Source organism: Lepus europaeus, chromosome 20 (assembly GCF_033115175.1).
Source record: "Lepus europaeus isolate LE1 chromosome 20, mLepTim1.pri, whole genome shotgun sequence".
Taxonomy (NCBI): domain Eukaryota; kingdom Metazoa; phylum Chordata; class Mammalia; order Lagomorpha; family Leporidae; genus Lepus; species Lepus europaeus.
This window is the reverse complement of record NC_084846.1, coordinates 7,829,783-7,958,544: the sequence shown is the minus strand read 5'-3', so window position 1 is coordinate 7,958,544 and position 128,762 is coordinate 7,829,783. Positions and strand designations below refer to the sequence as shown.

General features: G+C 46.3%; 4 protein-coding genes and 2 pseudogenes across 4 annotated transcripts; 1 reads left to right on the top strand and 5 right to left on the bottom strand.

Moving 5' to 3' along the window:
* Positions 1-10,535: 10,535 nt before the first annotated feature.
* Positions 10,536-113,618, bottom strand: LOC133750071 (zinc finger protein 709-like). The gene is given in 9 exon segments (XM_062179455.1): positions 10,536-10,625; positions 10,789-10,837; positions 10,921-11,110; positions 11,361-11,485; positions 28,193-28,198; positions 111,568-111,711; positions 111,713-112,681; positions 113,236-113,296; positions 113,483-113,618. Coding segments are annotated over 9 exon segments (1,770 nt in total).
* Positions 29,763-44,842, bottom strand: LOC133749935 (lysosomal alpha-mannosidase-like; annotated as a pseudogene).
* LOC133749934 (olfactory receptor 7A17-like) lies at positions 60,916-61,869 on the bottom strand. Its single transcript, XM_062179315.1, has one exon. It carries the CDS (start codon positions 61,867-61,869, stop codon positions 60,916-60,918), a length of 954 nt encoding a protein of 317 aa, XP_062035299.1.
* On the bottom strand, positions 76,264-77,193 carry LOC133749802 (olfactory receptor 7A17-like). Its single transcript, XM_062179146.1, has one exon. The coding sequence runs from the start codon at positions 77,191-77,193 to the stop codon at positions 76,264-76,266; it is 930 nt and encodes a 309-aa protein (XP_062035130.1).
* Positions 99,787-100,755, top strand: LOC133749933 (olfactory receptor 7A17-like). The gene has a single exon (XM_062179314.1). It carries the CDS (start codon positions 99,799-99,801, stop codon positions 100,753-100,755), a length of 957 nt encoding a protein of 318 aa, XP_062035298.1. The 5' UTR covers positions 99,787-99,798.
* LOC133749803 (olfactory receptor 7A10-like) lies at positions 106,924-107,733 on the bottom strand (annotated as a pseudogene).
* Positions 113,619-128,762: the final 15,144 nt, after the last annotated feature.

The following is a 128,762-nucleotide window of genomic DNA, read 5'->3' as shown; positions in this document are numbered from 1 at the left end:
CTCCCCCGCCAACTCTTGCCTTTCAAATAAATCTTAAAAACAACAGACAAGCCAACAATTATAGTGGACACCAACATGTCTCAGTAACTGACAGCAGGCAAAGTCAGTGACAGTACAGTTCACCTCAACAGCATCAGTCAACTGAGTTCGATAGTCATAGACTACTTCAACAGCAAAGTACCCTTCTCAATCACAGGGAGCATTCGTGAACAAAAGCCTAACATAAACTTAAACCTACAACACCAACTTCCTAACTTTTAGATTTATCTGAAAGAGTGACAGAGATCTTCCATTTGTTGATTCACTCCCCAAATGGCTGTGGCTGTGCCAGGCCGATGCCAGGAGCTCCATCCTGGTCTCCCATGTGGGTGGTGGGGGCCCAAGTCCTTAGGCCATCCTCTGCTGTTTCCCAGGTGCATCAGCAGAAGTTGGGTCAGAAGCAGAGCACCTGGGATTTGAACTGGTACTCCCATATTGCAAGCAGCTGTTTAATCCACTGATCCACACACTGGCCCTGGAAGTGTAAATTAAAGCAACAGTAAGATACCACCATACACTAAAACACAAAACACTGACAAATGCTGGCAGAAATGTGGAAGAGAAAACGCTTACTCATTGACAGGAAACAGGACTGCTTCCTGGGAACAAAGCTACACAGTCTTAGCGCACAACTCGGCACCTACACTCCTAGGTGTCTGCCCAAGTGAGCAAAAAACTTAGATCCACATAAACATCTAAATGAAACATTCATGGCAGCCAGGTTGTAACTGCTGAACATGAGAAGCACCCAAGGTGGCTCTGGGAATTAATGGGTAAACCGTGTGGTTCAGCCATGCAATGGACTCAGTCATGAGGAACGCATTATCAAGCCATGAAAAGATTTTTCACACAAAGGTGCTGACTGCCCTGCTGAGTGAAACGGGCCCATCAGAAGTAGCTACATACAGTCTGAGCCCTTGTGTATGTGTCACACTGGAACAGGCACATCTGGAGAGACGGGCAGTGGGAGTTAGCAGTGGGGTTGTTAACCACTCGAAATTTGGCCCGGGCTTCCCACTGCTCAGAAACCAATACTCAAGAGCCAAAGGTTGAGTAGGGAAATAGGTTTATTCAAGAAGCCACATCCTTTGGGGTGGCAGATTTCTTTTGGCCTAAATCTGCTCTCCTCACACTACAGGCTAGCAGGAGGGCTTTCAAAGCAGGCAGTGAGGACAGCGAGGGGAGCGAAGACAGGGCGGCTGCATCCTGCCCTCCAGCCAGGTATTCAGGGGCCGCTGGAGTTGCAGGGGCTCCTGTCACCCAGCAGCCATAACCACAACCCATGGGCATGCTGAGCATGGAAGGGCAGCCACCTGACCCCTGCAGCAGCCTCCCCTCCCCAAGGCCAGTGTCTGGAGCTCAAGTAAGCTTTATTTATCCATCCAGCAGAGCAGACACTCCAATTGGCCACAGGCCCAACAGGCACCTCCTGTTCAGCAGAGCGTCAGGAAGAAAAGGCAGGTGTCTGCAGTACGGCCAAGGGAGGACCAGGGGGAGGTTTAGGGCACTGCCCTCTCTCTGGATTTGGGAGGTAGCAGACTGCTTCTCACCCAATTACACAAACTTCACTTCCCGCACTGTGGCTCTCCTGGGGCGCGGCCACCAGGGTGTCTGCCAGGATTGAACAGGTTTAAGAGAGAATCCTGGTGCACCAGGTAAAGTGGTCATGTGGATGTCTCCTTGCCCGGTTTTCAGGCCTGGCTGCTGTGTTTCCTATCCAGCTTCCCACTAATGCATCCTGGGAGGCAGCGGTGATGGCCCGGTGCTTGGGTCTCTGCCACCCATGTGGGAGACCCGGATGGAGATCCTGGCTCCTGGATTTGGCCTGGCCCAGCCCTGGCTCTTGTGGGTAATTTGGGCAAGAAACCAGTGGATAGATGATCTCTCTGCATCACTCTTTCAAATACATAAATCTTTAAAAATAAAACAATGGCTTAAAAATAAATGTTTCCTCCTCTCTATAGAAAAAAAAAAATCCCAACCTCTGAGAAACCTTCAGATCTGAGACTAAATTAAGATTTATTTCCGTTGAAGACATCTAGAAACAGCCATAAAACAAAGTTGCAGCCCCAGGAAGGGTGACACTCTGACACACACACACACACACACACACCCTGTGGGTCCCCAACTTTGCTCCATGTCTGCTCTCAGCCTGAAGGGAGGCTCCCCAGGAAGGAACGCCAATGCCCTCGCCCTGTAGACTCAGCACTGGCTGCAGGTCTCTAGTCCCTGGTCAAGGCTAGTCACTTTTTTTTTTTAAAACAAGATTTTCCATCTGCTGGTTCACTCCCCAAATGCCCAAAGCAACCAGGGCTGGGCCTGGCCAAAGCTAGGAGCATAGAACCCAGTCCAGATCGCCCATGTGGTGGCTGGGACCCAAGTCCTTGACCATTATCTGCTGCCTCCTGCGGTGCATGTTAGCAGGAGGCTGGATGGGAAGTGGCATAGCCAGGACTTGAACCATGTGCTCTTGATATGGGGCGCCGCTGTCCCAGGTGGCATCCTGACTGCTGTGCCAAGTGCTCACTCAAGGGAAAGAAACGGTCAGGCACTTAGACAGTAGAGCTCAAAAGGAGAAGCAGCAGTTTCTACCCTTCTCAGACAACAGGGATGCCACCAAGTACCACCTCCATGACAGCACTGTGTCCTGGAAGCCATGCACTGCACTGGGGTGTGTCTAAGCGTCACCAAGCCTGAGCCCATGGGATTCGGCTTCAAAGTGCCATGGCCACACAGCAGGAAAAAGAAGAGTAAATTATTCACTGTCACAGGTCCGCCCCTCTGGACAGGAGAGGAATTCACGTTCTGGGGAATTTTGTAACTTCCCAGTGTTGCCACTGTATTATTTTTCTGCAGTCAGTATGGGAGGGAGTTTCCCAGTCTCTTCCCATGGTAGCATTCAAAATGCCAAACCCTGCCGGCATCACGGCACAGCAGGTTGGGCCTCCTGTGATGCAGGCATGCCACGTGGATGCCGGTTTGAGTTCTGGCTGCTCTATTTCTGATCCAGTTCTGCGTATGACCTGGGAAAGCAGCAAAAGATGGACCAGGTGTTTGGGCCCCTGCTACCCACATGGGAGACCCAGATGGAGCTCCTGGCTTCAACCTGGCCCCGCCCTGGCTGTTGTGGTCATTTGAGGAGTGAATTAGCAGATGCAAGATAGTCTCTAATTCTGCCTTTCAAATAAATAAATACATCTTAAAAAACAAATGCCACACCCTGGAATTGCATTTGTGATCAACTGAAAGGCAACAAACCTAAGAAAAACATTGTGCCATTCTGGAGAAGGAATAAAAGGCAGATTTTCCCTAGTGGAATGGAAGACCAGACATCGAATGCTTCTTTCCGAAAACCACAGCTGTGTGCCCAGGTGTGCTGGACAGCTCAGGTCTGGGGGGGCCTGGGAGCCTCTTCCTCCCATCACGAGGCTCAGAGAACCCCAGTGGCAGCCTGGCTGCCACCCAGGTTTATTCCAGGACTGGACTGCAGCTAGGGACAGGACAGCTGCTGTCCGTGTCCCAGGCGTGAGTGACACCATACCAGAGGGTTCCCTCCACCCCCCGACCCGGGGGCTGACAGCTGCTGCACACCCCGGGCAGTTCTGAGCCTGGAAAGGTTGACAGGGTCTGAGGGCACCACATCCAGCAGCTTCCAAGCAGGGTGCTTTGGGAAGGGGAGAGGCGGGGAGTGCAATGCGCCTGCGTGTGGACCATTCCACACCGAGAAATTGACAGGACCCTGCCTTGGTCTGCAGCGTCGTTGCAGGGGGACACAGCACACAGGGCCATGGAGAGGGCAAGTGGTGAGTGCAGGCAGGGGTCGACCACTGGCCTGAGGAGGAGCGAGGCTGGATGGAGACTTTGCCAGCCATAGGAAGCTGAACCCCTGGAGAGAAAAGAGGAGTTAGGGAGCCCACAGCTCACAACTCCTCTCCTGCGCTAACTATTTCCAGAGGTGCCTGGAAAGCCTAAGAGGAAAAGGGAATTAAAAGATGTCTCTTTTGGTGAAAAAAAAATTGCATCTTAGTCTTCTCACCATTCACAATCTGCTTGAGCTTTGCCAAGGGCCCTGGTACACAGCATGGTCCCGGACGATGCTCCTGCCTGGCACATAGCCTGGGGAGACGCAGGGCTGGGCTACAGGGCTGTCCAGAGAGGGCTCCAGCCTGGCCACTGTGACCAGCGCATGGGGATGGCACAGGCCACCCAGGCTCCATCTGCCAGCCCAGCCCCCAGCCCAGAGGCCTTCACGGGAGGCAGGGGCAAGCAGTGTAACTGGGGAACTCTCAGGTGCCTTCCCCTTCCCACCCCGCAGCTGGGGCCGCCGACCCCATGCACATCATATCCTGGGTTCCTGATGTCCCCATAGCCTCCCTACTGCAGAGTGAGGCAGAGCCTCCCAGGGCCATGGGCCCTCAACAAAACTTGAACTCTTCTGCCTCTTTCTAGGTGGTGACTCTGATTGGACCGTGGCGCCCCTGCCCCCAACACCTATGCACCCCCTGGGGCCCAAGGGACAAAAGTGACCAGGACACGTGGCCTAGTGCAGTCAGCACAACAGGATGTGTTCACAGCCCCACTCAAGCCTGCACGGTCTGTGTGCCCTGGGGAGCTCCAGCCTCAGAACAGGCTGGGAACCGGAGGCAAGGGCCAGACTCTGGGCGAGGCTGTTGGTGGCACAGCCGAGGACTTGTCATAACTCACCTCTTGATCCCCTCAGCTCCAGCAAAGCACACACACACACACCAAGGGACTGAATTATTAAATGCATGGAAAAGCCACAGCTGTGAGCGGTGATGTTTTTATAAAAGCATCAGAAGGGAAGAAAAACATCTCATCTGAACTGGTTTAGATAAGCAGCCCCCACCCTGTGGCAGTGCCCAGAGAGGCGGCAGGTCACTGTGCATGTGACCCTCCCATGAACCCAAGTCACCTGGTGCTGGGACATGACTGGGCCTTACCAGCGCCAACACCGTTTTGAGCTCTTGCTTGCACTGGGAGCTGTGACTGATCCATGAGACCGGCCGCCCAGGGCGGTAACCAGCAGGCCCACAGGCTGCCTGAAGGGCGTGTGGCACTCTGGGGCTGTGTCTCCTTAGCCACGGGAGGCCCCACTGGCCTGGAACGCCCTTCACCTCACCGCTGAGGCCTGATGGCGACTCTGAGGTATCTGAGTGTCACCCCGAGGGGACACGTTTCCCAGCTCACCTGGACCCAGTGATCACGACATTGCAACAGCCCTCTGTGCTCAAGGAGTTCTACCTATTAGTGTCCTGCGTTTCCACAGACTTTTACTTACTCTGTTTCCACATGCAGAACAATCCAGGAATTCACTTTGCCTCCCTAGACTTATCAATTAATTCAAAGAAAAAACCAGGGCCAGGGCTGTGGTGTAGCAGGTAAAGCCGCCAGCTGTGGTGCCAGCATCCCATATGGGTGCTGGTTCGAGTCCTGGCTGCTCCACTTCCAATCCAGCTCTCTGCTATGGCCTGGGAGAGCAGTGGAGGATGGCCCAGGTCCTTAGGCCCCTGCACCCACATGGGAGACCCACAAGAAGCTCCTGGCTCCTGGCTTTGGATTAGAGCAGCTCCAGCTGTCACAGGGCCACTTGGGGAGTGAACCATCAGATGGAAGACCTCTCTCTGTATCTACCTCCCTCTGTAACTCTGCCTTCAAACAAATAAATCTTTAAAATAAAATAAAATAAAAAGGTAAAGACCCTGCCCCTCTTGTAACAAATTCTCAGCAGGGACCAGAGAATAGACCACCCTGGCTGGGGTGCAACAGTCCCCACTCTCACCAGCAGGAGACTCACCTGCAGGCAATTTAAGGCTGCGACGGAAACAAAATCAAATTTATAAAAACTCTGCTGGACACATGCCAGGAGAGTCTGGCTGAGAGCGTGACCTTGACCTTCGTGGAGTTTCTTCCTGCTTCCCAGGGCTCTGCTCCCTGGCTGGACTTGTTCTGAGCAGCTCCAAGGACAACTTCCTGTCCCTCCCTCTGCAGGCCTGGCTCCCCACTGCAGGGAATGCACCTGCTTCACCACACCGGCACAAGACCCTCAATCCCACTGGCTTCCGAGTAAGAAACCAGCAGTGGCCCCGATTCCTACTGTGTCCTTGTGTACAGCAGAGGCAGGAAACACTAAGACGTTTTATACGGATTTAAAAATCGGCCAACAGAGTCCTTTGAGAAAACAAATGCAAAGAAGGAATATTCTTCTCCACACTGACTGTCAGGTAGAGCACACGCAGACTCTCCTCCTGTGTTTTAGTGGCTCCCGGGGACCCAGGGTGAGGCGCCACTCTTCTCTGAGGCCGCGGAACAGGACAGAGGGGGCTCCCACACAGCTCTGGTGCTAACCACCCTCTGCAAAACATGCTCTGTATAATGCATGCCATCCTTCCATGCCTTGTCCAATGCACCCTGGGCCGGGACAGCTGGTTTTACTGAGGGAAGAACGGGCCAGGGGTCCCATTTTGTCAAGCTGCTTCGTGAACGCCAAAGACTTAATTCAAATTCAATTTCTCTCTTCCTGTTTCAGCGCTTCGCTGCTAACTGTGGGGCATCCAGGGCCCATGGGTGCTATGACCACTGGGTATCTGGGCCAAAGCACAGCAGTAGTCCCATCTTTCATCACTAAACACTCAAACAAGTGCTGCCAATGCTCAGAACCCTGGACCACTCTAGGGAGGGCCCAAACCCCAGCCTCCCATTCCCAAAGCCAAAGGAATGCCCAAAACAGCCCGCTGGGCTCAGCAGAACTGGGGACCCAGGCTCAGGTCTCAGCAATGGAGCAGACGGAGCACAGCAGGGCTCACAGTGCCAGCCACCGACCACAGGCCCTTGAGGGTGTCCTGGGCGTCCCGTTGCCACTGATGGTGGCCGGGAGAATGCACCCGGAGTGCACAGTAGAGGCCAATGATTCTCACCCCTGAGGCCTCTCAAACAGGTGGGAGATGGCTGGAGCAGCCAAGGAAAGGGTCCCTGCCGACCACGTGCAGGCTCGGATCGGACAGGAGTTCCGGTTTCCTGGCTGTTGAGGTGTTTGGGGAGCCGATAAGCGAATGGGACATTTCTGTCTGCTTTACAAATACACTAAAAAGAAGGAAAATTGTGAATATGTCAAGTTACAATTAAATTTAAATTTGAAAACTGTAGCTCTTTTCCAAAGAGCCTCCTCATCCCCACTGAAGACTCACAAAGCTGCCTGCGTGCACCGGAAGTTTGTTCAAGCAAACCCAAAGCCCAGCTCGGGCGTCACACGGCGGCGGGATCAGCAACCGGAGGCCGATCGCAAGCAGCCAAGGAAGCGAAAACCAGTCAGCTTCCCCGAGACGATCCACACAAGCCGCTCGAATCTCTCCTCTGCCCTGGGGGCTCACGCGGCCCTGCAAAACCCGTTCCCTCCGGCCTCACCCTCGGCTCCAGCTCCGTCCTCACAACCTCGACGCAGGACCTTCTAGAAGCACGCCAGGCCGCCTGGCCACCGGCAGGAACCGAGCACCACACCGCCAGCCTTGGGAGGAGCGAGGCTGCACGTCCCCCAGACCCGGGAGCCACGGAGGGAGACACGCAAGCGCCCCCGAGCCGCCTCCGGATTCCACCCCCAGATCCCACCCGGCGTTGCCGCAAACTGGAGGGCCCCGGGGACCGCTGAAGCCCAGGGCTCAGAGCCCAGAGCCTGCGGCCGGCTCCACCCAGCTAGCTTCCTCTCTCTCTCTCCTCTCTCCCTCCCTCTGTCTCTCTTTCCTCTCTCTCTCTCTCTCTCTCGTCTGGGGACGGCCAGCCTAGCACACTATTTTCCCGCTTCTTGGTGTCCAGCGTCTCCCTTACAACTTTCCGGGCCCATGGAGGTAGCAGAGCAAAGGCCGCTTCCGCAAAGACAACCAGAGACGGAAGCCCAAGTGGGTCAAGAAGCCTGGAGAGCCTGTCACCCCAGGCACCCCCGTGATTGGACCGTTCTCGCGCCCCGCCCCCTGTCGCCCGAGTGACAGCCAATCAGCACGTGGCTGAGCAGGGCGGTGGCTTTGGGTTCGCCAAGCCGGCAGGTGCAACTGTGCTCAGGCTCCCTCCGACCTGTGTGCAGGTGGCCATTGCATTCTCGGGTGTTCATTTACTTTGGAGAAAAAATTTTAGATTCAGTTTGTGAATTTTTTTTAAAAATATTTATTTATTTGAAAGGCAGAGAGGTCTTCCATCTACTGGTTCACTCCCCAAATGGCCACAACAGAGCCAGGAGCTTCCTCTGGGTCTCTCACGCAGGTGCAGGGGCCCAAGTGTTAGCCGTCACAAAGCACACCAAACATCGGAATAAGGGAGAGGGTTTGTTTGGGGAAAACCCAGCAGACCGGAGGGAAGGGGTGAAGAGGGAGGAGAGTAAGAGAGGAGAGGAGAGAGGGAAGTGAGAGAGAAGGCTAGAGAGAGTGAACAGGAGAGAAGAGAGAAGCCAAGAAAGCCATGTGTTCGGGAACAGGCCCTTTTAAAACTTTGCCCGAGGGCAGGCAGGGAAACAGGAGCAGCGAATCCCATTAGGATGGGGGTGGAGCTTGACAACAGCGGTTGCGCCATGTGGCCACCGGGCTTCCAGCAACGGCGGTGGGGGCTAGAGCTTAGGATGTAGATCAGGGTGTAGAGCGCGCCATAGATAAAACTTCGCCAGTTTCCAAACACCAAGCACTTGGGCCATCTTCCACTGCTTCCCCAGGCCATAGCAGAGAGCTGGATTGGAAGTGGAGCAGCCGGGATTCGAACCCACACCCTTATGGAATGTCGGTGCTGTAGGTGGCGGCTTTACCTGCTAAGCCACAGCACCCACCAGTGAACTGCTAAAGAACTGGGAATGAATTCCAATTTTCACTGATGTAAGAAAAAAAAAAAACATTGACAGTTTATTACATAAATGTGGGATGTACCAGGAAATTCTCGATTCTCCCAACAGACTGGATCACAATGCCCAGTGGATTTATTTGAACAGTTTTATGGAGATTTGCATAGTCTACAATGTACTCGTGTAGTGTCATGCACCTCCATGGTTGTCAGCAACTTCATAGATATACACAGTCATGATGACATTACAAACACTGTCATTACCTCAACAAGAAATCCTGCTACACCTCTCCTGTCACTCCTGTATTATTTTCTGCCTGCAACCCTTAACGGTAGACTAGTGATGTAACTCCTGTGTCTCTATTTCACTGTTGTAGGTTTACATGTAAATGGAATGCTGTGGTGCGTGGGCTTTGTGACTGGCATCTTTCACTTGCTCCCCCCAACACACAAGGACATCCGTGTTGTGTGCACCGTGAGGCAGGAGGCGGTCAGGACTAGGGGAAGCCAAAAAGAGGAAAACTCCAGAGTTATAAAAGTTAAAAATCTGATATTTCTGCTTGAGAAGATGATGACTCAATACTGTGACCCAACAAAGAGAAAAGGCAGATTAAATCTTGAGAGACATCTGTCTCCAGCAGTTAGAAAAGTTCAAAGTTTCCTGTTTGGGTGCTGGTGTGCTGGGTTAGTGGGTAAAGCTGCCACCTGTGACACCTGCATCCCATATAGGCTCCAGTTTGAGTCCCGGCTGCTCCACTTCTGATCCAGCTCCCTGCTGATGCACCTGGGAAAAGCAGTAGATGATGGCCCAACTGCTTGTGTCTCTGCATCCATGTGGAAGACCTGGATGGAGTTCCTGACTCCTGGCTTCAACCTGGTAGCCCTGGCCATTGAGGCCATTTCGGGAGTGAGCCAGCAGATGGAAGATCAGGAACAGTTCCAGGCTTCAATTTTTATCTTTTGAGAAGCGAAGATGTGGGGGTTGGTGTACAGCACAAGAGCACTCCTGTTCCCTGGTTTATTCCCTCAGTGCCCACAATGGGTGGGGCTGGACCAGGTCATATCTTCCAGCTGGAAAGTCAATCTAGATCTCCCTGTGGGTGGCAGGGACTTGAGACTCACCTGCCACATCACAGGGTCTGCAGGAGCTGGAGCTGGTACTCAGACCCAGGTACTCTGGTAAGGGATGTGGGTGTCCCAGGCAGCATCTTAACACTCACCCCACATTTCATTTTATTCAATGAAACAGTTTTTGTCAAGGTCCCCGATGACCAGAATCTACAGTCAATCTTGCTTCCTCTTCTGCCACAAATTCAGTGACATGTGACACAGCTGGCCCCTACCCTCAACTTGAAACACGAGTCCTTTTGCATCAGGTTTATCACGGCCATGTCACAACATCAAGAATTTCACAGAAATTTGAAATTTAGTAAAAGTAGTTTCTGTATTTACAAGGTTCTCACCCAGTCTGTGTTTTCACAGACTTAGGGGCATCTAAGACTTTATTCTCTCCAAGCAGTTGCTCTCCACTGTGTTTTCATGGCTGTGAATGGGACTAAGATGGCCAAAGCCTTTGACACATGCTTCATTCACAGCAGTTACCCCTACTATGAATCCTCACATGTGCAAAATAGGTTGTGTGATGATGAACGCTTTCACACAGCTTAAGATTTCTTTCCAGTGTGAGTTCTCTCACATCTTTGAAAGTAACTGGAAGAACTGAAGGCGTTTCCACATTTACTACATTCATAGGGCTTTTTTCCAGTGAATTCTTTAACGTATTCACCTGCAGGGGAAGTACTGACGGCTTTCCCACATGACTCACATGCATAGGGCTTCTCTCCAATGAGTTCTTTGATGTTTGTGCAAGGAACTGGAAGAACTGAAGGCTTTATCACATTGCTTACATACATGGACTTTCTCTCCAGTGTGAAGTATTTCATGTTCTCGATAGGAACACGAAGACCTAAAGACTTTGTCACAATTCTTACACACATAGGGTTTCTCTCAATGTAAGTTTGTTCATAGACTTGAAAGGAACTGGGACACCTGAAGGCCTTCCCACAGTCCTTACATCCACAGGGCTTCTCCCCAGTGTGGAGTCTTTTATATGTTAGAAGGGAACTATAATAACTGAAGGCTTTCCCACGCTGTTCACATAAGTAGGGTTTCCCACCAGTGTGAGTCCTTTTATGTAAAAGAAGGCATGTGGAGGAGGTGAAGGCTTTCCCACAGTGTCACATATGTAGGGTTTCTATCCATTGTGAGTTCTCTCATGCATTTCACAGGAACTGGAACATGAAAGGCTTTCCCACACACCAAACACACGTAGTCTTGCATTCTGGTGTGTCTCGTTCCATGCATACGCAAGATATCAGAATAGGAAAAGGCTTTCCCACACAACACACATACATGGTTTTTCTCTCTATTGTGATGCCTTCTGTGTTTTAGAAGGGAGCTAGGAAACATGAAAGTTTTATCAGACAGATGACAAACATAGGGTTTCTCTCCAGTGTGAGTTCTTTCATGAAATTTAATGTAATAGGAACTGTTGAAGGATTTCCCACATAGTTTACATTCATAGGGTTTCACTCCAGCGTGAACTCTCTCATGTCTCTGACCCTTAGTGGAAGGGTTGAAGGCTTTCCAAAATTGCTTGTATATCTAGGGTTTCTCTCCAGTGTGAGTTCTTTTATGGATTATAAAGATTATATGTCTTCCCTCTGTGCTCTTGATTCTTGCATGTTTTTTGTCCAAGGCTGTGGTGGAATGAGGTGAAAAGTTCATGCCAAGATGGCTGCTGACAACAGAAACTGCCTGGCAACAGGCCGTGATTGGATGGCTTTGGAAACCACATGACAACAGAGGAAACCACATGACAACAGAGCCTGACTGACGGCAGGCCATGATTGGTTTCAGAAACTGCCTGGTGACAAGAGCCTGACTGGCAACAGGCTGTGATTGGTTAGGGCATAGACTGCCCCTTGACCAGATTGGCTGGTCTTGGCTATATAAGCTGTTGTACTAACTCAAATAACTGAGTCTGCGGGCTGCTCGCCTCAGGCCTACTTTCACCCAACTCCCGGGGTCTGTGTGGTGACTCCGTGCCTCTTGCCCCCACCACGCTACTCCTCTCAGAAACGAATCCACTGCAACATTGTTGAGAAATCAACTGCAACATCAGGTGATGGCTGATGTGTCGGTTAAGGGAGGAATGGCGCAGGACGTCTCCACACACACTGCTTTTGCAGCATTTCTCTCCAGCAGGAGTTCACCTCGTTCACCAGATGATCTGGATTCCAGTTGATGGTTTCTCCAAACTGACTGCCTTTCCCAAAATCTCTCTCCCATGAGAGAGAGATTTCACAGAACCTCTCTCCCAGGAGTCTTCTGTAGCAAATGACAAACATATTATTTGAATCCTTTAAAAATATTTTATGCTTATTAATCAGGTCTTGACTGACAACTTTCACATTATCAGGGCAAGAGTGGTCTTTAGGCTCACTCTGAATGATTAGAATGTGAAGGGACTGAACGCCAAGCAAGGTGACTTGAACACGCCATTACTGAGATGGTGATATCTATATGGGATTCTGTAACATTATTTCCTATGGTGCTACTGTGCAAACACTGAGCATCTATGTAGCATTTTCAGTATAGGCTGGGTATTCCTTTTAGAAAACACTTTTTAAAAAGACTTTTAAAAAAAAAAACAATTTTACTTATTTATTTGAGAGGTTGAGTTGCAGATAGAGAGGGGGAAAGATAGAAAAGCTTTCCATTCACTGGCTCACTCCCCCGATGGCTGCAATGGCAGGAGCTGGGCCAATCTGAAGCCAGGAGCTAGGAGTGTCCTCTGGGCCTCTCACATGGGCACAGGGGCCCAAGCACTTGGACAATCCTCTACCGCTTATCCAGGACATATCAGAGAGCTGACTCAGAAGAGGAGCAGCCAAGACTAGAACCAGTGCCCATATGGGATGCTGGTGCTCCAAGTGGAGGCTTAGGCCACTATGCACAGTACTGGCCCCTGGAAAACACTTGAGACCAAAGGTATTTCAGGTTTTATATATATCTGGATGTAGGAATATTTAGAAAAACATAATGAGATATCATGGGGACAGGTCTCAAATTTAACCACAAAATTGATCTTTGTTTCAAATACCCATTAGAAACATACCCTCAAGAAAAGCTTTTAAAATAGTCTTCTGCAAGAAACAAAGTTTATATACCCCAAACCATCCCAAAATGTCACCTGTGCTGTCATGTCAGTATGTAAAAAATCAGATACTGGAACATTCCAACTTTGGGGAAAATTTTCTAAGGATAAATAAACCTGAAGCAGGGATTACCTTTCTCCTTACTTGTACTTAAACTTCTACCATTCCAAAAGTACTCTGTCAAGTACTTTGTCATCTGCTGCCTTCCCATGCACATGGGCAAAAACTTGGGGTGAAGAGTGGAGTAACTGGGACTTGAACAGGCACTCTGATATGGGATGCCAGTGTTGCAAGGAGGGCTTAACTCACAGTACCACAATGCTGGTCCCTCCGGAATTCTGATGGGGTTTTTGTAGTGATCTTGAATGTTCTGGTCTTCCTAAACTATAGGCCCTGAAAAGTCATTATTATTGATTCTGGGGTCACAGTTCACTATGCCTGTGCCTCTTTCATTCACCAATTTATCCATAATGAGTGAGCAGCATTGAGGAGTAAGAAACACTTGTTCTCTAAGTGACAGAATCATGTCATCTTATCTGCACAGGCCAGGTTCCTGAAGGTTGCCAGCTTTACATCTCTAGAGAGTCCTTCCAGAAAGATCCAGCAAAGTTCACTCCTCCGGTACAACTATACAAGTGCATCCTCAAAGGTCACTGAGTCCTCAAACATGCTTTCAGGCAGAAGCACAATGCTGACTGCACTGGGGATCTAAACTCAATTCGTAAGAAGTTCATAGAATGGTTTGGACTCTACACAAGCATTCCATGACTTTGTCATCACACTCCTCCCTCTCCCTCCCTCTCTCTCTCTCTCACACACACACACACACACACACACCCCTTCTCAGACTGTGATTCTGATGCTAGATTGGAACCTTTGAGAAAACATCAGAACAGATACAGCCCTCTTGGTGACTTCAGCAAGTATGATGTGCTTGCTGCTAGGTCACTCTCAATGCCTGTTTACCAGCTGCCCTAACTGCTAGGACTCTGTGTGAAGGCACACAGAGTTAACATCAGCAGTTCTGAGACTGCCTATTGATCATTAGAAATGCGTGTTACAAGGCATTGGTATATGGGAAATGAACTGGGATGGATTCCACCAACCTCAGGGGTGAGAGAGATTCAGTGTGCCCAGTTTATACAAACAAGATGGTAGTTTCTCCTTTTCCACCTGAAAGTTCATAATTGTATTTCATTCTCAGCACAGAGAGCCTACCTCATCATCCCCCAAAATAGCTCTTGGCACTGAATTTGAAATGAGCTTGCTTGCACATTGCCAGAAATGAAAACTCAGGCAGACCACAGCTTCAGTGTACTTGAATTTCTGGTGACAGAGATGAATGAGTAATGAATACAATGAAAAGTCTTTCCAACAGGTGGATCTCCAAGACGTGCCCCTGGGGGCAGTGTTATCCTTCTAACTGCCCACTGCCATCCCTGCTGTTGCCCTCTGCAGTAGCTGTTCTTGGTGTCAGCAGGAACTTGAGTACACGGAGGATGGGATCACACCACACACATTACCCTGATAATTGCTATCTCCAGTTAATGGTTCACATGCAGAATTCTCGTAGTAACTACACACAACACTGTCACAGGGTACTGAGGCATTATCCTGTTGATAATTATCTTTTCTGATCTTTGTCCTTTTGATGTCCTGCTGTTCTTCCCTCCCTCTCTTCCCAGGTGTGTTGAGATACAACTAAGAAATGATAAATCCCTCTTCTTTAAACCAGGAAACTTCATATTTTGACATGTGTGCACCCAAGAAACCTTCACCGCAGTCATGGCAATGAGCACAGCCCACAAAATTCCTCTTCCCTTGGGTTCCTTGCCCCATCTTCAGCCTCTGCCACCAGTGGATCTGGTCCTGGTTTCCAGAGCTTCATGCTATGCAGAAAGTCAGATAAATGAATCATACGATTTGTAGTCTGTAAAATATGGTTTCTTTCCCTTTCTCCATCTCCATTCTTCAGACCCGTGCACAGGCATTAACACTTGAAGAGTTCTCTTGGTTCTTTTGTGCTAGCCCCATAGTGATTCCCTCCAATCCCTTCCTGGAGCCTAGAGCCTGGTCTCTCACATCCATGTCTCTGGCCTTGGACACAAATAATTCTCTGGGATGGGCACAAGGACCTCTGACTCATGGACATTGCCTCAGACCATCTAAGCATGGTTCCAAGTTGGAGATGCCCAAAAACAATACACCTTGCATGCTCAGATTCCATCTCAAGCTCAGCCTTGATGATGTTCCAGTATGATGTCACAGTCACCCCCTCAAGGTTCTCTCTCCTTCCATTCACTGACCACCATGTATGCAGCACTGAGTGCAGGCCCAGAAATGATGGCCATCTGTGTCCCCATTAGCAGGTGATGGTGAACAGGTTCTGCAGCACATCAGGTGGTCCCGGGCGAGCTGGGGCAAAGCTGGGTCCTCCTCTCCCCTCCTCTCTTGCCACTCTCCTGTCTCCTTGCCTCTGCCCTCTCCTGCTCTGTGATGGGGATCTCAGGGTGCAGGCCAAGTCCCCATACCATTTATTGTGATGCTTTTATTGTTTCTCTCCAACAGGCTTTCTCATGTGTTCTAGAAAGGTTGTGTGATCTTGAAAGCATTCAAGGGGCCAGCACTGTGGTGTAGCAGGTAAAGCTGCTGCCTGCAGTGCCAGCATCCCATATGGGCACCGGTTCGAGTCCCGGCTACTCCACTTCCTATCCAGATCTCTGCTATGGCTTGAGAAAGCAGTGGAAGATGGCCCAAGTCCTTGGGCCCCTGCACCCATGTGGGACACCTGGAGGAAGCTCCTAGCTCTTGGCTTCAGATTGGCGTGCAACTCTGGCTGTTGTGGCCACCTGGGCAGTGAACCAGCAGATGGAGGACCTCTCTTTCTCTAACTCTTTCAAATAAATAAATAAATCTTTAAAAAAAGCATTCAAATGTTTGTTATACAGTATTTCTCTCAAATATGACATATTCAGTACTTTTGAAAGGACTTAAAACAAAATGTTTTCTAACATTCATTATGGTGGATGTCCAATATTTATTGTTCAATATAATGATGGAAACAACTTGAAGACATCACACTGTTACATACATAGAGTTATCCTCTGTGAGTCTTTCTGTGTCTATATACAAGGAACAGGGAAATAAGAATGCTTTCCCACATCCTTACACTCATAAGGTTTCTCTGCAGTGCGGTGACAATAGTTAATAACAAGGTTTTGCATCATAGAAAAAATAGTCTGGGATTAGATTTTAAAGACTTCACAAAAAATAATCCATAGATAATATAATCCATGTGGTCAGTAGTAATGTTTAGTAATTTCATAATCTATCCATACAGGAGGACATTTCAAAAAGTTTGTGGGAAATGCAAGTAAAAGACATTTATTTTGGTGCAAGAAATGTTGAGATCCATGCATATGCCTATTTTAGCACATAATTATTATACAACATATGCAATTTTATCTATACATTTAAAAATACATTAATATTTTAAAAACAGGATGAGGGTCATCGGATGTTGCAGGCTGAGTCAGAGCTTGGGACACCTGTATTCCACATCACAGTACTGGTTCCAGTTTATGTCATTATGCTTTCTGATGCAGCTTCCTGCTGATGGGCCTAGGAATGACAGCCCAAGGACTTGGATCCCCAGCACCCACATGTGAGACCTGGATGGAGTCCCTGGCTCTTGAATTTGTCCTCTTTGCAGGCCCAGATGTTGGGGCATTTGGGGAGTGAACCAGCACATGGAAGATTCTGCTCTTCAACAAGATAATTTAATCAGGAGGTTTGGCGGCGCGGGGGCCGAGCGCCCGTGGCGCAGCGCAGCACTGGGAGGGTACGCGGCCGGCAAGGAGCAGCCCTGCACGCCGGGAAGCGCAACTCCATTGTCCGCCGCGGCCAGACTCTCTCTCCAGCCTCAGGAAAAGACTCAAGAAAAAAACTGCAGAGGAAACGCTTCCAGATCTAGTGGATGTGACACAGAGGACCTACAGGGAGCCCACCGCGTGGAAACTCAACCGCGCGAGAGGAGCCGCAGAATCTCGCCAGCATGGGAATGGGAGGGAGGTAAGACGAAAACAGCAGAAACCCGAGACATTGGTGGGGAAAAGCAGAGGCCTATCTATTCACTCACAGAGCAAAACAAAGAGCAGGAGCCATTTTACATATCTAAAGTGCAGCCACAAACTCAGTAACTTCGGAATTTGGTGAAACTTGAGAACACATTGAGGGCTGCATAAACTCTTTGTGTGGTCCCAGGGGTAGATCAAACGAATACTCACAGAGGCCAGATTTCAACTACCCTCAATTTCACTCAGCCATTCGGGATTACTTCCCAACTGAGTCAAAAAAAAAAAAAAAAAGAGAGAGAGAGAGAGAGAGAGAGCGCGATCCAGCAAGGAGCAAGGGAGTGAACAATCTGGGTGAGTCACTTTTTGCACAGCCTTAAACCTGAAGAATCAAGCATAGCTCTCTGGCCACACCCATCACAGCCCCTAAGGATCCATCAAAGCAGACAGCCCACTTAGAGGCATAGTATAACGAGAAAAAAACACCACAGCAAAAAAAAAAAAAAAAAAAAAAAACATAAATTATCTCCAACAACCAAACAACAAACGTAGAAGCCGAGGTAACAAGAGTAAGGAAGACACTATGATGCCTCCAAATGAACAAGACACGCCAATGCAAGATTATGAAGATGAAGAGACAGAGGAAATGCAAGAAGCTGATCTCAAAAAACTGATAAGAACATTAAGAAGTTCTCAAAAACAAATTCTTGAACTACAGAAATCCTTAATGGACAAGATAGAAAATCTCTCTCATGAAAATGAAATATTAAGGAGGAATCAAAATGAAATGAAACAACTAGTAGAACAAGAAACTGTGATAGTGACGAGAAATCATAATGAAATGAAGAACTCAATAGACCAAATGACAAACGCATTAGAAAGCCTTAAAAACAGAATGGGTGAAGCAGAAGAGAGAATATCGGAATTAGAAGACAGAGAACAGGAAAGGAAACAGTCAAATCAAAGAAAAGAAGAAGAAATCAGAAATCTAAAAAATACTGTCAGGAATCTACAGGATACTCTTAAAAAACCCAACATTCGGGTTCTAGGAGTTCCTGAAGGCATGGAGAGAGAGAAAGGGTTAGAAGGCCTTTTTAGTGAAATACTAGCAGAAAATTTCCCAGGTTTGGAGAAGGACAGAGACATCCTAGTACAGGAAGCTCATAGAACCCCTAATAAACATGACCAAAAGAGATCCTCACCACGACACGTCATAATCAAACTCACCACAGTGAAACATAAAGAAAAGATCCTAAAATGTGCAAGAGAGAAATGCCAGATTACTCTCAGAGGATCTCCAATTAGACTCACAGCTGACTTCTCATCAGAAACCCTACAATCTAGGAGAGAATGGTGAGATATAGCCCAGGTGCTAAGAGAGAAAAACTGCCAGCCCAGAATATTATATCCTGCAAAGCTCTCCTTTGTGAATGAAGGTGAAATAAAGACCTTTCACAGCAAACAGAATTTGTCGCCACTCGTCCAGCCCTGCAAAAGATGCTTAAAGATGTCTTACCTACAGAAACACGGTAACCAATATGAAAGAAGATAAAGGAAGGAAACCTCACAGCAAAAGATCACAGGAGTCTCAAACCATATATTAGAAAAAATCTTTGGCAAATGACAGGGCAAAGTTACTCCTTCTCAATAGTCACATTGAATGTTAATGGCTTGAACTGTCCAGTTAAAAGACACCAATTGGCTGATTGGGTTAAGGAACAAAACCCATCTTTTTGCTGCTTACAAGAAACTCATCTTTCCAACAATGATGCATACAGACTGGAAGTGAAAGGCTGGAAAAATATATACCATGCCAACAGAAATGAAAAAAGAGCGGGTGTAGCCATCTTAATATCGGACAACATAAACTTTACCACAAAACACTGTTAGGAGAGACAAAGAGGGGCACTATTTAATGATTAAGGGATCCATTCAACAGGAAGATATAACGATTATCAATGTATATTCACCTAATTACAGGGCACCAGCTTATTTAAAAGACTTGTTAAGGGACTTAAAGGCAGACTTAGACCCCAATACAATAGTACTGGGGGACTTCAATATGCCACTCTCAGAGATAGACAGATCAACAGGACAGAAGATCAACAAGGAGACAGTAGATTTAAATGGCACGATAGCCCAAATGGATCTAACAGATATCTACAGAACATTTCATCCTACATCTAAGGACTTTACATTCTTCTCAGCAGTACATGGAACCTTCTCTAGGATTGACCACATACTAGGCCATAAAGCAAGTCTCAGCAAATTCAAGAGAATTAGAATCATACCATGCAGCTTCTCAGACCACAAAGGAATGAAATTGGAAATTAGAAACTCGGGAATCCCTAGAACACGTGCAAACACATGGAGGTTGAACAACATGCTCCTGAATGAACAATGGGTCATAGAAGAAATTAAAAGAGAAATCAAAAATTTTCTGGAGGTAAATGAGGATAAAAGCAAAACATACCAAAACCTCTGGGATACAACAAAAGCAGTGTTAAGAGGAAAGTTTATATCAATAGGTGCCTACATCAAGAAATTGGAAACGCACCAAATAGATGAGCTTTCAAGTCATCTCAAGGATCTAGAAAATCTGCAGCAAACCAAAACCAAACCCAGTAGGAGAAGAGAAATAATTAAAATCAAAGAAGAAATCAACAGGATTGAATAAAAAAAAATTACAAAAAATCAGCCAAACAAGGAGCTGGTTTTTTGAAAAAATAAACAAAATTGACACCCCATGGGCCAACTAACTAAAAAAAGAAAAGACCCAAATCAATAGGATCAGAGATGAAAAGGGAAACGTAACAAAAGACACCACAGAAATAAAAAGAATCATCAGAAATTACTACAAGGACTTGTATGCCAGCAAACAGGGAAATCTATCAGAAATGGACAGATTCTTGGACACATACAACCTACCTAAATTGAGCCAGGAAGACATAGAAAACCTAAACAGACCAATAACTGACACAGAAATTGAAACAGTAATAAAGGCCCTCCCAACAAAGAAAAGCCCAGGACCAGATGGATTCACCGCTGAGTTCTACCAGACATTTAGAGAAGAACTAACTCCAATTCTTCTCAAACTATTCAAAACAATTGAAAAATAGGGAATCCTCCCAAATTCTTTCTATGAAGCCAGCATCACCTTAATTCCTAAACCAGAGAAAGATGCAGCATTGAAAGAGAATTACAGACCAATATCCCTGATGAACATAGATGCAAAAATCCTCAATAAAATTCTGGCCAATAGAATGCAACAACACATCAGAAAGATCATCCACCCAGACCAAGTGGGATTTATCCCTGGTATGCAGGGATGGTTCAACATTCGCAAAACAATGTAATAAACTACATTAACAGACTGCAGAAGAAAAACCATATGATTCTCTCAATAGATGTAGAGAAAGCATTTGATAAAATACAGCACCCTCTCCTGATGAAAACTCTAAGCAAACTGGGTATGGAAGGAACATTCCGCAATACAATCAAAGCAATTCATGAAAAACCCACGGCCAACTTCCTATTGAATGGGGAAAAGTTGGAAGCATTTCTGCTGAGATCTGGTACCAGACAGGGATGCCCACTCTCACCACTGCTCTTCAATATAGTTCTGGAAGTTTTAGCCAGAGCTATTAGGCAAGAAAAAGAAATTAAAGGGATACAAATCAAGAAGGAAGAATTCAAACTATCCCTCTTTGCAGATGATATGTTCTTTATTTAGGGGACCCAAAGAACTCTACTAAGAGACTACTGGAACTCATCGAAGAGTTTGGCAAAGTAGCAGGATATAAAATCAATGCACAAAAATCAACAGCTTTCGTATACACAGGCAATGCCACGGCTGAGGAAGAACTTCTAAGATCAATCCCATTCACAATAGCTACAAAAACAATCAAATACCTTGGAATAAACTTAACCAAAGACGTTAAAGATCTCTATGATGAAAACTACAAAACCTTACAGAAAGAAATAGAAGAGGATACCAAAAAATGGAGAAATCTTCCATGCTCATGGATTGGAAGAATCCATATCATCAAAATGTCCATTCTCCCAAAAGCAATTTATACATTCAATGCAATACGAATCAAGATACCAAAGACCTTCTTCTCAGATCTAGAAAAAATGATGCTGAAATTCATATGGAGACACAGAAGACCTCGAATAGCCAAAGCAATCTTGTACAACAAAAACAAAGCCGGAGGCATCACAATACCTGATTTCAGGACATACTACAGGGCAGGTGTTATCAAAACAACATGGTACTGGTACAGAAACAGAAGGAGAGACCAATGGAACAGAATAGAAACACCAGAAATCAATCCAAACATCTACAGCCAACTTATATTTGATCAAAGATTCAAAACTAATCCCTGGAATAAGGACAGCCTATTCAATAAATGGTGCTGGGAAAATTGGATTTCCACATGCAGAAGCTTGAAGCAAGACCCATACCTTTCACCTTACACAAAAATTCACTCAACGTGGATTAAAGACTTAAATCTATGACCCGAAACCATCAAATTATTAGAGAGCATTGGAGAAACCCTGCAAGATATAGGTACAGGCAAAGACTTCTTGGAAAAGACCCCAGGAGCACAGGCAGTCAAAACCAAAATTAACATTTGGGATTGCATCAAATTGAGAAGTTTCTGTACTTCAAAAGAAACAGTCAGGAAAGTGAAGAGGCAACCGACAGATTGGGAAAAATATTTGCAAACTATACTACAGACAAAGGGTGGATAACCAGAATCTACAAAGAAATCAAGAAAATCCACAACAACAAAACAAACAACCCACTTAAGAGATGGGCCAAGGACCTCAATAGACATTTTTCGAAAGAGGAAATCCAAATGGCCAACAGACACATGAAAAAATGTTCAAGATCACTAGCCATCAGAGAAATGCAAATCAAAACCACAATGAGGTTTCACCTCACCCCGGTGAGAATGGCTCACATTCAGAAATCTACCAACAACAGATGCTAGAGAGGATGTGGGGAAAAAGGGACACTAACCCACTGTTGGTGGGAATGCAAACTGGTGAAGCCACTATGGAAGTCAGTCTGGAGATTCCTAGGAAACCTGAACATAACCCTACCATATAACCCAGCCATCCTACTCCTTGGAATTTACCCAAAGGAAATTAATTTGGCTAATAAAAAAAGCCATCTGCACATTAATGTTTATTGCAGCTCAATTCACAATAGCTAAGACCTGGAACCAACCCAAATGCCCATCAACAGTAGACTGGATAAAGAAATTATGGGACATGTACTCCATAGAATACTATACAGCAGTAAGAAACAATGAAACCCAGTCATTTGCAACAAGATGGAGGAATCTGGAAAGCATCATGCTGAGTGAATTAAGCCAGTCCCAAAGAGACAAATTTCATTTGTTTTCCCTGATCGGCGACAACTGAGCACCAAAGGGGAAATCTGATGAAGTGAAATGGACACTATAAGAAACTATGACCTGATCAGCTCTTGTCCTGACTCTAGATGTACAATGTAATACTTTATCCTTTTTAGTATTTGTTGTTGTTCTAGTACTAGTGGTTGAACTCTGTAATTAACACACAATTATTCTTAGGTGTTTAAATTTTAACTGAAAAGTGATCCCTGTTAAATTTAAGAGTGGAAAAAGAGAGGTAGGAGATGTACAATTTGGGACATGCACAATCTGACTTGCCACAAATGATGGAGTTAGAAATGTACCAGGGGATTCCAATACAATCCCATCAAGGTGGCATGTACCAATGCCATCTCACTAGTCCAAGTGATTAATTTCAGTTCACAACCGATGGCTCTGATAGGTCTAAGAATCAAAGGGATCACACAAACAAGACAAGTGTCTGCTAATACTAACTGATAGAATCAAAAAGGGAGAGAAAGATCCAACATGGGAAATGGGATACACAGCAGACTCATAGAATGGCAGGCGTCCTAAACAACACTCTGGCCTCAGAATCAGCCCTTAAGGCATTTGGATCTGGCGGAAGAGCCCATGAGAGTATTGTGGGCATGGAAAGCCAAGACACCATGGAAAAGAAAAAAAAAGAAGACCTAAATGAAAGATCTCTGTGAGTGAGATCCCAGTGGAAAGAACGGGCCATCAAAGAAGGAGGTACCTTTCTCTGAAGGGAGGAGAGAACTTCCACTTTGACTATGACCCTATCGGAATAAGATCAAACTCAGCGAACCATAAAGGCTTCCATAGCCCTGGCAACTCATGACTAGAGCCTAGGGAGATTACTGACGCCATGAACAGGAGTGTCAAATTGTTAAGTCAGCAATAGGAGTCACTGTGTACTTACATCCCATGTGGGATCTGTCCTTAATGTGTTATCTAATGTGCAGTGATGCTATAACTAGTACTGAAACAGTATTTTTATACTTTGTGTTTCTGCATGGGTACAAACTGATGTGATCTTTACTAATTATATACTGAATCGATCTTCTGTATATAAAGATAATTGGAAATGAAAAAAAAAAAGAAAAACCTGGTGTTAAATTGGAAATGGCATAGAAAATTAATAAATTTAAAAAAAATATTATGTAGGATCTCTGTCTTTAATGTGCTGTACACTCTTATTTAATCCTATAACTCTTACTCCAACAGTATTTTTTTTTCACTATGTGTTGCTATATGGCGGCAAACTGTTGAAATCGTTACCTAATATATACTAAACTGATCTTCTGTATATAAAGAGAATTGAAAATGAATCATGATGTGATTGGAAGGGGTAGGGAGCGGGAAGGGGGAGGGTTGCGGGTGGGAGGGAAGTTTTGGGACGGGGAAGCCATTGTAACCCATAAGCTGTACTTTGGAAATTTATATTGATTAAATAAAAGTGTAATTAAAAAAAAGAGTACGGCATTAAAAAAATAGATAATTTAGTCAATAAAATAAGTATACACAACAGAGACAGCTGTAGGTGATTTTCATAGGAGTTAATGATCAGCTATGATGCCCATGTCCCATTATCAGAGCTCCTGGTGTCAATCCTTGGCTTTGACTCCCGATTCTAGTTTCCTGCTGAAATGGACCTTGGGAGCAGTGATTATGACTTAAGTAGTTGGGTTTCTGGTACATACACGGGAGACTTGGATTGAGTTAGCACCTCCTGGCTTCAGCCCCTGCCATAGCCTGGATACTGTAGGCATTTGGGGAATGAATGAGGAGATGAGAGCTCTGTTTCTCTTGGATACCATACTCACTATGGATATAAAGTTCCAAGGGGCTCACACCTAGGGAGTGACAGGGGGAAATCACCTGAGCATCCAGAAGTCTCAAGGAGATCTATACATCCTACTCTCCTGTCCTCTCAAAGTGTGCGCTCAAATTCCTCCTCCAGGTTCTAAATTCTCAACAGTAACCTAGAGGCAGTTTAAGGTTTTGATTGGTGATGTCTTTTTTTTCTGACATCATTACTGACACAAAATGTGTGGCATTTACAGAACAATCATCTAATTCTCCACCTGGGTATCCCACAATTCAATGTTGATAACAGCCAAGGTGAGAAGAGACTCTACAAGTTCAATGCCACCACTGTAAACAACACAGACACCAGTCATGGCAGCTGTGTGCTCTTCCTAATTGCTAGTTCCTATCACAAAGTTATATGTGGATCACCTTCATTAGCATTAATTCAGGGACTGTCTAGGAATTCAGGTATCATTGCTAGGAAGGACTACCACCACTCCCACTCCTACTCAGATTCAATCTGTCACATTCAGAAACCCATTCTCCAGTACACAGAACCCAAAGAGGTCTTTTTCTATGTCTTCCTTCAACTGACACAAATCTCACTCTGATTAAACCAACTTGGCCTGCAAAATGAAACTGAAGATGCTGAATGTTACCCAAGCCCCTCAATCCTGGTAATTACATATGGTTAATGAAGCACCTGCCCAAAATAGATTGTGTTGTGGAGATGGAACACAGCACAAAGAAATGGCCTTTCTATCTCACTTAGATGGTGTCCCTTGTTTTTACCAATGACAAGGCCAGAAACAAACTTTTAAAAATTCCTGTACCCTGTGCCATAAACGATCAGCAGGACTGGTGAGTAGGATCAAAACACTTGGAAACCAATCAATTTTTCCTTAAATGTTTCTCTCTCCTCCAGGCCTATGATCTTTGAGCCATACCCAGCTGGTCAGCACACAACTTGTCCTATATTGTCTTTCTCAGAACTGGATGCCTCTGGGGAAACAATCTGTCTGAGATGTGATTTGGCCCTCCCCCACCACTCCCTCCTACCTTTTTTCTAATCTTGCTCATCCAATAGATAAAGCCCTTTTTGGTCAAATCTTTGAGATGCTTGCAAGTTCATACAGTTAGGACTTCCTCTATTGCCATACTCCTTTCAAACAAAGCAGAATTTCATTTAAGATCTCAAGAATGGGGGCCGGCATTGCTGTGTAGTAGGTAAAGCCACCACCTGCAATGCTGGCATCCCATATGGGCACCAGTTCAAGTCTGGCTCCTCCACTTCTGATCCAGATCCTTGCTAATGAGCATGGGAAAAACAGAAGATGGTCCAAGTGCTTGGGCCCCTGAACCCATGTGGGAGACCAGGAAGAAGCTCCTGGCTCCTGGTTCTGGCCTGGCCCAGCCCTGGCCATTGAAGCCATTTGGGGAGTGAATCAGCAGATGGAAAACTGACTCTCTCACTCTCTTTCTCTCTGTAACTCTACCTTTTGAATAAATAAAAAATAAATAAATCTTTTTTTTAAATGTCAGAATAGAGCCCTAGGACAGTAACAAGCACCACCTCAGAGAGGCAACAAGCCATCTTTCAACTCCAACTACACAGGTTTGTGGATGTCTTGCTTCCCAGGATTGTCTCAGCATCATGGATTCCTTGTGTGCTAGACATGAGAAGGCTGGGACTTCCCTTTTAGGGAAGGTTCCTTGAAAGCAACAACTGGGCCTACCACACCTCTTTGCAAGCCCACATCTGCCCTTGGCTTGTAGTCAATGGTCTTCAGGAAGACCACTCAAACAGAAAACACCCAGCATTTGAAGAATCCTTCAAAACCGATCACACTGTGTTTACATTTTGGAAATGAACAGTAAGCCACTTTATTTTACATCTGAATGGAAGAAGCACAAAGATCTATCCCTTTCAGACAATAAAGATGACATTCTTTGTTGGGTCTTAAGCCTGAGACTGTCCCCTGACCAGCAGGGGGCAGTACAAGCACTCCCCGACAAGGCGAACCAGAGAGGTAAGATCCACCGGTCAAGCACACCACAGCAAGCACCCATGAGTTCTGTCGAAGCAGGAACCACTTTATTGAGGAAGTGTACAGGCTTATAAAGCTTACGAAGGACATGCGCAGTAGGAGAGCCAATCTGCAAAAGGGTCACGCAGGCATTGGTGGACCACGCACGGGGCACTTTAAGCGAGGTATAGGGATCACGTACTGTCTATGTGTCCAGAAATAAATCGGACCTACCCCTACAGGTGGTCGGATCTCGAGCGGTTTAACCACAGCGGCTGCAGACACACCCCCCGGATCATCCGCCAGGCGCCATGTTGTTAGGGACTATTTTAGGCAATGCCCAACAACTCTTAATTACTTGCATCATGACAAATAGTTTGGGGAATAATTAATTACATTTTAACACTTCTGTTAAATCTCAAAAGCAAGTACCAGAAGAGACAACAGGGTTACTCACCATCCCAAGTTCTTCAGCCTGAAAAGCAGACGGAATGATATTTTCTGTAATGTCTGTAATTTGCCAACTATCTACCACACATATTCGGGACACATATATATTGGAGACACATATTTTTCTGCAGTCACAATGAAAAGCGACCCCCTCCCAATATCTGAGATTCATATATATTTCAGTCTTCTAAAGGCTAAGCCCCAGAATTCCATTCGAAATCATGGAAAAGAACTAGCTGACGGACATACTATCCATCGCTGGGAAGAAAAAAATGGAATGAATATATGGCATGATATTTAGCTTTTTTTCCCACGAAATCCACCTATTTCTTGATTCTTTGGATATTTACCTTTCAAGCTCTAATGACAAAAACCACTTTCCCTTTCAGGAAAAACAAAGACTAATATACATACACAAACAAATCTTTTCAATGTGTTAAGTGCAGGGAGGGGCAGGATTGAGCTGAAACGGATATGAGTGACACAAGAGTCCAGGTGTTCATACCCTGTGGGACATCCTCCAATCCCCACCCTGCCACGACAACACTGCCATGTCCTCTCTTCCAAGAGACACTGGGTGTGGTGGCCCTAAGAGGAGCTGAAGTCCATTTCTTTTCAGGTTCTCATGACCAACCTCTGGTTTCCCGGGCCTTTGAGATCGTATTTCTCCACGAGTCTGGGAGAACCCATAGTGTAGGAATCATGTATCTTTTCCCCTCCATGCCAACATCTAACCAGCACCGAACAAGCACAGTGTCTCCCAGGAACGGACACCTTGGTTACCAGAAGAAAAGTCTAACGTTCTAAGGGGGTAGGTTTTTACAGTATTTTTTAAGGATCCATTTGTTTGAAAGGCAGTTAGAATCATCCATCCACTAATTCACTCCCTAAACAGACCCACCTGCTGGGGCTAGGTCTTTAGATGACCACTCAAGGTCAGGGCAGCCAGCTGCTTGTCTGAGCTGCCCCATCCTCATCCCTCAGCCTGACCTTGGGACAAACGTACAAGGTGGGGTTCACTACACACCGCGAAGGCAGCCGTGGGCATTGTGGGTCAACCCCACCCCGGGGCCAGAGGGACCTCAATCCAAAGACATCCCGGGAAGATGCCCACAGTTAAAGAAGACAAAGGGAGAGGCACAAACTTTTAGATTCTCAAGCTTACCGGCCTGTGGAGTTTGTCATTAGCAACAAAAACTGGGCTAGGACACAGCAGAAGGGCGGCGTCGCCGAGAGGTCAGTGAGCTGCGCTGGAGCCACTGCCGCCCACCCGGCCCCTGGGGCTCCTCCCGACGCCCCTGCCGGCGGCGGCGTCACCACACAGCCCGCGGGACAGGCGGCTCTGAGGGCCGGACGTGGGGCCCGAACACGACGCCCGCCCGGGGTCCCGCGGGCCGCACTGGAGCCGGCGCTGACTTGCCGAGGCAGGCCCGCGGCCCGGCCCGGCCCACAGGCAACTCCTCAGGGTGTCCAGGGTGAAATCTCGCTGTTTCCAGGGTTTCAGCCCACGTCATTGAGGGCGGCTCCGCGGCGCCACCTCAGGACCCTGGGAAACAGCCTGTGACGCAAGCCTCCCAACCGGAAGAGCCCGCCCACCCCCAGGCCGCCGTAGCGCTCGTCCAGCGTCTGATTGGGTGGTTCTCAAGCCCGCCCTCCTGCCTGATTGGCTAGTGACCCTGAGGCCTGACAGCTTGGGGGAGCGATTCTCCACTTGACCAAGGGGAGGAGAAATATGGCGCTCCTCCAGCGCATGACTGGGCAGTTCTCGAAGTCCTGCCTTCCTGCCCGATTGGCTACTGACCCAGGCACACCCCCTGAGCCCAGACTGATGGAGGAGGCCGTCCTCTTCTTGCCTGTGGAGTGGAAGTGATGATTCCGCGTGTAGTCTCCCCATGGACTGCAGGTAGGCCTGGGATGTCCACTCTCATCCATAAGCCACCGGGGGTCTCGCACAAGGCTGTGCTGACAGCAGATGTCAGATCCTTTTCACCATAAACGTCAGGTTGAGTCTCGGCATCTCCTTCCTTCCTTCTTGACAAATGCCCAGGGCATGCCAGCCTCTGTGCCTCTGCCTCCCCGCAGGCCCACAGCTCCAGCCCAGTCTGTCTGAAACCTCCCACGGGGACCTGCTACGGGTTCTACCTCCCCCACCAGGACCTCACCTCACAACCTCACCCCCCACCATGGCCAGGTCAGGAAGGACGGGGGTTCCCTGAGCCCAGGAGGCTGCTTGAGACAGTCGTGTGTGGAGGGAGAAGCAAAGCAAGAGGTGGGAAGAGAGAGATGGGTGCGGCTGGGGGCTGCAGACAGAGGGTCATGGGTGAGCACTGACCAGCAAGGGACCTCCCTGCAGGAGGCTGAGCTGGGGGGACCAGCACTGTGGCACAGTGGGTTCAGCCACTGTGTCTCAGACCGGCATCTCATATACAGGAGTGAGGGTTCAAGTCCAGGCCAATCCACGTCTGATCTCATTTCCTGCTAATGCAACTGGAAAGGCAAGAGATACTGGCCCAAGGACTTGGGTCCCTGACACCTCTGTGGGAGACCTGGCTGGAGACCTGGGAACTGGGCTTTAGCCATGATCAGCTTGGCTCTTGAGGCCATGTGGAGAGTGAACCAGTGGATGGAAGACACTACTCTCTGTCTATCCCTTTCTCTCTCTCTCTCTCATTACACTTTTCAAATAAATTAATAAATCTTTAAGGAAAAATGAAAGAAAAGAAACCTCAGCTAGGCTTAGGTCACCTTTCTAGACCATGCACTCTATCTCCCTCCAAAAGATACCACAACCGGCCCCTTGGTGACCCGAACCTTCGCAGGCCATTCTAATGGCTTTCAAGGTGGTGGCAGCAGTAGCAACAAGGGCAAAAAGGGGGAGTCTGACTCTTCCCCAGGGCAGAGAGTTCAGGCTTGTAAAGGGGCATCCCTGGGGGTCCAGGCATCCTCTTTCCACTGGACTGAGGCCACAAAGGTGCAGATCTCCATGGGCTGCAGCGTGATGGTGGCCAGGTCCAGAGGGGGCACCATGGGGTTGAGAACAGGGCCTGGGAATGAATGTGGGGATCCACTAATCAGAGTAGTAACCTCCTCAACCACCTTCAAACCCTCTCCTGAGCTGACCACACTGTGCACCTCCAGATGTGTCCCCAGAGCTCACTCCTAGGCCTTCAGGTACTTCCGCCTGAGCCGACATACCAGCCAAATCCTCTCCAATGCCTGGCTGTCACCCTCACACCCTCAAAGCAACCCCAGAACTGGACATCCATGGAGAGCCTGGGATCTTTGTTCCTGGGAATGAATGCTGAACCCCTCGTGACCTACTGCTCATTGGCTGAACCCACTTTGGAGCCTGAAGCCCCAAGCCTGGATCTGCCCAGGGTCCTCAGGTTCTATACTGGATCCTGGCCCACATTCCCATGCCTCATACACCGCGCCCAGCTGCCAAGCCCAGGCAGGAGCCCACCCCTCCCATGCTAGGTGCCCACCAGTGTATGGGGTCCACTTGAGCCTGGAGGCACTGGCCCGGGACTGGTTGGCTGCCAGCGTGGTCCCCTGCAGGCGGGTGATGATGAAGGTGGAGAACAGGTTCTGTGGGAACCTGTTCAGTGGGTGGGACCTGATCAGTGGGGGCCAAGGTGGCTTCCCCACCCCCCACTTCGTCTTTCACTTGCGCCCATTTCCTGTTTCTCTCCCACCTTCTCCTAACCTGCAAATCCAAGCTCATGGGGGAGCTCAAATTGCGGCCTGAGTCCTCCCCGCTGGCAAACTGGTACTCCAAGCGCAGCAGCAGTGTGTCTGGGCCCCTGCGGGGGGACAGCAGCCAGGAGAGCCATAGGGCCCAGCGCGGGTCCTTGCCTCAGTCCCGCATAGACTTGGAAGGAGGACCCTTGGGTGGCTGCAGCTCCCACACCCACTCACCATGAGCTCCAGGGAGCTGTCCCACAGGCTGCTTCCCCCCTGTGAGCAATCCGTCAACACCGTCAGCTGCTTCTTCCCATCCTGGGGGCAGGGGTGAGTATGAGGGTGGGGTGGGGAGCCAGCCCCAGCCCCAGGCACCTGGGAGATGCCACCAGTGAGGAGTGCTCCCCATTCTGTACCCGGGGAGGTGCGGGGTGGGGGAGGGTACCGTGATGTAAATTCGAGTGTTGACTGGATAGTAGTTCCCCGCCACTGGCTCTGTCTGGCTCAAGTTCCAGGTGGGCCGATAATTCCTCCTGGGGTGGGGGGTCATCTGGTCAGGCTGGGACACCGGCTCCCCCACTCTGCTCTCTCCCTTCTTCCTCTCCCTCCCACATAACAGCATCAGCCAGTGCCCCCACCCCTGGGCCCCACACATCACCACTGCCCTGCGGGTGCCCTGCGTTCCCGTCACCTCCTCTTCAGGATCTCCCGGCCATTGCTGTCCGTGTAGAAGTAGCCCTTGGTGTCCAGCGGCGTGTCGAAACGATTGATCACTTCCTTTCCCCACTTGTCACTGTACCCAACAGGACAGGAAGCTCGTGAGCCTCATCTAAACTCACTCTGGGGGGCAGTGTTGGGGGCAGTGGCTAAGACTCCAGTTGGGATGCTGCCACCCCATATCACAGTGCCTGGGCCTGAGTCCCAGCTGTGCTCTTGCTTCCTGCTTTCTGTCAATACAGACCCTGAGAGGCAGGCAGTGACAGTGACAGCCCTGCCACCACACTGCGGGGTGGGGGGGCAGATTGAACTACCAGCTCTGTAGGGCATTTGGGGAGTGAACAGGTGGATGGGCTGAATCAGTCTCTCTGTATGAACCAGTGGATGAGACATCTACGACTCTCTCCATCTCTCTTTGTTGCAGGTAACTAAACTTTACTCTACCCTCACCCCCAGCCCCAGCCCCAGTCCCAGGCCAAGCACTCACCCCACAGGGATGGGCCCCACCGTCCACTCCAGCTCCAGGTGGCGCTGTCCGCGGTACAGGCGAACCACCTGGGAACACCAGGCTGAGAAGTTCTGGTGCACCTCCTGCACCAAGGGCGTCTGAGGACACACAGGGCAGAGGGTGGGGGTCAGCCCAGCCTTGGGCAGAGGGGAGGCGTGCAAATGCCCCCTGCTGGGAACCCTCCAGAAGCTTCCATCAGGGTCCAGCCCTCTAACAGCCCAGGAATCCCACCCATCACCCCACCTGTGTGGATGTGACGCCCCCACTTCCCACTCAGCCCCTGACACAGAAGTCTTGAGTGGGGCCCGTGTGCTCGCTGCCACCACTGCCCCATCTGCTCTCCCTACAGCAGAGTTCTAACAGGGCGTGTGGGTCCTGGTTGTAGGCTCTGCTGATAATGAGACAGTCTGCCCCATGGAACGTCGTCAGCGTGGGGTAAAACATGTTGCTTTCCCCTTTCCTATCCCTGCAGGTTCAATGGCAGGTGTCGTGGCTGAAGGCTGAGCAGCTATGTAGGACCACGGGGAAGCTGTGTGTTGATGAAGGCAATGCAACGAGATAGAAGGGGCCTGGGTGACTGTAGAACCGCCCCTCCTTCCCCGGATGGACCAGCCTGACTTCCTGTTGGACAGCAATGATCTTCTGTCTTGACTTGGGCACAGTTGACTTGGTAATCTGTTACAACGGGCAAAGCTGTCTGCTAACCCAGTGACCTGAGCAGGAAGAGGAGCACTTCAAGAACAACAACGTCACACATCAGGCTCCTGAGCGAGCACCAACGTGCATCTCGCCATCGTCTTTTGTTCTCCCGCACTAAGAGGAGACATCAGTGAGAAGCCTAGGAAAACGCCCACCCCAGTAGACCCCTACCCTACAGGAGACTCAAGTCTCCAGCCTCCATGTCAACTGCTCTTTGCATAGAACTTGGTGCCCTCTGCAGGTAGCTAGAGTTGGCTCTCCCCACTCATGGGCTGTGTGGGAACACCCCAGCCAGGGTTCCTAATGCTAAGTGTCATCCTGACACCCACAGCAGGCACAAACGCCTTCCTATGTGTTTCCCCAGGACACAGAGCAGCCCGGAACATCAGCCCTTGGGGAGCCCCCAGTATTCCCCTTAGATCTTAGCCCTCTTACCTGAAGGAGGTGGGAAGCCTCTCCTCTTTGCACCTCCCACCTGGTAGACCAGGCACTCTCCCAGCTCCCACACCCCCCCACCTCCCGTTCTCACTCCCCCCTCATAATTCCTGGCCCCATACCTTCAGCAAGAGGATCTGAGCTGAGCTGTTCACAGGCAGCTGCATTCCATGAGGACTAAGGATGTAGGCTTCAGAGAGCTGATAGTCTTGTATGTGAGGTGTACTGGCGTTATACCTGCCGTCAGGGCAGCCGAGAGTCAGGAAAGGGGCGCCAGCTTTCTGCACTCCCTCTCTGGCCTCCTGAGCCCCCTCACCAGAAAAATGACTGGCTCACGGGCAGCACGAGTTGCTTCTCCAGGTCCTCAATCTGCATCAAGAAACCCGTCTTGGGGTTGAATGTAGCCTGGTTGTACTGGGCGGAAAATAGTGGCCCCATGTGAATGACCATGGCTTCAGCCAATGGCAGCTTCGTTCTTCCCGGAGCTCAGCACAACACCCTACAGTCTCCCCTCACCCCTCACTCTCTCCCTGCTCGCACTTGATCCCATTGGAGACTCCTACCAGCTCTACCTCGTCACCCCCATGGCTCTGCAGCACTCACATGGTTAACCCCATCCAGGTCCCACACTTTGATGTTCATGTCCCACACTCTGTCCCCTACAACAGCTGAGGGCACCGGGGACATCCCAATTTGTCTGCTTCAGACCAAAGCCGATGCATGCAGCTGACACGGGGACCATGGTGCCAGCTCCCACAGAAATATTTTCATTTCTGTCAGAACCAAAAGAAAACCTCAAGACAACACTAACAAATGTATTCAAGGAAGCTTTCTTGGGTAGCATTTATCTTTATGCCACACTGTCATAAAGTAATATTTCTAACTTTTGTATGGAAATGGGGTCCCATAATCCTTTGTCTTTCAAATCTCATGATGCTGTTCGTGCAGCCGTGTCCTGCCCCTGGCTCCTTCACAGTAAAAGCCATGCTCATCCAGATCCTCCCAGCCTGGCCTGGTCCCTGCTCACTGTGGGTCAACCACAGCAGGACCCCTCTGCTTCCTTGAATAACGAGAGGGTCTCTTTGCCTGTCTGGATTCCTCTGCTCTCAAACAGCCAAATGGCCCCCTCTCTCGGGTCCCACTTAACCTCCCAGCTTCTCAGGAAGGCATTCCAGGCCACGCCCTCCCCCTAAAATTGCCAACCTCCTGGGCACACACCTGCCTAGCATGTCACAGTGATGGCTGATAGCGTTGGGCTCCTGCCAACCACATGGAAGAACGGGATTGAGTTCCGGATCCCAGCTTCAGTCTGGCTCCAGGCAGTATGGGTATTTGGAAGAGTGAATTAGGAGATGGAATCTCTATCTTTCTCTCTCTCCCTCCTTCCCTTCCTCTCTCTCCTATTCCTCTCAAACACCTGAATATGTTCACTTTTTAAGAACATTTATTTATTTTATTATTTGAAAGGCAGAGTTAGAGAGACAGAGGCAGAGAGAGAGAGAGAGAGAGAGAGAGAGAGAGAGAGAGAGAGAGAAAGGTCTTCCAACCACTGGTTCACTCCCCACAATAGACAAATCCCTTATAATGGCTGGAGGTATGCCGATATGAAGCCAATAGCCAGGAGCTTCTTCTGGGCCTCCCATGTGGGGGCAGGGGACCAAGGACTTGGGCCATCTTCTACTGCTTTCCCAGGCCACAGCAGAGACCTGGATCGGAAGTGGAGCAGCCGGGATGAGAACTGGCGCCCTTATGGGACTCCAGCACTGCAGGTAGCAGCTGTGCCAGCTAGGCCACAATGCTGGCTCCTGAATATGTTAATTTTAAAACACACATATGTGGGAGCAGCCCTGTGGTACAGTAGATAAAGCCATCATCTGTGGCACTGGCATCACACATGGGGGCCAGTTTAATTCCTGGCTTACTTACGTATTTACTTACTTAATATTTATTTATGAGAGTTACAGACAGTGAAAGGAAGAGACAGAGAGAGGTCTTGCATCTGCTAGTTCACTCCCCAGATGGCCACAATAGTCGGAGCTGTGCCAATCTGAAGCCAGGAGCCAGGAGTTTCTTCTGGGTCTCCCATGCAGGTGCAGGGACCCAAGGACATGGGCCATCTTCTACTGCTTTTCCAAGCCATAGCAGAGACCTGGATCGGAAGTGGAGCAGCCAGGATGCGAACTGGAGCCCCTATGGGATGCTGGCACAGCAGGTAGAGGATTAACCTACTGCGCTCCTGGCTGCTCCACTTCTAATCCATCTCCATGCTAATGTGTCTGGGAAAGGAGTGGAAGATGGCTCAAGTCCTTGGGCCCCCAAGCCCAGCTGGGAGAATAGGAAGAAGCTCCTGGATCCTGGGTTCAAATTGGCCCAGATCCAGCCATTGCAGCCATCTGGGGAGTGACCCAGCAGATGTAATCTCTGCCTCTCTCTGTCATCCACTGTCTCTCTCTCTAACTCTGCCTTCGAAATAAATAAATAAATATTAAAACACACACTTTTGGCCGGCGCCGTGGCTTAACAGGCTAATCCTCCGCCTTGCGGTGCCGGCACACTAGGTTCTAGTCCCGGTTGGGGCGCCGGATTCTATCCCGGTTGCCCCTCTTCCAGGCCAGCTCTCTGCTATGGCCCGGGAGTGCAGTGGAGGATGGCCCAAGTCCTTGGGCCCTGCACCCCATGGGAGACCAGGAGAAGCACCTGGCTCCTGGCTTCAGATCAGCGAGATGCGCTGGCTGCAGCGGCCATTGGAGGGTGAACCAACGGCAAAGGAAGACCTTTCTCTCTGTCTCTCTCTCACTATCCATTCTGCCTGTCAAAATAAATAAATAAATAAATAAATAAATAAATAAATATTTTTAAAAACCACTTTTTTTTTTGAAATATCTGTCATGTGTCACACAATGTCACACAGCATCCTCCCAGGACACCTAGGAGAGGACACTGAGGCTCACATGAAGGTCGTTCACTCAAGGTCACACATCAGGGCAGTGAGGTGATGGCAGACCACAAACCCAGGCACCACCAACCCAGAGCCAGCACAGCTCAGGGCAAAGTATCTAAATGGAGACTCGCTTTGATGATGACACCCGGCCTGGGCTTCTGGGGGATGCGCCCGCGGAAGTGGCCCTGGTGTTTCTGCTGAGACACCTGTGCTACCGAGTAGATGCTGAAGCCCAAGGCCGGCACCGAGGCGGAGAACAGCAGCTCTGGGCTGGGCTTCTGGCCCTCTGGTTGGGGCAGCAGCAGCACCTCGGGGAAGGGAGGGGGGAGCTGAGCCAAGAGGCCGTGGGTGCGCACAGAAAGCATCACACTCAGTACAGCAGGCAGCAAACTCAAGGAGGGGAGGGAGCCCTGGGGAGGGAGGAGAGAGACGGGGGAGGCAATGGAGGGAGGGAGGACTGCAGGGGAGGAGGAGGCTCAAGGGAGGAGGCCGTCTGGGAGGCAGGGGCTCTCCAGAAACACGGAGGAAATGTCCTGGGGGATTAAAGGGGGCAACTCGGGTGGGAGAGATGCTCTGAGGGGGGCTGATGCTAAGGGCCAGGGCGGGCAGAGATCTGCAGGGACAGGAGGTGACCACGAGGGGGAGGGGCGTGCCCATGGGTGTCCACGGGTGACAGTCCCTGAAGGGGCTCACATCGCTGGGCACAGCGTGGCCACTGGGGTCCTTCACGAGGAAAGCGCCTGCACTGACCGGCAGCCGCACCATGCGGCCCACCTTCCTGGCCAGGGGGTTGTAAATGGTGACCTGGAACTGGGGGAGGGGGACAGGCAGGGCGGGGTCACAGCACGCATTCTCTAAACCTTGGGTGGCGACATCCCTGGTGACCCCGGTGTGGTCGCCAACCTCCACCTTGGTCTCTGTCCTGCCCTGGCATAGCAGATCCTCAGGAAATCTCACCCAGAAGGGCCGAAGATATAAATTACCTAACCTCCCCTGCAAGAGCCATCAGCGGCAGCCCTGCCTCCTCCTCGCCCTGCCCCACCACCTGAGGGGTCACCTCCCCCTGGGGCCCCGCCCAAGGCACCTGCCTCCCGCCCCGCCCCCACCCCGCTCACGCGCGCCGACGTCTGGCTGAGCGGGCAGACGCTGATGTTGAGCTCCGGGCAGATGGAGAAAGCCTCCTGGGAGCCGCTGAGCCGCGCCAGGGCGTTGCTCAGGAGAACCTGGGGAGCAGCGCCACGGGGCGGCCTCGCTCTAAACGCACACCCGGGTCTCCTTCCACTCTGGGAGCACAGCACCCCCCTATTGCGTTCCCGGCCCTGTCTCCCAGGTGGTGACACCCGCCCCACCTTTCTATGTTAATTTGTTTGTTCTATGTTAATTTTCTATGTTAATTTGCAGACGCACTTGCCCACCCCTTTATCTCATTGCATTCACTCCCAGCCCCAGGAGAGCTCACTGCCCATCCTCATTGCGCCCATGCCCTAGCCTTCGCCCTGTTCCCGCCTCTCCCCGAACCCTCCAGTCCAAGACCCCACCCTTTCATGTCCCCACCCCCTCCTCTCCAAGGCCCCACCCCGCCACCTCGCCGGGCCTCCAGCCCGCAGCCTGCTGACGCGCAGTCTTCTACCACGTGCTGGCTGGAGGTGCCACTGACCGCTTGGTGGTTCTGAAGCACCGCCATGGCCTTCTCTGCCGACCCCAAGAAGACAAAAAGGCCCCATATGGGAGGAAGTCTTAAAGAGGTTAATAAGGGGCTTGAGGGGCCGCCAAGGGCTGGATCCCACCTGCAGCCCCTCTCCCGTCCCCATCCCCGCGCCGGCCGACCCCTACCTAGGAGAGCGCTGTCTCCCAACCCATAGGGCCCCACGTTGGCCGCCGGGCCCGCCAGCGCCTCCAGCTGCTTGCACACCTGGGGAGCAGTGCACAAGTTCAGGCTCCTGGTCTAAGGGGCCTCCTGGCTGCCCCCTCCCGCCAGCGCCGCCCACCTGCAGGAAGTTGTAGCTGACGCGCTCATAGCGCTTGAGGGACGGCCGGCTGGAGAAGTAGCCGGTCCAGAACTGGTGGGAGCCATCAGCGTACAGGAAGAAGTAGTCCTCCTTCACTGACCTGCGCGGGCGCAGAGGGTGGGGTCACAAAGCGCGGGGCACGCCAACCCCCCAGCCCCCGGGACCACCAAATACCAGGTGAGGTTGGCCTTGTTCAGCTCCCAGAGGTAACAGGCTGGGGTGGAGTAGAGCACGTGGACGCGGCTCCCGTTTGCCTGCTGCTGGGGGGAGGGGAGTGGGTGAGCCCTCGGGGACAGTGCTGCGTCCCTGGGACCCACAGCTGCGCACATCCGGCCTCCCACTCCGCGCCCACAGGCGCGCAACTGGTCGGCTCCGGTACTGAATCAATGGTGCACCTTCTGGGTGCACCATTGCTCAGGTGTGGAAATGATTTTGGTCAAATCCAAACATTAGCATCCTTGGCAGGATTCTTGGACGATGCAAGAATTTTATTAAACCTTTTCAATAATTCAAATTTTACTATGAGAATTGTTCATGGGAGAACAAAAGGTGACCTTATGAGGCAGGAATATCATTTTCAGCCTTGTCAAGTTGTTTCTAAAAGCCAGTTTGCGCACCCTTAACTTAGGGAGGCAAGGGAACAAGAAGGTGATATGCATGAGGAACAAAGATGTTCTGCAGTGCTGTGTCCCCAGGGTACACAGTAGGCGCTCAACAAACATTTCAGTGAACCAAGAGCTGTGCATCCAGATGTCTACACACATTCGTCCATACATGGCTACAGTTGGCCTTCACTATCCATAGGGGATTGGTTTCTGGTTGCCCACAAGATACAGAAAGCCACAGATCACAAGTCTCTTATGTCTACTGCATAGTATTTACATAGAGCCTATGCAATCCTTCCATACATACATTATGTTTCCTTAAAAGATGTATGTATGGTGGGGGGAGAGAGAGAGAGGAGAGAAATGTCCATTTGCTGGTTCACTCCCCAAGTGGCCACAGTGGCTGGGGCTGGCACAGGCTGAAGTCAGGATCCTGGAACTTATCCACCCATGGAAAGCACCCATGGCTGCATTAGCAAGGAGTTGGAAAGGAATTGCAGCAGCCAGGACTCCTTCAAGGGATCATATGGGGCAGCTTAACCTGTTGTGCTACAATGGTGGCCTCTTCCTTTATACTTTAAATCATCTCTAGATGATGTAGAATAATAAGTGTGATGCAGGTGTTCAAAGTAACTGATAGAAAGTATTGTTTAGGGGGACATTACAAGAGGAAATGTCTAAGACAGTCATTCTAGACAACAGTGAAGACGAGAATAGTGACCTCTACATCCCATGTCAGTGCCATGGTTCAAATCCCATCCACGTTCCCAATTCCAGCTTCTTGCTAAAGCACACCCTGGGAATGTGCTACTGGGAGGTAGCAGGTGATGGCGCACGTGGTTGGGTCCTTGGGAGACCTGGATCGACTTTCCAGCTCCTGGCTTCACCCTGGTTCAGGGTAGGGCACTGCAGGCATTTTGGGAGTGAGCCAGCAGATGGGAGAGGCCTCTGTCTCTCTACCTTTCATACAAATTAAATAAGATGGCAAATAGGAAATAAATTTTCAAAAATAAATGTTTAACAAGGAAAAGATTGGTACATGTTCAACACAGACACAATATGTTCTTTAAGATTGATGTATGACATTGAAAGACATGGTGCCAAAGACAGCAAGCAACCAACAGGTCTTCCATCCACTGGTCCACTCCCAAAATGGTCACAGCGACTTGGCTGGAGCAGGGCAAACCCAGGAGCCCGGATCTGTCTGGGTCTCCCATGTGTGTGACAGAGGGTCAAGCACGTGGGCCATCTTTTACTGCTTTCTCAGGCACATTATCAGGCAACCAGATCAGAAGTGCAGCACCCAGGACTCAAACCTGGGCTCTGATGTGTGATGCCAGCTGTGGAGGTGGGAGCTAGCCCACAGCGTCACAACACCAGCCCTGTGATTTTTTTTTAATACCTTGACACACACTTGATTGATTCCTTGGAAGTGTGTGGACTCCCCTGATGCCACAGGCCAACGGTACAGTCACACACACTCACACTGTGTTCATCGCCAATCACTCTGTTCTTTGATACACTCAGGAGTGCACACACAATTCAGAAACAGAGAGGCCGCCCCAGCCCTCATGGAATTCACAGCCCAGGAGAGGGGAGGAAACTCAGACCCTGAGTGCTTCAGAACATTCGGCAGGTCCTGCATTGTGCTGAACCAGGCGAGCTGCCACCCACCACTACGGGACATCCCACACTGGAGTGCCTTCTTAAAGTCCCCACCACTCCACACGTGTGACCCAGACTCCTGCGGATGCTCCTGGGAGGCAGCAGATGGTGTCCCAAGTGCCTGGGTTCCTGCCACCCATAGGGGGAGACTCAGATTGAGTTCCCAGCCCCCAGCATCAACCTGGGCCAGCATTGTAGATGTTTGCGGGGGGTAAAATAGTATTTGAAAGATTGCTCCGTGTCTACATATCCCCCTGCCTTTCCAATTAAAAGAAAAAAATATAAACATGTCAAGTAAAACTAGAAGGGGGTGTACAGAATGAAAAAGATGTGATTACAGAATTGGGCTCTGAGAGGCGCTACATGGCTGGTTTTGAAGACAAAGGAAGGGGTCATGGCCAAGGAACGCAAGCAGTGTCCAGGAGCTTGAAAAGACAAAGATGCAGGTTCTCTCCCAAAGCCTCTGGAAGGCGCCCAGCCTTTTCCACACCTCCGTGCCAGCCCAGTGTAATCTGTGCTCAACTGCTGACCTACAGAACTGGGGGACCATGGCCTTCTGCTGTTTGAGCTTCTCAGTTTGTGGGCATTTGCTACTAAGACAGCACCTGGGCCGGCGCCGCGGCTCAATAGGCTAATCCTCCACCTAGCGGCAACGGCACACGGGGTTCTAGTCCCGGTCGGGGCGCTGGATTCTGTTCCGGTTGCCCCCTCTTCCAGGCCAGCTCTCTGCTGTGGCCCGGGAGTGCAGTGGAGGATGGCCCAAGTGCTTGGGCCCTGCACCTGCATGGGAGACCAGGAGAAGCACCTGGCTCCTGCCTTCGGATCAGCGCGGTGCCGGCCACAGTGAGCCGGCTACAGCGGCCATTGGAGGGTGAATCAATGGCAAAGGAAGACCTTTCTCTCTGTCTCTCTCTCTCACTGTCCACTCTGCCTGTAAAAAAAAAAAAGACAGCACCTGTAGCTGTGCCAATGACCCAGGTCCCTGCATCCAAGTTCACACAGGGACAGGAGCACCATAGGCTGGGGACACTGATCTGTGCGTTGACCAGCTGGATGAGCCTGTTGAGGTTCTTGAACCACATGTCTGCATTCTCATAATGGAAGTCACCACCATGGTCATCACGGTGTGGTTGGTGCAGTAGGACCGGTGCTGCAGGGCAAAGGCTGTTCTCAGGTCCCCTTGTCCTGGCCACCGCTGTGTCTATTTATGTCATTGTGTACAACAAGGATGCTTCAATATTTCATGGTAAATTCAACTGAAAAGTAAATTATTTTGGTGCCATATATACAGAAATCATAATACATATTTTCATGAGCTTTTTTGAAGACCCCTCATGTGTGGTCAGGAATATCAATGTGGGGCGGGCACTTGATGCAGCAGTTCAGAGACCCCGTTGTGATGACAAATCCCATATTGGAGTGTCTGGGATCAGATTTCAGCTCTGCTCCTGAGTCCAGGTATCTGGTGTATACATCCCAGGAGGCAGGAGTTGATGGTGCAGGTACTTAGAAGCCTTTCACCTACAAAGCAGATAGGGATGCAATTCTGCACTCCTTTCTTCAGCCTGGCCTGATCTAGCTGTTTCAAGCATTTGGGGAGGACACCAACAAATGGAAGATCGATTGATCTCTCTCTCTTCTCTCTCCTTCTCTCCCTCCTGTCTCTATCTCTCAAGCATTCAGCCTCACAATAACCAAATAAAAAGTATGTAAATCATTTTTCAAGAATGCTTTCAATGAAAGCTAAATTGATTTTGACTCTAAAAAATTTAAATCCATACATTGTTTTTTCAATATGCATCTCTAGGAACCTATAGAGGACCCCTTGTGGTGCATGATGGCACACAGACACACGAAGAGCCACAGGCTGGTGAGCAGTTCTCCTGGGAGCACCACATGGATGAGGACACTGGTTCCCATGCTACATGGTCCCTGCACGGGTCAATGAGGAATGCATGCAAATCTACTGTGGGACATGGAGACCGTGACTGGAACAGTACATTCCCCCAAGGGCCATGAGAAGGTGTTAGGCATTGTGTGGGCTGTGGGAGAGGCTGTGTGCCATGTGCACCTCAGTCCCACAGGCTATGAACACCCAGTTACCTGGGTGGCAGCCAAGTTGAGGAAGTAATCAACCAGTTCCTTGGAGTTGTGCTCAGGGCTGCTGGGGTCGTCCACCATGGGCTTGTCACCACATAGCCTGTCCCAGCACAGATACCTTGGGGGGTCATAAACATTGGGGAGCACACCTGTGGGCCACATCAGTCTCAAGAGCATAGCCCAGCTCCCCAGACATGCCCTAGGATCAAAGCTGGCCATACCTCCCCCAGGGAGGGCTTCAGAATTTGTAGGGTCCAAAGCAAAAGGAAAATTCTGGGCTCTTGTTCACAAACATTAAGAATTTGAAGACGCAGACAGCAGAGCACTAAATCAAGACCAAGGAGGCCTGTGGAGCTTGGGGCCAATAAGTCTAAGGCCGGTGTGATCGTGGGGCCCTGGGTGACTGATCAGGTCACCCCACAGCCTCACCAGTGAAGAGGTCAGCGGTCGGGGGGCTGCAGGCTGGCAGTGGCCCGCCACACCAGCTCCAACTCCCGCTTTGTCTTCCGCAGCTCTTTGTCTTAGTAATCCACACGTACCAAGAAGACGCCATCAAAGCCCATCTAGGGGTGTTGTAGGATGGGCCCTGGGAATTAGTACCCAGTCCTCCACTATCAAGCTCCCTTTGGCTTGGGAGAGGTAGGCAGGACATAGGTAGTAATCAAGTTTCTTTAAAAGCTTTGGGAAGAGTCACAGCACACCACGTGACCTTGGGGAGGAGATGGGCCAAATTCAGAATCCATCTCTGCCTGCCCAGAAATGTCAAGGTCAAGAGGAAACTGACCCATGTGTAATCTGAGGGTGTTTGTGCCAGAAACAACCAATGGAGGTGGGTTTAAAGCACCCTAGGACTCCACCTGCCACTCAGCTTGGGAAGGAGCCAGGATCCTAGCATGTGGGGTGGGGCCAGAGCACGGAGAGGAGAAAGGAGAGAGAGCAGAGTCAATAAAAAGGGGTTCACTCTTGGAGCCAGACCTGGCAGGGCTCACAATTGGCCAAGGGCTGGGTCAGTGGCGAGGGAGGAGTCAGAGCGAGTGAAAGGGGGCATCCAGAGAGGACCACACAGCACCTGTGCAAAGAGCGAAGCCTGTTCCCGAGAGTGCCCAAAGGGGTCGATGTGCCAGGCCACACGGGGGCGCCCGTCGTCGCCGAACGTGTCCTGCAGGAAGCGCAGCCCCAGCGTCATCTGGTCCACGATGGCGCCATAGTGGGTGGCCGCCTCGTCGTTCATCACCCAGCCACCGTTGGCAAACTCCAGGCGCCCTGCGCGGGAGGGGCTAGGTCAGGGTCCAGGGAGAGTGGTGCTGGGATGAGAGGAGAGCGTTCACTCCCCGTCTCAGAAGCCAGGGTTACAGGAGGAAGCTGAGCTGGGCTTCCATTTCCCCGTCCTTGGGGCAGGCTCACCCTGGCGCACCAGCTCCCGCACGGCTTGCTGTGTTTCGTTCGTCTGCTGGTGCCACCAACGGGAGAAGGCCATCTCCACGTACACGAACCTGCGGCTGGGCTCTGCCCGCAGGGCAGAAATGACCGAGTCCAGGATGTTCTTCACGGCCCCGTGGTGGAGCTCATTCTGAGCTGTGGACACAGGGTCGGGCACTCAGGGACCAGGAGAGCCAGGGGGACCCTCCTCCACACAAGAGCCCAGGCCAGGCATTGTCCCTACCCTGCTGTCCAGGGCTCAGAAGGGGTTTGAGGCCCAGCATGGGTGTCTGGGGCCACATCCACCGAGTACTTACCCCCATAGTAGTACTGGTCCACTGTCTTGATCCAGCCCACGTCATTTGTGTGTGGGCCAGCAGGTGAACGTTCAGCATGTCTGGCTGAACCGTGGGGCATGTCTACGCAGGGACCCAACACACACACACCCGTGTCAGTACCCCCAGAGCAAAGAGGCGAGTGGGGAAGGGCCCGGCTCAAGGGACAGCATGATGGACACTGGGGTGTGGTGGGGAGGCCCCGACCTGATCCTGACTGTGTCCAGAGGAGGCCAGGCCCTCCCAGGCAGGACACACCCATCGTGGCACTCACATGCACAGCTCCCACCCCGCACAGCCCCCCAGCGCAGCTCTCCCTCTCACCCGGGAAAATCATCAGAGCCCTGGCTGAGGTGCGTTCCTCCCCGCACACAGCTGACCTGCAGGCGTCCTGGGGCACACAGAGGGCAGTGACCTGGGCACAGTAAGTGGAGGAGCCAGGGTGGACTTCAGGGAGGTGGCATCCACAGCCCCGGTTCTCTCTGAGCGCCCTCCTCCCCCACATACACACCGGATCTCCCATTCCCATACAGTCCTCCAATCACAGGCTAGGACATACAAAGGCCAGCAGTTTGTAGACACAGGGGGGACAGTGACCACCCCACCGCTTCAGGAATGCCAGCCTGCACTCGGACTTCACTGTGGAGTCAGCAGCCATTAGGAGCGTCCACACCCACGGCCCCTCCTCTCCCTGGTTGGCTTTGGATTCATCCCAGGGATTCGCTCACCTGGTATCCTGCAGCGTGTGCTGTGCGCTGCCATGAACAGCAGAAAGAGCAAAGACAGAGGCGGGAGTGGTGTCCACCAGGCTCGCCCCACGTCCCCGCAGCCCCCAGCGCGGATTCCCGAAGCCTCTGCGATGGCAGTCATGACTCCAGTGCTCTGACCCTGCCACAGCCACCACTGGGACTGCAGGAGGGTTCCTGGGTCCCACCAGGGCTAGACGTCACCCAGCCCCCAGAACCGGACCTGGCCAATCGGCGCTGGAGGGGGCGGGGTTCAAGCTTGGCCAGCGGTCACAAGGAGTGTGGCTGTAGTGCTATGTCAGCCTGGCTTCCTTGAACGCAATGGACCATGGTCCTGGGGTGGCCCAGGGGCGCCTTCAGCCTCTCGCCACCCCTGTGGGGGCCTGGGAACAACTCTATACCCTTGAGAGTAGAGGTCTCAGCTTTCCCTGAGGATGCCAGATGTTCTAAGTGGGTATGCTGGATCCTAGCGGGTCTCATCGACCATCAGGGAGGGACTTCGGAGGGACCGAGCTGGGCTCAGAGCAGGGTCGATCAAGCCACTGGGACAACAAAGTGTCCTGGTGGCTTCCAGCTCCCACCAGTCCAGCCAGGTCCTCATATTTCTACTAAGAAAACCAAAGCCCAGACTCCTGAGTGGTTGAAAATCAGTATCTCTCTCCCTCCAACCCTCTCTCATCTTACAAATAAATAAATTTAAGTAAATAACTTAAAAACATGTTTTAGAGGGATATTTCTGTGGACAGGGTCCCAGGCTGAGCGGAGACTGGGCTGACACTGTCCTCCTTGGCTTCCGTGTCTGACCCAGGCCAGACCCTGGGAAACCTCAGGATGCCTTCCCACACTAGGACCCTCTGGGAGTCTCCGTGTCCAGCTCCAGTCAATGCTTCCTTTGCAAGGGTCCTGAATACATTCCCAGGAGTCACCAGCAGGTGGAGCCAATCCCAGGACTCATGCAGAGCCTTAACCAGGCCCCAGTAGCCACTCTGAGTCTCTGACTAGCCAGAGCCTGTCACAGGGAGGCCTCAAAGGCACTCACGGTGATGGATCCAGGGGTCAGACCCAATAGTAGGAGATCAAAGGATGACCCAGGGCAGCTCCATGGGTCATCTTGGCTTCCCTAGGACAGTGCCCACCTGTGGAAGCACAGGCAGCTATATCTTTTTTCTTTTCTTTTCTTTTTTTTTTTTTTTGGACAGGCAAAGTGGACAGTGAGAGAGAGAGAGAGAGAAAGGTCTTCCTTTGTCCGTTGGTTCACTCCCCTATGGCCGCTGAAGCCGGCGCGCTGCAGCCGGCGCACCATGCTGATCTGAAGCCAGGAGCCAGGTGCTTCTCCTGGTCTCCCATGGGGTGCAGGGCCCAAGCACTTGGGCCATCCTCCACTGCACTCCCTGGCCACAGCAGAGAGCTGGCCTGGAAGAGGAGCGACCGGGACAGAATCCGGCGCCTCGACCAGGACTAGAACCCGGTGTGCCGGTACTGCAGGCGTAGGATTAGCCTATTGAGCCGTGGCGCTGGCCTAGGCAACTATATTTTCAATAGGTTCATGTAAGACCACGTCCAAAGAGCACTCCTGCAACTCAGAAATCTGGACAACTTGGGCTGCACCATCTATGATGGTGAGCTTTATCTTGTTTGCGATCAGATCGTCATTACTAACCAAGAACACCTCTAGCAAGTCCAGGATGTCCACTCTCACATCCATCAGCCACAAAGGGCCTGACCAAGGGTATTTGATGGGAGGGGATGTCACTCCCTTTCTACTCTGAACCTCAGCTTAAATCACAGCATCTCCTTGGTGACAGACACCAGAACACGCCATAAGTGTACATTACGCCAACCTCTGCGCCTCTGCCTCCTGGGAAGCCCACACCTGTCTGACGCCTCCCCACTGGCACCTGCCATGGGTTCAACCTCCTGCTCCAGGACCTCCCTGGTTCCTCCCCCAAGGCCAGCTCAGGAAGGGCCTGGGTTCCCTGTGCCCAGGTCCAGCACAAGCCCTCCTTTGGTAGCTGCTTGAGATGGCTGTGCCAGGGCCTGCGAGCAGGGAGAAACAAAGCAAGAGGTGGGAAAAGGGGAGATGGGTGGGGCTGGGTGCTGCAGACACAAGGTCTGATATGAGCGTTGGCTAGGAAGGGATCTCCCTGCAAAAGGCTCGGCTGGGCGGGACAAAGAGCCTTATGGCACAGGGGATACAGCTGCTGTTTTCTAGGCTGGTGTCTCCTATCCGAGCGATGGCTTGAGTCCTCGCTGATCCACTTCTGGTCATGCTCAGTGCTAATGCACCTAGGGGAATAACACAGGATGGCCCAAGTACCTGGGCTCCTGCACACCCCATCACAGACCTGGATGGACTCCCATTTTCCCCTCCTCAAGAAGATTTGCTCTAGGGATTGCCTTATGAATTATAAGTGGCTTGGTGGCAATAGTAGTAAGGAAAGCTAGAAAGAAGAATCAGAAGAAGAAGTAGATTATACACTATAATATCTCAGAAAGCAATGGAAACACAGAGGATGTGGGAAAGGTAAGTATATCTCAGGCAATGTTGTGTATGATTGTGAGTTCTGTGTCTTTTATACACAAAATCTGTCAAACATCCAAATTCATAGCAGAGTATATTAGCAAGACTCGCACAAATATTGTGATTAAGGTTTGGTGCAAGGTAATGACTACGTGGAAGGATTTGTCCCACTGCTTCCTGTGGAAGATGTCTGGTGGCTGGTCTCAGAAAATCAGGTCCAGCACTCAAGTGCTCTACTCCCATACAGTAGTTCTAGAGGAAGGTGTCCATCAGACACAAAGTGTAATTGTTTATTATCCTACAAGCATGTGAGATTGTGACATTGACATTTTGTTTACAGTTTCTGTCTGGACAGAAGGTGTAATTATTACCCATTAAGATCAGCATGACATATATCAGGATCAATATCGATATCAGAGTTGTGGGTACAGAAAGTAATACCTGAAGGGGCTCAAAGTCAATAAAGGAAAGGACAGAAAAGAGAACAAGCCAATCTGAGATAGAAGCTCTGGCTACATTTCCCTTGATGTACATATTGCTTATCATGGTAGGCAGATTCTTTCACTATAAATCTGTTCAGTAGCACTAGGATGATAGCTAGCTATTCAGTCTAGCTCTGTTACTATTGCTTTTTCACATTTCCCACTTGTAATATTGTTGTGAAGTTTAAACCAGGCTAATATTGCCATATTTTAGTAAGGCATTGTTTCTTTTTGCTTAAGGGATTGAGATATTTGTTCTATAAACCTAGGTTGTAAAATTGCCATCTTGTGAAGTGCATTGTCTGCCACAGGTAAGAAAGCCATCACCCAGACTTTCTTAGGAGAACACCCAAGTATACTGGCACTGCACAACACTGTGTGTTCCACCAAGCACACTGAGCACGCCAAGTGCACTAAGTCGTCTTGAGCTCATGCTATGCTTCCAAAAGTATAAAACTTACTCCAACTTAGGTTTAGGTGATCGTTAAACTTGGGTTTAAGTGGATCTGACTGGTGGAGTGTTTTTAGGTTGTAATTTTCTAGCACTAAAGGTAAATCTTGTAGTGTCTTGTAGATCTTCAGCTAATGTAAATGTCTAAATGTAAAAACAAATGTGTTCTCTCTGGTAAGACAGAGGTGAAATGTTCTTTAAGGGTAGGGTGCACAGCTAGTTATATAAATCATAACTAATAACATAACAATTTTAGGGAACAGAAAACTAAAATTAGAGTTGGGTCATTTTGGCTAACTGCGCTTTCCCATGCCTATTAACTGTCCAATAAATGTTCCCGTGTCCATCTCCTAAGAATCCCTGTGAAGACAGATTACTTGTGTGATCTTTTGCTATCCTCTTATAAGGTAACTTATGGCTTCTAGTAGTATTTGGAGAATTGCAAATATTCAGTGCAGTGTTTAGATAGCTATGAGGTGACTGTTTATGGAATCTTTCTCTTTGATTTAAGTTAAATAGACTAAGTCTAAGGCTGCTGCAGACTAAGCTGTATATCCATCAACTGCAGTTCTCCTTTAACTCATTTAATCCTTCAATAAAACCTGATGCAGTTGGATTATAGGTCAAATGACAGGTAGTGAGGTCTCCCTGTACATCCATGGGGGTTTGTACAGGAAGCCTTGGTCTGACTTCTATTTCTCGGGGCACCAAGGATTCTCTATATGTAGCACAGTATTAGGATGTCTCCTAATGATTTCTGAACAGAATACCAAATTTTAGGCTAGTATGATTATAATATTCTACCAGAAGAGCACTTGTTAATAGTGATATTTCAAAATGAATCTTCTAGACCAGAAACGAGCTCGTGCCTTTTCCTCATACAATTCTCTGTTTTCAAATAAAAGGTTGACAATAAACTTCACTGGATTCCCCCCACCATAAAATTGGGTTTTTAAATTTTTTTTTTAAATTTATTTATTTGTTTTTTATTTTAGCTTCCCCTCAGTAGAATTGTATCTAGTGACAAGCCACTCATAGGAAGCCAGAACCTGCTTTTTTAAATCCAAAAAAAATTTGTTTCAAATTTAAATTGTAAATGCTGACTTGTTTCCCCATGGGAACTGAACCCGGGTTTCCGTGGTGAAAACACAGAACCCTGCTGAGAACAGCACTTGCTGTAAGCAGTGTAAGATGGCGCCATGAGTCTCCTGTTTCCTGTAAGTCAGTGGGAGGAAACCCCACACAGAGCTCCTCAGGCAGCCAGGCTGGAGTCCAACAAAGGGGAGCATCCCAAGGTTAACCTCAGGCCGTTGCATTTGTCATCTATGCTTGGCTATGAGTGAAGGTTCTTCAGGCCTCAGAAGGTGGGGTGGTGCTAGTCATGTGATACAATACTCCAAAAAACAATATGATATTATCCTATGCTCTAATTCATACCAAGATATCACACACTATGTCACACAATCTAAGCAATATCATCAAATGGCTATTTAGGACACACACAGAGAGAGAGAGAGAGAGAGAGAGAGAGAGAGAGAGAAGCCTCAGGCATGTTGCCCAAGTTAACAAACCAGTCTGAGTTCCAGATCTGTGGTGGTGGAAGGTGTAGCCCCTCTGGGCTAACTTGCAGGCTGTGATGTTGTTGGTCTTAGTCCCTGCGGCAGCCCCAGCTTGGTCTCTGGTGCTGTACTGGAATCTTCCAAAGCTGACCTCCTTGGCTCCTATCTTGGATGGTCCTGCCTTAAACCCCACATAGGAGGTAATGTCTTCCTCACTAATACTCACATGTCAGAGGAATCTCCTAGACAAGAGTCCTGAAGGTGTCAGAGACTTCTCACAACTCAAATTAGATGGTCACACTCAAAACAATGTTTGTGACCAAACACACACACATAAACAGAATACAAACCTGGAAATACTTCATCTGTGAAAATACTCAGCAAATGTTGCCAAGTTCATTACAGACTAACACATAAGGATAATCTTCCTAACCTCTATCACTGGGTGGACGTTGGCACACCATTCATTCACTCTGTGTTTCCCACTGCAATCTCCAACTTCATTTCTGTCTCTGTGTAGTGGAACACTCCAAATCCACCACATCCCACAGCTAAGTAATGAAACAAATGTGTGAACCCTCCAGAGAGAGCAGAGACGGGGGTTTCGGCAGCAGGGTGCACAATGACTGAAGTCTGTGCTTGCATCTCCAGGAAGTGCTCCACCCACTCCATTGGTGAGCTGCGTGCTCCAGGATGCAGGCCATCAGAGACACACTCTGCAGAACACTGCCATTATGCAGAGCAACCATTGTGTTTTGGATCCCACTGCATCTATTGTGAACTATTCCCCACTTTTATTTCAAAGAACCAGCTACCCACTGTCTACTTGAGCACACAGGTACTAGCCTGACACAGCTCTTGCAGCTCCAACTCTATCTTACAATATAGCAAGATCAAACTCTCCATTTTCCTGTTTATCTTTCTGTTTGTGAACTTGATTCATTCACATACCCCCTCATTTTAACACAAGCACCAGTACAAATGCCTCAAAGGCAGTGACCGGCCCCAGCTTTCAAATGTTTGTGTCCTTCCTCACTAGGTCCTTCATTCGTCCTCTCACTCACTCACCTGTACAGGACAAGCATATTTCAGGATGCCCTTACATCAGGAGGAATACTGTTGAACACATTCCCCGGATAGAACAACCTCCTAATTCTTTGTGTCCAGCAGCCATGGCCTGGATCTTACCTGTTTTGGAGAATGTCTTCCCAGTGTTTGCTTACATGAGCTCACATGAAATTTCCAAAACTCATTGTAACCCTACCCCACCACTCACACTTTCCTTTATGCAACCTTGATCACCAATATCTTACTTCTCAGTTCTGTCTGAATGCTTGATCTTACATATGTCCTGCAGCTTGCCAATCTCTGTGTTGCACAGTGTAACACCTTCCTATCACCTCAGAATGCTTTTCCTTCATACCATACAGGTGATAGGTGCTTCATTGGTAACATTCACCTTCATCATTCATTTCCTATAAAAGATTTGAGAAAGAGTCAGAAATTTCTCCATCTTGAAAACCTCCAAAACCTGTTTGCCTATTGTCAACATGCATGCATGGAACACACACCCATACCTACACACACACACACACACATACAATGTAGATTTTTTCAATCTGTCACAACAGTAAAAGCCATGTTCTGTGAGATTATGAAGCCAGAAGCACAGGTAATAAAAGAAAAATAGGCAAATGGGATTACATCAAACTAAGGGGATTCTGAGCAGCAAAGGAAACAGCCAAGAGGCAACTGACAGATTGCAGATCAGCTGCAAACCAGTTGGCTGATAAAGGATTAGTACGTAGGAATAATAAGGAGCTCATGAAATTCAATATACACAAAAAAATACAGTGAAGAAATGGGTAAAGGACATAAATAGGCATTTTTCGAAGGATGAATTACAAAGGGCCAATAGATGAGGCCAGCATTGTAGTGTAGCAGGTTAAGCCTCTGCCTGTGATGCTAATATCCCATATGTGCACAGGTTGGAGACCCAGCTGTTCCACTTCTGATCTAGCTCCCTGCTAATGCACCTGGGAAAGCAGCAGATCACCCAAGTCCTTGGTCCGCAGCACCCATGTGTGAGACCCAGAAGAAACTCTAAGCTTCTTAGCTCAAGCTAAGAAGTTTATGAACAGCAAAGGAAACATTTGACAAAGAGAAAAGGAATCAGACTGAATGGTAGAAAATATTTGCAAACTATTCTCCTGATAAACAATTAAGACATAAAACACATAAGGAGCTCAAGAAACTGGACCACAACAAAACAAAGAACCCAGTGAATAAATGGGCAAAGGAGATGAACAGGCATTCTTCAAAGGATGAAACACAAATGGCCAACAGACACATGGACAAATGCTCAGGGTCCCTAACCATCATGGAAACGCAAATAAAAACCACAATGAACTTCATGTCACCTACGTTAGAATGGCTATTATCCAAAAATTAAAAAGAAAAAGAAAGAGAAGTGCTTGTGAAGATGTGGGAGAAAAGGTACCTAGTCCACTGTTGGTGAGAATGTAAACTAGTACAGCCGTTGTGAAGACAGTATGGAGATTCTTCAAAAATCTGAAAATAGATCTACCATATGACCCAGCCATTGCACTCTTGGGAATTTACCCGAAGGAAATGAAATCAGCATATAAAAGGGTCATCTGTACCCCCCATTTTAGTGTATGTGAGTGAAACTGACATCTTTATATTTGATAATTTATAGCCCTTGTCTACTATTGCACAACAGTGGTCTTTGTATTTTTCCTTGTTGAATTCTTAATTTAGTGCAGGATTAAACTGGTGAGTATGAAGTGAATTGAATGTATGGGGTTCAGTGTTGTGTGGCCACCAGCATCCCATATGGGTGCTGGTTTATGTTCTGTGCACAACAACTGCTAAAGGCCTGGGAAAAGCAGCAGAGATTGGCTCAGGTGTTTGGATTATGGTATCCCTTGTGGGGGACCTGGATGAAGCTCCTGGCTCCTGCATTTGGCCTGGCCCAGCCTGGCCATTGTGGCCATCTGGGAAGTGACCCATTAGATGGAAGCTGGAAGCTCGCTCTCTCTTCTCTCTTCCTAACTCTTGCTTTCAAAAAATAAACAATATTAAAAGGCCAAAAAAAAAAAAGGAGGAAGGCGGGAGGGAAAGGAGGAGGCAGCAAAGGTGGGAAGAATCATTGCAGGCTTAAAATTGAATATATGAAATATATGAAATTTGTTCTCTTTATGTAAATAAATGTTTAAAAAGAGGTTATTTAATGCTAGCACCAGTACAACTGCTATGAAGGGATGGACTAGTCCTGGTTTAATAAACCCCTAAATGTCAGCTCACGTGTGTCCTCTCTCACTATGTACTCCACTCATTTCTTTCCTCACACAGTTTGAAGAACAAGTCTAGTTCAGGATGTCCTTATATCATGGAGGAATGCACTTGAAACATGCATTCTATGGAGCAACTCTATTCTATACCTTGAGTACAGCTCCACACATGCCTCCTAGAAACCTGATTGAGGACGGCTTCCCAGTATTTGCTTACAGGAGCTCATATGAAATCTTTCAAAACATATTCTACACCCTACTACACCCTCATACTTCCCTTTATTAACCTTCCACCCTGACATCTCACCTCTCAGTCTTGTCTTTGGGTACTATAATATATCCTCCCATGTGATATAAGTCTGGCATCATGTTAGCCTCTATGCTGTAGAGTGGTCCACCTTGGATCCCACCACAGAATACCTTTCCCTCATACCACACAGGTGGGACTACTTTATTGCTGATACTCACAAGCATCAGTAGTGGGCTATAAATGATTTACAAAAGAGTCAGAAGTTACCTTATCTTCAAGTTAGGTCCCCATTTCCCAAATCCCCTCTGCCTACCATCAACACAAGCACATGTACACGCGCACACGCACACACACACATCTAGACTGTATCCCTTCTGTCAAAACATTGATACCCAGTTATAATTACCTTATTATGCAACAACAAAGAGAGCATAATCTTTTCCTGTTCCTATTCTCAGTAACTTGGCATTTTTCACACCCATTCATCTTCTCTGCATTACCCCCTGAAATCTTCAATTTCCTTTCTGTTCTGGGTAGTGGATCCCTCCCCATCTGTCATAGAGACCATTAATTAGTGGTATTTGAATGTTCCCACACTCAAAAAATACCATTGATATATTTCAATATTGATATATTTCATCTGTGCAAATATTCCAAACAATTTTTCCAATATGATTTTGGAACAATCCACATAGAACAATCCTTTGGCTGTCAATCACTCAGTGTGATTTTCATACCATTCAACAACTCTCCATTTTCGTTTTCTCTGTGTTTCTGGGACATTTCATTTTATTTATATTTTGGTGACCTTAGTCGATCCACATACTATATGTAAAACAGGTCATTTTAAAGGAAACAGCATTAGGACTGCTATGTAGTGAGGAACCAAACCAGCTTTTAGGGCCGGCGCTGTGGCTTAACAGGCTAATCCTCCGCCTTGCGGCGCCGGCACACCGGGTTCTAGTCCCGGTCGGGGCGCCGGATTCTGTCCCGGTTGCCCCTCTTCCAGGCCAGCTCTCTGCTGTGGCCAGGGAGTGCAGTGGAGGATGGCCCAAGTGCTTGGGCCCCGCACCCCATGGGAGACCAGAAGAAGCACCGATCGGCGTGGTGTGCCGGCCACACCGCGCTGACCGTGGTGGCTATTGGAGGGTGAACCAATGGCAAAGGAAGACCTTTCTCTCTGTCTCTCACTGTCCACTCTGCCTGTCAAAAAAAACCAGCTTTTAGTAAGCCCTCAAACACTGACTGTAAGTCTGTGGTTCTTCCTCATTATGTACTTGTTAATGCTTTTCCTCACTCGGTTGCAATGGACATGTTTGATTCCACGTGCCTTTCCATTTGGGAGAAGCACTGTTGAACACGTTATTTGTCTGGAACAACTCCTTCAGAATTCCTTTCTTTGTGACCAGCCCCGTGGTGTGACATCTTTTTGCCTTTCTTCCTGAGACACCCACACAATGTTTTCATGTTCACGTGGAGTTTTCAGAGGGCCAGCATCACTTCCGGCTCATGTTCTGATGCAGACCCCTGACCCCTGTAACATACCTTGGACACTCATACGGAGTTCCAGGCTTCTGGCTTCAGCCTGGCTTGGCCCTAGTTGTTGCACTTTGGGGGAGTAAAACTGGCAGCTGGAACTCTCTGTCTCATTCTCTACCTCATTGACAGTTGGTGTTTCAAGGAAATGTAAACAAATAGGCATTTTTTTGACAGGCAGAGTTAGATAGTGAGAGAGAGAGAGACAGAGAGAAAGGTCTTCCTTCCGTTGTTTCACCCCCCAAATGGCCAGGAGCCAGGTGCTTCTCCCTGGTCTCCCATGCAGGTGCAGGGCCCAAGCACTTGGGCCATCCTCCACTGCCTTCCCGGGCCAGAGCATAGAGCTGCACTGGAAGAAAAGCAACCAGGACAGAATCCAGTGCCCCAACCAGGACTAGAACCCGGTGTACTGGTGCCACAGGCCGAGGATTAGCCAAGTGAGCCACAGTGCCGGCCACAAACAGGCATTTTAAAAACCCATTCTGTCCTCTGTAGTCCCTAGTGGTATATATTTTGTGCACTGTTTTACTGAAAATACCTCCTGCCATGACCTTATTTTGTGACTGGTGCATTACAGGATTGAACTCACCTCGCTTAGCTCTTCTCTGTCCAAAGGAACAGATTCATCTGGATGCTGCTAGCCAAGGGCTGGCCATCTTGTACATGGCAGGCTCACCCTTATCATTGTATTTCACCTGGGCAAATTGTCTATTAAAACATTTTAGAAGGAGTCAAGAGCCTCTCTGACACTATTGGAAGCACAGAGTCTGTCTCTCTCTCTCTCTCTCTCTCTCTCTCTCTCTCTCTCACACACACACACACAGTGTTTCATATGTGATGAATAATTCACTGTAATGTGGCCAATGTAGTTACATAAAATAAACCTTTCATAATCTAACATAATGCAGCTGCAGTCTAGCTCTTTTTTACTTTGTAATTGGGGGTAGAGCACAATTTGAAATTCTACATTGTAGTCATTTTTAGGACTGTTTAGACTCCTATTGTATGCAGTCTCCAGAACTTTTTATCAAGCATTAACCTACTCTTCATTTTCCCTCCCCTCTAGTCCCTGGCAATCAGAATTCCATTTTCTGTTTCTGTGACACTGACCCCTACACATACCTTAAATAAGAGAAAGGAGTAAACGGGAGTGTAACCAGCCCTGGTCTTTGTCAGCAGTTAAACACTGACTCTAAAGCCTGCACTCTTCCCCAATGCACACTTCACAAATGTTTTTACGCACACTGATAAGGAACGCAGGCATCCCACATGGTGTCTTACACACAGCGTAGAATGCCATCCTCATCCTCTTATGGACTGCATTCATCCTTTCATTCAGGGCCAGTGTGTTTCAGGCTGTGTTAACATCAGGAAAGACAGTGCGGAACAAGCTAGTTGTTTGGACATTTCTGCAATTTCCTATTTCATCATTCCTTCTGTTAGCTAATGTTCCATGGCCTAGAAGGTTCTTGCTATTTTTCTTTCTGTTTGAGAATACCTAACCAATGTTTACTGAGCACACACATATCACTTTTCAGAAACCATTCTCTGTTCTGTAGCTTCAAGTCCTAGTTTGTGCCGTACCATGTTTGAACCCAAAGCTCAATGTTTAGGATTCCTCTTCTGCCCATCCCAACACGGACTCACCTGCCCAAGCATATCTGTATCTATCTTGCATCCAACTCCCTGTTGTCCTGTGGCAGACCCAGGAAGAGGGTGACTTCATGACCAGACTTCATCTGGGCCAATCACTTCTTATAAGAAGATGTTGGAAGAAGACAGAATCTCTCCTGCATTAAAGTAGAGGGTCCAGAGGAGGATGAGGCCAGTATGGAAAAGCCGGGTGGTAAGGCTCACATACAGAGCTAGCGGGGTCAGGCTGGGGTGGAAGCAGACAGGTGGGGCTGGGCTACAGGATCAGGAGGGTCAAGCTGGGGGGAAGATAAGGAATAAGGGGGAAGACGGCGTTGGGAGGCAAAAATTATTTGAGGCTTATCTGTCATGTTGATAGGAGAGGTTCCTCGCAGTCAGAACCAGCGACTGGTAAGGGTCCAGGACTGCAGGTGCTTTTTTTTTTTTTTTGACAGGCAGAGTGGACAGTGAGAGAGAGAGACAGAGAGAAAGGTCTTCCTTTTTGCCGTTGGTTCACCCTCTAATGGCCGACGCGGTAGCGCGCTGCGGCCGGCGCACCGCGCTGTTCCAATGGCAGGAGCCAGGTGCTTCTCCTGGTCTCCCATGGGGTGCAGAGCCCAAACACTTGGGCCATCCTCCACTGCACTCCCTGGCCACAGCAGAGAGCTGGCCTGGAAGAGGGGCAACCGGGACAGGATCGGTGCCCCAACCGGGACTAGAACCCAGTGTGCCGGCGCCGCAAGGCGGAGGATTAGCCTATTGAGCCGCAGCGCCGGCCTGCAGGTGCTTTTATAGGCCAGCCTGTGTCACAGTGTCCCTTATGACATAAACATGCCCCACCCACCTGGGCAGTGAGTAGCCCCACCCATCAGGGAAATGGTTCCATGGTATAGGTTCAAGAGTAATCAAGGGAAACAGGACAGAGAAGAAATGGCTCTATATGATAGTCCTTTTTTGGTGGGTAATATGTACCTTGGCCCATCAGTAGGCAGAGTGACCAAAGGCCATGGATACCATTAGAATGCTGGCACCTAGAACTGAGGTGTGATGTAGAAATTGGGAGATGTGGGAAGACATCAGTTCCCCAGTTCAGCTGACTCATTTTCTAAAGTCCTTTCACATCACTTATATTTCTGCATGAATATAAGGTAACCAGAGTTGCTATGTTCCTTTCATTAGTGTGGAGGATGGGAGAGGCCAGCGAGGGAATTCTGGGCTGGTTGTTGGTGATAAGCAGTGGGATGAGAATTTGGGCCAAAAAGGGAGATGTATAGGAGTGCTCCCAAAAACCCAATTCTCTGTGCTCCCAAAAATCCAATCCAATCCTTATCTCCTTATCAGAATCAGGAGGACATGGTTAGAAAATAAGAGAAAGATGGGAATTTCCACACTTCCATTTCGCTCAGTGTGGGTGGGAAGAATGTGGATTGAAGGAGTTCAAAAAACAAGGATTCAAAAAACCAGTGGAGGGTGTGTCCAATGGCAAGTCAGGAGCAGATCTTCAGGGGCTGAAGCTGGTTGAGGGTATGGTAACATGAGGTTTTCATACAACTAAGTGCCTACAAAATGTTATCTGGCTGGGATCTGAAAGAGGGATTTGATTGTGTTAGAGATTCCAGGGCTTCATTAACCAGGATGAAGTCCACTCATCCTAGAGCCCATGCTAATCGCTCCCCTAGTTACACCCTTTACATTCTGTTTTAAAAAATTCCATACTCTGCTCATGCTGACCTGGGAGGGCCAGTTTCTGGAACTCACAAACACGATTTGTCTGCACAGACTCTAGTGAGTTCTAAGCTCAGTAGTCAGCTCTTCTTCATCATACTATGAGGAGATACATACTTGGTGTGATTTCGGGGAGGGGATCACAAAATGACCAAGAGCACTGGTACGCGGCATGGCCCCTGTGATGTCCCTGAGTACTATCTCACACATTCTGCTTCAGAGCACAACTTAATAAATATAAATTTCGTAAGTACAACTTTAGATTATAGTGGTCCTTCTCCCCATATCCACCCTCCCACCCCCAAAACCATCCCACCTTCTACTCCTTCTCCCATCCCATGCTTCATTAGGATTCATTTTAAATTATCTTTATATACAGAAGAAAAACGCTATACTAAGTAAATATTTCAATAGTTTGCATCCACACAGACACACCAAGTATAAAGTACTGTTTGAAGACTAGTTTTCCAGTTAATTCTCACAGTATAGCTCATTAAGGACAGAGGTCCTTCATAGGGAGCAAGTGCACAGTGACTCCTGTTGTTCATTTAACAATTAACACTCTTTTGTATGACATCAGTGATCAGCAAGGCTTTTGACATGATCTGCCAAGGCTATGGAGGCCTTTTGAATCCACAATCTTTGTTAGTATTTTGACAGGACCATAAGCAAAGTGGAAGTTCTCTCCTCCCTTCAGAGAAAAGTACCTCCTTTGATGGCCCCTTCTTTTCCTTGAGGTCTCACTCACAGAGATCCTTCAAATAGAACTTATTTTTGCCACGGCACCTTGGCTTTCTGCACCTGAAATGCTCTCGCGGGCTTTTTAGTCAAACCAGGAAGTCTTAAGGGATCTTTCTGAGGTCAGAGTGCTACTAAGGTGATTGTCTGTATGGGTCTGCTGTGTGGACTGCTTCCCATGTTGGAACATTCTCTCTTTTTTAATTCTGTATATTATTATTACCAGACACGATCATTTTTATATGATTCCCTTTAACACTTAATCCTATCTATATGATCAACTTAACACTAAATGTGATGACTTTAACACTTAAGATGGCATTATTACCACCCAGCTTAATGGTTTTTGAGTCCAATGGCAAGTTTTTAGCTGTACCTAGAAGGGTAATTCTTTTTTTTAATTTTTGACAGGCAGAGTGGACAGTGAGAAAGAGAGACAGAGAGAAAGGTCTTCCTTTGCCGTTGGTTCACCCGCCAATGGCCACTGCTGCCAGCGTGCTGTGGCCGGTGCACCGCACTGATCTGAAGGCAGGAGCCAGGTGCTTCTCCTGGTCTCCCATGGGGTGCAGGGCCCAAGGACTTGGGCCATCCTCCACTGCCTTCCCGGGCCACAGCAGAGGGCTGGCCTGGAAGAAGGGCAACCGGGACAGAATCCAGCGCCCCGACCGGGACTAGAACCCAGTGTGCCAGCGCCGCAAGGCGGAGGATTAGCCTGTTGAGCCATGGCGCCGGCCCCTAGAAGGGTAATTCTTAAACTGATAATTTTGTATGACCTGCGATTGATGCTATAAATATCCAAATGACCCATGACAAAGAAAGGGTTGCCCACCCCAGGTTTCGGGTGATAAAATACAATGTTTAACCCTACAGTCTAAAGATGGAGACAGAATATAAGGTAATAAAGTTAAAAATCATCCAGTCAGATGGTGATAGGTGCTATGAGAAAAAAGACACAGATTTGGATTCTACATCTGGATAAGAGCACCCATTCTCCACAGTGACCATGTATACTTGACAAAGGAATACAATGGCATCACAATGCTACCCGTGATTGACAGCCTGGCTGCTTTTACTGAAGGTGATTTATGACTCCTGCCCATAAGACAATCTACATTTCCAAACTTCTCTTTCCTTGGTGCCTGTACCGGGGGGTATGAGTGTGATGAGCTACCCTGGAGGAACAGAGACCCAGGTTGTGTCAGTGACCCAGTCTGGCACTGTGGTTCCCATGCTGGTTCCATGAGAAGAAATGAGGGAGAGAAAGAACCCAGTGCCCATGCACACAGCACACTGGTGCTGGAGTCTGCAGTGTCTGCAGGAGGCCTGTAGGGTCGGATGCAGGCAGGGAGGGGGACAAAGAAAAGCAAACTACAGTCTGATGATTTGTTCTACTCTGAAGGTGCAGAAATGGCTTCAGATACCAAGTGCAGGTGCCCACAGGTCAGAATAGGACCTTTAAGCCTCTCAATGTAATACTTTAATCAAAAATAAACTACTACCTTAAAAAAGAGAATATTTTGTGAGCATGGTATGTACGCTTTGACAAGAAATTACTCCTAAGACATATACATTTTCCACCACGAGACATGTGGCTATTTTAATTTCTTCATACTTACTTGAATAAGGAGTAGGGGCATTGCAAAAAGAAAAACACAATGTAACTAAAAGTTGTTTAATACATAAACTAACTCCTCTTTCAGTTCCATTTTTCCATGAAACTTTTGAAGCTCCCTTGTATTTCAGGAACAATGGTAAGAAAATTGGGGGAAAGAAAATTTGAAAGAAAATACATTAAGATACTGGAGATAACAGTAAGTACAACAGGTCTATCATTGAAAATGTTCACGGAAGATATTATAAAATAAACCACAGTGGACAGACTATGCAAGTTCTGCTCCTCCAATCTGATTAAGAATCCCATTGTCTGGCTCTGAGGCTTGGAACCCTGCAGTCCTGGACTCTTCTTCAGCCCCAGTGCCATGGGTTCCTCTACCTGAGTCTCTGTTCCTCTATGGGGTCCTCATGGACCAAGAGTCTTTTCAGAGCCCTCTTCATGTCTGTGTTCCTCAGGCTATAGATGAAGGGGTTCAGCATGGGGGTGACCACCGTGTACATCACCGAGGCTGTGGCAGTGGAGGCTGAGCTGGGGGCTGCACCAGCACTGAGATACACACCTATGCCCGTGCCATAAAATAAGGAGACGACAGAGAGGTGAGAGGCACAGGTGGAAAACGCCTTATACTTCCCTTGAGCTGATGAGATTGCATGAATAGAAGAAAGAATCTTAGAATAGGAATAAAGGGTCCCAGCCAGGGGACCCCCACCGAGCAGCACTGCAGTAGAAAATATCAACATGTCATTAGGAAAGGTGTCTGAACAGGCACTGTGGATCACTTGACTCAGTTCACAGAAAAACTGGGGGATTCCCACATGTGTGCAGAAGGACAGCCGCAGCACCAGGAGGCTGTGTGACAGGGCATTTAGGGAATTGATGACCCAGGACGCCAGGACCAGCTGCACACAGAGCTGGGGGTTCATGATGACCATGTAGTGCAGGGGGTGACAGATGGCCACAAACCTGTCATAGGCCATCACGGCAAGCAGAAGGTCATCCAGCCCTGCAAAGAGTATGAAGAAGAACATCTGGGTGATGCAGCCTGCATAGCTGATGGCTTGGCTCTGCATCTGGATGTTCACCAGCATCTTGGGGACGGTGGTGGAGGTGAAGCAGACGTCCACCAAGGACAGGTTGGAGAGGAAGAAGTACATGGGCGTGTGGAGGTGGGGGTCTGAGAGGATGGCCAGGACGATGAGCAGGTTCCCAGCCACAGTGACCAGGTACATGGAGAGGAAGAGCCCAAATATGAGGGGCTGCAGTGCTGGGTCCTCTGAGAATCCCAGGAGGAGGAATTCTGAAGGTTGAGTATCATTGCCTGGTTCCATGAAGTGTCACTACCAATAAAAAGAAAAATAATATGTGGAATAGTCACACAAACAGACATTAGTAGTAGAATGAGAATCCAAAATCCATGTTTTTCAATTGAAAATTTAGCACCCGTATTTGTGGATGGAACTGTTCCAGTTTAGGCAGCTCCCTGTGCCATCTCTGACCACGAATTTCTGCCTCACCTTCAATTCTTCCCCAAGACATCAAATATTTATAAGTTTTGATGAGAAATTCTGTAGTCCTTTGAAAATTATTAATTCAATTCTTTCCATAGTGATTAACATGCAGGCATTGGGATATCTGGCCCATGGGCTGTGTAAGGCCCACTGTCACTGGGTCTGGCTATGCCAAGGCTACTGCAGGTGGGGCTAAAAATCAATCTACTGCAGTGTAATTTTTAAGTTGATAATTTGTATGGCTCGCAAAGGATGTTACAACTATCCAAATGGCTCTGGGCAGAAAATAAACCACTGGTTTACAGTGATAAAATACAGAATCCCTACCTTCTGAAAAAGGAGGAAGAATATAGGTAAACACAGAACACATCATCCAAGTCAGACATTGAAATGTGTGACAGAGAAAAACACTGCTTTGTATCCCTTATGCCAAGAGTTGGGAATGGAAGTGCTTCAGAGTTCAGATGTTTATATTACCACCAACAGTGTAATAAGGAACCTCCTCCCCAAATAAAAACGAAAGCAGCCTATGAAAGAGTTATCTGTAGTCCCCTGTTTATTGTAGGTCAATTCCAAATACCTAAGATGTGGAAACAACCCTTATGTCGGTCAACTGATGTCTGGATAAAGAAAATATAGTGCTTCCAAGATCTGACGAGATCGGGCGCATTCAGGGTGGTATGGCCGTAGAAAATTAATTAATTTTTTTAAAAAATATTATGTAGGATCTCTGTCTTTAATGTGCTGTACACTGTTATTTGCTATAACTAGTACTCCAACAGTAATTTTTTCACTTTGTGTTGCTATATAAGGGGAAAATGTTGAAATCGTTACCTAATATATACTAAACTGATCTTCTGTATATAAAGAGAATTGAAAATGAATCATGATGTGATTGGAAGGGGAGAGGGAGCGGGAAAGGGGAGGGTTGTGGGTGGGAGGGAAGTTATGGGAGGGGGGAAGCCATTGTAATCCATAAGCTGTACTTTGGAAATTTATATTCATTAAATAAAAGTTTAATAAATGAAAAAATAAACAAGCAAACAAACAAACAAAATATAGTGCATATATACACTATGGAATACTACTCAACTGTAAAAAAAGAATGAGATCCTGTCTTTTTCAACCAAACAGATGCAACTGGGGACCATTATGCTTAGTAAAATAAACCAGTACCAAAACACAAATATCATATGTTTTAGCTTACATGTGGGAATTAATACAGAATACAAAAAGTACAAAGGGATGAAACAGATGTCATGTGATCTGATTGTTTATTTTGGCCATTATTTATACTCCTCTGGAATTTTGTCTTTCAACTTTTTACTTTTTAAATATGGTGAGTGGTGCATTAAGCCTGAGATCACAGAGTGGACTGTAGTTTTTTTTAGAAAGTTAAAGAACATTTTTTTTAACTTTTATTTGATGAATATAAATTTCCAGTGTACACCTTATGGATTACAATGGCTTCCCCCTCCCATAACTTCCCTCCCACCAGCAACCCTCCCCTCTCCCGCTCCCTCTCCCCTTCCCTTTGCATCAAGATTCATTTTCAATTCTCTTTATATACAGAAGATCAATTTAGTATAAAGATTTCAACAGTTTGCACCCACATAGAAACACAAAGTGAAACATACTGTTTGAGTACTAGTTATAGCATTAAATCAAAATGTACAGCACATTAAGGACAGAGATCCCACATGAGGAGCAAGTGCACAGTGGCTCCTGTTGTTGACCCAACAAATTGACACTCTAGTTTATGGCGCCAGTAACCACCCTAGGCTGTCGTCATGAGTTGCCAAGGCTATGGAAGCCTTCCAAGTTTGCCGACTCTGATCATATTTAGACAAGGTCATAAAAGACAGAGTGAGGATAGTAACCAATGATCCTAAGAGTGGCATTAACCAGGTTGGAACAATTATACAGCATTAAGTGGGGAAGAGGACCATCAGTACACACAGGTTGGGAGTAGAGCCATTGGTGGTAGAGTAGAGGTTATGATTACAAAGGAATGAGGCCCAAGTGCGCTAGACAGGGTCTAGAACAAAGGACAGAGTCATTATTAGATGTGCTAGGAAAGGTGCTGTCTAAGCTACAATTAAGTTTTCTGATTGAGAGGCAAATAGAACCTGATAGAAGGGGCTTGATAATAATCTGGTGGGCTTTAGGCCTTGTAAGTTAAGAGGCCCAGACCTACCTATCTCTTCACATGGGGTACATCCTAAGGGAGATGTGAACCTCCTGGGGGAAGGCACTCTGTTGACTTTCATCACTTGGCTGGCCTGGGAGGAGAGCTGGCCAGGTAAAGGCAGGGGGCATCTCTAACAAGAAATTTACAGTTCTGCCTGCAATGTTGCTGACCCTACTTGACCATCCCCTCAGCTGCAGTGGTCACTTTGGAAGTTGGGCTGAGTGAAGAGCTTTTCAGCTTAGAGCCAATAAGATCTGTGGCTCTGACCTGGGCATCCTTCGACTCCAGGGCAGGTCCATTTCCAGTGATCCAACTCTTGGCAGAGCTGCCAGGGCTCTTCACAAGCTGACTTCTGCTGAAGCCCAGGCTTACCACATTGAAAGCCACTGCAGTGGACTGGCCTGTTGGGTCTCCTTGAGGGCAGATCACTGTACAGATCAGCCATTAATAGGCCTGCCACCCATTGCTTCTGATGCCTAGCTTTCTTTTCCTCCCGGTTTGTGTTAAAGCAGACCAGAGGATGCAAGTCAAGGGAGTGCCCATGTCCCATCTCTAATCTTCGGTGGCCTGAACTACAAGTCTATAGTCACAGGCATGTTCTGTAGTAGTCTTTCTAAGGCAGACAATGCCCATGAGGAAAATTATATTCTCACTTTAAAACTTTCTTTCCCTTTGGTCTGAAAGGGAGGTTTTTTCTACTTACTGTATACTTGGCTGATGGCGAAGTGAATCTAGCTATGAGATTATTATTTGAGTTCTTATTTTGGCTATGCTATTGCAGAAAAATGTTAGCCATCTCTTTTATAAGGTCTAAAGATTAAATTGTGCATCCTACAGATGCCTTCATAATAGAATTAGTTTCCTACCTTGAAGAGAATAGAGAAATGAAAGAACAAGTTGGGCTTAGAATAGAGAAATGAGGGAGCAAGTCCTAGATCGCTTGCTGACAATAGCAATATCACATGAATACTTAGCAAACCGTTTCAACCATTAGATAACAACTTAAGAAAACATTTACCAGAAGGTCCAATGCCTTCTATAAATTTAAGCTGCTAAAATCAATCAAAGACACATTTTAATTTGTGGGACCTGAATCTGTGTATCATATGTTTTAGACTTGTTGGTAGAAAGAAACTAAAAACATTTTATATGGTTGTGCTTAAGTTTACTGGTTAAACAAACTACACCATGTTAGATATTTAAGAGGTGTTTCCAAATACATGATTCTTAAAATTTATAGAAGGCATTGGACCTTCTGGTAAATGTTTTCTTAAGTTGTTATCTAATGGTTGAAACGGTTTGCTAAGTATTCATGTAATACTGCTATTGTCAGCAAGCGATCTAGGACTTGCTCCCTCATTTCTCTATTCTAAGCCCAACTTGTTCTTTCATTTCTCTATTCTCTTCAAGGTAGGAAACTAATTCTATTATGAAGGCATCTGTAGGATGCACAATTTAATCTTTAGACCTTATAAAAGAGATGGCTAACATTTTTCTGCAATAGCATAGCCAAAATAAGAACTCAAATAATAATCTCATAGCTAGATTCACTTCGCCATCAGCGAAGTATACAGTAAGTAGAAAAAACCTCCCTTTCAGACCAAAGGGAAAGAAAGTTTTAAAGTGAGAATATAATTTTCCTCATGGGCATTGTCTACCTTAGAAAAACTACTACAGAACATGCCTGTGACTATAGACTTGTAGTTCAGGCCACCGAAGATTAGAGATGGGACATGGGCACTCCCTTGACTTGCATCCTCTGGTCTGCTTTAACACAAACCGGGAGGAAAAGAAAGCTAGGCATCAGAAGCAATGGGTGGCAGGCCTATTAATGGCTGATCTGTACAGTGATCTGCCCTCAAGGAGACCCAACAGGCCAGTCCACTGCAGTGGCTTTCAATGTGGTAAGCCTGGGCTTCAGCAGAAGTCAGCTTGTGAAGAGCCCTGGCAGCTCTGCCAAGAGTTGGATCACTGGAAATGGACCTGCCCTGGAGTCGAAGGATGCCCAGGTCAGAGCCACAGATCTTATTGGCTCTAAGCTGAAAAGCTCTTCACTCAGCCCAACTTCCAAAGTGACCACTGCAGCTGAGGGGATGGTCAAGTAGGGTCAGCAACATTGCAGGCAGAACTGTAAATTTCTTGTTAGAGATGCCCCCTGCCTTTACCTGGCCAGCTCTCCTCCCAGGCCAGCCAAGTGATGAAAGTCAACAGAGTGCCTTCCCCTAGGAGGTTCACATCTCCCTTAGGATATACCCCATGTGAAGAGATAGATAGGCCTGGGCCTCTTAACTTACAAGGCCTAAAGCCCAACAGATTATTATCAAGCCCCTTCTGTCAGGTTCTATTTGCCTCTCAGTCAGAAAACTTAATTGTAGCTTAGACAGCACCTTTCTTAGCTCCTCTAATAATGACTCTGTCCTTTGTTCTAGACCCTGTCTAGCGCACTTGGGCCTCATTCCTTTGTAATCATAACCTCTACTCTACCACCAATGGCTCTACTCCCAACCTGTGTGTACTGATGGTCCTCTTCCCCACTTAATGCTGTATAATTGTTCCAACCTGGTTAATGCCACTCTTAGGATCATTGGTTACTATCCTCACTCTGTCTTTTATGACCTTGTCTAAATATGATCAGAGTCGGCAAACTTGGAAGGCTTCCATAGCCTTGGCAACTCATGACGACAGCCTAGGGTGGTTACTGGCGCCATAAACTAGAGTGTCAATTTGTTGGGTCAACAACAGGAGTCACTGTGCACTTGCTCCTCATGTGGGATCTCTGTCCTTAATGTGCTGTACATTTTGATTTAATGCTATAACTAGTACTCAAACAGTATGTTTCACTTTGTGTTTCTATGTGGGTGCAAACTGTTGAAATCTTTATACTAAATTGATCTTCTGTATATAAAGAGAATTGAAAATGAATCTTGATGCAAAGGGAAGGGGAGAGGGAGCGGGAGAGGGGAGGGTTGCTGGTGGGAGGGAAGTTATGGGAGGGGGAAGCCATTGTAATCCATAAGGTGTACACTGGAAATTTATATTCATTAAATAAAATTTTAAAAAAATAGCACATTAGCATGAGATGTTAATGATGTGAGAGTAATTATGAGATAGTCTTATTGATATACTATTAAACATGTGGTGGTTACTCTCATGTAATTGCTCTGTCCTGGGAATATAATGTATCAATAAACATGTTAAAACTTTTAAATACATAAATGAATACAAATAGAAAGGGAAAATAAATAAATGAGCACACAAAAGCAAAGACACAGCATTTTAAAAATTAAAATTGAAATGCATAACACTACAATAACTTCAGTGCCAGTCACTATCAATTTTTTTTTGACAGGCAGAGTGACTAGTGAGAGAGAGAGACAGAGAGAAAGGTCTTCCTTTTTGCCATTGGTTCACCCTCCAATGGCCGCTGCGGCCGGCGCATCTCGTTGATCCGAAGCCAGGAGCCAGGTGCTTCTCCCGGTCTCCCATGCGGGTGCAGGGCCCAAGGCCTTGGGCCATCCTCCACTGCCTTCCCGGGCCACAGCAGAGGGCTGCCCTGGAAGAGGGGCAACCAGGATAGAATCCGGGGCCCCAACCGGGACTAGAACCCGGTGTGCGGTGCCGCAAGGCAGAGGATTAGCCTGTTGAGCCATGGTGCTGGCCCACTATCAACTTTTGAAACACTGGGTAATGAATGGAGCTGAACAGAATTTTCTTGAATGAGGGGAAGAAGCGGTGCTGTGTGTGTTATAAGAGACAGATGGATCCCAGTTTCCTTAAGAGCGGGAAGGTGATCTACAGACACATGGTGAACAGTGGGACGTTCCAGAGGGCAACGGAAGTGACGTGTTCCAGTGACAAAGGCAAAGGATAATAACAAAGCGTATCGAGTTATCAGAACAATTTGATGTGCAACGTGTTGGAAATATCTGTACGGATGGCTTATTCACACTAAGGTTGCAGCATTACTTTCGAGGTTTAAGACAGTAGGATGTGGACCAAGGATGAGTTACTAATTTTGACAATAGAAAATTGCAAGCTTTCACATGTCGCCCTACATACATCAAAGACAGTCCGTACAAACATCCTGGAAAGTAAAGGTAAAGCATATGCTTTATTTGGGTGCACAAATGTTGCAAAACAAAGATTTCCCCCAATTTGAACGACCTATCAGAAGCAGGGATTAAGACCTTTTCTGCACTGAATATTTTGGGCCATAAAAAACTTACCATTCAAATACATTTTTCTATGACTTCGAAGTACTCTCTGGCTACATATAAAAGAATTTCAGGGCAGAAAAAGGTGGTGAACATGGCCAGTTCACTGTAGAAAAGATGACAGTGGCAGGCAGGAATGAAGCAATCTCACCTGAATGCACACAACAAAAGGTCCAGGATGACGCAGGAGAGAGGGCAAAGGGTAGGGAAACCCGAGTGCACCCAAGCTCGCAGGCAATGAGCTCCCTGCCGAGTGGGTGTCTTTAATGGACCGGTTCTTACTGCATCTCTGATATGACATTTTGTCATGTGAGCACCAAGTGTGGAAGACACTGGGACGTGTGTTTCTCTGCAGCTGCTACTGTAATGGTACACATGCAAGCATTTCTCCCCATCTAGGCCTTTCTTTCTCATAGAGAGTAAATCAGCTATGTCCTGCCTTAAAAACCAGAATAGGAAGGGTGGTGACCAGGTCTCTAGTGTCAGGAGCCATCTTCTCCCTTACATTAATCAATTTTGAGTTGTCAACAATAAGGGCACTCTCACGGAGAAAATGAAACTCCTGTACTGCCCCAGATTTCAGAATGCTGTTTGTTAGGCACTAATGCCTCTCATTGCCTGTAGAAATTGGCCTTCCCTCACCTGCGTTTCTTCTTTAGCCAATGGCCAATGCCCCTTTATCATCACAAATGCACCTGTTAGTCAAGTAAACAAGCAATCCCAGTCCTCTCTTAGGTGTGAGCTAAGTTGGTGCAACTTTTGATGGATCCCAGGAAAGACTCTCTGTGTCCACTGCCTGGGACTCTCCTCCCGCAGTGTCAGCCAGACTCACCTACGTGGGGTTTCTGGGAGGAAGGTCTCTGGGTGGAAGCTCGAATTCCACCCTGGATGGTGGATGATGGAGATGGAAGCTCTGTCCCAGACAAGGCAGCAGGAAGGAGGGAGACATCAGTCCCCGAGCCAGACTCAGGACTCCAAATGCAACCAGGTTCCTTCTCACCCAAGGTTGCACAATCCGAGGGACGGCAGCAGAGGGGGTATTTACCACTCCCTGCACCTGCTCATTAGGCACCTCCCTGCCTGCGACTCTGTGCTCTGAGCTCCTGATTCCCCTGAGGGACATTTCCCTGGACAGAACACAGTTTTGTTGGTGGCTCCCGAGAGACCCGGAAGAATCAGGCGAATCCTCATTCTATTTCTCCTGCTCTGTATGAAGTGTTAAGAGCTGCCATTCAGTTCTTCATTGTAAACCGCTTGATAATTAGAATAATCACAGGGAGATATTAGAACATGGGCTCAGAGTAGCATGTCCTGGCAGTTGTCTGATTTAATACATGCCGAAGTCTGTTTTGTGGGGGCTTAGTGTTAGAATCTTGATTACCAAAATAGGACTCGGAGGGGTGGACACCAATCTTACCCCCATTATAAAGCACATAAGAGGGTTGGCGCCTCAGCTCACTAGGCTAATCCTCCACCTGCGGTGCCAGTGCTCTGGGTTCTAGTCCCGGTTGGGGTGCCGATTCTGTCCCGGTTGCTCCTCTTCCAGTCCAGCTCTCTGCTGTGGCCCGGTAAGGCAGTGGAGGATGGCGCAAGTGCTTGGGCTCTGCACCCACATAGGAGACCAGGAAGAAGTACCTGGCTCCTGGCTTCAGATCGGCGCAGCACACCTGCCATAGCAGCCATTTGGGGGGGGGGGGTGAACCAACAGAAGGAAGACCTTTCTCTCTGTCTCTCTCACTGTCTAACTCTGCCGGTCAAAAAATAAATAAAGCATGTAAGGGCTGGTGCCTTGAAGGATGCTCCCAGTTCTCAACTCTGCACCAGTGGTTCTCGACAGGAATGGCTGTGCGCTTGGGGATATTTGCAATGTGAAGGATGCTCCTGAGCTTCTATGTTGCACTGTGCATCATCCAACACCTATCCATGCCCTTCACCAAATGTCGAGAGTGAGAGGATGAGAAAATCAATTCACACCAGCAATTCCAATGTCAGCGTGCACACAGATCACCAGGGATCCAAGTTCAAATGCAATTTCTCCTTCATAAGTTCTCCTCTGTCTTCAGAAATCCTGCTTTTCTTTTTTTCCAGTTTTTATTTCAGAATCATTTTAAATAGAGAAAACAAGATTGTGAAGCAGTACAAATAGTCTCCATACAACCCACATCCAGCCCCCTGTTGTTAACATCTCACATTAGTATGATATATTTATCATAATCTACAAACCTCACCTGACTTGCCCTGTTTTTGTAATCTAATCTCCCTTTATCCACCTAATATCTCCCATCCTCTAGTAAACAGTGTCAAGTTTCTTTTTTAAACATTTATTAATTTATTTGAAAGGCAGAGTGACACAGAGAGTGAGATACAGAGAGAGATAATGAGAGAGAGAGAGAGAGAGAGAGAGAGAGAGAGAGAGAGAGACTAACCACTAGTTCATCTCCAGATGGCTGCACCATGTGGCATTGGGCTGGGCAGAAGACAGGAGTTAGGAACTTCCTCCTGGTCTTCCGGAGTCCCGAACTCTTGCAAAATCCTTCCCTGTTTTCCTAAGCACATGAGCAGGGAGCTGGATTAGAAGGGCAGGATCAGGACTTGAACTGGCCCCATATGGGATACTGGTGCTGCAGGTGATGGCTTGAACAGCTGCATTACAATTCCAACCCCTAAGTTCTTATTGAATTTTTTTCCAGCTCTCCAAAATGAGAGAAAGCATGTCTTTTTTTTTTTTGCATTTCATAACTTCAACCTTAGCAATATAGTGATTCTCCTGACCATACCCGCCCTCCCACCCCTCTTCCTCCTCCCTCTCCCATATCCAGTCTCATTCTCCACTGAGGTCTATTTTCAGTTAACTTTATACACAGAAGACCAACTCTGTACTAAGAGTTCCACCACTTGCATGAAAACAAAAGCAAAAACAAAACAAACATAAAAAACTCTGTTCCTCAACTGTTGAGAGAAGGGCTGTTCAAAGTCATTGCATCAGAAAGTTAATTTCATTTCTTTTTTTAAAAGAAACTTTATTAACTTTAAAGAATCATTCACAAATGATACATCTTTTTAAAATATTTATTTATTTATTTGAAAATCAGAGTTACTCAGAGAGAAAGGAGAAGAGGAGAGAGAGAGAGAGAGAGAGAGAGAGAAAGAGTGTCTTCCATCCTTTGGTTCACTCCAAAATTGACCACAATGGCTGGAGCGTGTGCCCATCGAAGTTAGGAGCCAGGAACTTCTTCCAGGTCTCCCACATGGGTGCAGGGGCCCATGAACATGGGCCATCTTCTGCTGCTTTCCCAGGCCATAGCAGAGAGCTGGGTCGGAAGTGGAGCAACTAGGGATGCCAGCACTGCAGGTGGTGGCTTTACCCATTAGGCTACAGTGCCTGCCCCTAGAATGATACATCTTTTGCTAGCACTTAGACATAACTATAATACAACTCTTTGAGGACAGAGGTCCTGTGTGGGAAGTTGGTGCACAGTGACTCCTGTTGTTCATTTAACAATTAACACTCTTGTGTATGACGTAAGTGATCACCTGAGGCTCTTGACATGAGCTGCCAAGGCTATGGAAGCCTTTTGAATCCACAAACTCTGTCAGTATTTAGGCAGGGCCATAAGCAAAGTGGAAGTTCTCTCCTCCCGTCAGAGCAAAGTACCCTTCTTTAATGACAACTTTGAGAAAGCATGTCTTCTGATTTGGCTTATTTTACTCATCTTTTGGTCACATATAGCAACAAAATCCCTTCATTTGCCTCAAAATGGTTGCAACAGTAAGAAACTATGAACTTCTTAATTGTTAAAATTCTTAGAGTTTTCATGATTTATTTATTAAAGAGGACACACTTAGATCTGCTGCTTCACCCCACTGATGCCCTCAGTGGCTGGGGCTGTGTGAAGACCAAGGCCAGAACCCCATGGAGGAGGCTGAACTCCATTACCTGGGCTATCACTGCTGCCCCCTAGTGTCTACATCAGGAGGAAGCTGGAGTCAGCAGTGAAAGTCTGGACTCCAGTCCAAGCATTCGATATGAGATGTTGGCATCTGAACTGGGATCTTAACCACTAGGAAACCCCTTGCCCCAACATTTTTAGTTTATTTGAAACAGAGTAAATATATATATTTGGTTTGGCACAGTGTGGCATTTCAATACTCATACTCAACATGCAAGACTCTGATAAGGAAAATGGCTAATGTATTATGTCAGACAGTTGTCATTTTTGTGTGTGTTGGGATAATCCAACATCCTCTCACTTCTACTAAACCCTCAGATGGAGTTGTTGATGTACGTCCTGGTCTCTATAAGGCATTGTAGATCAAGGCTGTGATCTGTCCTTGATGTCAAGTATAGGTAATTTCAGGACTGCACCAGAAGAATGTCTTTGCATAAAATTTTGAAGAAAAAGTGTATTCGCTCCCTGCAGAGCTGTGACAAATGCTGCCTTGGTCTGTTTTACCAATGTGCTCCAGGTGACATCAAACACTGCATATCTAAAAAGTTGGCAAAATAAATGCCCCCTAAAACAATATTATGTTGTTCTTTAAACTGAGTGTGGTGTGAATGTGTTAGCTTCCATGGCAGATGGTGTAGTGGGGGTAGATTTAAGTTACTGATCAATGCAAAGATGATTCTAGATTATCCAGGAGGGACTGGTGTGATCACAGTGGGTCTCTCTCTCTTCTCTCCCTCTTTTTGACAGGCAGAGTTAGACAGTGAGAGAGAGAGACAGAGAGAAAGGTCTTCCTTTCCCCCAAATGGCTGCTACAGCTGGCGCTGTGCTAATCCAAAGCCAGGAGCCAGGTGCTTCCTCCTGGTCTCCAATGCGCGTGCAGGGTGCAAAAACCTGGGCCATCCTCCACTGCCTTCTCGGTCCACAGCAGAAAGCTGGACTGGAAGAGGAGCAACCGGGACAGAATCCGGTGCCCCGACTGGGACTAGAACCTGGGGTACCAGCGCTGCAGGCAGAGGATTAGCCTAGTGAGCTGTGGTGCTGGCCCACAGTGGTTCTTTTCCTGGAAGAGGAAGTCATAGACTTGGACTTAGGGAGAGACTGGTAGGTGCTGCCCTACTATTCTCAAAGATGGGCGGAGAACCCAGTACTTCACTTGGTCACCAAGAGCAGGAATAGGAGAGGAAATGGGTTTCACTGTGGAACTCCCAGAAGCAATGCAGGCTGAGATACCCTGTCATTTTGGCCCAAGGAGAACCGATTCCATGCTTCTGAGCCCTGGACTTGTAAGAGCACCAATTTATTTCTCCTAAATCATGAGTAGGGTGATTTGTTTTGATATAGATGCTAAAGTGATGTACACATGGACATTATAAGGAAATATCTGAATGTATGTACCATAAAGATGTGAATTTAGCTCAATCATGGAGGTTCCAGGTAACACACAGGCATTGACACCTGTATGAGAATTTCACAACAGATGGCACAGGTCTCACCCAGGCCGGAGGAACAGGTCGCACCCTGATGTGGGAAAAGTCAGGGAGATAGATGAAGTTCATGAGCTGGAGGCCACACCTCCCCCACTCCCATGTAATCTGATCAACCCACCTGTCAACCAGATGGCCTCTCCCCTTACCTGGGATCTGGGGGCAGTACTCTGTAACCACTCCCCTTTACAAAGCTCATAAGAAGCCTGGTGGAGGGGAGGGGGCTCTCACACCAGGGGAAGACTGGTATGGAAGTCCCTCTCCATACTTCCATGGCCCTCTCTCCCTTAATAAGGCCCTCATGTCCCTGTGCCTTCTTACTCCACAAATAAAACTTAGCACACTGCATGCACGTCGTGTTTGTGCCTGCACTTAGAATTCTTCTCTCAATAAAAGGCAAGTGTCTGGACTGGAGATTCAGGCCCAACCTGGCCCACAACAGTCCCAAGACAGAAAGGCTGAGAGAAAACCACGATAGCTACACATAGAATCATGGATGAGCCTCAGAGTGATGACACAGAATCTCATAGTCAAGTTCAGAATCAGGAGAAGCTGAGTTCCGAGCAACTCCCCATAGCCCTGTTCTGCTCCATAAAGAGTTGTTTTATTAAACGACTTTATTTCAGGATGGTTTATTTTCATGAAAAGCTAGTGCATACAATAACCCGAGGGGATGGAACAGAAAGAGATGGCGATCATATGCATCTTGTTTTTGGCATTGGTTCGCGTATTGGGAGACAACATTGACACATAATGTGCTGTTCACGTTCACTTCACGTGTGGTGTTTCCCAAGTCCATGTTGGAGCTGCCCTCTAGGGAGTCAGAAGCGTTGACAGAGCATAAGCCTTTGAACAAGAAGATGTGCGACCCTGACACAGGTGATCAGATGGCAGTTCAAGGTCTCTGAGAGTCCTCACTGGAGAGATTCCTGGGAATGAAGGAGAAATGGAGTGGAGTGGATGGTGTTGATGTCCACTCACACCATTCCCTTGGCTGTGCCTACAGCAGAAAAAGGAGCGATGCTTCCTTTAGTGCAGGCAAGGTGTTAATTCAATGAAGCAACAATAACAAGCAGCCAAGCCTTCACCCAACAATCAGACCCCTTCACCTGGTTGATGACCACACTCTGTCATATGCCCTTGTGCACCCGACAATAAAATATCATTGCTTCATGATAACGCCTATGATTGAAAACCTTGCTTCCTAAATTGAAGGTTGTCTCTGACTCTCACCCATGTCAAAGCAATCTATATTGCCATTTGTCTTTCCATGGAGATTCTACCTGGATATAAGAGAGTGGTGGAATATATTGGAGTAGTAGAGACTCAGCTTACACGCTTCACTAGTGCTATCATCTGCATGGTCCAGAGGTGGTGCTCGGGGAAGGATATTTGCAGGAATAGCAGGGACAAAAGAGTAAAGTTTGCTCTGAGGATTCGTTCTACTTTAAAATCATATAAATAGGGGCTGGCACTGTGACATAGTAGGCTAAGCCTCTGCCTGTGGTGCTGGCATCCCATATGGGTGCTGGTTCATGTCCTGGATGCTCCACTTCTGATCCAGCTCTCCTCTATGGCCTGGGAAAGCAGTGAAAGATGGCCCAAGTGCCCTGTACCCATGTTGGAGATCCAGAGGGAGCTCCTGGATCCTGGCTTCAGATCAGCCCAGCTCTGGCCATTGCAGCCATTTGTGGAATGAACCAGTATATAAAAGACCTTTCTCTTTGTCTCTCCCTGTCTGTAACTTTATTTCTCAAATAAATTAAATCCTAAAAATTATATGAATGGATTTAATTGCCAAGCATATGTGTCCACAGAACTAGACTAGAGCATGAAGTCTTTGCAATGTAAAATAAACATGTTATCTCAAAAAACTACGAAGTTAAAAGGAGATTATTTTACATTATACATGTTATTTGACATGAAATCATTCCTAAAAGATACATAGACATTGAAGCATAAGGTGTATGGAAAGGTTCAATACTTCACACGGTTAATGGGCTAAGGTGTTATAAAAAGCACGCATGAATTCCCAAGTTGTTCAGCACAGAAACTAACTCTTCTCTTGCTTCCATGTTTCCATGAAAAGTCTGAAGCTCTTTTGCTTATTTGACAGAGTTGGTAATAAAACTGGGGGAAAGGAAAGTGACACAGGACATTTTTGTTAGATGTCACAGGTAACACAAAATGTAATGGATGAGTCCTTTTTGACACAACAGTTGACTTTAAAAAGAAAGAAAAGAAAGAAAAACACTGCAGTGAATGGAATAAGCACATTCTACTTCCACATCCGGTATAATCCTCTCAGTGTTGGCTCTGGAGCTCGGGGCCCTGCAGTCATAGACACATCTTCAGCCCCATCTCAATGGACTGCTTTATAGTTTCTGGCCAAAGAGTCCTTTCAAAGCTCTTTTGATGTCTGTGTTCCTCAGGCTGTAGATGAAGGGGTTCAGCATGGGGGTGACCACCGTGTACATCACAGAGGCTGTGGCAGTGGAGGCTGAGCTGGGGGCTGCACCAGCACTGAGGTACACACCTAAGCTTGTGCCATAAAACAAGGAGACGACAGAGAGGTGAGAGGCACAGGTGGAGAACGCCTTATACTTCCCCTGAGCTGAGGAGATTGCACAGATGGAGGAGGTGATCTTAGAGTAGGAGTAAAGGATGCCAGCCAGGGGACCTCCCCCAAGGAGCATTGCTGCAAGAAATACCAACACATCATTAAGAAAAGTGTCAGAGCAGGAGGTGTGGACCACCTGACTCAGCTCACAGAAAAACTGTGCAATTTCCAGGTTTGCACAGAAAGACAGCTGCAGCACCATTAGGCTGTGCAACAAGGCATGCAGGACACTGATGATCCAGGACACCAGGACCAGCTGCACACAGAGCCAGGGGTTCATGATGACCGTGTAGTGCAGAGGGTGACAGATGGCCACAAACCTGTCATAGGCCATCACGGCCAGCAGAAGATCATCCAGCCCTGCAAAGAGTATGAAGAAGAACATCTGGGTGATGCAGCCTGCATAGCTGATGGCTTGGCTCTGCATCTGGATGTTCACCAGCATCTTGGGGACGGTGGTGGAGGTGAAGCAGACGTCCACCAAGGACAGGTTGGAGAGGAAGAAGTACATGGGCGTGTGGAGGTGGGGGTCTGAGAGGATGGCCAGGATGATGAGCAGGTTCCCAGCCACAGTGACCAGGTACATGGAGAGGAAGAGCCCAAGTATGAGGGGCTGCAGTGCTGGGTCCTCTGAGAATCCCAGAAGGAGGAATTCTGAAGGCTGAGTTTTGTTGCCTGGTTCCATGTGGTACAAGTCACTGCCAGGAAAGAGACAAATAACACGATAGAGAGAAAGAGCTAGAGGAAGAGAGGATGAGAGAAATGGAGTGGGCATGAGGGAAACCAAGATCCAACATTAGCAGGGGGTCCCTGAGGGGTTGGGAAGAAGATTATCTGCTGTATCTGCAGGACCCTACCCCTGGCTGTGTCTCCCTGTTGCTCATGGAAGACAAAGCTGCAGTCAGCATGAATTAGGGACTAATGTGTCCAGATCATTGAATATTGATCCCAGACTGACCAATGAAACAAAAGTCACAATAAACAAAAATTAAAATAGAACAAGGGTGATAACTCAGTGACATTGAAAATCGTCATTAATGTACCAGCGAACTGACAGACACTTGGAAAGAGAATAACACCGTGAAGTCTTTTCAGCTGAGAGGAAGGAGGCTTGGAAGCTCTGATTTCATCTTGTGTAGACGTATGTGCCTTCAGGTTGGCTTCTAGAAGATAAAGCAACCTTAGTGAAATGGTGAACGACCTTGTGTTTCAAATGAGGACAGGAGCAGCTGTGACTTTTAGTGATCTAATCACAGGAAGCTAAGAGGAGCAGTGGTTTTGACAACAGGTCTAAAAACAACTTACAATGCAAAGTTATCAGAGTGACTAACAAGACTTAAAAGCAAAGGAATTTGAATAAACCAGAGTCTGATACTTGGGAATAGAAAGTTTGCAAACTTTTACAACCTCTCTAGCTTAATATAGCTACAAGGCTCCTTCAAAATGTTCATGAAATGAATGTGAATCTCAAAAACATTATTTTGAAGGAAAGAAGCCTTATACGAATGAGTGAAATTAGTGCATAGTTATTGAAGTCAGAGTGTGTTCATCCTGCTACAGCTGTGCCTACATGTTTGTCTACACAAAGAAATATTCGTTAGGCTGCATACCTGAGATTTTTGGATCTTACTAATGTAAGTAAAATCTTTTAAAGAAACAGAGCAGTCATAAAAGTGGAAGTGAAGATACATTTACTTTGGCACACAGCTTTTGCACATGACACGTTTTTCACACATTGGAGTCCTCTTGTAAACATGGATTATAGCTTTGCTGAGCTCTGGATTTCAAATCCATTTTTGCACCACAGTAGCATCATCCGTGAGTTCCCTTTTTCTAGGAACCCTTTGAAGTACACTGATATGCATGTAAATAAAAGGAATCAGTAGCAACAGAAAGGCTGTGAGGGAAAGTCCATTCTTTGCATGAATGAGTCTGCAAAAGACAGGAAAAAATAGACCTGGATGCATAAAAAGAAGGGGCAGAGACTGGGCAGCACAGAATTGGCCAGCGACGAAGCAGCCGAGAAAGCCATGAGTGCATCCATCTCACAGAAAACAAAGTAGACAGACGTCAAAGTAGAACCTTTACCTTACCTCTCCTCATCGAATGATTCATCAGACACATTCCAAGGGAGGGCTCAGAGTGAGAGAAGACACTGAGATGTGTGCGTGTCTCAGAGCTCCTACTGCAGGGTGATATGTGCATGCATTCCCCTTATCTGCTCCTTTCTCACCAACAGGGAAGCCTCCAAACTTGTCCCCCTTTAAAATAACCTCTCGCAGCTGGCACTGTGGTGCAGCAGCCTAAGGTGCTACTTGCAATGCTGGCATCCCATTTGGATGCGGGTTCCTATTCCTGCTGCCCTGCTTCTGGTCCAAGCTCCCTACTAATAGGCCTGGAAAAGCCACAGAACGTGGCTCAGGTCCACGGCCCCAGCTTCCATGTGTGAGGCCCAGATGGAGTTCCTGGCTCCTGGATTCAGCCTGGCTCAGCCCTGGCTGCTGTGGTCATTTGGGGAGTGAATTTTCAGGTGGAAAAATATATATCTCTCTCAGAATATCTCTTTGTCTCTGTGACTCTGGCTCTCAAAAATGAAATACACGAAATGTATTATTTCAATTAATAAAAATTAAAAATATATTTAAAACAGTAAATGAACCTTAAAAAACAAAATTGGGGAGAGTGATGCTGCCCTGGGACCAGGAGGTGTCATATTCCCTCCTCTAAGTCATTTAAAGACAGCTTTTCTTGGACACCATTCTATTTTTCTTGAAGCAATTTATTTTCTCAGTCAGTCTTAGACTTGGCATTCCCACGCCAGCATTTCGCCACCAGCCATGCCCCTGCCCTGCATAGCCTAATAGTTCATTACATTTCTAGCATCTGAATGGAAAGATTCAACAATCGAAATGCAAGCAAATGAACTCAGTGTCTCTAGTATCTCCTCTAAATGGGGGTAAATGTTTGACCTTAGGCAAACACTCTCTGCTTCCATTTCTCTGGACTCCTCCTGCTGTGTCGGCCAGGCTCTCAGGCTCACCTGCATGGCATCTCTGAGAGATGGTCTCAGTACGGAAGCCCAAATCCTGCCCTGAGTGGTGGATGATGGAGACTGAAGCTCTGTTCCAGACAAGGCAGCAGGAAGGAGGGATGCATGGGTCCCTGCGCTGGACTCAAGACTCTGAAAGCAACAACCAGGCTCCTTCTAGCCCATGGTTACACACTCTGGGGGACAGCAGCAGAGGAGGTATTTACAGCTCCCTGCACCTGCTCATTAGGCCCCTCCCTGCCTCATACCCAGACCTCTCAGCATGAGTTCCCTGTGGGACACTGACCTGGACAGAAGTGATGCTTGCAGGTTGTTCCTAGGAGACCAGGCTAGAAGTCAGGTGGATCCTGCTCCTATTGCTCTGTTTCCTGGTCTAACTCCCCCAGGTCTAACCTGCTGCAAAGGTGTCTTTCTCCATAGCCTATGACAGAGGCACCTGTCTGCACTAGGTCCATGGGATGTTCAAAGCATGGTTTTGAAGAAGAGACACAGACCTGAAAGCACTGGAAAATTTCTCCTTAAAAACAGATTTGTAGGCAGCCTTCGGACAAATCAAGGCCAGTCTTGGCTTGTGGAGTTCTTGGGATAAGAAAGCCACATACTCCCATCCTGAAGGAGGATGATAATCAAGAATGCTCTCTTAAAATTATCTGTGCCACTGGAGGACCCGATAAGTTGCTTACTTATGTTGTTATCTTTTATGCTTCTTTGTGCTTCTTTGTGCTGGTTATGTATAAATACCACCGAGACATTGGAATAAATGAGCCTTGATCAACCTTGTTGTCTTGGCTCCATTCTCTGCGATCTCCTGTCCCTCTTTTCAGTCCCTCTCCCTCCCTTAGGTTCCATTCATCTGGTGCAGCTGGCCCACACAAGTGGTGCCCGAACAGGGACCTGGGTATGAAGGATAAAGAGAGGACCCCCCTATAAAGGCTGCAGCAATAATAGAATAATGAAAGGAAGATGGTAAGTACCCAATACCACTTGCCTCCAGGATAGGTGTGAAAGGGGCAATTATGGGACAAGCTCAAGGTAAGAAGGCCGTGATAAAGGCTGTAAAGACTCCATTATAGACACAGGGAATAGGGTTAAAAAGCGAGCCATAGAATATTTCATTGATGCTATAGAAATAATCAGTTCCTGGCTTGCTGAAGAAGGAGTCCTGGGTGAGCAACAATGGGATTTGCTTGGAAAAGATTTAAATGCGGTGGGAGAGCGGCAAGATGGTGGAATAGGAAGGGAGCACACTAATAGTCCGGGAAGACACAGTTTAATAAAAGTGGAGATACTGCAGGTTCAAGGAAGAGTAGGGGAAGAAACAGCAGAGGAAACTCTTCCGGAACTAGTGATTCACAGTGGACCTGCATGGAGAGCGTGGGAGCCCAAGTTCGGGACACCAGCGGCAGACTCAACACACCAGCGCTGGAACGCGAGGTGAGCCAAACCTCAATAACCCAAGACACAGCGGGAAAGCAGAAAGAGGAGACTAGAGGGAACGAGGTTTGAAACTCCGTGGGGAAAAGTTCACCAGGCTAACTAGAAGAAAGAGATGAAAAAAAAAATAAAAGTGACCGATACGGACATGAGTTTCTCTCTCGCTGCTCACCTCTGAAAGGCGAGCAAGACAAAGAGCAGGCGCCATTTTGGACATATGTCATAAGCAGGGCGACCTCAGGTCTGCACCGGCCCTGAGCCTAGCAGAAAAACCTGACTCTGGGGGGAGGGGTGAAATAACAGGATATTAGCATCTAACTTGGCAACCCAGTGGGAGACTGCAGGAGAATTGGAGCCCACACCGAGGGCAGCAGAGATTCCCTGTGTGATCCTTGGGAAAGAGCTTCTGATCTCTGGCTCCTGTGGGTATATCATTCACCTGCTAACTACCTCCAATTACGTTCAGCTGTGCGGAATTACTTCCCTTCTGAATCGAAAGAGAGAGAGATTTACCATGCCTAACCTGGGAGTGTCATCTTTGACACACCCTCAGCCCTGAGGAACCAAACACAGCTCTCAGTCCACACTCATCTCAAGCCTCTAAGGCTCCACCGAAAGCAGACAGTCCACTTAATATAGAGCCATAGTGTAACAAGAAAAACCACCACAGTGAAGAAACCAAATATCTCCAACATGCCATAAAACAAACGCAAAAACCGAGGTAACAAGAACAAGGAAGACACTATGATGCCCCCAAATGAACAAGACACCCCAATTCAAGATTATGAAGATGATGAGATAGAAGAAATGCAAGAAGCGGATCTCAAAAAATTGATAAGAACATTAAGAAGTTCTCAAAAACAAATTCTTGAACTACAGAAATCCTTAATGGACAAGATAGAAAATCTCTCTTGTGAAAATGTAGAAACTTTATTGTAGACGCAGGAAGTAGGGTTAAAGAAACAAACCATAGAGCAATTTATCAGTGCTGTTGAAAAAATTAGTCCTTGGTTTGCTAAAGAGGATGTTGTAAATGAAAATGTAACTACTTACTCCGGGAGTGAAAAATATAAATCAGTGTACATTGGATACCCTCCACCCTACATTTAAATATTTTAGCTGAAGTAAATGTTACATTTACTATAAGGTTAATATTACTATGTAAAGTGAGGAATTGTGGTAACAAAGTGTCCAGACTACCCATTCTGTTTTTGTATTATGTACTAGCTCTACCCTTATTATTGATAGGAATGCTTGGGCAGATTATGCTTGGTTTACTTTACAAAAATAATGTAAATAAAAATATTCTGCAAATAGTTAAGATTCCACAAACCTGCAAAAATGTAACAATTACAGATAATAAAAGGCTAATTCCCACTCAGATATGTTTCAATTTATCCTTAAAACACATTGAATATTATTGTATTTGATTACTGGATGTATACTTGTATAAAAATTTGTATTGTATTCTTATGATGCAACGAGCCCATGTTAATTATGCCTACATCTCAGTGCAACCCTAGGGCCAAATGTAAGGACAGATTTTTGAAATGGAGAGGCTTGTATCCAGGTTTGGCTCTGATAAACAAGTAACTTGTCTGCTGGATAACCTTCTCCTGCTCCTTGGGAGCCTGGCCAGTTCCCAAGGAGGAGGATAAAGGAATGTTTTCTGATAAACAGGTAGGTATGCTTCATGTCTCAGCTCTCTGGCCAAGATCTGGGACGGGACGCACTGCTTGCCTAAAATCTTGGCCATGAGCCACCCTTGTCCTTGGGGGCTTTAAGAGGGAGCCAGAGCAAGCCTCTGCTGCTGTTGTTTCATCCCGGGAGAACACGCAATAAAGCTGAACGTTAAACATGCCTGTGATGATTACTGATAATGTTTGATTCTCAGTATGGATTTAGATTGCCTAGTGATGCCCACAGTACTGTAAATTCTACCAAACATAAGTACAATGCAGACATGGGTCAATTGGCTACTGTGGCTGAGGTGTTCTGTGACAGTCCCTTTGATGAGAGATTAACAAAATGGATTCACTTAAAAACAGGACATTCAGGACCTGCCACTCTGCATGGTATGTCATTACAAAAATCAACAAGGAGGGTTATGCCCAATAAATGAGGGTGCTATAAATGTGGGCAGCAGTGACATGTGCAAAAATTGTCCAAAAGCTAAAAATCAAAATAAGACTCCTCCTGGGATTTGCCCCCAGTCAAAAGGGGAAGGCATTGGGCCAATAAATGTTGCTCCAAAACTGATAAAGAAGGTAATTCAGGCCGGCGCCGTGGTTTAATAGGCTAATCCTCCGCCTTGTGGCGCCGGCACACCAGGTTCTAGTCCCAGTTGGGGCGCCGGATTTTATCCCGGTTGCCCCTCTTCCAGGCCAGTTCTCTGCTATGGCCCGGGAAGGCAGTGGAGGATGGTCCAAGTGCTTGGGCCCTGCACCCGCATGGGAGACCAGGAGAAGCACCTGGCTCCTGGCTTTGGATCAGCGCAATGCGCCAGCCACGCGGCCATTGGAGGGTAAACCAACGGCAAAAAGGAAGACCTTTCTCTCTCTCTCTCTCTCTCTCTCTCTCTCACTATCCGCTCTGCCTGTCACACAAAAAAAGAAGGTAATTCATTAAAGAACAAAGTTTGGGAAACTGGAAGCAGGGCTAGCCTCAGGCCCTCCTTACAGGGATCAGTGGACCACTACCTGAGGACTTTTTGGGCTTTTATTAGAAATAAGTAGTACTACTATGGCTGGATTGCAAGTTTTCCCTGGGGTTATAGATGAAGATTTCATGGGAGAAATTAAAATTATGGCACAAGCTAATGGTACTATTGTCACACTTTCTCCAGGACAGCACATTGCTCAGCTGGTCCTTCTTCCTCTTGCCTTATTTGGAGCCACGTTGGCAAATTCCCATGGGGAAGGAGGTTTTGGGTCTTCAAATGCTTATTCAGTCCAGCCTATAATAAAGGACAGACCAAAATTTCAATTGAAATTAAATGGAAAATTATTCAAGGGTCTTTTAGATACTGGAGCTGATGTCTCTGTTATTTCAGCAGCAAGCTGGCCCACAAATTGGAGAAAGGAAATTACCATGACTCAATTGTGAGGTATTGGTCGGAGTCAGAGATTAGCACAAATTGTTGCAATGGGAGGATGAAGCAGGTAATGCTGGAATCTGTCGCCCCTACATTTTGGCTGTGTTACCTGTTAATCTATGGGGATGTGATATTCTAACTCAAATGGGGGCTTTAATGCTTAGTCCAAATAAGATTGTTACCATTAACATACTTCAACAAGGTCATTTGCCAAGTAAGAGTTTAGGCAAACAACAACAAGGCATCACATCTCCTGTAACTTTAACTGTCAGTCATGACTGGAGAGGCTTGGGTTTCCCTTGATGGCTACTGGTCAGCCTGTGCCCCATGCAAAAAAATAAAATGAAAATCAGATAATCCCATGTGGGTGGATCAGTGGCCTTTACCGCAGGAAAAGATAAATGCTGCACAGATATTGGTGGACGAACAATTAACAGCAGGACATATAGTTCCTTCTAATTCTCTTTGGAATATTCCTATTTTTGTTATCAAAAAGAAATCTGGGAGATGGCGGTTGCTTCAGGACCTTAGGGCAGTTAATGCTACTATGGAAATTATGGGGGCCTTGCAACCAGGTTTACCATTGCCTACTGCAAATCCAAAGGACTCATATTGCAATAATAGATTTAAAAGATTGTTTTATACAATACCTTTACATCCAGAAGATTGTCCCCAATCAACTATGGCAAATGGATATCGGTAAACAAAAATATATACATGTGTCTATTGATATCTGTTCTGAATTAATTTTTGCAACCTTACATACAGGTAAAGCTACAAAACATGTTATTGCCCATTGCTTGCAAGCTTTTGCTTCCCTAGGAACTCCAAAGCAGATTAAGACAGATAATGGACCTGCTTATACTTCTATTTCTTTTAAACATTTTTTGCTCAACCTTTTTTATATCTCATGTTACTGACATTCCTTATAATCCTCAGGGTCAAGACATTGTTGGATGTACACATAATACTTTAAAGCAATATTTTAATGGAATGGAGTAGGGGGAGTTTGGGGTTTCTGCCCATTCTCCTAACAGGTAGCTCTCACATGCCTTATTCATTTTAAATTTTTTCAAATTGGATAAAGATGGTCATTCTGCAGATAATTGACATTAGCATCCACAAACAGCTGTGAAAAGAGCAATGGTAAAATGAAAGGATCCTATCACCAATCAATGGAATGGGCCTGATCCGGTACTGGTATGGGACATGGGCTCCTAAGGGATGGGTATTTTTATGCAGCTAATATGCTCTTACATCGTTAGCCCCTGATGATTTTCGCAACTGCTCGTTGGTCCGTGTGGCCCCAATGCTGACATCTGTATTTCCAAAGATACGACAGCGACACTCATTACCTGAGAACTGTGATGACAATGTCATCTTAATTGGAGATGACACTGCCTTTACCATGGCTATATCACTAGTAGGAGTTCCTAGATTGGCTTATGGAAATAATTGTGGACTGCGAAGGATTACATGTTTGGTGACCAAAACAATCAATCTTACTGCTACTGCGCTATCCAATATAGCCGAAGAATTGGATCAAGTTCACTCAAGAGTACTCTTAAACCAAGCAGCTATGGATTATTTGCTGTTAAAAGATCATATAAGCTGTAAATCTGTGCCTAGGGGATGTTGTTTTAACATTACTAACAATGTGCCACATATAGAGTCTGTTATTGATAAGCTTCAGAGTGAAATGCAACACATGTTCATTTCCAACCCCCTATCATTTGGAGGGTTCCAATGGATCCATTGATTATTAATGTTGGCTGGACTGTTATTGCTTTTCTTATTTTGTTTGGAATGTTTTCCGTGTGTTCTGCAACTTATGTTAACTTCACTACAGTCTATTTGGACCGAAATTCATCATTTAAAACTTCGTACCAAACCTCATTTAAAATCAATATAATCGATATTTGGCCAAATATCCATCCTCAGCTCCCACCTAATGCCTAGCTGGAATGGTCCTCAAAGATGGGTAAGACACTCAGCATCCTGTACCAACCTAAGACAGGGCTCTAGGCCAAGCTGCCCGAGTTACCAATGACGGGTAAGGGCAGAGATGACTGAGGGCAACCTGACAGAGGCCATTCTCAATAAAATAAAAAAGGGGAAGATGTAGGCAGCCTTTGGACAAATCAAGGCCAGTCTTGACTTGTGGAGTTCTTGGGATAAGAAAGCCACATACTCCCGTCCTGAAGAAGGATGATAATCAAGAATGCTCTCTTAAAATTATCTGTGCCACTGGAGGACCCGATAAGTTGCTTATGTATGTTGTTATCTTTTATGCGTCTTTGTGCTGGTTATGTATAAATACCACCGAGACATTGGAATAAATGAGCCTTGATCAGCCTTGTTGTCTTGGCTCCATTCTCTGTGATCTCTTGTCCCTCTTTTCAGTCCCTCTCCCTCCCTTAGGTTCCATTCGTCTGGTGCGGCTGGCCCGCACAAGATTAAGCACTGCATTTCTTGAGTATATGCTCTGGGCCCCATGAAATGTTTGTCACAATCCAGGAAGCTCCCACTATGTCCCTGCTGGTCAACTGTCATTTCATCCCTGCCCAAGAAAGCTTTATCATCCATGCTATGTTGAGACAGTCTATTTTGCCATAACTGGAGCTCAGCTCCTTGTAGGAAGTGTGTCAGGTCCTACTCTTGGGATGGTGATTGCAGAAATAGGGCTCAGAATGACAGAGGCATCAGCTCCCTGCTAGAAACACGAGGGAGGCTCCCTTGATGGAATCTGTCAGGTGCTGCCAGTTCTCAACCAAGACCCCTGGTTTCTCAGCAGCGATGGTGACCTTGGGATACTGGGCGATAGGAAGAATGCCTCCACACTCCTGTAATGCACAGGGCTGCTCTTTGTTCATGTGTGTGAGTGTTTTGTCCCAAATGTCGACAGTGAGTGATGTGAAAAACTAATCCAGACAAGAAACTCCCACATCATCATGGCCAGAAACCAGCAGGGGTTCAAACTGAAGCACAAACACAATGGGGCTTTCTTCGAATTTCTTATTCTTATGTGTGTGTTTAATTGACACATGGCAACATGACACTGTGTGGTTTTTCAATCAAGTATCCAACGTGGGATGCTCAGGTAAGGGTAATTGACACCTGTGTGACCTCAGACACGGGTCATTCCTTTGTGTTGGATGTTCAACACTCTCATCTCCTTTTCATAAAGATTTATTCATATATTTAGTTGACTGGCAGAGTGACAGAGAGTAAGAGACAGAGAGGGGGAAATCTTCCACTTGTTGGGTCACTCCCCAAATGCCTGCAATAGCTGAATTGAGCCAGGCTGGAGCCAGGGGCCAGGAACTCTATCCTGGTCTCCTTGGTGGGTGGCAGTGACCCAAGCACTTGGGCCATCCTGCACTGCCTTCCAAGGCACATTAGTAGGAGACTGGATCAGAAATGGAGCAGCCATAACTCACACTGCAACTCTAATATGGGATGTAGGTATCACAAGCAGTGGCATAACCCACTGCATGGTAACACTGGACACCAACGTTCTCTTGTTTATAATGAGCTCCAAGGTGTTGTTGACGATGGAGAGCCTCCCTTTATATGTGAATATGGAATAAGCCAGTGATTCCATTCGAAATTATGTGTAGGATATTTTGCATATGTTCTATCAAGAATGTTCACTGTAAGTAATGGAAAATAAAATGCATTTTCTCACTGTAGAGATCATGGCAGATTCCATGTTTGTCTCCTTTACATAAGTTTCCTGGAGTGACAGCAAAAAAATACCGCACTTTTGTAAAAGAGGGTGGTAGGCACAACTATGATTTCAAAAGATGCCTTTACATTAATCTTCAAATTTGTGATGATATAAGCTGCCATGGCATAGGGTAGGGGTGGTGCTGAGGTGGACTCGTTCTGAGAGGAGGAGCATGGTGGGGGCAAGAGGCACGGAGTCACCACACAGACCCCAGGAGTCAGGTGAAAGTGGGCCAGAGGCAAGCAGCCCGCAGACTCGTTTATTTCAGTTAGTATAGCGGCTTAAATAGCCAAGGCTGCCAATCCAGTCAAGGGGCGGTTTATGCCCTAACCAATCACGGCCTGTTGCCAGGCAGGCTCTGTTGCCAGGTGGGTTTCCTGAGTAACTGACACCCACTTGCCAGTGGCCATCTTGGCATGGCCTTATTCCACCACAGGGTGGGTGGGTTTAGGTTGCTAATATGTTAAATTGTTATGCCCAGATAAGTAGATCCCCAAGAAGCCATCAGTGACCCGATCACACCAAAATGCAAAAGCAAGGTTTATTTTAAAAGTACAAGCCGCAGCAGGGACCTCATCTGACCAGCCGACACAGCAGAGATCAGAAGAAGGCCCAGGTCTCTGGGAGCACTTTTAAAGGGAAGATATGTCAGCAAGGGCTTAGGGTGTGGGGCCTTTTGTGATTGGGCAGGACAAGGTGGGGGGGGGTCTCCGTTTGGCTTGGGTTCAGGGAGTTACCTCATTTGGTAATTACTGAGCTGCCCTTTGTCTGCTGAGCTAGCTGTCCTTGGTAAGCTGGCTGGTGCCGCGGCAGGCTCCATTGTCATGTGGTTTCCGAAGCCATCCAATCATAGCCTGTTGCCAGGCAGGCTCCATTTGCAATGTGGTTTCCGAAGCCATCCAATCACATCCTGTTGTCAGTCAGGCTCCGTTGTCATGTGGTTTCCGAAACCATCTGCAGGGTCTTAGTCCACCCAAATGAGGATGGACTGGGTCCAAGGAAAGGTAAGTGAGCCGCTCGCCCGTTTCCCAGCCTTCCAAACCTGCAGACAATCAGACGCAGCAGGGAGCCAAATCAAGCAGGGATTTGTTTATTGCACGTGTAACAAAGCCTTTTAAAGCACAAAACTGCAGAGTCATTGGGGCAGAGCATAAGGACCAACCAATTGAAGGACCCCAAATCTGGGAATCCAATGCGCTCGGGTGGTCGCCCAAAGACCCAAAACTCCAACCCAGTAGATGCAAAAGCAAGAGGATATTTATTTATCGTTTGCGCAAACGGGCTCCCCAGCACCACAGGCAGTCGAGAGAGCAAGAGAGCCCCGAGCAGGGGTTACAGCAGTTTTTAAAGACAATAGCCACCTGATTAACATATGTATGCAGGGCGTTTGGTGATTGGCTATTTTGAAGGGCAAACTCTTGTTGCGATTTTAGTGAGGGAAGGGGTAAGTTTATACAATGGTCACAGAACCTTATTGCAACTCTTTTCCAGACTTCTGCGAGTGTTATCGCGTGAGACAGTTACACAGAGCAGTTTCCCAAGGTTATTCTGCAGGCAGGTGAAGACACAGTTATTTTAAGGGATGTCTACTGTCAGCAGCTAAACTTTTTAACCCTTTACTATAATATTTTAATATTTACTTTTAGCAGGGGTCTTACACAATCACTTAAAAGATCATTTTATGGGGCGATTTTTATAGGACTAGCCATATGTCTATACACTTGTCATCAGTTGTCATCACTTCCCCTGATGTTGCACAGCCAATCAGCTTTAGTGACAAACAACTTTGAGTTCCACCCACCTTACTTCCTCTGGGCACCATCTTCTTTGCCCCTCTCTCAGGGCCTGCTGGAGAGGAGGCCGCCGGCATCATCGTCAGCAGCCTGGTCCCTCTCCATCTGGTTCCCAATGGTCCTCTTGCTTGGGGGCTGTGGTGGCCGCGCGAGCTGCTCCAGGATCCACTCCCCCTCCTTGTGCGACAGCAGTTTGCTCATGGCCAGCCCTGGGCACAGCGGCATCATGGCGGCAGCTGTGCACATGCTCCAGCTCACAGTCCCGCTCCTCCAGCGCCTGCAGGCTGTAGATGAAGTCCTCCTGCAGGCGCTGCAGCTGGACCTGCACCTCCTGGAGCCAGGCGCACCCTATGGTGACCCCTCCTTGGCGCCACCTGGACCCTCGCCAGCGGCCCCAGAGAGGGGCCCTGGAAGTAAATGTGGGGCCCTGGGCTGCCGCTGCCTGGTCCAGGGGCCGGAGCCACTACCGCCACACCCCCCACAGGGCCGCTGTCCACCATGGTGGCAGCCGGGGCCATGTGTGCACGCGCCAGGCCCCTCCCTGCGCCGCCACCCCCGGGACACCTGCCGACTGGCTCCAGGCCCTAGCTCAGGTTAGTTTGTGGGCTCAACTCCGCATGCCTTCACGTGGCTCTGGCGGTGGCGGGGGTGCCCCGGGGGCAGCTGCGCATGCGGCGGGCCTGGCTTGGCTGCGCCATGGCCGTGCTCGTGGCCCACAGATTCCCCCTTTTTATTTTTAAAGCAAACCCACCTCTTGCAAGGTTCGGGTCTTTGGGCACCTTTTTTTATAAGGTACACCCATTTGGCACCTCTTTTCCTGAGGTTCACCTAGAGTATAGGAGAATCCTTAGGGTAGATCTTGTTGTAGTGGCCACGGAGCACCACAGTTTGTTTAACATGCAGGACCTAAGGGCACAGATTAGGGTAAACAAGCCATCCAATGGAAAAGTCAATCTGGCAGGTTGGGTTTCAGCTGGGTCTCCCCATCTGCACTGAGCCAGGGAATCTATAACCTGGCACTTTCCTTTAACACCAAGGGCCTCATAGAAGGGAGGTCTACGTCAGGCCTCCAGGTTTGGGGGACAACATTACGCGTGGTGCTGTTGAGGATCTCTCTATTGCTGGCACTGGTCACTAGTCAGGTCACCCACTGAGGTTGATATGGGTTTCTCTGGGCCACCGTCTGAGCTAAGAGGGTTAGAATGCCCATCAGCCGAGGTACCTCCGTCTGAAATGGTCAAGGAGCATAAAAGCTTCTCAAGGGCTGGGAGCCCTTGGGGATGGTTAGTAGTTACTTTTTTGGTCCTTTTTCCTCTGAAAATGAGCTGTGACCACCATAATCGTTTCCTCTCCTTATTGGTCATTCTGTTTTTGGGCATCTTCCTGTGTAGAGGAAACAGGCAGAAACTTAAGGTTTTTGGCTGGAAGCCAGATTGAGGCTGTCTCCCCTATGAGAAGACGCATCCAAACCCTCTGCCCATGGTGGTTAAGGGGTCTGGTCCCCTCCATTGTTGTGTTAGAGGGTCCTTCCCTCCAACCTGAACCTAGGGCCTGGGGCTTTATTGGCCCCAGTGTCTTTGGAATTTTGATTCAATTGACCCCTTGGAAAAATTTAAAATATTGATAGTGAACAAAGCCATTTGTAATTGGATATGGGGGCTAATTCCCCCTTTTTGTTTTAAAAGTTGTTCTTTGAGGCATGGATGATTTCGTTCTACAATTGCCTGGCCCTGAGGGCTGTGGGGTATTCCTGTGATGTGTTTAATATGCCATCCGTTAAAAAAGTCCAACATTGCTTTACTAATAAAGCAAGGTCCATTATCAGTTTTAACCTGTGCTGGCAGGCCCCAATACTATAATGTTCATACTGTACAATCTTCCTATCAACTTTAAGTTCTGCTTTTCATTAACTATTCCCTAATACTAGCTCATAGTTTCTTATGGTAAAAATAAAAATGTTTTCATTTTCAAAAAGGAAACAGAAATGCTAATTATCCTGATGTGAACACTGTATGTTGTATACATGGGTTGAAATATTACACTGTACCCCATAAAAAATGTAAAATTTTTGTGTACATGTGGTAATCATAAACAGTGTCAAGTGTTCTTGCATAATCTGTTCTGCTCAATAATTATTTCAGTTTTAGCTATTAACAGGATAATGTCAATAAAGATAGCTCACATCAACAAAAGCTTTTTGGTGTCTCCAATATTTTTAAGAACATTGTTGCACTAATCACTACAGAAATCAAAGTACAACTGATTTGAAGACATATTACAGGGCAGTAGTAATCAAAACTGCCTGGTACTGGCACAAAAACAATGTATAGACCAATGGCACAGAACATAAACTCCAGAAATCAATCTAAACAAATACAAACAACTTATCTTTGACAAAAGAGCTAAAATCCATCCCTGGAGCAAGTCTCTTTAACAAATGGTGCAGGTAAACTGGATCACCATGTGCAGAAGTATGAAGCAAGACCTCTATCTGACACCTATCACCAAGATCCACTCACAAGGGATCAACACCTAGATCTATGACTCGATACCATCAAATTATTAAAGAACATTGGAGAAACTCTGCAAGACACTGGCATAGGCAAAGACTTCTTGGAAAAGACCCCACAAGCACAAGCAATCAAAGACAAAATTGACAAATGGGATTACATCAAGATGAGAAGTTTCTATTGCAAAACAAAAACTCAGCAAAGTGAAGAGGCAACCAACAGAAAGGAAGAAAATATTTGCAAACTACACAACTGATAAAGGATCAACATCCAGAATCTAAAAAGAGCTCAAGAAATTCTACAAAAATAAAACAAGTAATCCAGTTAAAAAATGAGCAAAAGACTTGAACAGACATTTTTCAAGGGAGGAAAATAAAATGGCCAACAGATGCTTGAGAAAATGCTCAGGATCACTAGCCAGCAAGGAAATGCAAATCAAAACCACAATGAGGTTTCACTTAACCCCAGTTAGAAGAGCTCTCATACAGAAATCAACAACCAAATGCTGCAGAGGATGTGGGGGAAGAGGTACCCTAATCCACTGTTGATGGGAATATAAACTGGTATAGCCACTGTGGAAGACAGTATGGAGATAATGCAGATATCTGAACATAGACCTACCATATTACCCAGCCATCCCACTCCTGGGAATTTACCCAAGGGAAATGAAGTCATCATATGAAAGAGTTATCTGTACCCCCATGTTCACTGCAGCAAAATTCACAATAGCTAAGATATGGAATCAACCCTGATGCCCATCAACTGTTGACTTGATAAAGAAATTATAGTATATATACACTATATATTTTTTTACAGCTGTAAAAAAAAGAATGAAATCCTGTCTTTTGCAACAACATGGACACAACTGGAAACCATTACACTTAGTGAAATAAGCCTGTCCCAGAAAGATAGATATCATGTTTTCCCTGATCCAAGATAACTAACAGAGTACCTGAAATGTAATGTTATAGGAGTGAAATAGGCACCTTGAGATTCAATGATTATTTACAGCCCTTGTCTCTTCTGTTGAGGAACAGTTTGTTTTTCTCTTCATACTATTTGTTGAACTCTTTTACTTAGAGTAGTGTTAACTATACAATCATTAATAAAACTAAAAATAGATCTTTGTAAAAATTAAGAGTGGGAATGCAAGAGAGAAGAGGAGGAAAGGCTGGAGCATGGGTGGGGTGGGGAGAGTGTCGCTATGTTCCTAAATCTGTATATATGATAAATGAAACCTGTATACATTTTTTTAAAAAAAGAAATCAAAGTACAGCTGTAAGAATGGGGGAAATCTGAGACACAACTGAATCAAGGGAGCAGACATCACTACAGATCCTGGAAACACTGAGTTATTAATGTAACTGCATTAATAAACCTAATGAATCTAACACATTAGATGAAAAGGAAAGATTCCTCGAACCATATAACTCACCCAGATGGACATACATGAAACAAAAAATCCAACAGCATAAACATCTTAAGCCTGATGTTGGGCCCAGTGCTGTGGCATAGCGGGCAAAGCCACCACTCACCCCACCGGCATCCCTATGGGCACCAGTTCCAGTTCTGGCTCCACTTCCTATCCAGCTCCCTGCTAATCTGCCTGGGAAAGAAGCAGCAGATGGCCCAGTCCTTGGGCCCCTGCATGCATGTGGGAGACACAAAAGAAGCTCCTGGTTCCTGGCTTCAGACCAACCCAGCTCTGGCCATTGTGGCCATTTGAGGAGTGAATCAATGGATGGAAGATCTCTATCTCTGTAGCTCTGCATTTCAAATAAATATTTAAATCTAAAAAAAAAGATGATGAAGCCTGGTGTTAAAAGAGGGGTGATGAGAACATCCTGGCAGATAGGGAAAAAAAATTTTAAAGAAATAGGAACAAGGGCCAGCACCACGGCTCAATAGGCTAATCCTCTGCCTAGCGGCACCAGCACACCAGGCTCTAGTCCCGGTCGGGGCGCCAGATTCTGTCCCAGTTGCCCCTCTTCCTGGCCAGCTCTCTGCTGTGGCCAGGGAGTGCAGTGGAGGATGGCCCAAGTGCTTGGGCCCTGCACCCCATGGGTGACCAGGATAAGCACCTGGCTCCTGCCATCGGATCAGCGCAGTGCGCCCGCCAGTGTGCCGGCCGCGGTGGCCATTGGAGGGTGAACCAACGGCAAAGGAAGACCTTTCTCTCTGTCTCTCTCTCTCACTGTCCACTCTGCCTGTCAAAAAAAAAAGAAAGAAAGAAAGAAATAGGGACAGACATGGTGGCCCAAAAGGTCAAGCTGTCACTGAGATGCCCGAGTTCCGCATTGCAGGCCCAGTTCCAGAGACAACTCCCTGAAATCAAACATCGGAAGCAGCAGATGATGACGCTAGTACTTGGGTCCCTGCCACTCACGTGGGAAACAGATGGAATTCCAGGATCTTGGCTTCAGTCTGGTCCAGCTCTGTCCATTGCAGGCATTTGGAGACTGAATCAGCAGATGTGAAATTCTCTCTCTCTCTCTCTCTCTCTCTCTCTGCTTTTCAAGTAGATGAAAATAAAAACAATGACATTTTTAAAGGATATATTTATTAAAAAGGCAGAGTTACAGAGAGACATTCAATGAAATCAAGGGAGACTGTAACCACTGGATTCATGAGGTCATTTGCTTCTCCAATAAATAACACCTTGATGATCAGTACTGTTTTGTGGTGGTTTCTTTTCTGGGAACTCCAGGTCCAGGGCAAAAAGTAATCACCATTGCATATAGCTCCCCAGCTGACTGATGCTTTCTTGGCCATCATGAAAACTCCCTAGAGAACATAGGATCACCAGCCAAACAAAGGAAAACCACAAGCACCAGTGAGCAAGTGGCACCTTGAACATGAACTAGATGCACACCTCCCAGCCCAACTTCATACCGTAAGAGTCTTCACCCCTAATGCATCAGAGAGCCCTAGAATTAAGCAATACCTGCACAGCCTTTCTTCTACCACCCTGGTATTAGTGACTGGTTCTGTGCACACTGGGTGGGCAGATCCAGTTTTGTGGGTTCTATAGCAACTCCTCCAACCAGTGTTAGGGGCTGTCCTAAGTCAGTGGGGGGGGGTGGAGCTTCTTATATATACTAAGGGATGCTGATAAGCGTGCCTATACCTACTAAGTGCCAGAAGGAACTCCATAGAGGTGGTGACCAAATTCCTCAGGTTATTTCTCATGGTTCTTTCCCAGAAAACTCACCCCTGGTCAGAGTGTAGAGCTACAACATCAAAGCTGGAGATATCTTGATGGAGCCCCATAGGAGCCCACCCACTACTTGGATAACAACTTTGGGCAGATCTCTCAATCCTTCAGAGCCATAGCACTGCAAACTTATCATCAGGTTCCAAACTGTGCTGACCACAGAGTGGACTTTGGTTAAAAAAAATTAAATGAGAGAATCCTTCAAGTTGTTCCTTTAAGGCCAACATGCAAAGCACAATCTAAATACCCTCTATTTATAGCCAAACATCACATAAATATCAGCTTTTGATTGTGTTATTAGCACGAAGCTCTACATTGTTTTGGCCAAAGCACCATGAAGCCAAGGAACATAGCATCCATGGTTTCCTATCAAGGGAATGTGGCTCTCCTCCTTGGTGAACAGGAGACTAGTGATGTTCTGAAGCTAACAGGGGTGAGTCTGCATTATGAGTCAGTGCTCTAATGTCACAAGGGACATGATGATGACACAATCCTTACTTCAAGACTTTGAAGAAACCTTTAACTCAGGGTTGGGATAAGGGCATGAGGAGGTTACACCTCTGGAAAATGAGCTCTTTGAGAAGGAGCAATAAAGACTAGATTCACCTGGTTTTACATCTGGTCTCCTGGGAACAGAGAATCTGCAAGAAAAAACAATTGCTCGGTACACAAAGCAAAGTCCCAATGGAAAATGGTGAGCCCAAGAGTTGGAGAAACAAGAGGGAATTGTACCCCCAGGGAGAAGACTTGGGTGGCTGTAAACATCTCCTCTGCTCCTGCCACCATGTGCCTGAGAAGACACGATTTATAAAACTGTGGAGACCTAAAGGAGATGTGGTGAGACATGCTTCACTCCTTCCTGCTGTCTTGTCTGGGGCCAGAGCCTCATTCCCCACCAACCATCCAAGAAGACTTTCTCCTCACAGATGCTGTCCAGGTGAGCCCAAGTGGTCAGCAGGTGCTGCGGGAAAGGTTCAGAGACAGGAAGAGCAGAGAAAGCTCATGGGGAGGGGGGGTACGAGAGTCAATCAATACCAGCCCAGAATGAAAGATGGCTGATTGTGCACCTGTTGAATTAAGTAATTCACTGTTGTGCTTGTTGATGATACTATGAAGAGAAGCACCCACTGAATTCAGCAAACCAGGGCAGAATCCCAGTAAGAGCAGAGAATGGAAGGTGTGAAGTTTAGAATTTAAGAATGAAAATCTTTTCAATAATGGAGAATACAGATATCAGGTATTACCACAGATATACAGATAGTATCTTTAGGATGGGCTATATTTGAACACACTTCTACATTTTAAAGAAAAGACTGAGACCAATGGTTTTCTTACTAACACTGCCTTGTAACAGCAGTTACAGCCTGAGGGGCACATTCTACATTTGTCTTCCCTCATGCCTGGTGTTCCAAAGACAGACATTATTTAATGGGTTAAAAAGGGTACACACTAAGGAGCTTTACTTGCAACTATTTCCTTAAGGGTGAGTCTGGAAACGTGTATGAGTTTGTTCATCATTTACTTTCTCTATTGTCAGTCCAAGTTCTGTGCTTTTTGCTTCATGCATAGTGCTTCCTGCTTCATGTTATTGCATTATTTAAAATGTAAGAATCAGAAGTTTTACCAATGCTGCCCCCTATTATTCTGCCCCTTTCTCTTTGACATGTGGAGGATTGCATGAACGTGTATACATCATGAGTGGGCAAGTCTAGCCATCAGTCCAATTGCATTGCCCTAACCACTCTTAAAATGTTCAAAAATTCTTCAGCGTTGTCAGTATGTTGCCTATTCTATATATTGCACATTATTTTTACATCTCTGTTAGTCCTTCGGTGCTTTGTTGAAAGATTCATTCTGCAAGTCACATTACCTCAGGTCACCAGGTAAAAGGCATTCTTGACTGTTCTGTGGCTATAGATTGCCTTTATAAATGTATTCAACCTACATATCTTTACAGAAGATGAAGTGACAAGTTTACATATCTGTAACTCAATTATACATTAAATTATCTTATACCCAGGTCTTTGAAAATGTAATTAACCCATGTTGAAATAATTTAATTGCTGTTGATTTGTATCCAGTTTCAGTTCATGATCAACGATTCACCTCATTTTTGTCATACTGCTACTCTGAAAGTATGCCATCTCACCTAGCTTTTTTAAGATTTATTTTATCCATTTGAATGTCAGAGTTACACAGAGAGAGAAGGAGAGGCAGAGAGAGAGAGGTCTTCCATCCACTGCTTCACTCCCCAATTGGCCGCAACAGCCAGAGCTGTTCCAATCTGAAGCCAGGAGAAAGGAGCTTCCTCTGGGTCTCCCTCATGGGTGCAGGGGCCCAAGGACTTGGGCCATCTCCCACTGCTTTCCCAGGCTATAGCAGAGAACTGGATTGGAAGTGGAGCAGCTAGGTCTTGAACCAGCACCCATGTGGGATGTCGGCACTTCAGGCGGTGGTTTTACCTGCCACGCCACAGTGCCAGTCCCTCACCTGGTTTTATCCTCTGTCACTGTGGTTAACTCATGACGTCTCATCATCTTCATGGCATTTTCTCTGATGCACATGGATTCACAGCCCTTTGTGAAAATGCACAGGTCTCACAACAGGTGTGGTTCTGCTCATTTGGATCTTGAATTTTAACAGTGAAGACCAAGGATGGTGAAGTAGTTGTGCATCTGACACAAAGTCCTCAATGACTCAATAATGCAGGAGGGTGTAGCACTGCCATGGTGTGTGTAGGATTTTGTGCAGTGACATCAGCGGAGGTTTTGCATGCTAGACCATGACGAGAACTAGGTCTGCATGACCATGGGATCTGCCACAAATGAAATTACAGTGCAAATGAAATTACATTATGCTGCAAACCTAAGAATGACATGAAAAAGCTGCCACTGGAGGAAAGTGTGAAAAGGACCTGTTAATCATGCAAGAACGAACAGCTCACGTAAACGGGGAACAGGCACAGAAAAACAAATCTACTAAATCTAATACTGCATGGATCTGGTGGTTCTTTGCTACTTTTGAATTGTTGATATTCCCTTTGCATATTTTCTTTTGTATTGGACCATTTTCACTCTGTGAATGTCTTCACCACAAAAAGAGATGTCGCTACTTTTGCCTTTCAGATAAATTCACTTCTGTCTCTAATGCTCTTGCTGGGTGTCAAGAAGATGTAATGGAGTCCAAACTTACCTGTGACCAAGGAAGCTTTTGCTTCTCCTGGTCTCTCAGGAGTCCCCTCCACTCATTAGATCTGTTCTTCTTTGAGACTAGTGGATCCCCTTCTCTGTGTTTACTGCACAGGCGTTTGTGCTTTTGTTTTTAAAATGTTCCTTTAGACAGAGGAAGAAACATGCCACAAACACACACACACACACACACACACAAAGAGAAGCTGATGCCGAGAGTTTCCCCTGGGATCCATTCCTAACATTGTACGTGGTGTGAGAAGAGCGTGGTGTTAACACAGCCCTGAGTCCTCACCGTGCTTCAGGGTGTGTGTGTGTGTGTGTGTGTCTTTAGAGGTGAGAGCAGGGATAAGAGGAAGGCACCTGGACTCAATACATTCCACATGTGACTCGTAATACAGAGGCCAAAACTCAAGGCAATATGCAGACATGAGGAGGGAATCCTGTTTTGATATGAGACATTGTTGGAGCCAATCAAGTCAGCACAAGGTGCAGACACAACAGCTGGGCTGAGGGGCTCCCGTGTTGTCAAGCTTGAGCATTAGCTGGGCCGCCTCATTCTTCACCATTCTCTGACTTCATCTCTCATCCTTCTTCTCTCTCCATCCCCTCACCACAGAGAAACATGCACCTGCTGCAGGGCCTTCTCATGGGCCATTCCTCCTGCCACGTGCACTTTTTCAGGGAGCCTCCTGGCTCCCACCCGGTCTTCTGTCACATCTCCTCCTTGTAAAAACTGCACCCTTCATGCATTCTCTCCGTTTTTATGCTGTTCTTGTTATACCACTTCTCATCTTCCTTAACACATGACTTTGTGAGTTTCTGTTCTTCCTTGTTTTACTGTAAGGACATTTTTTCCTGCACTGTTCATTCATTTTACAGACAGCAACGGAACAAGGTCCACATTCAATTTATATGCCTCAAAGCATGAAGTAATTTCTCACCAAAATGTCAGTAGAAATTGCTTGTGGCTCTTAATGCATCTAACATGATTTTCCTTTTATCATTTTTCTAAGTTCAAAAACTTATTATCATCTTTGAGAAAGATGTACTCAAAAATTCCCTTATATTACATATGAAAAGATGACCTTTTGAGCAGAAGTTGAAATGGACAGGAATTCCTGATCAGATAAGGTACTGGGATTCACTTAAGGGAACTGGATCCCTGCACAAAATATGTAATAACTTCTTGACTAAAGGACATAAATGATACCACTTATGGGTGACTAACACATGCTTATGGCATATTCTTCTCTGTTTTGTAGTCATAACAAACTCATGGAACCTGGCAATGAAACACAACTTTCAAAGTTTCTTCTCCTGGGATTCTCAGAGGACCCAGAGCTGCAGCCCCTCATATTCGGGCTCTTCCTCTCCATGTACCTGGTCACTGTGGCTGGGAACCTGCTCATCATCCTGGCCATCCTCTCAGACCCCCACCTCCACACGCCCATGTACTTCTTCCTCTCCAACCTGTCCTTGGTGGACGTCTGCTTCACCTCCACCACCGTCCCCAAGATGCTGGTGAACATCCAGACGCAGAGCAAAGCCATCAGCTATGCAGGCTGCATCACCCAGATGTACTTTTTACTGCTGTTTTCAGGGTTGGACATATTTTTGCTGACGGTGATGGCCTATGACAGGTTCGTGGCCATCTGTCACCCCCTGCACTACACGGTCATCATGAGCCCCCGGCTCTGTGCCCTGCTGCTTCTGGTGTGCTGGATCATCAGTGTCCTGAATTCCTTGTCACACTGCTTCCTGGCACTGAAACTGTCTTTCTGTGCAGCTCCGGACATTCCCCACTTTTTCTGTGAACTGAACCAGGTGGTCCACAGTGCCTGCTCTGACACCTTTCTGAATGACATGGTCATCTATTTAACTGCTATGCTGCTGGCTGCTGGTCCTCTGGCTGGGATCCTGTACTCCTATTCTAAGATCGTCTCCTCCATCCGTGCCATCTCCTCAGCTCAGGGGAAGTATAAAGCATTCTCCACCTGTGCCTCTCACCTCTCTGTTGTCTCCTTATTTTATTGCACACTCCTGGGTGTGTACCTTAGTTCTGCTGTTACTCAAAACCCACACTCAACTGCAACAGCCTCACTGATGTACACCGTGGTCACCCCCATGCTGAACCCCTTCATCTACAGTCTGAGGAATAAAGATATTAAGAGGGCCTTGAAGACATTCTTTATGAGAGAAACCAGAAATTTATCAGTTGACCCATCTCAGTAGAAGTGCTCCTGATTGTGAAGATAGAATCCTGGGATCCAGAAATTGTGACTGACTGATCAGATTAGATACAAGTGTAACTTGTTTCTTCTGTTTACATCCTACAATTTCCATTCTGTTGAGATCAATGTCTCTGCAACATTTAACTAACTTATTTATTAGGTTTTCTGTTCTTTCTAGTATCTATTTCTTTTTCTTTGTCATTCTTTTCTGTTTTCCAAGTTTATTCTATCCTTAGATCTATGTGCTTCAAAATTTCCACTCAAAATAGAACACGTGAATTTCTTAGGACTAATTTCTTCTCAGAAAAGCTATGTCACACTTAGTTATTTTTCTGTCATTTAGCTAAAGGAACAGTCATGAGTTTGATTACTCTATGTACAAAACTACACTGGACAACTAAGACTATTTATATAATTTTTTAGGTTATGGACATCTGAATACATAGTTTTTAATATGTGAATCCAACATAATCTTCTATATCACAACATTAAACTGCCCTTCCTAATGATGTAGCCTTTAACACGATGTGCATTTCATAGCTGGTCACTGGGTTTGTTCTCATTAGAATACTGTTCTCTTATTCAAACTGGGATTCACAGTGCTTCCCAGTCACTGGCAAAAGTTAATTTTCCAATTACTAAACGTCTCTTACTTAGCTGGGCAGCAAATTTATTGTAGTTCCTTTTTTAATATACTTATTTGAAAGAAATGTGAGTAGTAGAGAAATTAAGAATGCTGTCTTCGACTATCAAAACAAATGACCAAAGTTAGAAGTAGCAAATTAGCATCATCTGTTACGAACCTTTTCCCTTCTATTGTATCTACAGGCTTTTGCTGTATATGAAGCCAACCTAAAGTCAAACTGTTTGTACAATGCTACTATCAAACTGAAGCACAGGGTGGGAGCTGCTCAGGGCCTGGAATGTCCCTTGATTCGGCTAGTTTTGGACACTCCCCCAAACCAGCTGTGTTAGTATCAGGGGTGAAATGGATGGAGCAGTGTGGCTTTCTTCAGAGGGTCAGATACTTCTCCATAACACATCTCAAACAAATCACCAGCCATCAGTGTCATAAGTCCATGTAACACATCGGAACCAGGGAAATGACAAAGTCCCCATCCCAGTCCAAGCAACACCTCCTTAAGTTTTTCCTCCAGGATGTTGGATTTTTTTTTTTTAAGATTTAGCTGTTTATTTGAAAGTCCGATTTACACAGAGAGAGGAGAGGCAGAAAGAGAGAGAGGTCTTTCATCCACTGGTTCACACCCCAAATGGCCACAAAGGCCGGTGCTTGGGCCATCCTCCACTGCTTTGTCAGGCCATAGCACAGAGCTGGATTGGAAGTGGAGCAGCAGGGACTCGAACCCATGCCCCTGTAGGATGTCTGCACTGCAGGTGGTGGCTCCACCTGCTACGCCACAGTGCCAGCCCTATACACTGACAGGTTTTGAACAGATCTCTACTCATTTCTTTTAACCGTTACTGAATTTGAGCAATTTGATCATCATACTGTGTGCTCAAATATCACATGCCCATTTTAATACAATCATCAGCATTTCAATTGATCTTACAGGTTATTGTTTTTCACTTGTCTTTTGGGAGATATTTTGTCGCCATGAATCATTTTTCATTTCACCTTGTTCAATATATCTGACCTCCCTGCCTGTGTCTCAGATTCCAATACACAGGACAGCTATAAAGACTTCAATTGAGCTATAAACATACCAATTAGAGTAGCTTTAAAGTAAGTATTATGGGGGCCAGCACTGTGGCACAGTAGGCAAAGCCTCTGCCTGCAGTGCCGGCATCTCATATGGGCACTGTTCTTCACATCCAGCTCTCTGATGTGCCTGGGAAAGTGATGGAACATGGCCTAAGTGCCTGGGTCCCTGCACTGGCATGGAAGACCCAGAAGAAGATCTTGGCTCCTGGCTTCAGAACAGCATAACTCCTGCTTTTGTAGCCAACTGGGGAGTGAACAGTGGATGGAAGACCTTTCCCTCTCTCAAATAAATAAAATCTTTTTTAAAAGAAAAGTATTATTATATGGGGCTGGCACTGTGGTATAGCAGGTAAAGCCGCCACCTGCAGTGTCAGCATCCCATATGCCACCACCCCATATGGTTGAAGTGCCAGCCACTCCACTTCCGATCCAGCTCTCTGCTGTGGCCTGGGAAAGCAGAGGAAGATGGCCCAAGTCCTTGGGCCCCTGCACCCATTTGGGAGACCTGGAATATGCTCCCGGCTCCTGGCTTCAGATCAGCTCAGCTCCAGCCATTGCAGCCATTTGAGGAGCGATCCAGTGGATGGAATCTCTCTCCCTCCCTCCCTCCCTCCCTCTCTCTCTGCCTCTCTGTAATATGGGATGCCGGCACTGCAGGCGGCAGCTTTACCTGTTACGCCACAGTGCCAGCCCCATCCTTGCATCCTTTTAATTCCATGACTTCTTGTTTACTTGTATCTCTTTCTGCATAAATGCATTTATCAGGGGACTTCAAAAACTCATGGAAAATGGAATTAAAAGATGAGCTTATTTTGATGCAAAACAATATGAAAACATATGCACAGTATTTTCCTAATGTTCACTTTCATTAGCGTCTAGAAAATCCCTTGTATACACCCACAATTGTGTCATTGTGGCTAGGGGTGAGAGGTGACGTGGCTCGGGAGGCCATGGTGTATTGTGCCTCTCTGTGTGTTTGTGCATGTGTCTGTGCCTGTGTGTATGTGTGTCTCTGTATGTGTGGAGGTGCTGTGTGTTTTTGTGTCTCTATATTTATGTGCATATGTGTGGTAACTGTGTGTATGCACACATATACATGGTGTGACCACTTCATGGAATGAGATCAGCCCTTAGAGTGGGGTGCCTCAGGCTCAAAGATTCTGAAGTGGTTCTGAGCCAACAGACACCAGTGCTGAATCCACAGAGGGTGCAAGGAAGGGATTCTTTTCAACAGGACAAAACGAGGTGCAGGAGGCACAGTGGGGGTGAGGCTTCCCTGCATCTCACAGTACCAGCAGCACGGAGGCCACCTCACTCCTCCATGTCTCCTGATGCTGTCTCTTCTCACTCTCCTTCTTGCTCACTCTCCTCTCCAGCTGCATCCCCTGGAGCTCAGATTTTCCAGAAGCAAGCACTACCCCAGGGCCTTTGCACTTACTAACCCCTCCCAAATCCACACTTCCAGAGTAACCATTGTAGCTCATGCTCTGTCACCCCTAAAGTCTCTGTTCAAACATCACCATGACAGCTGGTCTTGCCTGGGCAGCACCACCATCTGCTCTGCTTTTCATCACCTGTGTTTTCTTCATCGTACTATCACCATCTGACAAGTATAATTTCGTAATTTGTTAATATTCCTCCTCCATCACTGGATTGCAGGACTTTGCTTTGTTTATCAGCACGCTGTACACATTACATTGAAAGTACCTTCAGGGCCCGCATTGTGGTGTAATGGGTTAGGTCACCACCTGCAGTGCTAGCATCCCATATGGGCTCTGGTTCAAGTCCTGGTTGCTCCACTTCCAATTCAACTCCCTTCTAATGTGCCTGTGGAAACAGCAGAGGATGGCCCAAGTCCTTGGGCCCCTGCATCTATGTGGGAGGCCTGGATGAAGCTCCAGGTTCTAGGTTTCAGCCTGGCCCAGCCCTAGCTATTGCAGCCATCTGAGGAGTGATTCAACAGATGGAAGATCTTTATCTCTCCTCTCTCCTCTCTCTCTCTTCTTCTCCCTCTATCTCACTGCACTCTGCCTTCCAAAAAAATAAAATAAGAAAAAGAAAATTCCTGGTATGTGGTTTGTTCTCAAGTGCATGAAGGAATTTCTCATTAACACTTGGAAATGAGCAACAACCCCTGAGGAAAAATGCTGGGAGGGGACCAAGAATGCAGAGTCCAGCCGGCGCCGCGGCTCACTAGGCTAATCCTCCACCTTGTGGCGCCGGCACACCGGGTTCTAGTCCCAGTCGGGGCACCGATCCTGTCCCGGTTGCCCCTCTTCCAGGCCAGCTCTCTGCTGTGGCCAGGGAGTGCAGTGGAGGATGGCCCAAGTGCTTGGGCCCTGCACCCCATGAGAGACCAGGATAAGCACCTGGCTCCTGCCATCGGATCAGCGCGGTGCGCCGGCCGCAGTGCGCCTACCGCGGCGGCCATTGGAGGGTGAACCAACGGCAAAGGAAGACCTTTCTCTCTGTCTCCCTCTACTGTCCACTCTGCCTGTCAAAAAAAAAAAAAAAGAAAGAAATGAGCCAGGGGATTCCAATACAATCCCATCAAGGTGGCATGTACCAATGCCATCTCACTAGTCCAGGTGATCAATTTCAGTTCACAGTTGATCACACTGATAGATCTAGGAATCAAAGGGATCACACAAACAAGACTAATGTCTGCTAATACTAACTGATAAAACCAAAAAGGGAGAGAAGGATCCAACATGGGAAGTGGGGTTCACAGCAGACTCATAGAATGGCAGATGTCCTAAACAACACTCTGGCCTCAGAATCAGCCCTTAAGGCATTTGGATCTGGCTGAAGAGCCTATGAGAGTATTTTAGGCATGGAAAGCCAAGACACTCTGGGAAAAAAAAGAAGAACAAGACCTAAATGAAGGATCTCAGCAAGTGTGGTCCCAGTGGAAAGAATGGGGCCATCAAGGTATGAGGTACCTTTCTCTGAAGGGAGGAGAGAACTTCCACTTTGACTATGACCCTGTCAGAATAAGATCGAAGTCGGCGAACCCTAAAGGCTTCCATAGCCTCGGCAACTCATGACTAGAGCCTAGGGAGATTACTGACGCCATAAACAAGAGTGTTAAATTGTTAAATCAACATCAAGAGTCACTGTGTACTTACGTCCCATGTGGGATCTGTCCTTAATAGGTTGTTGAAGGTGAAGTAATGATATAGCTAGTACTGAAACAATATTCTTACACTTTGTGTTTCTGTGTGGGTGCAAACTGATGAAATCTTTACTTAGTGTATACTGAATCGATCTTCTGTATATAAAGATAATTGAAAATGGAAAAAAAAAACTTGGTGTTAAATTGGAAATTACATAGAAAATTAACCAATTTTTTAAAAAAATATCATGTAGGATCTCTGTCATTAATGTGCTGTACACTGTTATTTAATGCTATAACTAGTACTCCAACAGTATTTTTTCACTTTGTGTTGCTATGTGAGGGCAAACTGTTGAAATCTTCATATATACTAAACTGATTTTCTATATATAAAGAGAATTGAAAATGAATCATGATGTGATTGGAAGGGGAGAGCGAGTGGGAAAGGGGAGGGTTGCGGGTGGGAGGGAAGTTATGGGGGGAGAGCCATTGTAATCCATAAGCTGTACTTTGGAAATTTATAGTCATTAAATAAAAGATTAAAAAAACAAAAAAAAAGAACAGGAGTATTTTTGGACACTAATAATGAACTTCATGATAAAAGTAATCAAGAAAACAATCCCAACAAGTGATATTTTTTAAATCTAGGAATAAAAGTTAACCAAAGAAGTGAAAGATCTCTAAAATAAAACTATAAAACAGTGATAAAAAGAAATGCAAGTCACACAAAAAATATAGACTTCCTATGTTCAGGGATTACAAGAACTGATACTTTAAAAAGATTTATTTACTTGATAGACAAAGTTACAGATTGTGAGAGGGAAAGACAGAGAGAGAGAGGTCTTCCATCCAATGGTTCACTTGCAAATGGCCACAATGGCTGGAGCTTGGCGGAACCAAGCCCAGGAGCCAGGAGCTTCTTCCAGGTCTCCCACATGGGTGCAGGGACCCAAATTGACATTCCCAATTCAGGTGTCCTCAAACTGATGAATGAATAAACACATAAGAAAGAAAAGTGGCTTGGTCTGAATTAAGCCAGCTAAGCAATATCATTATATTAATGGGAATTTCCAATGTTTCTAGTCCAAGACTGAAAACGACTTTGAGAAAGTTCTGTGACCAAGGGGAACATAGGTGAGATGCCAGAAAAAGCACAGCAGGATGCTCATTAAAGTGAAATGCATTAATTTTAATAGAGAAGTGGAAATCCAAGAAATGGGGACTGCAGAGAAGGAGGCAACACGTCCAGTTTCAACAGTCTGATCAAAGTCTTGTCATTCGTTCTCTGACACTTGGAGACAAAAGCTCTTTCCTAAAGAAAGGGGGCTGTCTTAGAGTTTCTCCCCAAGGAGTCTTTTCGGAGCCCTCTTTATGTCTGTGTTCCTCAGACTGTAGATGAAGGGGTACAGCATGGGAGTGACCACAGTGTACATCACTGAGGTAGTGGCACCTGAGTGTGAATTGTGGGCAGCAGCATAACTAAGGTACACACCAAGACAGCTGCAATAAAATAAGGAGATGATGGTGAGGTGAGAGGCACAGGTGGAAAATGCCTTGTACTTACCCTAAGCTGAGGAGACTGCACAGATGGAGACGATCTTAAAGGAGCAAGGGATCCCAGTCAGGAGACCTCCACCCAGCAGCAGAGCTGAAAAACAGACCAGCATGTGGTTCAGAAAGGTGCCATAACAGGCTAGATGCACCAACTCATTAGGTTCACACAAAAAGTGGGGATTTCCAAGTTTGTGCAGGACAGCTGTAACATCATTGGGCCTTGTACCAAGGAATTCAGGACACTAATGACCCAGGAAGCCAAAGCCAGGAGCCCACAGAGCCAGGGGTTCATGGTGACCGTGTAGTGCAGGGGCTGACAGATGGCCACGAACCTGTCATAGGCCATCACAGTCAGGAGGAAGTCTTGCAAATAATATGAAGAACATCTGGGTGATACAGCCTGCATAGCAGATGGCTTTGCTCTGCATCTGAATGTTCACCAGCATCTTGGGGACAGTGGTGGAGGTGAAGCAGACATCCACCAAGGACAGGTTGGAGAGGAAGAAGTACATGGGTGTGTGGAGGTGGGGGTCTGAGAGGATAGCCTGGACGATGAGTAGGTTCCCAGCCACAGTGACTAGGTACATGGAGAGGAAGAGCCCAAATATGAGGGGCTGCAGCGCTGGGTCCTCTGAGAATCCCAGAAGGAATTCTGATATCTGTATGTTGTTTTGTGGTTCCATGTGCTGTATGTGACAGTCAAGTAAGAAAAAAATAGCATGATTAATTCTATCTGAACCCATTAGGATGTCCCCTGTGCCATGTCTGATTAGGAATTCCTGGTCCTCACTTTGTGGGATCCCCTGTAAGTCATACCCTCCACAGTTTCAGCCAGAAATTGTTTCATGACTTCATCAATGTAAATTTTACCCAAACCTTGCTTCTGGCACACTTAGGCAATGAGTTTAGGGTGCTGAGAAATAAAAGTCCCTAGAATTCTATCCTAGAGAAAGAACAGAGATCATTGTATAATGTATCAGATGGCTCCCACATGGGTGGCAGGAACTCAAGTACCTAGCCCATTCATTAATTGCTGACTTCCAGGATCATAAGCAAGAAGCTGGACTGGAAGCAGAACGAAGATTTGATCCCAGGCATTCTGATATAAGATACGGGTGTCCAAGTGTTGGTTTAACCTCCTACACCAGAATGTCCAACCCCTAAATGTCTCTATTACTCAGCCTCAGATACTAGAGCCACACAAACTAAGACAGGAAGAACCACATGACATAACAATCATAAATTGCACAGTATCTATAGCTAAATAAAATGACCAAGATCAGAATTAACTTCACCTCCCCACAGCATCCAATAGACAAACACCTCACTTCCCCCATCAACAATCATGCCTGAAACTTGCACCACTTCTACAAGAAATTCTTTTTAGCAGCCTCCTACTAATAAACCACACAGATGGTTTATTACTCCCAATGTTTTACACCTTCTTTGACATCAGGTATGTTTGTCACCTTTGGAAAAGGGAATTCAGCAAAGCATTATTTCAGTTTTGGTATTGAGAGAGAATGAGACCTGTAGGCAATCCTATGAGGTTGCCTGCCCAGCCCGTGCAGTTATTAGCCTGAGTGCTGGCAGGTGGCGGGAGCCACAGGTACATTTTCTCCCCACCCCCACCTTCTACCAGTCAGGTAAACTGTTCCCGAGTGTGGCCCAGGTCCACCTGGAAAGTTACCTTGGCTACGTGACCTTCAAGCTGATTGGAGAGGCATATTGGGGCCAGTGTCAGTTCTGTCCTATAGTTAGTGTTCCCAAGTTAGTTACACCCCTTCTCCCTGCCCTTTAAAAGTGTACGTGGCTGTGAATAAAGTCGGACATGTTCACTGACGCCTGTCCCCAGTATTCTTGTGGGAAGGACACTGTTGCCCTGTTTTGCAGGATGAGCCACAAAGACCACATGAGCATAAAAATAAAATTTACAGGAGAAAAACAGCTAAAAAGTAAAACTGACACTTTGAGAAGCAGTGACTTTGAACAGCCCTTGTCTTAATTGTTGAGGAACAGTTTCTTTTTCTCATACTATTTGTTGAACTCTTTACTTAACAGAGTTAATCATATGTGTATAACATTAATTGAAAATAGATCTTAGTAAAAAACAAGAACAGGAATAGGAGAGGGAGGAGGAAGAGAGGTAGGAGACTTGGTGAGAGGGTGGGTACCATGGGAAGAATCACTATGTTCCTAAAGTTGTAGTTATGAAGTATATGAAATTTGTATTCCTTAAATAAAAGGTTTCTGGGGAAAAAAACAGCCAGTTATATGCACATAGTAATCTTGGCTCAATGTTGAATATCTTGACAATATATCTTCTCCATAAATACCAAAGACAATAGAACATTGCAGTACAAGTTGTTTGAAAAGTTAAATTGGTTCTCTGAAACATGTCCCAGAACTGTGTCCAGTTGACAAGCTCCCACAAGTTGTTTTGAATGGTACGGTTTGTGGTGGTCATCCTGAACCAAGAACACTCACCACCAGTGTGAACCAAACTCTACCTTATTCAAATTGAATCTATAGACAAGGGAAGTCAGAGCTTCAGAAAACACTCCCAACCTTGATCTGACTACTGATACAACAGGGCTCGCAGGAAAATCCAACCCAGGGATGTATTTTTGATGATGTGGAGCCTCTGGGGACATTTGCACTAACACAACTATGAGAAAAATGGAAGCCCAGTAGGCACTGACAGTTGTGGGGACACTCCTGATTGGTAAGCTGAAGAATCAGGAAAATGGACTGGAAGTGTCTGCACACTGTCCATTTAGTTATCTCTATAAGCGGCACCTACAAATCATGAGTAATATTCGCTTCTGTCTTCCAAGTATCATGGAACTTAGGTTATTTGATGAATTTTAATGTGGCATTACAAAGCAAATTCTGGAAAGGTTGGTTTCATATTCACATCACTTAATCAAGGAAATACATCTCCGAATCTAGATTTTAACATGCTCTGTACTAAATTCCAAGTGAATTAGCCAAGGATCAATTAGAAAGACGACAGACTAGAGGGCAATCTAAGAAAATAATTCACATGAGATTATATTGCATGACATACCAAGACTAATGACAATTACTTTTTAGCACGGAAGATAGGTAAAATTTTTCACAAAAGTTTTTCTTTCTCCATGAGGAAGAGGAAGCAATTCATAATGGGGAAATGGTTTCCAAAACCTGTCACTTGAGGCCAATAACAAATCTCAACATTTAATAAATTAATGTTTCCTCTTCTCTTTTTTTCATTTGCATTGAGTTCTCAAGACACAGTTAATTTTTCAGTAGCTCCATTAGTCATAGGATCATCGAAAAACTAATGTGAAAACTAAAGTTACAACTACATCCCATCCACCCATGGCCCTAACACACTCAAAATAGAATGAGAAAAGTTTCACTGAGAAAAGAAAAACACTACCTAATTAAACTTAGGCTCTATTGCTCTTGGTCTATTTAGGGAAATATTCCACTGCCCAGGTTTTTTGTTCTACATATCGTCATATGAATATCATCCATTGATATTTATTTTTTTTGAAAGTCACAGTTACAGAGAGAGGATAGAGAGGTCTTCCATCCACTGGTTTACTCCCCACATGGTTGCAATGGCCAGAGCTGGGCTAGGCTGGAGCCAGGAGCTTCCTCCAGGTCTCCCACGTGGGTGCAGGGGCCCAAGAACGTGGGCCATCCTCCACTGCTTTCTCGTGTTCATTAGTAGGAGCAGCCAGGACTTGAACCAGTGCCATATGGGATGCTGGTGTTACAGGCGGTGGCCTTACCCACTATTCCACTATACTAGCCCCCAACTGAAGATTCTTCCACATTTGTCCATATGCATGGTTTCATTGAGCTTGTAGAGCTAAAATTTTTCTGACACCCTTTAAAAAATGATTGTTTATTTGAAAGGCAGGTTGAAACATGGTGATCTTTCATCCCTTGGTTGACTCCCCAAAGGGCCCCAATCACCAAGGCTGGTCCATCTTTATAAGACCAACTCCACTGCAGTCTCCCATGTGGTTGCATGGACTTAGGAGTTGGGCTGCCTTCCATTACTTTCCCAGGTACATTATCAAGGAGTTGGATCAAAAGCAGAGCAGCCATGCAGGACAACAGGCACTCCAATACAGGATGCTTGCATTGCAGGCAGCAGCTTAGCCTGTTGCACAATACCAGATTTATGTTTACATGGAATCTCTCCACTATGTTCTCTCATGTGGGCTAGAAAGGTTGTGAGATCTTGAAGGCATTTGCAAACTTATTATGCAGTGTTTCTCTCGAATCTGATATACTTAGCACTTTGGAAAGGAGGTGAAACAGAATGTTCACCTGTTCAGTGTTTATTTTTCATGTATTAATGAGGGAAACAGGACTTTAACACATTTTTACACACATAGTCACTCTGAGTTCTGTGTCTATACAAGGAACTGGGAAATGAGAATGCTGTCCCATGTCTCTTACATTCATAGGGTTTCTCTGCAGTGTGATTTTTTTCATGTAACTGAGAGTAACTGGACTGACTGAATGCCTTCCTGCATTTCTCACATTCACAGCGTTTCTTTGCAATGAGTCCTTTCATGTCTTCGAAGGGAACTGGAACAACTGAAGGCCTTCCCACACTTGCCACATTCACAGGGTTTCTCTCCGGTGTGAGTCCTTTCATGCATCTGTAAGGACTGCTGAGTACTTAAAGGTTTCCCACATCTTCCACACTCATAGGGCTTTTCTCCAGTGTGCGTCTTTTTGTGAGCTCGAAGGGAACTGGAAGAACTGAAGGCTCTCCCACACTGCTTACATTCATAGGGCTTCTCTCCAGAGTGAGTCCTCTCATGTACTCGAATAGAACTGGAAGAACTGAAGGCTCTCCCACACTGCTTACATTCATAGGGCTTCTCTCCAGAGTGAGTCCTCTCATGTACTTTAATAGAACTGGAAGAACTGAAGGCTTTCCCACACTGCTTACATTCATAGGGCTTCTCTCCAGAGTGAGTCCGCTCATGTACTCGAATAGAACTGGAAGAACTGAAGGCTTTCCCACACTGCTTACATTCATAGGGCTTCTCTCCAGAGTGAGTCCTCTCATGTACCTGCAAGGAACTGGAAGAACTGAAGGCTTTCCCACATTTGCTGCACCCATAGGGCTTCTCCCCAGTGTGAGTCCTCTCATGGATGTGAAATGAATTGCTGTAACAAAAGGCTTTGCCACACACCTTACATTGATACGGTCTATTTCCACTGTGTACTCTCCTATGTCTCTGAAGGCTTCTTAACCAGGTGAATGTTTTCCCACATTCATCACATTCATAGGGCCTTTCTCCAGTGTGAGTTCTTTCATGCCTTCGCAAGGAACTGTTACTACTGAAGGCTCTCCCACTCTGCACACATCCATACGGCTTCTCCCCAGTGTGAGTCCTTTTGTGATGTCTCAAGGATTTGTGAGACCTGAAGATGCTATCACACTGTTCACATTCATAGGGTTTCCCTCTGTTTTTCTGATCCCTATATGGTTTGTTTCCAGAGTCCGATATGACATGCCTATGAAGAGAGAAATGGCTGTTCACCACCTCAACACACACATTGCTATTACAAGGTCTTAAGGCACAAGGGCTTTTCTGCATAACACAATGCAGAATATGTCTGAAGGCTTCACCACATTGACCACCTTCCTTACTTTCCCACAGTCTCTTTACTGCATCATAGCTGGATAGAAAGCAGCTTATTATGAAGGATTTCTGTACTAATGATCTTATATTTACTAACAGGTATTGGTTTTATATTGTCAACAGGATCAGGCCAAGTGGAGTCTTTGTGCTCCTTCTGCACTGCTTGCGTCTCAATGCATCTCTGCCAAAATGGCCCAACCATGGCTATTATGCAAATAGTGGTGTTCACATGAGGTTGCTTAATACTGTTTCCAACTCCAGTTTAAAACAGGGAACATCTATACCACATGTAAGCACACACACTGAGGATATTCTATAATAATTAAAGGGGAAATTTTGCTCATTTTGTTGCTTTTTTAAACATTTCTTGACATTTTGAGACTCTCTTCTTAAAGAATATTGTTTCTGCTTGTGAGTATACATTACCTTAGATTTCTCCTAGGATTCCTGTACTCATTTCCAATGTTATGGTCGTCCTGTGTTATTCCTAAAGTGCAGGAGGAGAAACATCTTTATAAAACTGCAAACTTAGAGAAACGATGAGATTCTCTGTTCATGGGACATTGAGATCATGCCTGAATCATCTACTGAGGGAAACCCTACCCTTTCCATAGCATTCATGAGCCAGAGAACCTCCTATTCTACAGGAATGAAGGAATGATGTCATCCTTACCTACAAAGACCATGTTCCAGAAGTTCTCCATCCTCACCTCTCTGTACAGATTCTTTTGAGAATGATCCAGCAAAGCCCACTCCTCCAGAGTGAAGTTCACATCCACATCTTTAACAGTGATAGAGTCCTGAAACATACCACATATGTAGATGAGCACTAGTAATCTATACTCAATTCACAGGATGTGAAAAGCGTACTGTGAACTCCAAACATTATTCTCATACTTGGTAGGCTCCTACTCGCTGTCTACTGAACCTTCCTTTCAAATGTACTTGTGGTGCTAAATTGAACTATTTAGAAAAGCACCAGCTATTTAAGATAATAAATCATGGGTGACTTTAGGGAGCAGGCAATATTGCATGGAACAGCCTCAATGTCTTTGTACACTGGGTCTGTAGCACCCGGATAACAAAGTTTCACTAACTCACTTCCAGAAGGGGGAAAATCTCACTTCTTCAGTTACTTATTACCAATTTCAACAGTCTATTCAGTAGAAAAATGGATCTATGTCTCACAATGTAAAACAACTGACTTTAGGGAATTAGAGGGGCTGATCTGATCTGAAGTAGATTTGTGAGGGTCTCTAGCTGCTGATTAAGACAGGAAAGAGTCTAGGGGAACAAAGTTTTTAAAAGTGGAGAGAGTACAATCTCAGGGAAGAGTTAGGGAGAAAACTGCAGAGGAAATTCCACACAAATTAGAGGAATGCTGTGGACCTATGTGGAGGGTGCAGATGCACAAAACTCAGGACCCCAGCAGATGAGTGCCTCGGCAACAGCTTTGGAGTGAGGTGAGACCAGAAACCAGCAGCACAGGTCATTAGTGATAAAGCTGTGGGAAGAGCCTTGTGTGAGTCCAGTTTGTAACCTGGGGTGACAGCATACCTGCTAACCTAGAGGGAAAAAAATTGGGCCCATTTAATCCCTGACAACCCAGCACCAGCATCCTGTAACAGGCGAGAGAGGGCGGGCACCTTTTTGGACATATATTAATAGCTGCACCAGTTCATGTCTGCATGCCCAGCAACCAGGCAAGAGAATGGCTGGGAGAACTGACAGGGGACTGGGTGCTCATGACTGTGGGAGCCTTATGTGTTGGGACTGTGAAAACACTGCGGCTGCGTGCAAGGGTGCAGGGTGAGGCTGGGACTTTGAGCAGTCACTGTGGGCAGCTCCACATGCTCGGGGCTCCCTGATTCCCTGGTGAGGGTGATTGCTGTGGGATCTGGGCTCCGACTGTGGGCTGCACAGATCCTTTGTATGGTTCTTGTGGCAGCACAGATGACTGTCTTACCTGCTGGGGTTGGCACCCAGGCACTGGTCTCCTTTGAGAAGAGGAGATATGCATGAAACTAGATGATGGAGCAGAACAAACCTCGCCATGTGATTAAGAAAAAAGAGATGTACCATGTCCAATTTGGGTGTCACCTTGGACACTCCCCTCACCCTGGAACAATAAACAGAGCTCCCTGACCACACCCAGCACATGCCTCTGGGTACTGACTGCAAGACCAGACACTCCACTAAGCCACAGAGGAATAGTCCAAAGATAAAAGCCATCACTGGGGAAAAAAAACCAAGTATCTACACAAATGCCTAATAATAAACGCAGCAATTCAAGAAACAAGAATAAGGAAGACAACATGGTGCCACTAAAAGAACACAACACTTTAATACCAGAATGTGAAGATGAAGAGATTGATGAAATGACAGAAACAGGATTCAAAAGACTGCAGGATTACTTAGAAGTAATCAGAAGCCCATGAACTGAAGAAATCTGTACATGAGATGAATGACAAATGTTCCCACAAAGTTGAAATTTTAAAGAGAAATCAAAATATTGGAAATGAAGAATTCAATAGAACAAATTAAAAATGCACAGGAAAGTCTTTTTCAGAGTTACACCGAGAGAGGAGAGGCAGAGAGAGAGAGACAGTGTGTGTCTTCCACCCACTGGCTCACTCCCCAGATGGCTGCAATGGTTGGAGCTGCTCGGATCTGAAACCAGGAGCCTGGAGCCAGGAGCCTCCTCTGGGTCTCTCATGTGGGTGCACTGCAGACCAGGGCTTTAACCCACTGCGCCACAGCTCCGGAAAAACAGGAAAGTCTTAACAACAGACTCAGTAGCGGGTAAAGCTGCCGGCTGCAGAGCTGGCATCCCATATGGGCGCCCGTTCTAGTCCAGGCTACTCCACTTCCGATCCAGCTCTCTGCTATGGCCTGGGAAAGCAGTAGAAGGTGGCTCAAGTCCTTGGGTCCCTGCACCCATGAGGGAGACCCGCAAGAAGCTCCTGGCTTCAGATTGGTGCCACTGTAACCGTTGCAACCAAATGGGGAGTGAACCAGTGGAAGAAAGAAAGGAAGGAAGAAGGAAGCGAGAAAGAGAGAGAGAGAGAGAGAGAGAGAGAGAAAGGAAAGAAAGAAAGGAAAGGAAGGAAGGGAAGGAAGGAAAGAAAGAAAAAGAAAGGAAGGAAGGAAGGAAGGAAAGAAGGAAGGAAAGACAGAAAGAAAAGCCAGAAAGACAGAAACTCCGTGGCCCTCAAAACTCGCGTGCAGACCGAATCGGCCATTATGAGAGATCAAGAGCTGGAACCGGCGGTTCCCTTGAACAAGTGCTTGGGGCCCCGCCCACAGCGAAGGATTCGTCTACGCGGGCGTAATGGCTTCTCTCCCGGCTGTCGGGGCCACAGGCGGCCCTGCTCACCTCAGAAACGCCTCGCTAGCTGCCGCCGCTCCACACCGGCCCAGAGAGACGTCTCTTCTTTGTAGCTTACTCAGACGACATCACCTCGGAAGTGCGACGCTGAGAGGGCGGTGCGCGGCGTTCCCGCCACGCCGACATTCCCGCCAACTATCCCCGGGCCAGGGCTCCTCAGAGCGGGCCTGGGTCCCCCCGCCGCCCAGCGCAGCCCCCGAACCAAGGGCCGCGCGCCGCGATCCCGCCCCAGAAGCTCACCATCTCCGGGTTCCCCGAATCCCCGTCGGAGAGCAGACCAGCACCGACCGCCACCGCACGACGACGCCCCCAGCGGCAACGCAGGAGCCAGCCCGCCAAAACCCAAGAGGCCGACACTGATGTAGTGCGCTTCCAGCACCTGATTGGGTAGTTGGTACAGTCCCACCCCCCCACCGCCCTCCCGTCCCCTGATTGGCTCATGAGCCCGGCCCCTCCCCCTGAGGCCTGACTGGCTCTCCGTGGCTGCGTGGGGCGGAGATGTAGCGCCCTTGCAGGGTCTGATTGGGTAGCTGTCGCAGTCCCGCCCTCCCGGCCCTCTGGCTCACACCTCAAGACCCGCCCCCGGAGGCCTGACTGATGGGGGAAGCGATCAGAGTGGGACGGAAATGATGGATTCCTGTCCTAGCCCCTCGCGGGCGGGCTTCCTCTCCTCATGCGGATCTGGCCCAACCCAGGAAATAACTGGTTGTAAGCAAAATCCGCGCCTGGCTTTCCAGCTTGGGCACTGACCGCTTCCTGGGCTCAGCACCGCTGCCTGCTTCTTCCGCCTGGACATGGCGTGACCGGAGACTGGAGACGCCGGCCCGCCGAGCCAGCCCAGACCTCGCTGGCGCAGGGGCAGTGCGGCCTGGTGTTCTCAGAACCCCGATTTTGCCCTGCGGGTTTTTGGGGGAGGACTTGTAAAAGTTTAGAGAGGGCCCAGCAGTGACAGCAGTGCGGGGTCCTGCGACACGGACGCCAGCTGGAGTCCCGGCCGCTCCCCTCCCCACCCTGCTCCCTGCTGTGGCCTGGGAAGGCAGCAGAGGGTGGCCCGAGTGCTGGGCACCTGCACCAGCGGGAGACCCGGGTTCCCTGCTCCTGGCTGCGGCCCGAGGTAGCCCCAAAAGGCATGGCCATCTGGGGAGGGAACCATCGGATGGAAGATTCTCTCCCCCACCCCACCCCGCAACTCTGCCTTTCAAATAAATGAAATAAATACTTTAAAATAAATAAATAAAATTTAGGGAATACGATGGATAGAAACACCAGTCGTGGGTTTTATTTAGGAGTACAATGTAAAAGGTTTCAATCATCAAGAAGAAATGACAATTGTACATATGTATCCATGCAACATATATAAATATATGACATATATATTGTCATATACATGATAGTTGTACATATATATCCACGCAACATATATAAAGCCATCTGAAAGATGGTTCGACCGTGGCTATTATCAAAACAACAATGTTCACATGGGCTTGCTCTATACTATTACTAAGTGTATGTTCGGTAAACATTGAACATCTATACCACATGTAAGTACATATATTTTGAGAATATTTTATAAGTAAATTGGAACTTTCTCGTTCATTTTTTAAATTTCTTAACCTTTCAAGATTCTCATTTTGAGGATATTCTCAAAGTATGAGAATATAAAGGGTTTGATTCATCAAGAGGAAATAACAATTGTAAATTATCCATACAACATAGGAGTACCCAAATATATAAAGTTAGTATGGATAGACATAAAAGGAGAGCTAGATTCTAACACAATAACTGCAGGGTCTTTCTTTTTTTTTTCATTTATTAAACTTTTATTTAATGAATATAAATTTCCAAAGTACAGCTTATAGGTTACAGTGGCTTCCCCCCTCCCATAACTTCCCTCCCACCCGCAACCCTCCCCTTTCCCGCTCCCTCTCCCCTTCCAATCACATCAAGATTTATTTTCAATTCTCTTTATATATAGAAGATCAGTTTAGTATATATTAGGTAAAGATTTCAACAGTTTGCCCCCATATAGCAACACAAAATGAAAAAATACTGTTGGAGTAATAGTTATAGCATTAAATAAGAGTGTACAGCACATTAAAGACAGAGATCCTACATAATATTTTTTTAAATTAATTTTCTATGCCATTTCCAATTTAACACCAGGGGTTTTTTTTTTCATTTCCAATTATCTTTATATACAGAAGATCGATTCAGTATATAATTAGTAAAGATCTCATCAGTTTGTACCCACGCAGAAACACAAAGTGTAAAAATACTGTTTCAGTACTAGTTATAGCATCACTGCACATTAGACAACACATTAAGGACAGATTCCACATGGGATGTAAGAACACAGTGACTCCTGTTGCTTACTTAACAATTTGACACTCCTGTTCATGGCGTCAGTAATCTCCCTAGGCTCTAGTCATGAGTTGCCAGGGCTTTGGAAGCCTTTAGAGTTAGCTGACTTTGGTCTTATTCCGATAGGGTCATAGTCAAAGTGGAAGTTCTCTCCTCCCTTCAGAGAAAGGTACCTCCTTCTTTGATGGCCCAGTTCTTTCCACTGGGATCTCACTAACAGAGATCTTTCATTTAGGTCTTCTTCTTTTTTTTCTTTTCCATGGTATCTTGGCTTTCCATGCCTACAATACTCTCATAGGCTCTTCAGCCAGATCCAAATGCCTTAAGGGCTGATTCTGAGGCCAGAGTGTTGTTTAGGACATCTGCCATTCTATGAGTCTGCTGTGTATCCCGCTTCCCATGTTGGATCCTTCTCTCCCTTTTTGGTTTTATGAGTTAGTATTAGCAGACACTTGTCTTGTTTGTGTGATCCCTTTGACTCTTAGACCTATCAGAGCCATCAATTGTGAGCTGAAATTGATCACTTGGACTAGTGAGATGGCATTGGTACATGCCACCTTGATGAAATTGTGTTGGAATCCCCTGGCACATTTCTAATTCCACCATTTGAGGCAAGTCCGATTGAGCATGGCCCAAATTGTACATCTCCTCCCTCTCTTTTTCCACTCTTAAATTTAACAGGGATCACTTTTCAGTTAAGATTTAAGCACCTAAGAATAATTGTGTGTTAATTACAGAGTTCAACCGCTAGTACTAGAACAACAACTACAACAACAACAACAAATACTAAAAAGGATAAAGTATTACATTGTACATCTAGAGTCAGGACAAGAGCTGATCAGGTCACTGTTTCTCATAGTGTCCATTTCACTTCCACAGGTTTCCCCTTTGGTGCTCAGTTGTCGCCGATCAGGGAAAACAAATGATATTTTTCTCTTTGGGACTGGCTTAATTCACTCAGCATGATGGTTTCCAGATTCCTCCATCTTGTTGCAAATGACTGGGTTTCGTTTTTTCTTACTGCTGTATAGTATTCTATGGAGTACATGTCCCATAATTTCTTTATCCAGTCTACTGTTGATGGGCATTTGGGTTGGTTCCAGGTCTGAGCTATTGTGAATTGAGATGCAGTAAACATTAATGTGCAGATGGCTTTTTTTTTACTTTTATTTAATGAATATAAAATTCCAGTGTACAGCTTATGGATTACAATGGCTTCCCCCTCCCATAACTTCCCTCCCACCCGCAACCCTCCCCTCTCCCGCTCCCTCTCCCCTTCCATTTGCATCAAGATACATTTTCAATTCTCTTTATATACAGAAGATCAATTTAGTATAAAGATTTCAACAGTTTGCACCCACATAGAAACACAAAGTGGAACATACTGTTTGAGTACTAGTTATAGCATTAAATCAAAATGTACAGCACATTAAGGACAGAGATCCCACATGAGGAGCAAGTGCACAGTGGCTCCTGTTATTGACCCAACAAATTGACACTCTAGTTTATGGCGCCAGTAACCATCCTAGGCTGTCGTCATGAGTTGCCAAGGCTATGGAAGCCTTCCAAGTTTGCCGACTCTGATCATATTTAGATAAGGTCATAAAAGACAGAGTGAGGATAGTAACCAATGATCCTAAGAGTGGCATTTACCAGGTTTGAACCATTATACAGCATTAAGTGGGGAAGAGGACCATCAGTACACACAGGTTGGGAGTAGAGCCATTGGTGGTAGAGTAGAGGTTATGATTACAAAGGAATGAGGCCCAAGTGCACTAGACAGGGCCTAGAACAAAGGACAGAGTCATTATTAGAGGAGCTAAGAAAGGTGCTATCTAAGCTACAAGTAATTTTTCTGATTGAGAGGCAAATAGAACCTGATAGAAGGGGCTTGATAATAATCTGGTGGGCTTTAGGCCTTGTAAGTTAAGAGGCCCAGACCTATCTATCTCTTCACATGGGGTATATCCTAAGGGAGGTGTGAACCTCCTAGGGGAAGGCACTCTGTTGACTTTCATTACTTGGCTGGCCTGGGAGGAGAGCTGGCCAGGTAAAGGCAGGTGGCATCTCTAACAAGAAATTTACAGTTCTGCCTGCAATGTTGCTGACCCTACTTGACCATCCCCTCAGCTGCAGTGGTCACTTTGGAAGTTGGGCTGAGTGAAGGGCTTTTCAGCTTAGAGCCAATAAGATCTGTGGGTCTGACCTGGGCATCCTTCGACTCCAGGGCAGGTCCATTTCCAGTGACCCAACTCTTGGCAGAGCTGCCAGGGCTCTTCACAAGCTGACTTCTGCATTTGACTGGCCCATTGGGTCTCCTTGAGGGCCGATCACTGTACAGATCAGCCATTAATAGGCCTGCCACCCATTGCTTCTGATGCCTAGCTTTCTTTTCCTCCTGGTTTGTGTTAAAGCAGACCAGAGGATGCAAGTCAAGGGAGTGCCCGTGTCCCATCTCTAATCTTCGGTGGCCTGAACTACAAGTCTATAGTCACAGGCATGTTCTGTAGTAGTTTTTCTAAGGTAGACAATGCCCATGAGGAAAATTATATTCTCACTTTAAAACTTTCTTTCCCTTTGGTCTGAAAGGGAGGTTTGTTCTACTTACTGTATACTTCGCTGATGGTGAAGTAAATCTAGCTATGAGAATATTATTTAAGTTCTTATTTTGGCTATGCTATTGCAGAAAAATGTTAGCCATCTCTTTTATAAGGTCTAAAGATTAAATTATGCATCCTACAGATTCCTTCATAATAGAATTAGTTTCCTACCTTGAAGAGAATAGAGAAATGAAAGAACAAGTTGGGCTTAGAATAGAGAAATGAGGGAGCAAGTCCTAGATCGCTTGCTGACAATAGCAATATCACATGAATACTTAGCAAACCGTTTCAACCATTAGATAACAACTTAAGAAAACATTTACCAGAAGGTCCAATGCCTTCTATAAATTTTAAGAATCATGTATTTGAAAACACCTCTTAAATATCTAACATGGTGTAGTTTGTTTACCCAGTAAACTTAAGCACAACCATCTAAAATGTTTTTAGTTTCTTTCTACCAACAAGTCTAAAACATATGATACACAGATTCAGGTCCCACAAATTAAAATGTATCTTTGATTGATTTTAGCAGCTTAAATTTATGGACAATCTTATCTATAAGCCATTTAAAATAAAACTCTTAATAAAATTTCCCCATGTGGACATACAATATGTACACACATATAATATAGCATAATAGACCAATATAGCAATTTTAATAATAGCTTTTAAAATCTTTAACTCTTTTTGTAGATTGCCAATTGATTTGAATTCCTTTCTGTTACTAAAGTAACCTCAGTTAACCATACTTTCTCTCAGTTGGTACTGTTAATACATTATTGGCTTCATCTGTTTACAGAGCCATCCCAAAGTACTGAATACAATAGAAGTGGCTGGAAAAAGTCCATAGGAACCTATAGGAGGACAGCTAAACACAGAACCAACAACACTTTAGTTTTATGAGCAGCAAATCATATATAACTGTGGATGACAAAAGACTTTAAGTCGCCATGTTTAAAATTATAAACTCATCAACCAACAAGAGACACTTGCTTACTTCACAGTATTTTTTTTAACTTTTATTTAATGAATATAAATTTCCAGTATACAGCTTATGGATTACAATGGCTTCCCCTTCCCATAATTTCCCTCCCACCCGCAACCCTCCCCTGTCCCGCTCCCTCTCCCCTTCCATTCACATTAAGATTCATTTTCAATTCTCTTTATATACAGAAGATCAATTTAGTATACATTAAGTAAAGATTTCAACAGTTTGCACCCACATAGAAACACAAAGTGAAACATACTGTTTGAGTACTAGTTATAGCATTAAATCAAAATGTACAGTACATTAAGGACAGAGATCCCACATCAGGAGCAAGCGCACAGTGGCTCCTGTTGTTGACCCAACAAATTGACACTCTAGTTTATGGCACCAGTAACCATCCTAGGCTGTCGTCATGAGTTGCCAAGGCTATGGAAGCCTTCCAAGTTCCCCGACTCTGATCATATTTAGACAAGGTCATAAAAGACAGGGTGAGGATAGTAACCAACGATCCTAAGAGTGGCATTTACCAGGTCTGAACAATTATACAGCATTAAGTGGGGAAGAGGACCATCAGTACACACAGGTTGGGAGTAGAGCCATTGGTGGTAGAGTAGAGGTTATGATTACAAAGGAATGAGGCCCAAGTGCGCTAGACAGGGTCTAGAACAAAGGACAGAGTCATTATTAGAGGAGCTAAGAAAGGTGCTGTCTAAGCTACAATTAAGTTTTCTGATTTAGAGGTAAATAGAACCTGATAGAAGGGGCTTGATAATAATCTGGTGGGCTTTAGGCCTTGTAAGTTAAGAGGCCCAGACCTATCTATCTCTTCACATGGGGTATATCCTAAGGGAGGTGTGAACCTCCTAGGGGAAGGCACTCTGTTGACTTTCATTACTTGGCTGGCCTGGGAGGAGAGCTGGCCAGGTAAAGGCAGGTGGCATCTCTAACAAGAAATTTACAGTTCTGCCTGCAATGTTGCTGACCCTACTTGACCATCCCCTCAGCTGCAGTGGTCACTTTGGAAGTTGGGCTGAGTGAAGGGCTTTTCAGCTTAGAGCCAATAAGATCTGTGGGTCTGACCTGGGCATCCTTCGACTCCAGGGCAGGTCCATTTCCAGTGATCCAACTCTTGGCAGAGCTGCCAGGGCTCTTCACAAGCTGACTTCTGCTGAAGCCCAGACTTACCACATTGAAAGCCACTGCAGTGGACTGGCCTGTTGGGTCTCCTTGAGGGCAGATCACCGTACAGATCAGCCATTAATAGGCCTGCCACCCATTGCTTCTGATGCCTAGCTTTCTTTTCCTCCTGGTTTGTGTTAAAGTAGACCAGAGGATGCAAGTCAAGGGAGTGCCCGTGTCCCATCTCTAATCTTCGGTGGCCTGAACTACAAGTCTCTAGTCACAGGCATGTTCTGTAGTAGTTTTTCTAAGGTAGACAATGCCCATGAGGAAAATGATATTCTCACTTAGAAACTTTCTTTCCCTTTGGTCTGAAAGGGAGGTTTTTTTTTTTCTACTTACTGTATATTTCGCTGATGGCGATGTGAATCTAGCTATGAGATTATTATTTAAGCTCTTATTTTGGCTATGCTATTACAGAAAAATGTTAGCCATCTCTTATAAGGTCTAAAGATTAAATTGTGCATCCTACAGATTCCTTCATAATAGAATTAGTTACCTACCTTGAAAGGAATAGAGAAATGAAAGAACAAGTTGGCCTTAGAATAGAGAAATGAGGGAGCAAGTCCTAGATCGCTTGCTGACAATAGCAATATCACATGAAAACTTAGCAAACCGTTTCAACCATTAGATAAGAACTTAATAAAACATTTACCAGAAGGTCCAATGCCTTCTATAAATTTTAAGAATCATGTATTTGAAAACACCTCTTAAATATCTAACATGGTGTAGTTTGTTTAACCAGTAAACTTAAGCACAACCATATAAATGTTTTTAGTTTCTTTCTACCAACAAGTTTAAAACATATGATACACAGATTCAGGTCACACAAATTAAAATGTATCTTTGATTGATTTTAGCAGCTTAAATTTATGGACAATCTTATCTAAAAGCCATTTAAAATAAAACTCTTAATAAAATTTCCCCATGTGCACATACAATATGTACACACATATAACATAGCATAATAGACCAATATCAAAATCCAAAATATCTGGTTGAACTAAGATTCCTTAAAATCATGACATAACATAGACCAAATTTGATCGTTGTTACAAGGTGATTATTCAAGTCTTTGAAAATAAGCACATAGTTAAATAACCCATAGCTCTTAATAAAAATTCAGCTGTTTTTGAACAGTTAGAATTTAACAGACATCAAGAGAACATAATAGATTACTTTAACACATTGCTTTAACAGAGCATCAGAGTTTAATTCTATGTCAAAGAGAAATTGAGCTTCCTGTGATCTTTTGCTGTGAGGTTTCCTTCCTTTACCTTCTTTCATATTGGTGACCATGTTTCTGTGTTTCTGTGTGTAACACATCTTTAAGCATCTTTTGCAGGGCAGGATGAGTGGCGACAAATTCTTTCAGTTTCTGTTTGCTATGAAAAGTCTTAATTTCACCTTCATTCACAAAGGAGAGCTTTGCAGGATATAATATTCTGGGCTGGCAGTTTTTCTCTCTTAGTACCTGGGCTATGTCTCGCCATTCCCTTCTAGCTTGTAGGGTTTCTGATGAGAAGTCTGCTGTGAGTCTAATTGGAGATCCTCTGAGAGTAATCTGACGATTCTCTCTTGCACCTTTTAGAATCTTTTCTTTATGTTTCACTGTGGTGAGTTTGATTATGATATGTCGTGGTGAGGATCTCTTTTGGTCATGTTTATTAGGGGTTCTATAAGCTTCCTGTACTAAGATGCCTCTGTCCTTCTCCAAACCTGGGAAATTTTCTGCTAGTATCTCACTGAAAATGCCTTCTAATCCTTTCTCCCTCTGCATGCCTTCAGGAACTCCTAGAACCCGAATGTTAGATTTTTTAATAGTATCCTGTAGATTCCCGACAATATTTTTTAGATTTCTAATTTCTTCTTCTTTTCTTTGGTTTGCCTGTTTCCTTTCCTGTTCTCTGTCTTCTAAGTCTGATATTCTCTCTTCTGCTTCGCCCATTCTGTTTTTAAGGCTCTCTAATGTGTTTGTCATTTGATCTATTGAATTCTTCATTTCATTATGATTTCTAGTCACAATCACCATTTCTTGTTCCACTAGTTGTTTCATTTCATTTTGATTCCTCCTTAATATTTCACTTTCATGAGAGAGATTTTCTATCTTGTCCTTTAAGGATTTCTGTAGTTCAAGAATTTGTTTTTGAGAACTTCTTAATGTTCTTATCAATTTTTTGAGATCCGCTTCTTGCATTTCTTCTATCTCATCATCTTCATAATCTTGAGTTGGGGTGTCTTTTTCATTTGGGGGCGTCATAGTGTCTTCCTTGTTCTTGTTAGCTTGGTTTTTGCGTTTGTTGTATGGCATGTTGGAGATATTTGGTTTCTTCACTGTGGTGTTTTTTTTTTCTTGTTATACTATGACTCTAGATTAAGTGGACTGTCTGCTTTTGGTGGAGCCTTAGAGGCTTGAGATGGGTGTGGACTGAGAGCTGTGTTTGGTTCCTCAGGGTTGAGGGTGTGTCAAGATGACACTCCCAGGTTAGGTGTGGTAAATGTCTCTTTCTTTTGTTGATTCGAAAGGGAAGTAATTCCGCACAGCTGAATGTAATTGGAGGTAGTTAGCAGGCAAATGATATACCCACAGGAGCCAGAGATGGGAAGCTCTTTCCCAAGGACCACACAGGGAATCTCTGCTGCCCTCGGTGTGGGCTCCAATTCTCCTGCAGTCTCCCACTGGGTTGCCAAGTTAGATGCTAATCTCCTGTTATTTCACCCCTCCCCCCAGAGTCAGGTTTTTCTGCTAGGCTCAGGGCCGGTACAGACCTGAGGTCGCCCTGCTTATGACGTATGTCCAAAATGGCGCCTGCTCTTTGTCTTGCTCGCCCTTGAGGGGTGAGCGGAGAGAGAGAAACTCATGTCCATTTCGGTCACTTTTTTTTTTCCCTCTCTCTCTTCTAGTTAGCCTGGTGAGCTTTTCCCCACGTAGTTTCAAGCCTCGTTCCCTCTAGTCTCCTCTTTCTGCTTGCCCGCTGGTGTCTCAGGCTATTGAGGTTCGGCTCACCTCGCGTTCCAGCGCTGGTACGTTGAGTCTGCCGCTGGTGTCCCGAACTTGGGCTCCCACGCTCTCCACGCAGGTCCACTGTGAATCGCTAGTTCTGGAAGAGTTTCCTCTGCTGTTTCTTCCCCTACTCTTCCTTGACCCTCCAGTATCTCCACTTTTATTAACCTGTGTGTCTTGCTGAACTATCAATGTGCCTACTTCACAGTATTTTTGAAAGCACCTGTAGGATTTTACAAGTAACCTCTGGGGCTTTCTCATTAAGATAACTATCATGTCTAGTAACACAAGATCATTAGACTTTTTAATTCTCAAGCATTTGTATTAATAGCATTTTCCATTATAGAAACTTAAAGTTTGGTACCACATCACATCTTGATAGTACTTCTAATATAATCCAAATAGCCTGATTAGTTGGTGTCTCTATAAGATGAGAGACATAGGTCCTTCGATTTTTTCAGTTGGGCCCAAACTGGAAAAACCAAAGTCCAGGATTTACTGGAAATTTTAGAGACCAGATTGTTTGAAACTTCGATTTTTTGAATGCCTGTCAAGAATGCCAAGAAGGCTCAAAATCCAAAATATCTGGTTGAAATAAGATTCCTTAAAATCATGACATAACATAGACCAAATTTGATCATTGTTACAAGGTGATTATTCAAATTTTTGAAGAAAGCACATATTTAAATAACCCATAGCTCTTAATAAAAATTCAGCTGTTTTTGAACAGTTAGAATTTAACAGACATCAAGAGAACATAATAGATTACTTTAACACATTGCTTTAACAGAGCATCAGAGTTTAATTCTATGTCAAAGAGAAATTGAGCTTCCTGTGATCTTTTGCTGTGAGGTTTCCTTCCTTTACCTTCTTTCATAGTGGTGACCATGTTTCTGTGTTTCTGTGTGTAACACATCTTTAAGCATCTTTTGCAGGGCAGGATGAGTGGCGACAAATTCTTTCAGTTTCTGTTTGCTATGAAAAGTCTTAATTTCACCTTCATTCACAAAGGAGAGCTTTGCAGGATATAATATTCTGGGCTGGCAGTTTTTCTCTCTTAGTACCTGGGCTATGTCTCGCCATTCCCTTCTAGCTTGTAGGGTTTCTGATGAGAAGTCTGCTGTGAGTCTAATTGGAGATCCTCTAAGAGTAATCTGACGTTTCTCTCTTGCACATTTTAGGATCTTTTCTTTATGTTTCACTGTGGTGAGTTTGATTACAACATGTCGTGGTGAGGATCTCTTTTGGTCATGTTTATTAGGGGTTCTATAAGCTTCCTGTACTAAGATGCCTCTGTCCTTCTCCAAACCTGGGAAATTTTCTGCTAGTATCTCACTGAAAATGCCTTCTAATCCTTTCTCCCTCTGCATGCCTTCAGGAACTCCTAGAACCCGAATGTTGGGTTTTTTAATAGTATCCTGTAGATTCCCGACAATATTTTTTAGATTTCTAATTTCTTCTTCTTTTCTTTGGTTTGCCTGTTTCCTTTCCTGTTCTCTGTCTTCTAAGTCTGATATTCTCTCTTCTGCTTCGCCCATTCTGTTTTTAAGGCTCTCTAATGTGTTTGTCATTTGATCTATTGAATTCTTCATTTCATTATGATTTCTAGTCACTATCAGAGTTTCTTGTTCCACTAGTTGTTTCATTTCATTTTGATTCCTCCTTAATATTTCACTTTCACGAGAGAGATTTTCTATCTTGTCCATTAAGGATTTCTGTAATTCAAGAATTTGTTTTTGAGAACTTCTTAATGTTCTTATCAATTTTTTGAGATCCGCTTCTTGCATTTCTTCGATCTCATCATCTTCATAATCTTGCATTGGGGTGTCTTTTTCATTTGGGGGCATCATAGTGTCTTCCTTGTTCTTGTTAACTTGGTTTTTGTGTTTGTTGTATGGCATGTTGGAGATATTTGGTTTCTTCACTGTGGTGTTTTTTCTTGTTACACTATGGCTCTATATTAAGTGGACTGTCTGCTTTCAGTGGAGCCTTAGAGGCTTGAGATGAGTGTGGACTGAGAGCTGTGTTTGGTTCTTCAGGGTTGAGGGTGTGTCAAAGATCACACTCCCAGGTTAGGTGTGGTAAATCTCTCTTTTTTTGATTTAAAAGGGAAGTAATTCCACACAGCTGAACATAATTGGAGGTAGTTAGCAGGCAAATGATATACCCACAGGAGCCAGAGATCGGAAGCTCTTTCCCAAGGATCACACAGGGAATCTCTGCTGCCCTCGGTGTGGGCTCCAATTCTCCTGCAGTCTCCCACTGGGTTGCCAAGTTAGATGCTAATCTCCTGTTATTTCACCCCTCCCCCCAGAGTCAGGTTTTTCTGCTAGGCTCAGGGCCGGTACAGACCTGAGGTCGCCCTGCTTATGACGTATGTCCAAAATGGCGCCTGCTCTGTCTTGCTCGCCTTTGAGAGGTGAGCGGAGAGAG

Bases quoted from the DNA above. Each gene is read 5' to 3' on its own strand.
- LOC133749934 (XM_062179315.1), bottom strand. From the start codon at position 61,869: ATGGAACCAGGCAATGATACTCAACCTTCAGAATTCCTCCTCCTGGGA.
- LOC133749802 (XM_062179146.1), bottom strand. From the start codon at position 77,193: ATGGAACCAGGCAACAAAACTCAGCCTTCAGAATTCCTCCTTCTGGGA.
- LOC133749933 (XM_062179314.1), top strand. From the start codon at position 99,799: ATGGAACCTGGCAATGAAACACAACTTTCAAAGTTTCTTCTCCTGGGA.